This window comes from Cheilinus undulatus, linkage group 14 (genome assembly GCF_018320785.1).
Source record: "Cheilinus undulatus linkage group 14, ASM1832078v1, whole genome shotgun sequence".
In the NCBI taxonomy this organism is placed as follows: domain Eukaryota; kingdom Metazoa; phylum Chordata; class Actinopteri; order Labriformes; family Labridae; genus Cheilinus; species Cheilinus undulatus.
This window is the reverse complement of record NC_054878.1, coordinates 26,644,368-26,753,640: the sequence shown is the minus strand read 5'-3', so window position 1 is coordinate 26,753,640 and position 109,273 is coordinate 26,644,368. Positions and strand designations below refer to the sequence as shown.

At 40.1% G+C, this 109,273-nt stretch overlaps 2 protein-coding genes across 5 annotated transcripts; one reads left to right on the top strand and one right to left on the bottom strand.

Annotated features, from left to right (window-relative positions):
- The first annotated feature begins 4,013 nt into the window (after positions 1-4,013).
- Positions 4,014-67,776, top strand: LOC121521024 (tyrosine-protein phosphatase non-receptor type 14-like). Of its 4 annotated transcripts, none has more exons than XM_041804727.1 (21): positions 4,014-4,416; positions 13,341-13,479; positions 24,695-25,107; positions 29,672-29,847; positions 44,359-44,456; positions 45,720-45,787; positions 46,850-46,920; positions 47,002-47,089; positions 47,631-47,719; positions 47,888-47,975; positions 48,181-48,263; positions 48,423-48,483; positions 49,136-49,214; positions 50,774-51,240; positions 51,336-52,634; positions 55,847-55,987; positions 59,245-59,463; positions 62,515-62,643; positions 62,846-63,080; positions 64,502-64,665; positions 65,937-67,776. In XM_041804727.1, exons 3-21 carry the CDS (start codon positions 24,934-24,936, stop codon positions 66,063-66,065), a joined length of 3,858 nt encoding a protein of 1,285 aa, XP_041660661.1. In that variant the 5' UTR covers positions 4,014-4,416; positions 13,341-13,479; positions 24,695-24,933; the 3' UTR covers positions 66,066-67,776. The 4 variants fall into 4 exon arrangements, with proteins under 4 accessions (XP_041660661.1, XP_041660660.1, XP_041660662.1 ...); XM_041804728.1 differs by lacking the exon at positions 4,014-4,416 and adding an exon at positions 12,949-13,039; XM_041804726.1 differs by lacking the exon at positions 13,341-13,479.
- Positions 67,777-68,124: 348 nt separating this feature from the next.
- Positions 68,125-81,703, bottom strand: smyd2b (SET and MYND domain containing 2b). The gene is made up of 12 exons (XM_041804731.1): positions 81,451-81,703; positions 79,283-79,346; positions 77,697-77,807; positions 77,535-77,595; positions 74,772-74,896; positions 74,450-74,517; positions 72,547-72,649; positions 71,061-71,171; positions 70,854-70,974; positions 69,217-69,391; positions 68,884-68,992; positions 68,125-68,470 (listed from the first exon to the last, which is right to left on the bottom strand). The coding sequence occupies exons 1-12, from the start codon at positions 81,618-81,620 to the stop codon at positions 68,390-68,392; spliced, it is 1,299 nt and encodes a 432-aa protein (XP_041660665.1). The 5' UTR covers positions 81,621-81,703; the 3' UTR covers positions 68,125-68,389.
- Between the last annotated feature and the right edge of the window lie 27,570 nt (positions 81,704-109,273).

Genomic DNA, 109,273 nt, shown 5'->3' with positions numbered 1-109,273 from the left:
GTCATTTTCAAAATCCTCCTCCCTCTGAGGATTCTTGGGATTCCCAGCTCCACTGATAAAGCCTGAGAATTCTGTGCCATTGAAATGAATATAAAATGCCCTGGAAGGCTGAAAAGGGGAATCAAGTTGAAATGGTTACTGATTTTTTTTTTCTTCAAGGTTTTAAATGAAGGTGAAAATGGGTCAGGATTTTTTTACAGTCTACCCATTGGTTTTAATAGGGCAAATTTTGCAGAAACGTGTTAAAAAGTTTGTAGAGTGCTTTTGTAGTCATCTGATTACTCAGAGCCCAAGGACACATCAGCATGTGACTGTAGAAGCTGGGGATCAAACCCATGGCCTTCTGACTAGACCAACTGAGCCACAGTCTCCCCATTAAACATTGTGAGAAGAAATACTGGTGTTGTCCTGGGAATTTTGATGTATGAATGGTTCGAATCACTTCAATAAGTGCGACAACCAGATAATCCCCTCTTGCTCTTCTTTCAGCTTCATCTATTCTTGGCACTTCTTTGCATTAAGGTCAAAACTTTTTCGTAACTGATGACTATCGCAGGTGTCCTTCCATGCCCCAAGCAGTCCAGACACATGGGGGAGCATCTAAATCCGTTATGTCTGTAAACCGGTAACACTGAAGAGCTTTAAGTCTTCAAACAGCCATGCCTGTGTTTTAACTCCAATGTGCTCTCCCATGGGATTTCCTTAAAAATGCTCTGTCCTCGAGCCTTTCTAAAATTCATCAAACAGAAAATAAGAAGTGTATTGTTTCATTTGGATCTTGGGCTCATACATCAGCTTAAAATGAAAAGTCAACCACAACCTCAGTAGAGCATGTTTTTACATCAGATCAAAAACTATAGGACTCTCTTGTGTACTATGCCTCTTTGTAATTTTATTTGTAGGACTCTGGATCTGGATCATATGTTTTCCAGTCATTATTGCTATTACACAATATCTCTCAAAGTTTATTTTTATTGATTTAAGGTTCAGACAGAGGCATATGCCAGCAAAGTTTTGTCATTCAATACATAAATGACTTACAGATCGAATACTTTAATGAAATATGCATTTACTGGGTGCATGCAATGCAGCATTAAAGTGACTGGTAGTAAATAAAATCGCTTCTTTCCCTGGAATGTTGTTTTCTCCATTCATCTCATGAAAACTTACAAATCAGCCTTCACACCTATGTATCTCCACCATTCAAAAGTTTTACAATCATATATTATTATTTGTTTGGCCTTTAGCTAGTGTGCTAAAGGTCCAGGCCCTGAAAATGATCCATATCTATCCATAAAATCTATATGCTTCCATTCAGGTTAGAAAGGATGTTCAAAGTTAGTGTATCTATTCAGGTGACATTCAGCTCTATATTTCAGTAATATCATTTATGGTCCTGCACAGACACTGGGTAAATACTCTAAATGGTACAATTTTTCAAAATGTATATTTTACACCTCTCTTGAGCTGCAGGCCTGTTTTCTCGGTTTGTTTTATTGTCATTTTCTTAAGTAAAATAATCAATTTAATCCCCATTTCATGCTTTTAAAAATTCATGTTGATCTATTTCCTAGAATTCCAACTGTGTGATTTGTCTGTATCTGAATTTTCTCAAGCTGTTTTGCTGCAGCTGTAAGTTGCACGTTAGCCACAAGAGGCTGCACTTTGGTAACAAATAAGTTGGCCTGTTTCAGTTCTGTTGGGCAACGGTTTCCATGATCGCGATGGCTTATGATTTCACCTGGATAATTCATAACAAAGTGATACATCACCCATTACTTTTTACTGCAGTGGGACATTTTCAACTGAAAAAGGTGGTCATTACTTCTTTGTTTTTTTTTACTGTCCTGTGGCACCTTTAATGCTCTTGTGTTGTTCTTGGGATTAATCATATCTGTGAAATGTCTTAAGTCTGGTCTGTATAATGAGATCTCTGTTGACCTTCATCACAAGAGCTGTACAGTGACAGAATACTGTGCTGCAACGATATATTTCATTATGTGAATGCAAAAAAATGCCTTAATTGAAGTACTTGGAAATACAAGGTGAAAATGTAAACAGATCGTATATTACCTTGTGCGACCTAAATCATCAAATAATGTTCTGAAAATTAAGATTCTATGAATATGGAGTGATTATAAAATTTCAATTAAAAAACAGTTGAAACACACCAGTTTAAAGATAAAATATGGTTATCACAGCTTAATTTACGATGGACCAAGATTTGCTGATCTCCATGGGCCCCCAGTTTGGCTGGGTCCTAGAAAACTATCCCCTTGCCTAGAGTATAATAAAAGTTACCTTACACCTTTAAAAGTTGATACATAATGTCCTAATCTAGTATATACCCCTGTGAACGTAACCTTAACAATATGAAAGTTAATTTATTTAAAGCAATTGCTAATTTTGAAGTGCTTTACTGCATGTATGTGGTTGAATCCATCAGGAAGAAAAACATCTCAGATTGTGTCTTTATAGAAAACTAGAACAATAAAAAAAACCCTTTTTTTAATCAAATGGATGTGAAGACTCGCTAAAAATATTTGATGCAACTTTAAACAAACACATCTAAAAATAATTGTCTGAATGTTCACCATGGGACCAGATCATATCACCATAAAGGGCATAAAGCCAATATAATTTGTGAAGTTGTGCCTGAATTTGCCAACACATAGCCTAAAGCCTACATGTTGTAAAGATGTAGGTTGTGCAAATACATTGCCCCACTGAGGCTGTAACTCATCCCAGGCCAAAAGGCAAAAAGGGGGGGACATAAATATGTGAGGGGACCTCCTTTGTTCGACGTTTAGTCACCTCCGTGGCCCCTGGAAAACCATTAAACGAGCAGGACTTCTCCCAGGAGCCCGGAATTCCTCAGATTCCTCCGGTCTGATGTCAGAGCAGAGGGGACGGCATCTGGACTCAGTGTTGCATTCAGGGACCCCGCCGAGGCTGCGACATCTTAGTTCTGATACTTTAACGACCACTTTGAAACTTCCCTCTGATGTTTAAGCACATGTGAGCTTATTCAATAAACTACACCTTCTTTAGCATATATGGAAAAAAAAATAATTGAACATGAAAACGACTGAGGCCTATAAAAAGACATGCAAAGTCAAGCTAAGTCAAACCAGAAAGCTTGAAGCTTCTTCTTCTTCTTCTTCTTCTTCTTCTTATTTATTTATTATTTTATTTATTTGCAGATTCTTGTATTTTTAATATCTTTCTTAAAGTTTTATTTCAAAATATTTTGTGGAAGTGACATAATAAAGTAAATAGCAAGGAAAACAAAAATTCCAGATAAACAAAAGTTTAAAAATTAAATTTTCGGACTTTGTAAATTACTAAGGCTGTCAAGATTTTTGCATTAATAACGATTTGATCACGATTTACTATAATCCACTATAATCTTTTATTGTCCGTTTCAGCACACTTCGATTAAGCCGCTGAAGCATCTCCCTACTACCATAGTGATGTAAAAGAAAGCCACCACTGCTCGTTAATGTCTCATATCACTTTGATAAACTTCACAGATGGCTTAGTAGACAAGTTAAAAATCACCCTGCCTTGTTTTATCATTTTGTTAGTATCCCTTTATTTCTTTTTCAATCCATAACAGGTTCTTTCTTCCATGGTTAAGTTTATGTCATAATATTCAATATAAAGCAGGTCTATATACAAACAGGAAGTCAATCACCCTCAGTTTAATACAGTAGGAAACCCAAAATGACACAAAAAACCGTTCAGAATGCAAAAATTATAGAATTTTTGGATCAGAGAGTAGTGTAATTAATCACAATTACATATATAAATCCTGTGATTAATCGGGATTAATATCGGTAACCTTGACAGCTCTAAATATTACTTTTCATCTGTAGAGCTTTTGAATTTCTCTCGCGACCCTGCATTGTCCTGATTGGTCGTAAACTAAACCTCCTAATTGGACGTTTCGGCGTAACCCTCGTGATTCCAATCTTCTCCGCTGCCTGTGAATGCATCATCTGCTCCCCTTCTCCCACTGTCCTGAACACCTCCATTGGACCAGAGGGACCACTACTATAAACATACCCAGAGTCCCAGCGAGAGAAGACCTCGTCATATTTATTCCACGGCCAAGTTTGGGAACCTTTGTGACTATTTTCACAGTTTTTGTGCTGTGCGGAAAACTCCTTATACTTTTGAAAATATCGACAGTTGAAGCAGCAGCAGCCACGACTGAGCTCGCGACTTTTCTGTTCAGAAAGTTGCGCTCATGTGAATTCACAGTCGAGATTTTGTTTTCCAAAAGGGAGCTAAACGTATAGAAGAGGAGAAAACCTAAATGAGGATTACGTTTCTGCTGTGAGGTTCAACACCGTCGAGTAAAGAGGACTTTCTCTCGCGGGGAGCAGAAAGGCATGTAGCGCAGCATCGACGGTGAGTTCTGCAGAAAAAAGGGGAAAAACTCCAACAAGAACTTTATTTTGCACTTTTACTTGTTTCCAAACCGCCATGACTTAACTGAACGAGGAGAAAACGGCTATAAAAGTCTTAGCATCTGTGCTAAAATGTAGGCCAAATGGCTCGGCCACGTAGGGCAGACAGGGGATCCCAAATATTTTCATTGTAGCCCCCCTTACCCGCTTCCTCCACCTAATACACACATTAAAACGCAAACAGAGGCCCACCTCCTCATCTACACTTCCTAGGACTACTGAAGGCAGTAAATTGATACGATAGTTAAATGGCCAGCTTAACCTCCAATCAAAGCAACACTAACCAAAGTCAGTGATGTAATTCTGGAATAACATTTCTACATTTGCTTGAGACACTTTGTAGACCCCCCCCCCCCTCCGCAAGACTCCTTTTAGGACGCAGGTTAGGCATCTTTAAGGAGGCAAATGGCACATGAATCGTCCATATCCTGCTCTCTTTTTGCACACTAAGATGGCATTTCTGCACTGAAAACAACCTGACTGTGATTTTTGTGGCCATGCTTCTGATGACACTGCGCATGCTATGCTCACACTTTGTTTTCCAGTTGTTTTTCTCACACTCCTCCTGCAGCCTCCTTCTCTGTGCATGCATGTTTGTGTCAGAGTGTGTAAAAGATGTGTCTGGACTCGCACCTTGGACTGCCAGCATTACTGTAAAAAAAAGGGGGGAGAGTTCTGTAAAGGCAAATATAGCATAGCTGCAGGAGGCGTAGGCCATACACTCATATATACACACACATCTGGCTGTCTTTATAAGCCCAGAGGCATGCTGTTTAAATTATATGGTGCCTAAGCAAGTGGCCTTCAAGTACACAGCACTTTTTAAACACTGGTAGAAGATTTAAAGGAGTTAAAGCTTGAGTCGTACTGCCCATATTTCATCCTTTATCACTTCTTAATTAGAAAAGTAAACTACCATTACTATACTGACCACACTAGTGGACTTTTGTATCCACTTCAAGTTTTTCTGCAGTACTTCAAACAAAGCATACTTTTTAGATGCTCCTGAAATGTTAAGAGCAAAAGGCATGCTCACTTTAATGTCAACATGGTACCATTGTAATAGCTGTTTACAGCATGATTCAAGCCTTTGCACGTAAAGGGGAAAGTGGCTATTGTTTGTGTAGCCAGTGGTCATTTGAGTCTGAAGGCCATTTAAACTGCCACGCGGGACAAACACACCTGTAATTTTGGTCAGTGCTCACGCTGTGTTAAACAGAGAGGGAGAGGAGGGGAAGAGAAGTTGTTGTAGCAGTTTAAGTGAGGGCTAAGAAATGCTCGGAAGTCTTTCAGACTCATCCTGTGGTTCTTGTGTTACTCTGCAGAAAAGCAGCGGTGCAGTGGCAGCATGAAAAGGACAAAAACAAGAGCCAAGGTCTCAGTCTTTGCTTTGAAATGGGAATGATTCTGGTTGTTTTGATGCAAAATAAGAGAACGTAATCAGTGATGAAGATTGGAGATTAAGTCTGCTCTTAAATCCTTTTTTTAAATTGAGTTTTTAGTGGTAGAGGATATTAACTCTTGAAATTGTTAGTTGATTTGTAATTGATTTGATATTTCTCTGATCTTTAGTCCTTTATAAAAAAGGAACATCTATTTCTTCATTTAAGCTTGAGTCTGACTGGCATATTTTACACTGATATCATCAGGCTGATACTGATCATCATATATATCAGCATTCAACATATTTCTGATGTTCCCATATGAAACTTAACTGTTAAACATCTATGCTAAAATAGACACATAAGAACATATGGTTTTAAGGGACTCCTTTGTCTTTATATCCCTATAGCTATTAAATCAACCCCAAAATGATCAATCTTGAAACAGGTTTATCAGTTTCATTGACCCATTTTTGCAGAAATCCACCTGTCAGCCATCATTACAATTATTAATACAACAACAATATGTTAATTAGACCCAAATATATATTTGATGTTGTTCATTTGAAAGTCTGGCCCCCACAGTGTCTGTCAAAACAAAATCTGGCCCATGTACAAATGTAGTTGATGACCGCTGGTTTACAGCGCTCTCAGCACTCTTCAGCTCATTCAGCAGAGCATCATAGCTCACAGGATGCTGGGTATTTTTGAAGTTAGTTTATAATGGATTAAAGCTGTAAATATCTTCAGTTCTTTTTAATAGCATGCGTTTAAAAAACAGCACAGTTTCTCCTATTTTAAGATCATTAGAATTAAAAAGTACTGAAACTTTGAAAAATAACATCTGGCTCATAAGATGAGTGCATTTGAGAAAAATGAACCCATCAGAAGTTGTAGCCGCACTCCTGAACGCTGTCTAAGGCAGGCCACACACGAGAACATTTTCGTATCCTAACAGATTTTTAAAACGTGGAAGACAACTGACATGACAGTTGTATCAGATTTTTGACATTATAATTTCCCAAAAGCACACACTGCATGATTCAGCAAGTACATGAGACCACACACCTGCTGTTTGTTTCAGTGGTGATTCCAGAGAAATGAGACCTGGCAGAAGCCTGCACGATCAGACTTTCAAAGAAAATGTTTACAAGCTCTGTCTCCTTCTATGTTTGGTGAATTTGTCACAAAATGTCAGGTATCTCTGCTCTTTTTTCATTTTCCTTTATTTCTATCCTTAACATCTAAAAGCCTCCCGTGGACAGGTGTTGAATTTAGCACTTTGCTATAAACACAGCAGTGCATCTGAGACTTGTGCAAGATTAAATGTCACAGCATCAACGTTACTGTGTGTCCATGTTAAATAAATGTTAGAATTAAAGTCCTCAGCTGGCTGTGCTGATTGAAAAATATGGGTGAAGTCCTGGCTAAGAATACAGCATAGCTGTGTCAGGAAAGGCTCATTTATGTTTGCATGTTTTTAAAAATATGCAACATCTGATTGGTGACACTACCTGGTCCTTCGCTTAGACTGTTGTGAGTATTTCTTGAAAGCGGCCTGGCGTGGAATCATGAATATCAAACATGATAAATATTTACGGCTTAGGATCAAGGTGGCTCTGACTCCAACAGTCAAATCATCAGGGGTGTCGGCAAATTGTCTTGTGTGAAGCCAGCCTAAATTGGGCAAATAACTGGTGATGTTTTGATACCAAAACATTCCCAATGCTTGCTTGGGATTTTGGTAATCAACCACACGATATTAAACAGTACTGGGTTTTATGGCTTCTGTTAAAACAGTCAATACAGTTTTAAGTTTTACTATTATTATATAAGAGATTTTTAATCCGGTATTGTGACAGCCCTATAATGGATAGTAATTCAAATAATTCTCGGATAAATGGAAGTTGGCTGCTGCCTGTTCTCCGCAAAAACTGTAGTGTTAATTTTCAGTGTTAAACATTTCAGAGCTTATTTTAACTCTTGAAGTATAATCTTAACTCCATTCTGAGTTAAATAGTCTTCAGAGTTGTTTGACAGTGTTGATCCATGAGTGTTAGTCCATCTCTTTAAAGAGTAAATTGATATAAGCTCTGCCTACTGCCATTTCAGATGTGTGGGGATAGAGTTTTCCCAACATACCCTTGGGCAGAGTGTTAAGATGTGTTTAGATGTTGCCCGTTGTACAGTGATCACTGCTTGGATTCCTTTGCCCATGTTTTTGGTGAACTATATTTGGTTTTGTTGTTTAACACTACTTCACTATGAGTGAAGCTGTCCACTACGTTGGTCACTTCCTGTCTGTGGTAATGGCTGGCCTATAATAAAAGGATGGACACACAAACTATCTCTCCTCTTTCACACATACACAGACACACACCCAACTGCTCCTCTCTCCCTGTGATTGCAGTTCCCGCTTTTCCTTCTTCTCTTCTCTTTTAGCAGACATTTAGAACGCAAAGTGGGGAAACATCATGAATTAGATGAACGCCTGACAGTCCATTGCTGTTGTTTTTATCTAGTCTCGTGTCGTAACAGAAACAGAACTAAAGTTCCGCCTGAGTTTTTACGACAAAGAGCTATTTTTAGTTCGCTAGCATCTCATCTCCATCATGACACCTGGCTGATGATGAATGTACAGTGCTTAACAAATTTATTAGACCACCTGTCATATTTGACTCAGAGACCATCCAGCATCATGAGGTGCTTTAATGCGGACTCTTTCATTTTCAGTGAGCTCTCAGCGTTTTACCATTTTGAACAGGAATGAGGGATTTCAAACTGAATCCACCCAAATTTGAGCCGGCTCTCTGGCCTTCTCTGAGAAGTCAGAAATTAATCAAGCATAACATTCAACCACTAAAACTCATTTTTCTCTTCAGGAATGCAAGTAAATAACTATAATTTGACATATTGATCAAGAAATATAAATGTGTTTAACTATTTCTTCATTTTTTTGTAAATCAGTAAATTTGAAAATTCATGGATAATAATAATAATTATATTTTAGCGTTAAAAATATCACTTCAGTTAAAGAGCTTCTACATATTGGTGTACTAACCACTGCAGAAACATAAAAAATGATTTTGGTAATTACCAATGCTGTTAATTTAGGGCAGCTGTGGCATAAACCTTACTTTGAGTGGTCTAGTAAATTTGTTAAACACTGTATCTACTCAAGTTTACCGCTAGTCATCGGATTATAATCCGGGGGAGTACTAAACTCAGCAAAAGTAAATTATCAGCCGTCTGTGTGTGACGACAGACAGGATGTTGAGACTCCGCTGTTCATTATTCAAAATTAAGTTACTTAAAGAGCAGTGTCACATTTCATGATTACAATTTCAAACTCTTAAGGTATATAAATATGCGCAAATATAGACTATGTGTTTATATGGATCCATTCATACAATATAATTTACATTGTTAAGATCTGAAAAAAGATCATAATTCTGAAGGCATGGCGGCGTTTATTTTGGCATAGCGGTGCGCCATGATCAATTACATGTAGTGGAACCCCTGTCTAACATAAGTGTAATCTCTATAGGCCCTTGGTAAAATGGTTCCTTAAGATTATGTTGTTGTTATTAGTTGACACACAGTTTAATCCTAACATGAGCCATTTTGAAGTGAAAATAAACATATGACAGTAGTGAAACAAAGTTAGAATTATTTTTGATATCATGTAATACCAAGTTTAGTACTGTAAGTGAGTGAGGAGTGTATTTGGCCTTGTACTGACGCTTTTGTCACAGCATTGTGAGTTGCGTAAGAGTTGTGCACTGTGGCATCCGTCAGACAACAACAGAGCGGAGCGTGCTGCGACCTGCCCAACTCTCCCACACTCCACCTTAGGCTCCTTCCAGGTGTGAAGGGTGAGTTGTCAATCACTGCTTGCCCTGCCCCCATCATTACAGTTCAGACCCCCTCAGCCCAGACATTTGGAAACATGTGCCTTTTTCTTGTTTTGTGTGTACTGTGAGAGTGTGTATTCAAGCTGAGCAATTTTCCATTTGATCTGAAGTGTAAATTGTGTGAATTTTCCCCTCCTTACACTTATTATGTTTGTTGGGTACAGGCGGATGTAAGCAGTAGTGAACTCCAAGTGTTGCTGCTTTCACGAGCCTGTAAACTCCACTGAGCTCTCCGTCCTCAAGGGTTCAGCTGTGAGAAAACACTCAGTGGCTTTTTGGTGATTGAGCGTGTGTGTGTGAGGTCGTATTTGTGTGTGTGAGTGTGATGTGGTTCCCAGGACGAGGAGGATGGTGGGGGGGGGGGGTCATGGAAAATGTGAACAGCGCCGTGGTTTGGCTGGTAAAGACGCGGTGGTGGCCGACGGCTGATGGACCCAAGTTTGTTGATGTGGAGAGAGCCGCCGCTATCAGTCTCACTGTCCGTGTTTACTCACCACCTTCTGTCCCTCCATCATCCCCACTCAGCCTTCCCCTCAGCCCCCACTCTCCTCCTCCTGCTGACCAACTGTACCAACATGATAAGAGCCTGAGAACCGGCAGGGTCACATCTCCTCTCTGTCACTTATCTTATTTTCTCAGTCACGCCACGCGCTGTGAATCATAGACAATGCTCACCCACTTACTCTGCTATTCCTCACAGTTTTATCTCCAAACTCTCCTTGCCCTGGTGTCATCAATGCCCAGATTTCTCTGTCATGAGATGAGTTAAACTAGGTGAAAAGCTGCACAGACCCTGGCCAGTGTAGAGATTTATCTCTATTTTATGTTCATGTTTTGATATTGTTAGATTACTGGTCCTCAAAGTTGCCAAAAAAACATAATTTTAGACACAAATGTGATAGTAGTGGGGATGCCAGTAGCCTAGTGGTCATGTTTGAGTGCCCCATGTAGAGGTTGTTGCCCTCGATGCAGGCTCCCTGGGTTCAGATTTACCCTGTGGTTTTTTTACCACGTTATTCCCCACACTTTCTCTCTCTGCATAGTTTTTGGGTCCACTGCTCTATCAAAATAAAAGCATAAAAGCCCCAAAATAAATCTTGAAAAAAAAAATCATGGCTCAGATTTCAGAAATTTTCAACCACTTATATTTATTCAATGACAATGTTTCAGTTTGAACCACAGATGAAGCAAAATAAACTTTATAGGGGTGTATTTGGCCACACCTGTTAATTATTGAATTCAGGTGTTTCAGTCAGACCTGTTGCCACAGGTGTATAAATCAAGCATCTAGCTATGCAGTCCACATTTGCAAACATTTGTGATACAAAATGGGTCATTCTGAAGAGCTCAGTGACTTCAAGCATGGTACTGTGATGGAGGCCACTTTTGTACTAAGACGAGTCATGAAATTTCATCCCTGTTGGATATTCCACAGTCAGCTGAAGTGTTATTATTAAAAAGCGGAAGCATTTAGGTACAACAGCAACACAGCCATGAAGGGGAAGACCACATAAAATCACAGAGTGGGGTAAACGACTGCTAAGAAATGTTGCGCGTGAAAGTCGCCAATGCTCTGCTGATTTCATAGCTGAAGAGTTCTGAACTTCCACTGGTATTAATGGAAACACAAAAACTATGTGGTGAGAGCTTCGTGGTATGAGTTTCCATGGCTGTGCAGCTTCATGAAGCCTCACATCACAAAGTTCAATGCCAAGCACACCGAAACATGTTCTGTGGAGTGATAAATCATGCTTCTCTGTTTGGCTGTCAGATGGTTGAGTCTGGTTTTGGCAGGCTGGTTAAGGCTCTTTTCATTACAACCTGACTGCCTTTGTTGAGTTTGGTGTGGAAGAACATGACCCCATCGAGCACTTTTGGGATGAACTGGAACAGAGATTGTGAGCCAGGCCTTCTCGTCCAACATCAGTGCCTCACCTCAAAAATGCTCTACAGAATGAATTGGCACAAATTCCCACAAAACACTCCAAAATCTTGTAGAAAGCCTTCTAAGGAGAGTGGAGGCTGTTACAGTTGTTAAAGGGGGGCCAACTCCATATCAGAGTACAATGTATTTAAATACAATGTCATTATAGTCCCTGTTGGTATAATGGCCAGGCAGCTAAATACTTTTGTCCATATAGTGTATTTGATTGAACCAAGAGACAAGACAGCACAAACAAGTTTAAAAGAGCATTTTTACAGAAGCCCTGAGAGGACATGGATGCAGACATTTCATTTTACTTCACTTCCTGTGATTATTCTTAAATCGGGGCTGTTCTCATTGGATCACAAGAAATTCATGAGATATCATAGGAAAACCAGCTTTGTTATCTCATGATAGTGGAATACAACAATTCAAGACTTCAACAAAAAGTATGACTGTATGCCCACATAGGGCTACGTTGCACTTTTTGGCCCCCTTTTTTGAGCAAAGTATAAGATTAGTCTAAGCTACCAAAATTTCCGCGTAGATTTTGATTTTATGTTTATTTTGAACAAATATTTGCATTAAGGTATTATAATCGATAGTTTAAATGAAAAGCAGCACTAAATGTCTCCACTAAACTTTTAGAAGTCAAAATGCATTGTTAATATTTCATGCTTTAACTCACTATTGAGTCTCCTACGGCTGTCCTCTCACAAAACCCAGTCCAAACTATTACCACAAAGCTGGAGATGTTGAAAAATTATCTGCTGACACAAAATATCTCCAAGCATGAAGAAACAGACCTTAAAAGTTATTTGCAGATGTTGACAGATGGCTCTTGTTGTACAGGGTGGTACATGGAATTTCTGAAGCATCTGTGCATGGACAAAGCTTTGAATCAGGATTTCAGGCTGCATATCTGCAAGGGGAAGACGTATTTATAGGATCTCCTCAATGCATGCAAGGTCAGCGAGAAGAAGATGTTATGGAAGGTTTTCAGCTTTTATCACAGTTTCCTTTACTAGCAGAACATTATGTTTGTGTCTTTAAGTGAAGGATAGAGAATAAGAGAGTATGTGTGACTGTCAAGCTCCATTGCTGTCTGGATGTCACCTCTTTGTGAACACTTTGCTCTGTGTTTGTCACTTAGCTCTCGTGTTGTAGAGAGAATGCATGCATTTGTGTGTGTGTGAGTGTATAAAGTGTGTTGTGTGTGTCTGTTTCAGAAAGAGGGGGTGTAGAGGAGCTGGAAAGTGAAGAAGCAGATGCGCTTGTTAGAAACACTCTGTCTGGCCGCCTGGCTCCACCATCTGTTTGCAGCTGCTGATGTTTGTGTGAATGGTAGGCGTTCTGTGTGGTACATACAGTACATACAGTATCCTGTGGAATGTATTATTAAGGTCAGTCCTTCAAGGTGAGGAAACATGTAGGTGAAGTCTGCAATCCTTTTGACTAGACAGGAACACTCATTGCAAGAGTGTAGGATAACAGAGTCTCATTGTTATGTCCTGCTGTCCCTCAGGCATGCTGGGAGTAAACTGAATGAAGTATGCATGCACGCGTCCTACGAATACATTGCAAAAGATGACAAAAGATGAGTGTGTTGAGCAGCAATGTCTAATCAGGTTGTGTCTTTGTGCAGCAGGAGGATAAAGTCTGATCCAGGGTCACCTACCAGCAGCTGCTGCTCCTCAGACTGTGGCTGTGTGTCTGGGAATATGTGCAGTCAGAGTCATATTGCCCCAAAAACATCTCACTACAGAGCCTGTCTCAGCTCCATGGTAAGCCAGTGGGGCAAAAGAGGATAAATGTCCTAAGAAGATTTTGGAATATGAGACTAAATCTGTCTGTGTTGTAACAGATGTTGTTCTAATTTGTGATACTTATTTTTCACTTTACAAAGTGAAAAAACAGATGTTTTAATTTCAAGATAGGACAATAAATGAAGCAAGTCAGACACTTCAAGCTAAGTTAGCAATCTTATTTCAGGCTGCCAGCTTCCTGCTTTTACACTACTGGACAATAATTGGAAATCAAGGGCCGTGCAAATAGCCCTATGAAAAATCTCCTGCATGTGCCCACAAGTGGTTCAGGTTCTTTTATGTACTTCTCTACTTGTCAGCAAACAAGAAGTGACATATAACTGTTTTTGTGTCACTTTAAACATTGAATCATAAGAGAGGAGGATGCTTTCACAGTAGCCAGTCATATTCACTGAGACATTATGACTGTGTCTGGCTACTGACAAAAAGCAGACTTTTTTACATGAGCTGACACATAAATTACATGTGCTTCATTGTTTGATTTCCTCTCACAGTTCTTCTAAGTCTCGTTTCTGCACATGCATTTTCTCATGATTCTAACCATGGATGAGTATCAAAATCAATAGTACTGGTACCAGCACATCCAATACCTATGTACTGAATTACAAGACAGATTTTGGTGCTTCATTTCGGTACCTCACTACCCAAATGCAAGCTCCATCACTCCAAAGGAAAGGAATGAAATACTTTATAAGAGGTTACACCTGTTTCCTTTACTTATGCTCAACTGGCATCTTATTTCGGAACAACTGACATTACCAAGACAGCTTTTATTTAGTGATGCTACATAGCAACGTTTCAGGAACAGGACCAAATCTCAACCACGCCTCTTCCTGTGTTTCCATAAATTCAAACCTGACCATCTCCTCTTCTTATGTTGTCGTATTCCACAACCCTCCCTTTTCTCTATTTCTCTCTTTTCCTCTTTCCATAGGGCCATACAGGGAGTTTGTTGTGCCTGAAAGCTGGGGTGAACCACCTAAGTGTCTCCAAGCTGATGCCAATAAAAGTCTCTTAAAATGATTGTTCAGTATCTAATAAATAATTGTCAAATAGCATTCTGGTTTATAGTTTTGCAAGGGAAGCTGCTGACTTTCAAACTAATTTTCTCTTAAAAGTATTGATTCAGGCACCTTTTAGTCATGGGCACCTATTATTAAGTATCAGTTTAACACAGGTACTGGAAAAAAAACACTAATCATACCCAACCCCAATTCTGACTTCATAAAAGAATTTTGATCTACTCAGCTACAAATGGATTTTTCATGAAAAATCCAATGATCTTCCTTTACTGCGCTGGCAATACACAAATCTAGGCAAATGTCATTTTTTTCTTTTAAATATCAAAGTATTGCATAAATACATGCATACACATAGATGGCTGTATTTGTTGTTGATGACACAGTCCACAGTACTGCAATATAGTAAATACAGTTTTAACCAACATAACTTCAGTACTCCTCTTTTTGTCTTTTCTTCCCTCCACCCTTTTTAACAATGAAACATCTAAAAATATATAATTTAAAATATATCTGAATGATTTTAAGTTAGAAAAAAATGTGTGGATACAAACTACATCCACATACTCATTAAGCGGATGTATATATATGATATATATAGATAATAAAATGTTGAAAATATAATGTGAATAATATAGATAAAAATAAGACAATGATATTAATGGATAAAACAGATTAAAATATGTTAGTATTATGTTAGTAAATAAATAGAAAAAATAGTAAAATAGATATAAATTAAGGGGAAAAAAGTAACTTCAAATTTGTAGTCATGAGTATCCTAATAGGCAGAAAGTCTGACTTGTTAATTGAGTGTACTTCTCATTTCAGGTCATTGAAAGTGGATATCTTACTCGTGTCTTTGACACATTTTTTAATGTAGCACAAGCAATACAGATTTTTATCTGTCCCTGTCAGATGAATTTGGCTTACATTAAGTTTAATGAGATCTTTTTGACTGGAAATCAGACAGATATACCAGCATAAAGTTTGGATTTTGTAGCATGCTGCTACAATGAACTTTTTCGCAGTTACTAATGTTATAGTAAGTTGAAGCCATGATAATGTACATTTTGTACGTTTGGTAAGGTAGAAACAGTGATATCATATTCTTTTTACTATTTTATAGTGATGATTAATCTGTAATCCATAATAAACCATTACTTTTGCATTTGATTATTTTTTTCTTAGTGTGCCAAAAACATCTTTCATTAATGCACTTTAAAGCTACTATAAGAACTTTGTAGCTGGTTATGAATCAGACTGAAATATATATCAGTGCCTCTTTATGAACCAGAGAAGCAATTGAGATTGTCAGTTTGAAGATTGATTATTTCTACGTTGTAGTTTTTAGAGCCTAAAACACTCCTGCTGCAGGGTAGCCGTCAAAGGAAGTGATTGACGGCACACTGCCATAAAGGCTTATTGACATTGTCCTACAAATTTCCATGGCAAGTGATATGTTTGATTGATTTAAAAAAAAAAACAAAAACAAACAAACAAACAAACAAAAACCCTCACATACCCATGTGTGAGACAAAGTTTGCAAGAGATGAGATGTACGGCTTTGTCAAGAGGGGGTGCCAAAGTCATCACAGACTAAAACCTCCTTTCAGGAGCTTTAATGTCACTATTTTTACAAACATCTTGTTACCCAAATGATTGATACACTGAACTCTTCACCTAAACTGGCATGAAAAATGTTAACTTGTTGGCAGCCCTGGACTGATTGGTCACTCACAGTAAAAATGCCATGTTAAACAAAAGCAGCACTGTCCAGTATGAGGTTGATTGCTATTTTGGAATTTTAACTGAGCCCTGTAAAAACAACTTGTTTTGAACTGTGATCCAGGCCTGGTTTAGTCCCGTAGACTTGGGTGTAAAAAGAGTACACTGCAGGAAGAGCAGTTACGAGCTGTGAAACACTTAACCCGTTTGTTTTGCTACAGCGCTCATGTGTAACAGGAGGGGAGGAGGGGGAGTGATGTTGGTATTTCAGACAGAGACGAGCAACAGAGATCAGATTGATTGAGTTACACACGCTACACTTGCGTCCTCAGTTCTTGTCGGCCTGCGTCTAATGGTCTTAGCAGTAGGCGACAAAGTGCTGTTTTGTTCCTGCTATTGTGTGGATGTGAATGGAGCAAAGTGACGGACGGGCTGTCCTGAGAGAGAGAGAGAGAGAGAGAGAGAGAGCAGGAGCGAGCAAGAGAGAGCAGCACAAAGAGCAGCAGCTCTGATACTGCGGGGATGTTTGTGAAGTCTCATTTATTCAGCTTGACTATGTAACAGTAATCAAATGAAGCTTTTAGCTGTATATTGTGATTGACTGTTTTCCCAGCCTACATTTGAGCGCTTAAATGCATCAGTCTGGTTGTGGTTTGGATGTGTAATGGTGCCAGGCTGAGTGTGGTGTTTGTCACAGCTTGTTTTGGTTTGGTTTGAATTCTCAGAGAGTTAAATCTACACCTGAGTGGGTGGAGAGAAAACACCACTTCCCGTGGGGTAAATCTGTGTCAACATTGTTTTTTTTTACAGGTTTTTGTATCCCTCTTTTGTCAGCTGTGAAAACATGGCATTAAATACTTGTTAGCTAAACTTTACCCCCCATTAGTGGAGTGTTACACCTGTCAAGCTTTCCATTCCCACACAGTAATAACACTGAGGGGTCATTAATGTCAAACATGAAGACACACAGGCTCCACATTGCCTTCTGTAATAGTTTTGCCATTTTGAAGTGAGAATGCAAGTATATTGTATCAACTGTGGTTGACTAATGAAGCTCACAAAGCTCACTGATTTGATTAAAAATTTCCTCCAAGGAAAACCTTTAATTATTTATAGATGATTTAAAAGAAATTATTTTAAAAGGTCTTTAATATTTAGCTAATGAAAAGGTTTATAAGTACAGTGATTCCCAACCTTTCTTCTTAGCCCCCCCCCCCCCCCCAACTACAAGCTCCCCCCCAAGGACCCACTTGGAAATCCCAACATAATTGGCATGAATATTCCTTTTCTTGCCAAAAGATTCATGTTTAAACTAATTAAGGCCATTAAAAAATGAAGAATGAAAACTACTCGATAATTTCTGAGAAAAAACCAGACTGTAGAAAGAATTGTACAAACCCTGTGTGACGTCAGCCGTCTGCTTACAATAGGTGGACTCAAACAGCTCTTGAAGCCAATCCACACCAGCTTCCATATTGAAATCGTGGTCTCAACCAAACTTTGGATCAACCTAACAGCCTGCCCACTAAGCTCCACTTCCTGTTAGCTAGCTAGCTAGCATTCTGGTTGACAGAAGAGTAGCTTCTGCCTGTTGAGCTATCTGTCAATCACATGAGACGCCCCAATCAGTCTGAGGTAAGGCTTTGCCTAAATATAATCGAAACCATTGTGGTACAAAAAAATTCACCCCCCATACAGTGAGAGCACATGAAGACATTAGCTAATGTGACACGTGCAGCAGAGCTTGGTTTATAATGTTTATAGTGCTTTCTTAAGTAGCTAGCTGTTTAGCTCTTTTGCAACAATCCATATCACTTACACATTTAAATATATTTTGATACAGTAATGTATATAAAAAGTTCCATCTTCATCTGTAGACTTGCAGTCAACTGTTTCATTGTGAAGACTTTGCATCCACTGGACCACTGCTGGTGGTTTTGTGTTTTTCATGGGTCACGACATCAATCCCATGGTTCCAAGACTAATATGTCAGTGCTTGTTGTGGGAGTATTTTAGCTTCACTTTTGTACCAAAGGAGACAAAAATGCATTGTCCATTTGAATGTATATTCAATGCAAAGAAAAAAAGACATGAACACAAGCTAATTAGGCCAACATTATTAGGAAGGGGAAGTCTAAAATAATTACTTTGCTTCTCTCACAATTGACCTCTCTTTATTGAACATATACAATTAGATCACAAAATAATTAATCAGCCACCTGTTTTGAAAGTTGTCACTGACATTGTTTGATTTATATCCTCAAAGTGCACATAGCAGTTCGACCGCAACAAGGAGGACAGTGCATGCACTTTGTGAAAATATGCAGTTCTGTAAGGTCGGTATTCGGTTAGTTTAATTTTCAATGTAATGCACAAGAATTTTATCTTGATCAAATTAGAACTACACAGTTGCAAAAAGTGCTAGCCATATTGTATTTTGTGGTTATTCAGTTGAAACACACTGAAAAATGTTGCTTATTTTAGGGCTTTTTACATTTTTGCCCTTACCACACTAGTGCGGGGGGATAAAGAGAGAACACAACAAAAGATGGCAATGGTTTCATGTATATTTAGCCCAAGCTTGCTTCCCTGAAAAAAGAAAAACAACCTCTTCCCTCAGTTTTCCCTTTCCTTTTCTCCTGGCCACAAAATTACAATGTGCAAATTCATAAACGTATATGCTGTTTTTTCACGCTGGAAATAAACACAACGGTCAGGAGAGAGCTGTAGCGGCGTTGAAGCAGCTTTTTTTATTTATTTGTGTCAAGGGTTTGGGTTCAGTCTCAAGCTATTGTCTGTCTGTGTGCCGGGCTTTACTCAACCACACACTCCCCACCATGCCACTGATTGCTAGTTTAGAGTTGCTCTAACTGCTGTCTGGTCCTTTGGCTAACCTCTGAGGAACCTGGTGGGCGTGTTTGCGATTCTGTGTGTTTGTGGTGTGCCCAGTTCATGCATGTCTATGTTTGGACACTACACAGTGAAAGTATGTAGTCTTTATTTGTGTCGTTGTGTGTCTCTCTGTGCACTTGTTGATGGTGCTCCTGCAGGGGCCTGTGTGGGAAATTTTGCCTAGGGAATATTTGGGACTCTTTTACCGTCAACTTGCGATGTCACTTCCTCTAAATCTGAGGTGGAGAGGAGGGGGTGTGATGCTTAGGTTTATGACTGGGGTCATAGTTGCCACATGACCTGATTTACTCACTCATTAACCCTTTCCACACTGAGGGAATTTCACTCTTATTTCATTCTTAGGATAAGAAGCTCAATCCTACGTATGTCTGTTCGGTGTCATTAAAAACATGAATATAGGGAATGGGACAAATGATTAATATCTCACTGGGTTGACTTGCTCAGCCTGCTGCCACCACGACCCAGCCTTGGATAGGCAGAAAAGACGGACTGAGTAAAAAAATAGACCTAGTTTCATAGTTAATTTTAGTCAAGCAGTTGTTGTGAATGCATGGCCTAAATTACACCAAATTAAAAAATAACCGATGACTTGCCAGCTACTATAAGCTACCACAGCATATGCTAGCAGTCTAGAATTTCTCAGCTAATACTGACGTTAGCTTTGGGAAACGAGACGTCCCCAATTTAGATGTAAAAAAATCAAGGGTCCCAACTTGTATTTTTTGGAGTTTCTGACTTTGGATGTCATATTTAATGCACCAAACTGTTGATTTTAGCTGTCTTAGCTGATGCTAAGTGGTGGGAAAGACACTGTTAAACCTAAAACAAGGGCCCACATATCCCTCTTCAACAATAGTGCACTGCAGCACACTATTAAACTAAATTAATCTAAGCTAAAGTACCCAAAACTACACTAAACTACAGGTACATCTCAAAAAATTGGAATATCAGGAAAGAGTTCAATATTTTTATCACTCATTTCAGAAAGTGAAACCCATAAATATATAGGTGACACAGACTCATTACACATAGAGTGAAATATTTCAAGCCTTTATTTCTTGAAATTCCGATGATTATGGCTTACAGATAATGAAAACCCCAAATTCTGTGTCTCAGAAAATTAGAATATTGTGAAAAAGTTCAATTTTAAAATGTCATGGTGTCACACCCTAACCAGCTAATGAACTCCAAACACCTGCAAAGGCTTCCTGAGCCTTTAAATGGTCTCTCAGTCTGGGTCAGTAGGCTACACAATCATGGGGAAGTGGCTTACCCTCCACAAGGAGGATGAGTCACAAAAGGTCATTGCTAAAGAAGCTGGTTGTTCACAGAGTGCTGTATCCAAGCATATTCATTGAAAGTTGAGTGGAAAGATAAAGTGTGGTAGGAAAAGGAGCACCAGCATAAGCGATAACTGCAGCCTTGAGAGGATTGTCGAGCAAAATCCATTCAAGAATTTGGGGGAGCTTCACAAGGAGTGGACTGAGGCTGGAGTCAGCAAGTCATCAAGAGCCACTACGCACAGACCAATCCAAGACATGGGCTACAAATGTCCCATTCCTCGTGTCAAGCCACTCCTGAACCAGAGACAACATCAGAAGCATCTTACCTGGGCTGTGGAGAAAATATCTGGACTGTAGCTCAGTGGTCCAAAGTCCTTTTTTTCAGATGAAAGTAAATTTTGCATGTCATTTGGAAATTAAGGTCCCACAGTCTGGAGGAAGAGTGGAGAGGCACAAAATCCACGTTGCTTGAAGTCCAGTGTGAAGTTTCCACAGTCAGTGATGGTTTGGGCTGCCATGGCATCTGCTGGTGTTGGTCCACTGTGTTTTCTGAAGTCCACAGTCAACGCAGCCATCTACCAGGACATTTTAGAGCACTTCATGCTTCTTTCTGCTGACAAGCTTTATGGAGATGCTGATTTCATTTTCCAGCAGGACTTGGCACCTGCCGAAACTGCCAAAGGCACCAAAATCTGGTTCAGTGACCATGGTGTTACTGTGCTTGATTGGCCAGTAAACTGGCCTGACTAGAACCCCATAGAGAATCTATGGGTTATTGTCAAGAGGAAGATGAGCGACACCAGACCCAACAATGCAGATGGCCTGAAGGCCGCTATCAAAGCAAGCTGGGCTTCCATTACACCTGAGCTGTGCCACAGGCTGATCGCCTCAATGCCACGCCGCATTGATGCAGTAATTCATGCAAAAGGAGGCCCAACCAAGTATTGAGTGCATAGAAATGGACATACTTTTCAGAAGCCTGACATTTTTATTTAAAATATCTTTTTTTATTGATCTTATGTAATATTGTAATTTTCTGAATTTTGGGTTTTCACTATTTGTAAGACATAATCATCAACATTTCAAGAAATAAAGGCTTGAAATATTTCACTCTATGTGTAATCAGTCTATATAATAAATGAGTTTGTTGGTGGCCTGTACGCCCTAAACCAAAGAAAAGAACAACGCCAGAATAAGCTGATGCCGTATTTAATTGAGCTGTCTTGGATGGATTCATGACTTAGGAATGTGTTTTGGCTTCAAAAGGGGTTACAAAAAACAAGTGTGAAGCAAGTGTGATTCAATCTGTAGCAAACAACACGGCTGTACTTAAGTCAGCAGTTTGTAGCTTCTTCTTCTTACTCTGTCCTTTCTGGTCTTTCTCTCCCACTGGCTCAGCCCTGTCTCACACAACGCTCACACTCACACATGCTTTCTTTCCTTGGTGCATGCTTGTGTCAGGTGTGCTCTGTTTTTCCAGTCAGGGTAGAGAGGAATCTGGGCTAGGGTCCAAGCTGACTATCAACAGCACATTGCCCAGAGCCTTGGACAAGAAGCAACACATCCCCTCCATCTTTACTCCTCCTCTTTCTTCATCTCTACTCCTCCCCCAACTTTTTCTCCTCTCAATTTCACTGTAGCATTGTTTTGCTGTATTTTTGTCCTTGTATATTTGTGTGCATTTTTCTATTACATATACCCTCACTTTAAGGGCAGAAGCCTTAAATTACCCATCTTTTATACATTTTCCTAAGTTTTTCTCATTGTGCTGTCAGTGTTATGTGTGGAGAAATGTTTGTGCCTTCTCTGCTACGGAGGTGTGGAGAGCTTTTTTGGTTTTGTGGTCTCGTTCCAGTCTAACAAGGCTACATAGTGGCCACCACCCTTTAAATGACACAGTTTTTAGCTATTTAAATCAGTGCAGGTTGAGTTATACTGTAAACAAGATCCTTTGAGGACTCCATTCTCCAAGTTTGTTATGATGAATTATTAGCTGGTTTGTACAGACTAAAATTAAAATAAATGCCTACAAATATAAAAGCCTATCAGCAAATGTATACCTTTAAAACAGTCTGAGTATGTCCCCTTGAAATGGTGTCACATTTGTAAGGAACATGCATTTGTGGGATAAGCAGGAGAGCTGAGTATGTGGGTTGTGCCCATGAAAAATTTGCCAAATCTTTTCTGCCAGTTCCAAACAGGTTATTTTGCTGCTGCTATTGACTTCTTTTGAGCTTCTGATGCCCCCAGGTGCAGTCAGGCACCTGAGTGGCAGCACCTGTGAACATGGGCTGTGCTACAGTGGCATGTAGGGGTCTGCTTCAAGAATCAGCATGCCATGTTTAACTAATCTGCAATAGGGTAACTACAAAATGGTGCTCTGCAAAATTGCAAAGTTGGGGCATTATTTAGAGTGAGCCCTAGTACAATCCTCAAACTGAGGGTCTAGTTCCACCTGAGGAGATGTCAGAGACAGGCCGAGTAGTGGGGGTCCCAAGAAGACGACAACCCCAGAAAATTGTTTCCTCACACTGTCAGCTCTTAGGAACAGTAGGCTGCCTTCTACAGATTTACAGTCAAGCTTTGCATGATATGGCCTCTGCCCAGACAACCCAGAACAGACTGCATGCAGCCAATCTCTGGTCCCATAGGGCTGCCAGGAGGCCTGCCATGACTGCCTTTCACCATCAGGCCCATTTGCGCTGGTTTTGGCAACACATGCACTGGAACCTGAACATGTTGAGGAAGGTTATGTTCAGCTATGAGTGTAGATTCTGCTTACAGCAGTTGGACCACGGGGTCAAAGTGTGCCGAGAATGCTATGCTGATTGCTGCATTAATAGAGTAACATCTTTTGGTGGAAGCAGTGTGATAATGTGGGGAAGCATCTCCCTCAATGTCAAAATGAGGCTTGTCATCACTGGAGGCAATCTCAAGTCTGGGACATAACTATAGACTTTAAAATGAATTGGACAAAACCTGTGTGATGTCAGCCGTTTGATTACAATAGGCAGACTCAAACAGCTTTTGAAGCTTATCCGCGGCGGCTTCCATATTAAAATCGCTGTCTCAACTGAACTTTCGATCAACCTAACAGCCTGCCTACTAACTTGACTTCCTGTCAGCTAACTAGCTACCTTCTGGCTGACAGAAAGGTAGCTTCTGCCTGTCGAGCTGTCTGTCAATCAAATGAGATGCGCCAATCAGTGCACAGTGAGGTTTTTCCTGAATGTAATCAAAACAACTTTGGTACGAAAAAATCCACCCCCAGTACAGTGAGAGGACATGAAGACATTAGCTAATGAGACATGTTTGAAATAATCTACTGAACACTTACTTCCTTACTTTTTGTGCTATGTTTATATGTTTGTGTTGACATGTCTAGTACTCAACATCACAGCTCAGTCCTCATCTCAAACATGAAAGCTTATTATTCATGACTAATCAAGAGTTGGTGGTCCAAGACCTTCCTCAATCTTAAACCAGACTGTGTGTTTATTTGTGTGTATTGTCGTCTTCATAATGTTACACTTACCCTGCTGTAATTAAAGTTTTTACAAGTTTCTTGATTCCCACAACATTTCTGTTTTGTGGCAGGGTCTGACAAAAAAGCGTATCCTTGTAAGCACATGTGCCGCCACCACCACGTGTGATTTTACACACTGCCACACTGTACACTACAATGTCTGGCGCTGTGCTGCAGACCGGTAGAGAGAGAGGGGGAGAGGGGAGATAAAAAGAGAAGGAAAGGCCTCCCACACAGGCAGATATGAGACTTAGAAGCTCCATTAGCTCCTCAAAGCCAGCTGCCGGGTTCAGATGGATGTCTGCGTTCGGCTGTTTGATGTCCATTCATCCGTAGCCTCACATCTCTGCCTCTGTCTCCCAGCTTTGCCTGCTGCTGGGCCTCATGGGGCTGCAGTGAGCACAGCTGCCATAACTATAGGATAAAGCTGTCTGCGATTGTATGATTCCTGCCTCCGCTTACACCGCAGCACTGCTGTTTCTGCTGTTATTGCTGGTAATTCTGCTAGTTTGTGTGTGAGCTTAAAAAGAGACTGAATGGATGATAGTACTGTGAATATTAAGTGGGAGGGTTTGACAGGAAAATTGTTTACTGATAAGAGCAACGTGAACTTTTTGCATTCCTGAGTGCTCAAATATGAATAGAGAAGTTTGTTCACAAACCAATGTGTAGATATCTGATCCTTGTTTTTTCATCTCTCCTTACAGCACCCGCTCTTCCTCCCTCTTCTCATCAGCCTCGTCCTTCTCCTCTCCGTACATCTTTGGGAATGGGCCAGCGCCTTGCCAGGGTGCATCTTTCCACCCGATGGTGTAGCCGGCGTCGTGCGAGAGTGAGGAGGGCAGCGGCCAGGTCATAGAGCCCACCCATCCCTCTCTCTCCCTCTCTCCGCTTGCTTGGACTTTGACTTTTGTCCCTTTGACTTCGCCGTGACGTCCAGCCAGCCATGCCCTTCCGGTTGAAGCTGCGGCGCACACGGCGCTACAATGTCCTGAGCAAGAACTACTTTGTGACGCGGATACGCCTGCTGGACAGCAACGTGATTGAATGCACTTTGTCAGTGGAGAGTACGGGACAGGAATGTCTGGAGGCGGTGGCCCAAAGGCTGGAGCTACGGGAGGTGAGGATAAATCTTTACTTGTGTTACTCTGCTCATTGTAGACTCATATCAGCTGATTTGGAGAAAATTTGTAAACCATGATTTTGTTAAGTTTTTTTAGCCTTATTTAAGTGGTCAACTAAATTGTCATTTCTAATGCTGAAGTTACCTGACAGATGCATCCAGTAGGATTTTAAAGCGTCTGTAAGGAGCTCAAACTGCTAATAAAACAGACTGAAATTAATATTAAAGCCTCTAAAGGGCCCACAAAAACAATCGAGATAATTAATGTAAAAATTAACTTTTTCCACTTGATAGTTTTTAATGTCTAAAACTGGAGCCACAGGGTAGGTGTTGGATGAAGCAATTACCCACACGCTGCAGCCTTTTTCTTACATTTCCCATGGCAATAATTAATGGAAAGTGGTACGTTTAATATGAAAACATGACTAAAACTTGAGGGAACCGAAACAGGAAAGTGATAACAGTTTTGTCAACAGGGGGCGCAAACAACAACAAAAACAAAAAATTTCTCATAGGAGCTTTAATAAAGTCACGTTTTTGACCAGCTTGAATCTAAATCTGTTGGAAACATAGAAATCTATTTTTGTAGACCTATAGTCGACTAAAGAAAAACTTGGTCAACCAAAATGACACCCACATACTGACCAATCGATCGGTCTTCAGGTAACAAAAAATCTTGGTCAGATGAGAGCTTATTGACCAACCGACTGACCAACCAACTCAGAGGTGTCAGCCTTAGATTTTTGAGGGCACTGAAATGATGTAAATGTATAGATTTTGAAAACTGATTAAAAATCGGATATTTTTCAGTGATTTTAAGTTGCAACAAATAATAGTCCCCTTTTTTCCCTTTTCAGTCCACAACAAGTTCATTTTTTCATGGTCAAATTCATATCATAATCTTCAATCTACCTTTAAAGGCAGGTCTGTGTCTAAACAGGAAGTCAGTTGCCTTTAGTTTAAGACAGTAGAAAAATCCAAAATGGCATAAAAACAGCTTTGAATGCAAAATAGTGGAATTTTCAAGGATGTGATTAATCACAATTAACAGCAGAAATCCTAAGATTAATTGTATTTAAATTTAAATCATATGACAGCCCTAATAAATAATTATAATAATAGTTGTATGCATTGTTTATATATAAAACAAATGGATATGGGAACTTCTATCAAATACTTAGACATGTTTTTTATTCAAAAATCACATAAAAATAAATAGTTCAGGAAGAAAACTGTCATTATTTATACACAATGTAGTCTAACAGAGCCCTAGTATAAAAAGGGATAGATCTGTACTCTGTTGTAATTCCCAATATCTTTTTTAATACCACCCACCCCATGCTAATCGGCCCATATTAGAAATACACGCTTTTACATTAATGAATGCTGTGCCAGATTGTGCGTGTGTTTCTAAGTCCATGCTTGCATGTGTTAATCGCCACGCGTCTGTCCCCACACCCAGTGCATGTCCGCCTGCCCTCTGCTGTCTCTCTCCTGCGGGGTCCTTGTCCGTCTCTAACGAAGCGTGGCTACCTCTGTCCTCTTTTCTCTGCAAAAGAAAGAGATACAGCTCATCCCCCTCTCGTACTCCACCCCTCCTGCTATCCATGCTTTCCCTTTCTCCCTGTTTGTCTCTTTTATTCTGCTGCTTTTTCCACCTTTCCTTCAACTTCCACCGAGACTTGTCCTCTATTGTGATGTGGTGTTAGGGTAGGGGATTTCTGTGTGACATTGATGGGGCCGTTTGTTCACACACCAGAGGAAGAATGTGTCTGTTTGGTTGTTTAGAGTTTGATGAATACGAGTGTCAGACTGTAGTCAGTGACAGAGAGAGAGGGGTGGTGCACTTGTGCGTACTCACACAGTGTTGTGGTATTTGCCAGGTGTCAGTGATGTTATAAATAAGGTGTTGTGACACCTCTGCTCCGGTCGCTGTCTGTTCTTTCATGCTATATAAGGACTCTGTGAGTGAATGTGTGCTTCCACCTGAATTTCATCTCCATTGCTGTACCGCCCTTCTGCTTGTGTGCATTTGCATGCGAGGAAGAAGTATTAGTGTATTTGAATGAGTGTGTGCATGCCCTTGCAGCTGCAGCTTGCATCTTTACGACTTTTGAAAGTACAGTTGGATGAAACAGGTGTGCTCAAATCTTTGTGATACTATGAACACTCACACTTGCACGTAAAGCCAAAAGAACGTCACAGTGTTCATTTAATTATAGGGTAAGCCATCAGTAGTGTAGCCGCTTCACCTGCTCAATATAATGTTCAAACTTTGCTCGGTATTTGTTTAGGAGACAAAAGCCATTGGTGAGTTCTGATGCCCAGGCCTACAGATGATGCATATGTGCTGGATCAGGAGCATTGGTGCTAGCGTCTTGGCTAATAATTACTTCATTTTAGAGCTGAAGTGTGTCAAACTGTTATTGGGTTCTGAAGTTGAGATTGTTTATTTGTGCCACTTTTTAACCATTTTTCCCTACCAATTTTTGCCACTATTATTTGCAAATTTTGATCAGTTTTAAGCCATTTTTGCCTCTTTCCACTCATTTTAGCTCATTATAAATCCAGTTTCAACACCTACTCTGCCCATTTCTAGCCTCTTTAACCCTTTTTTGCCCATTTTAAAGTCCATTTTAACACCTTTTATAACATTTTCTTTGCCATTTTGCACCCATTCTTGTTAGTCTTCATGTATTGTTGCCTCGGTTGACCCATTTCTGCCCCTATTAATCCACTTTTTAGATAACCTTTAAGCCCATTTTTGCCCCATTTTAATTGCATTTAAATGTTTATAACAACCATTTTTGACACATGAAAAACTTTCTGCCTCATTTTAACCCCTTTTCATTGATTTTTGCCATCCAATTTTTTGCCACTTAAATCCATTTCCCTACCTTCTCTGCCCATTTTTGCTACTTTGCACCAATTTTTGCCTCTTTTTACCCATTTTTCCCCCAATTTTCATCCCAATTTACCTCAATTTCTGCCCATTTCAGCCACTTTGACCATTTTGAACCTCTCTGCCTATACTTGCCTCTTTTGACTCGTTTTACCATTATTAACCCTTTTCATGCCAATTTTTGCCCACTTTAACTACATTTCACTGTTTGTTAACCTCGTTTTGCAACTTTAAGCTAATTTTTGCCTCTTTCAACCATTTTTTCCACTTTTATCCATTTTACACAATTTTCCACCCATTTCTGCCACTTTTGACCCATTTTGCCACTCTCCTCCTATTGTTGCCTCTGTTGACTCATTTTTACAACTCTTAAGTCCTTTTAATCAAATTTTAAGCCCTTTTTTCAGTTTTAATCACATTTCACGGTTTGTTGTGTCCCTTTTTTCCACTTTTAAACCCTTTTTTACTCTTGAAACTCTTTCTCACTATTTCTTTTGATGTGCTTTGCCACTCTTAACCTATTTTAGCCACTTTACACACGCTTTCACCACTTTAAACCCATATCTGCTACTTTTCAAAGTCTAAATCACCACCTTCTCTGCCCATTTTTCTTTCTTTAATCTGTTTTTTTTTTAACTGTGTAATGCAAAGGGATTTACATTTTTTGGAAGGTTAAGTTATATACTACGGCATAGGTAAATGCTGCTTTGAAATGGATGAAGATTTTCCTGACCTCTGTTGACCCCAAATATCCCCAGATATCTCTTCCCTTTATCCTTCCTTATGGGCGGCCATGTTGTTGCCTACAGACACTTCTGCAAATGGCAGTGTCACCTTTAACCAGTGACTGCCTTAACCAAACTGTACATTTGCTTATCCTTGAGATTTTGTTTGCTCATTCATAGTTTGCAGACAGTGATAAGAAAGAATGGCAAATGTTAAAATTATGTCCACAAAAAGGCGAGCTTTGTTCAAAGTCTTAATAAGTAACTTGTGGAGAGACTGTCAAGTAAAATACCTAAGCCAATCATTATTCTAAGCTGTTTTAAACAGACTATTTTAAATCCATAATGTATGAGATTGATTATTCCCAGTAATTTCAAATGTTAAGTTGGTTGATCTAATCGCCTGCCTAATGTTTTTGTTGTCTTCACGGCTAAATTGTGTTCCTATCTAGGATTTGAATCCCTTGACAAAATAAGTGGCATGAGATGACGTTTCATTGAAATTGATCAAGATAGGCTCATTTCCACTGTCTTATCTCCAGTGGCTCTGGTCATTTTAACAGAGTTAGGCTTGTGACGTCAAAACCTTGATCAGATTTGAAGAAGAAATGTGTGCATGCAGTATACCAGCTGCTTACTTAATCGCCTCTCTTCTCTGCTTACTTCTCCTAGATGTAGTTCTCCACTCATTTTCCATTTCAACTCACCTCTCTTCATCCATTTAAACCCCATTTTCTCATCCTAATACTTCTTCTTCTCCAGTTTTTTAACCTCTCTTCATTGAACACACATGGCTTGTTTTTTTGTTTGCCATCACCCCAGCCCACTTCTACCCTCCTCTGTCCTTTCCTTCTTTTCCTATTGTCTCTTCCTATTTTCTCCGTGACTTATGCAGCCAACTCACTCATCTTTTGTCTCTCTCTTCCATCTTCAGACCCATTACTTTGGGCTGTGGTTCCAAGGAAAGACTCAGACCCCGGCCCAGCGCTGGGTGGAGCTGGAGAAACCCCTGAAGAAGCAGCTGGACAAGTTTGGCAATGAACCACTGCTCTTCTTTGGAGTCATGTTCTACGTGCCCAGCGTTTCCCGGCTGGAGCATGAAGCCACCAGGTAAACAGCGCTACTTATTGTTACTGCCATACGCTCACAATGAAAATGCATCATGCTTTTACTATACAGGTACATTCAGTTACATCAGCCAAAAAAATAGCAGAAGTCCCCTGAAATAAATTATTGTTGTTATCCCTAAAGCATTACTCTCGGATTTAAGTCTTTAAACAGATAATTTCCTCAAGGACCAGATCCCTGCGTTAGATCACTGAATCTAAAAATACAAACAAATTCATTCAGGTGTTGCAAATAGCTCCAGCAGGAGATCCCAACTAGGGACGGACTAAGTACTCAGAAATGTCCTTAACTTTTTTCTTTTTAATTTCTGGGCATGGCAGCATACTTCATTTTACAGGAAGTCCCTTATGTAACTAAAAAACCCTTCACGATAAAATGATCCTAAAGGCCTTCAGAAAACATAAGGGGCTGCTAGACATGGCCGTCCTAACAATACACAAAGGTGTAAGAGGCATTTTTCACAGACTAGTAAGCATGAAAATTAATGCTAATACTTTTGACTACTACAGTATAATCTTCAGTATGTAGAAAAATGTTGTCTTTTCTGTAATTTTATCGTGAACGTTGTTATTTCGATGCATTACTAACTTCCTGTATACAAGGTATTGTTCCACTATTTGTCTACGATTCTTTGCTGTAGTCTCTATGCTGAAAATAATAATAACCCCTGAATGACATTTCTGAGTGCTGACTCATCTGCTTTGGTCTTGCACCTTTAGAGGTCAAGTTGTTTCAGTGTGCTCCTGTTTTGAGTTCACAATAAGTGTGAGTAGAGTTCAATTTTTCCCTTTTAATTTTTCAAAATAAAATCAAGGACTTACAAATGGAAAAAAATGAATAGTTGGGCTACAAACACAATTTATTGTTTGTCTGAAAATAGTTTAATAATAGTTTAATTCAACAATAAAGTACCAGTCAACATGATTCATTATGAGATTTTCCTACTGGTATTTTCTCTGAGAATTTCTTAAAGTTCTCCACACTTATGTCTCAACTGTCCCAACTTTTTTTTAAACCTGTTTAATTCAGAATGGTCATAAAATAGTCTCAGTTTACTATTTACATGCTTTCTTTGTGCTATTATTTTAAGTTAACATAGATTTTTTAGTTTTACGCAATGTCCCAACTTTCAAGGAAACAGGATCATTCTCCCTGCCAGACAGGGCTTCAGCAACAGTCATGCTGACGCTGATTAATAACATGTACATCAGTGTCACAATGTGCATGTAGGAATGTAGAGCTTGATTTTTGCTTCCACTTTTCTGCACTGATTCCTGGAAGTCATTTATGTGTGCATCTTTCTGTACAGAACATTTCTGCTGAAATTTACAACCAATATTTTGGCTATAAAAATCTGCCTATATCAGCAGTAAATATTGACCATAGGAAGTTTTTGGCATTTTAGGTTGGTAGAGCAGAACTACTTCAGCTGAAGTCTTTCTTTATCAATCATCATCTCTTACACTTTAAAGTGTGTCTTAAAGACTTGTTCATGCTCAAACTTACAATTTTGTATTTTAAGGACTAAGGTTTTAGGTCCAAACTACATTTAAATAGCTGTTTTGGTATTGGTATTTGCTGAACTTATTTTGTGAGTATCGGCATATTGGATATGGGTAAAAACTCATCCTCACATGAGGCTCCTGACATTTTTCTGAAGCTCTCAGGATGAATTTACCTGGAATTTTTTCATGCCTGCACAGTAAGATTTATTGAGCTAATGCATACATTTGGTGAGAAATATTTAGGAAAATTTATCATGAGTGAGCAAGCAAGTAGGGGTTATGTTTGACATGTTTGCATTACCATTATTAATGCCATGCATGAAATAAAGTAGCGTCATACTCTTCTGCTTTCCAGTATGCTCTATTCCACTACTTTCGATTATTTCCATTATTGTGACAGTCTGTGTTGCCTTGTCCACCATATGACCCCCCCCCCCAATCCAGTGTGACAGTAGTAGGGACATGTATGTCCAGTGTACAATCGGAGCATAGCCTGCAAGATTAAGAGCAGGGTAACTCATCTCCTTGTTGTGCCAGCCAGCTACATTCTTTGAAAATGACTGACAATTAAGCGGAGATTCTTGTGGATTAACTTTCACGAGGCTTATGTCCAGTCAGTGTGAAGATGGTGATCAGGCTAGGGTGTATTCATCCTCAATGGCAGCCATTTTTCTCCTTAATCCAGTTTATGTGTGTATATGAGAGGATGAGTGTGGATGAGCATGTTAGTTATGTGTGAAAAGGGCATCCAGGGGTCAGGGTGTAGTGGACAGTCTGCAGTCTCAGATTCCTTCTCACACAAGTCACACACTCTGCAGGTCTGCCTCACACTGAGCTACTGAATTTGCGGCTTCTGCTTGGCTGGATGTGGGAAAGGTCGACTGCAGGTCAAAGCTTGACGTTTTTTGACGCTGGAGTTGGTTTGAAGTTCAGTTTGAGTGAGAGTGATCCGCTTATGTTGTTGAATATCTTCTGTTTTTAAGTATTTGCCTAAAGTATGAAAATAATGAGATATTAGTGTACTGGTGACTGACTTTTTCACTCACCGTGTTGATAGTTGGGTGAGTTGTGTTTATCTGTGGGTTCAGTATAAAGGAGCAAGGATCTGGTCTGCTAGAGGGATGGTATTCCAGGAAACCCCTGCAGGCTTTTATGTTGTGTGGGTACTGTGTTAGTGTGTCTACGGGGGTTATGGGGTTGAAGGGGTTAGGATGGGGCCTTAGGGGCAATTTAGGGAACAATGGTCGCCTCTTTTTCTCAAGCCCCCTCTATTTTTCTAACAATCCCTGTACATAGTGTCACCCCAGCTCCTCTTTATCAAGAGCTGATCTCCACATCAATCTGGTCCCTCATTTTTTACTCTCCTACTCCTCCTGGTCCCCTCCATCCTCTTTTTTTTTCTCTCTCTCTCTCTCTCCCTCTTTCTTCTTCTCTGTTAGTCAGGAATGTTGGCACAGCCGTCCAGCGTAGGAGGCGGACCACACATTCCTCCCAGCAGAAGTGCTGGGGGTAAAGGGGAAGGTGGGGGGTTTGGAGGGGGGAATGTCTGGTTTACAAAACACGCACACGCACACACTCACACTCTCTCACCTCACACACCTCGCACACTCCCTCAAGGAATCCTCTCAAAAGCCAGCTGCAGCCCTGTCAGAGGAGTTAGTCACAATACACCACATTGTAAGAACATACACGCGCCCCGAGGCGAGCTTTTCTGAAAGCCCCTTCCCCTCTTTTTCCTACACATCAAGTCAAAAGCAATCTTCACAACTTTTATGATAAAGTTCAAAACACATCTTTTTTATCACCCAGGCCTATCAAAGGCTCAAAATATCTCTACAGGCAAGGTTTGTTCTTTAACAACCTGTGTTTTCCTTTGAGAAGTCCTTCAATTGGAACCTCTTTTGAAATTGAAAATAATTTATTGACTGGAGGTTTTTTGGGGTCAGAATCATTGAAGCTGATCTTTGCTTTTTTTACACACCTGGTCAGAAAAAGGGGGAGGGGCACATAAAGAAAAATGGCAGAGGTTGGAGACAAGAGGGGACAAAGGAAGTAAAAGTTTGGCAAAGAGGCTTGACTTAGTTTCTACATTGTTAAATATGTGGTTTAAGCTCAATGCCTGCATGTTTTAACTGAAGCTTATACTAAAATATGTGACAAAACTTTTCTTGTTTTAAAGGTAGTAGTTTATGGATTTATATGTTTAGGATGTAAGGGCCTATATTTGTCATGTCACTAAACCATAACCTTGCAAAGCTAAGGGTAGATAACTGCAAAGGGTTTCTTGGCAGAAAATACAATGCGCTTCCAATGTTTTGCGCTTCTACTGACCATCTACATCAAGAGTTTGATTCACTAACTGCTGACCTAATCACCTAGCAATGCAGTTCCCTTTTGCAATTATTTGTGATACCAAATGGGTCATGAAGAGCGTGTTATTGCAATGGCTGCCAGTTTCACAATTAGACAGCTCATGAAATTTCATCCCTGCTGGATAATCCACAGTCAACTGTAAGTGATAAAATTAGAAGTTGAAGCATTTAGGAACAACAGCGACTGAGCCACAAAATGGTTTGACCATGGAAAATCATAGAATGCTGTCAAGGACAGTTAAGGCGCTTGGTGTGTAAAAGTAGCCAACACTGTACTGATTCCATAGCTGAAGCGTTCTGAACTCCGTTAATGTAAACACAAAAACTGTGCGGTGGGAGCTTCATGGAATGGGTTTTCATGGCTGTGCAGCTGCATGCCAGTCTCCCATCACTGAGTCTAATGTCAAGCGTCTGGTGTAGTGGTGTAGAGCACACTGACACTGGACTGTGGAGCAGTGGAAACATGTTCTGTGGAGTGACGAATCACACTTCTCTGTTTGGCAGTTATATGGTCGAGTCTGGGTTTGGCGGATGCCTGTCTGACTGCAGTTTGTTTGAAGTTTGGTGGAGGAGGGAAAATGGTATGGGGTTGATTTTCAGGTTTGGGCCAGGCCCCGTATCCCTTAATGCTTCAGCATAGCAGGACATTTTGGACAATGCTATGCTTCCAACTTTGTGGCAACAGTTTGGGGAAGGCCCTTTCTATTCCAACATGACTGTGCCCCAGTACACAAAACAAGGACTATAAAGGCATGGTTTGCTGAGCTTGGTGTGGAAGAACTTGACTGGCCTGCACAGCACCCTGACTTTTTTTTTTTTTTTTTTTTTCCCAATCACCCTCCAAGATTTTTTTCTTAAATTTTGCCCTTTCCAAACACAGACTATGGACAGTTTCCTAAAAGGTCGGAAATACAGCTTAAACAATGTGATTGTGTAACAGCATATCTGGTGTGTCAGGTCAACTAAACCCTTTTAAAATGAACTTCAGAACAGTCTGGTATTTGACTTGATTCAAATTGATAAATTTCTCAGCAAGTAAACATTTCAGGTAAAACAACTATTAAAAATGCTTTGTGGACCAGCTGATATTATTTCCAGTAAAATCAACTGTAACTGATTTCCAGAAACAAAAAACACACTATTGCTTCAGTCTCCTCTGAGTAAAAGTCATGTAATGTCTTTGAAGTTCATTGTTTGACTGATGTGTAACCTGAAACTAGATCTCTTTTTCTTCCTGCCCATCCATTCATCTGTTTCTCCTTCTTCCCTGCCTTCACGCAGCTGTGAAAATTACCGTGAGCAGGGGGCTAAACTCTGTTTGTGTATCTGCATGAGTGTGTATGTGTGCACATACTGGCTTCATACTGAAACCAATAATCCAATTAAAAAGCAATCAAGGCAGTAATTCAAGAAAGGTGGAGCACATTTAAACGCTGTGGAGTTCTCCTAAAACACACAACTATTCAGTATTCCTAGCAACATGTAGCTTTGCATGTTTCTGTCAGTGTTTGGTAAACCTCGGACAAACTTTGTGTTTTAGTGGAGTCTTCCCTGAGTTTTATTCTTGAACCCACATCTTTGTGCATCATGTTGATCATGATTTCTGCAACAACTACACATGGAAGACATATTCAACCTGATTTCAGTTTACACTCCTTAACTGTTTTGAATACTGCTGGAGGCCTTACAAACAACATTCTTATATATTTGTACAACTGTAAATAGTACTGTCATAGCTTTGTGTGTTAAACTTTACACCTCTTATTCTGCTGAGTCTATAGTGAATATACTACAATATACTTAATTAAAATACTAATTAAAATACTGATTAAAAATCATAAAAGGGATAGAAAACTTGTGACCAAAAAACAATGGTTAAAATAATCCAGGACCAGACACTGAAGATGGTATAGTCTACACCCTGAAGAAGATGCTAGCCGAGTGCATTGGTGTAATTTTAATCTTTCTAGCTCTATTAATATAAGATCTTTTAGATTATTCAATCCATCTTGAGTGGCTGGACTTGGATTATTTTTGCCCATGTATTTGGTCATATGTTACAATGTTACAATGTCATTTAGCAGACACTTTTATCCAAAGCAACGTACATTTGAGAGCAAGAACAACACAAGCAAAGATCTAGACAAGAAGAAACAACATCAGTAAGTGCCACAAAGTGCCTCAAGTCCAATTGGACGCAGGTGCTGCCATGCAGTGTTAAAGGAAAAGCACACAATGTATACAAGTTTGTTTATTTATTTATTTATTTATTATAAACATCAACAATGAAACAACCAATAATCAATGTGTGACCTCTCATCATCACCATCCATTAAATTGTCTTCACAACAACTAATAACCAAAGTACCAAATGCTAGGTCACTCACAAAGAGGTGGGTATAAAAATCTCAGAAGTAGTGCAGGGCAGTGCAAGCCAAATGTACTGCAGTTGATAGACTCATTCTACCACTGGGGACAACAGTGGAAAATAGTCTAGCTAAGTGCATAGTGTTCTCTAAAGAGCTGGGTCTTTAGCTTTCTCTTGAAAGTAGAGAGGGACTCTGTGGATCGAATGGAGCTGGGTAATTCATTCCACCATTTAGGGACAACAGAAGAGAAGAGTCAGGCTAGTGGCAAATCGGCAGGACCGAGCAATCGAGGCCACATGAACCTTGAAGTTTAGCTGGTCATCAATAATGATACCCAGATTTCGGGGAGACTTAGTGGGCATGAGATTATTTGATCCAAGCTGGATACTGATCTGTGGTTCCACAGTGGGATTGGCAGGAACGATAATAAGCTCAGTCTTGGACAGGTTGAGCTGAAGGTGACATCCCCTCATCCATTTAGAAATATTAGCAAGGCAGGATGAGGTCTGAGCTGAGACAGTTGTGTCATCTGGTGGAAAGAATAGGAAAAGCTGTGTATCATCTGCATAGCAGTGATAAGAAAAGCCATGGGAGTGAATGATTGCACCAAGTGAGGTAGAGGATAAGGGGGAAAAGTAGGGGATCAAGCACTGACCCTTGAAGCACCCCTCTTGATAAGCCATGCAGTTTGGACACTTCTCCCCTCCAATGTTTTCTGTCCATTTTATGAAGTTTCCCCTTCCTTGAGTAGAGGTGGCTTGAGGTACACCAGAAGCGCTCTAGTTTAATTTCTTTCTACTGATAAAAAATGTTTGCTTTGAAGATACATAATACTGACAGTGACTTTCTTGGTTAATGACTCAAAAGCCTGATTTATTCTGTTGATCTGTGTTGAATGTACGGCCTTTGTAGCCCTACGTAGAGGTCTATGAACATTGTTGGCATCCTCTTCCTCATAAATGTGACAGTGTCAAAAAGATGCAGACAGCAAGGTCTGTGATTGGTCCACTGGGTAGCATCAGGCCACTGTCAGTCTCTACAGGCTTATTATGTGTTCTCAAACACATTCATCAGATCTGCTTGCAGACATCTAAACATATTAGAAGTGCATTACCTTATCCATGTCTCTTCTGTAGCAGAACTTTTCTTCACCGTAATGATTGGAATATAACGGCTCCTCAATATCTTATAACCCTAGTTCCGACATGATGAACTGGGCATACACTGTGCAAATTTTATCCAATTTAGCCATAAATTTTGAGTGTATAACTCACTTGGAAGTTGCACCAACTTTGGATTGTGTGCCATTTTTTGTACTGTGTACAGAAGGATACTCAACAGCCCAACCAGCTGCTCCTGACTGGTCTGATGGATTTCTGAGATGTTTGATATTATAGTCATACGACTCCAGACAGCTCCCACAGTGAGAGCAGAATGAACAGAACCCTCAACTATGGGGTATTTTTTCTTTGGTAAACTGTCAGAACCTGGTTCTGTGTTTTTTAAAATACCCAAAAATCCATAAGGTTTTAGCTTATGGACACTGCTATCGAGTCTCACAGGCTCTGTGAAGTAACGTCATTTTAATATTTAACTGTTGTAAAAACATTCATCAGGGGAACATAAACTTAAAGCACATCAATATTGTGCATCACCAGAATGCACCTTCAACTCTCGGCTTGAGGAAAAAAGATGCTGCTTGCGAGACGCATGTAATCGTATCCAACTGCGCTGGGAGTAACTGCTCTCATACCTCTCTTTAGCTGCTTCAGAACAATTTTCTTCTTCAGCTGCTCAGATAAATGCTGAAAAGTGCTCCAAAAATTTGTAGCAATTCCTGTTTGTTAAAAGTAGTAATGCAATGTAGAAATCCGTGGTAGAATCGGCAGAATTGAAGTTAATTAGCAAACTTAACAAGCTGAAAGACTAAAATATGATGCGTTCAGGTAACCTCAGTAAATTATGTTATGATGTGTTCAAGTGTCACATAAAAATGGGAAGATGTTGTTTTTGGTAAGAAACCTTAATGAATACAGCTGTGATTATAAAGAATGTGTTTATATTTGAGGGATATAAAATAGACGTTACAGACTGAATCATAGCTTTTTAACACAAGCTCTACTCAGCTAAGACCACCTCGTGTGTAAATATTTGTAAGTATCAATAGTAGTATTGATAAGGTAAATGTGCAGTCTGTTAGTTAATATGTGTGTATACCATCATAAATCATTTGCAGAGTTTCAGCTATTGTTTTAATCCCTTACCAACTCTTCTATATCACTCACTATTTTACAAACTTAAAATCCCGTAACACCTTTTCTTGCTTTCCACATTCAGTTCTTTGCATTGTATTCTTTCCTCCTCCTAGAAAAGTTGTGTGTGGTTGTGGTCGTCTGTTCTTCTGGCCTCTCTGAGATGGGGGGGGGGGCAAAGTGGCCCAGAAAGAGAAAGTAAAGAATCTAAACAGAGAGCTGTTGACCGGAGCGAGGCCAGCTGGTCCCAGCGGCCCCCCAAGGCTAAGAGCACCAACAGCCTTGAAATCCTAGCTTTGTTCAGCTAGTTATCGCCAAAACACACACACACACACACACCCACACACACACATGTGCACACACAGTTGTATTCTGTTGTACCCCTTGCTGATTCACCACATTTCAAAGTGAAGTCCTCGGCCTCCCACACAAGCTGCCTGGACCCATCCAGGGCTGTGGGGGTGGTTGGGGTCATACTACTGCATATGAGGAGGGGGTGTGAGCATATGTACACACTTGCACAGAGTCATGCATGCATGCATGCTGCACATATGCTAGCAGACTTGCTGTCCGGGCCACTTGGACATCTGGCAGCACATCCTGAGCGGGGCTTGAACATGCGTGGGCATATGAAAGGCTCTTTGTGTCTGTGTGGCTGCCTGGATGCATTCAGAGCACTCACTCATGGAAGTCACAAGTCACTCTGCTAAGCAAGGAAACCTCTACCTCATGTCTGTTTGTGCATATTAACCTATTATTACTGGACAGTGATGTCATTATGGCATATATGCCAGGTGTGTGCCAGCATTAAGATGTCTATGTGGACTGGTATTAGTAAAGGCTTTGTGCAGTACTCTATAATCACTGTTAATGTGATAATATACAGATTAGGGATTGGATTTTTTAAATATTGAGACAAAAACTTTAGCAAGTTGTTTCTCTCCAAATGGGACATATGTACATTTCTCTGTGATCTAATCCTTATATATGCAGCAATGTTGACTAAATATGTGATATTTTACAACTCCTCCAGACTCCTGTCAATATTGTTTTAAGCCATATGCATTGCATTAAATTTGCATCCGCCTTAAATGTTGGGCACTTGTTTATTGAAATTCAAGTTAATGTCTATAAATGGTAAATTTGAACATACAAGTGTCATGAGAATAAAAATAAAGACACAAACTAGCCTTGACGTGAAGTGTGAATAAGGAAATGAGACTACCAGAAGAAAGAAGGGGCTGGTTTCAGCATTTCCTACAGAATGGCGCAATGCTAAGGTGGTAGGGATGGCTATTGGCCTGCCTCAGTCTTCTCATTTTTTTTTTTTTTTTTTTTTTTTTTTTTTTTTGCTGCTGCACTTTTGATAGTATTCATTGAAACATAAAGCTTGTCTTTGATTGTGTTGTACTTTTTAGCATCAGCACAAAGCGGTGCTACTATGCTAATCTTGCCAACAAACATTTTGACCAGAACAATTTGTTGATGTTTTTTTGTAACTATAGTGAGACAACACTGTAAATGGAGACCAAATGGCAACTAAAATAATAACATTACCTTGATTTATAATGCCCTGATTGCTTACGGCAGCAAATAGCAGTACCATTGGCATTCCAGGGGCGGAGCTAATGGTGGCCAGGGCGGACAAGGGCACCTGAAATCTGATTGGCCTCCCAAAAAACCCTGAAATGAATGGCTGTTTGCTTTTTTAGCCATAAATTAGCAAAAAATTTTTTTGGGGGGGGGGGGGGGGGTTTTTTAATTTATTCAGATTGGACAGATTAGGAGAGACAGGAAATAAAGGGACATAGAGTAAGGGAAGGCACACACCAAGCAACGCTGCAACCAGGGAGTGATCCTTTGATCATTGTGTTTAGGACTATAGCCTCTTTATATGAGCACATGCTCTACCAACAGAGCTAAACTGGTGCCCCATTAACCAGGAATTTAAGCACACTCAGTCACTTATATCCAAGCCTACATCGGTACTAACTTTAATGTCAAGGTGAGGTATATGAAAGGGCCCCACCATCCTGGTATTTTTCTGTATGAGGCCCTCAGCTGAAAAAGTTTGGACACCCCTGCACTAGTGGATGTGTCTTTAGCGTGCAGAGATGGCAGTCATCATTATTCTCCATATTTGAAAGGGTTTGCTCTTATTGCCAGGTGGAAATGTTCAAAATCTCACATTTTCCGAGACTTGCATGAGTATCTTTTTGTCATACATGTCTTATTTGCCCCACATATGCAGAAAAATAAACCAAAGAAAAATTGCCTTACCTAAATTAAATGTTAATCAGTTTATAACAGAAAACCAAAATATAAGACTGATAACATTTACCTGCATGCCCAAGTTTAGATTAGTGGAGTGCTCTGCAGGTTTTTCAGCTACATTTTTCTCTATCAAACTATGCTATCAAGTTTAACTCATTAAGCCATCTTCAGTTCATTTGGACCTGCATTTTTCAAATACCCATCCTATCTAATTGTTTTTTTTTTCAACGATTTAGATCATGTTCCTTTAAATTATTTGTGCCACTGCCTCTATAAAGGAAACTGTGTTTATTTAGTTTTCCATTCCCATTTGGTTGATCTGCTAACTACCTGTAGGCAAATGCAATTTGTGCACAGCATTTGCATTCAAAGGTCCACAGCCGCTGGTCCATAGGTTGTTATGTGATTATTGAGGAGCAGCCCGAGACTTTCTATAAGTGCCATTTACCGTCCTGCTTTCACTTGTTCACAGTTATTTTAACAGTTCATCATCCACCTCTCGTGTCCTGGCCTCTCATGAGTCTGAACATCATCATATTGTCACCATTGAACCTCAGGATGAGCAACGTCGACTGTAACCTCAACATTTCCCCACAGCACTTACAGAGAGAACGCTGGGAAAACATGTTGAGTTTATAAAAACAAAGTCCACAATCATTTGAAGGGTTTTGTGTTCAGCAAAGCTCCTCCTCTTCTAGACCGCATCAGGCTCCTCCTCCTAGCTGCAGCCATGGTGGTTAGGGTTGGCTAATTAGAGGGTTGCCAGGGGAACGGAATGGCAGCTTAGCCAACGGTTGTAATGACAGGGTTAGGGAGGAGGGCGGGGTCAGATTATAGACCCGGGAGTACACCAAGTGGAGTTGAAAAAAGAAAAGGAGTGAATGTGAGGAAGAGTATGAAATTTGAGGGAGATAAAGCAGCGCTGTTTTTAGCCCAGAGAGGAAAAAAAAGGCAGACAATTGAGGAATCAGGCCACAGTTACGTGTCTGAGAAAAATCTGTGAATGACTAAGCATGTATAGCTCAGTGGTTTCCGTTAGAGCTTGGAGAGGATGCCAGAGTACACAGAGGTCTTTTTGGGTGTGTGTAAGTCAGAGAAGGTGTCTCTCACAAACCCAACATTTGAAAGACTGAGCCTGCAGTCACCATAGCAACAAACAGGAAACGGTGAGCAAGGTTTTTGTGCAGCCGGGCCCGGTCACCCTGACAGTTCCTCTCTTTCCTCCTGTGTGGCCAATCTGTTCCTCAAAAGACAAACATCCAGTTGGACCACAGCAGCTAAAAGTGGACAAAAGTAGCCCAGAAACTCCAGAGAGCTCAGAGTAATTCACTCTTAGTTTTAGGACTTTTACCACGTATTTCAAAGCTATAAGAGGGCTAAACGATCTAAACTGTGTCATTATATAAGCTTACATTTGACAAAGCCAGCACAGCCCCTAAACACTTAGAAATCATGCAGATCTGCTTTTATTCAGCTCATGGGACTACAAGTTTTATCTCAGATCTCGTCACTGTTAGCTCCATGTCAAATAGCAAACACTGTTAGCTGTAAATGCACAGAACAATAAACTGTATTATTCACTCTGCTGGTATACTTTTAAGTTTCCTCTGAAGTCAGGAATGAGTCAGTGATATTTCAAACAGAGGTGATTCACTCACTCCTCACTGGGATTCTGCATCAGGCTTCTCTGGTATGTTTTTAACCAGCTAATGATGATGCCAATAGCCTACTGTCCTGACGCACACTTTCTGTTGCACAATCCAGAAACGGGAGAATAAGTCTCTCTGTGGTTTCTCGGTTGATGTTTGCAATTCTTCAGCTGGTAATGGGCAACACCATGAGCTCAGCTCTTCTAACTCTCTTTGGATAAATGTGTTGAACTGGAACCCATCGTGTTTTCCAACTTGCCTTTACGTAATTGGTGCTCTGAGACAGTTTGACTAGCTGGAAAATACCTTTAAAGATATTCCAAATCATGTCAATTTTCTGAAAACTTTGACAAGAAAAAGAAAATTATGCCAGTAAAAGCCTGAACAAAGAATTAACAATAGCAGCCTGTAGCCACAGAGCAGGAACTGGCTAAATGTTAGCTTTAGCATTGTAATGTGTCTTTCATGGCAGTGCTTGCATAAGTCTGTATCGACACAGGATAAGGTGGTATCAAAGGCATTATCTAAATATTGTGTAGCTTATGTTGCAAACATGCTTGGCAGTAGAGAAGTTAATGCTATCATGGTAATAGATCATTTCTTTCAGGAGAAATGTAAAATTTTATACAAGAACAAAGTTTGAAAATGCCACTATTAATTGGTAGTAAAATATTTAACATACTGCCAATTATACCACCTTTAAAGTAGAATTATCTAAATAAAATTCAGCTGGAAAGCCCAAACAATACAAGCATTATCACAAGGGCTAGGTTTTTTCCACAGCCTCACTACATGACTTGCTACGCTATGCTACTATACGGTCCGATGTGATGTGATATGATATGTATCAGGTTACAGAGGCAACGATACGATATGTATTGTGATACACGTTGATTTGGGATTAAACATGACATAATAAACATGTCCTACACTGAATTTCCCACAGCTGCTCTGCTTTATTGTAGAGGATTAGAGAAGAGGTATAGTTCAAATGTTCTTACACTTTACACTTGAATTCAGATCCTCAGAGATCACAGTAAATTGAAATATTCTATTTATAATCATTTAGCTATCAATAAATGCAATTAGAGTAACATTTTACTTTTAAACTTAAAATACCACTCTGTTGTCCCTCTTGCTGTTTTTTTTCATCATTTTTATATAAAATTCTGGTTTCAGTTTACTATAAGATCAGGTGCATTTGTAAGAATGAGTTTTACTTTACACCTGCATGAAATGGCACCACTGTTTCTGTACGGTACCGACAAATGAGGATTAAACAGCATTATTAAAACTGTCTGAAGCAGCTGATTGAAGCCTTTGTTATCAGCTACATTGATATGCTCAGGTCTTCACAAATAAAGCATCAAAAACTGCCTATGATCTCCTGGTACCATTTACAAGTTGAGGGAAATTTTGTGTTGGTTGGAACAACACAGCCCGGTGAGCCTCCCTGTAGTTGCTTACTGCTAATTTCCTTGGTGTCGTGTGTCATTGAAGATTGGTGTTGCTGTAGTGCTTTTACCTTGTTTTTGCACAGCTTGCATGACTCATCCAACACCTGACTTTTGGGTCTTTGGAGAGACCTGAATAATCTAGTATCTTTGCTTTTAGATTCATTTTTAGGCTTTATATGCCTTCACTTATAGAAGAGGACAGTGGATAGAGTAAAAAACATGAATGAGAGAGAGGGAGAAGGAAGCCGCAGCTTGCAAATATGGGATGTGACCTATCCACTCGGTCATCTGCGCCCCTTTCCCCTTTTTATGAATGACTTCAAGCCTCAGTACAATCCAAATGGGCAAGTTTTATTAAAAAAAAAAAAAAAAAAGACCACTATTGTGTGTACCAATGAAGACATGAGCTTTTCAGACCAAACCTGTCTTTTTTACAAGGCTGTTATTTGTATTTCTGCTGTCAGAATAGGCATAGGTATCACCAGGCGCTGCTTCAGAATATAAGCGTGTGTTCAGCCTGCTTGCAGCTGGAGTGGCTAAATACATTTTAATTCTTAGCATTATCTTATTCAAAACTTATGTTTCCAACTTTTCTCTTTGCTTTTTTTTCCCCAGGTATCAGTATTATCTGCAGGTGAAGAAGGACGTGTTGGATGGACGTCTCCACTGCACGGTAGAGCAGGGCATCAGACTAGCTGGCCTAGCGGTACAAGGTAAGAAACATACCCACACACACGTGCCTGACAAACATCTACTAGAAGAAGAGAGGCAGAACAAGAGAGAGCACAAACTCACACTTTCTAGGGTCATCTTGACTTCACTACCTAATATGGCTGCATACCACTGGCAGAGCCCAGTCCACTTGAGTTCCTATGGTATCAGTCTTAACACACATACACACACAACCTTACTCCTCCGTCTTGTTCCTGGGTGCTGTCTCTGTCTCAGGGGGGAATGTAAACAGACAGTTAGCTTATCGCTACTTCCAAGATTAGCATCAGGAAGACCTTTATCTGTCAGAAGACAAGGATTCCTCATGAACTTCCCTTTGTGGGACAAACAGAACAGTACTCAGCGCACATTCATGACTCTTACTGGCAACCAGATCATGTTGTAGAGACAAAGTGGAAGTGGGAAGTTACAGGTATAGGTAAGGAGCTAAGTAGGACCAAGAAAATCAGGAAACAACTAGCTAACCTTCAGCTAGGGAAACTTTACTTGCCACCAAAATATGTCATCTGTGCATCTGTCCTATAAAGTATTGTTCTATACAACAAAGTAACCTAGCAAAATAAGATTTAAGCTGAATTTTATACTGTTCAAAATACATTTTTATTAACATTTTGCTATTAAATGGTTGATAACTGTCTCAATAAAAATGATCATCTTGGTATTTGCTGGTAACTTAAAGAGGAAACTTCAACCTTTATGCAAAAAAAGAGAATTTATTCCTGTTAATTTAGTTGATAAAATTATTAATCTGACTTGTTATTGTATTTTTTTTGCTTTTTTTGCACAATAATTACCCTACAAATATAATGTGTGTACTTCTCTCAATAACTTAGAGCTTTCAAGACAAAAAAGGAGGGAGATATATATTTATTTTCAACAACATGTTTGCTGTCTATTCATCCTATCTGAAGAGTGTTGTAACCTACAGTCTTAGGTTTCTGAAGTCTTAAAATTTGGGCACTGATGGTCTAGTGGTTAGGTTAGGTTGTAGCTTATGGTCCTCTAAGTGGGTGGCCCTTTCCCACATTTTATTCCCCACTCTCTCTCCCCAGTGTCTTACTTTACCCGCTGTCCTGTCAAATAAGTGAAAATGCATGAAACGAAGTATTCAGAGAGAAAGTTTCTGCTTCACATTTTAGATAAAATGTGATTAGGAAATATTGTTTTTGTTGAAGTTGGAGTGGGTGTTCTTTTTCATATAACATTATATTTATTATATATTATAATATTTTTGTATTTTGTAGCTGACTTTGGCGACTTCACCCAGTTCATGTCTCAGGACTTCCTCAGGGAGTATGTGCTCTTCCCAGTGGTAAGTCCTCAAACCTTCACTGTTTAAATTTATGTTTGTGTAGCTCTGTGTGCTGCCTGCGGGCAAACATTCCTTTGTCACCTGTGTCACCTCCTCCCTCTGAATACCTGATTGACAGGCAGAAGAAGGAGAAATACTTTGCTATAACTGGTATCAGTAAAGACAAAAATAAACTGGATACTGAATGCATTATGCAAACAAAACACTGTTTTTTTTCAGCTGTTAACATTGCTTCCTACGTAATGTTTATTACCAAACTAGTGACCAGAATTTGGCTACAAATAGTTGAGAGGGTGTTGGAGAAAAAGATTTGGTTTGATCAGTTTTCTGATACCATGAGCTCATTTTCATTATTTATCCTCCATCAAATAAATGAATGAATCAACCCATCAATCAGTCAGTCAGTCAGTCAGTCAATTTTTTGTTTGTAGAGCACCAATTCATGACCCACAGTTCGAAATGCTTACAAGGAGGGTAGGGCTAAATCGTACTTTAAAGACTATATATAAACCCTATTATAATAAAGACCAGCGTTAATCATTAATAATATAATAAAGACTATATATAAACCCTATTATAATAAAGACCAACGTTAATCATTAATAATATAATAAAAACTATATATAAACCCTATTATAATAAAGACCAGCGTTAATCATTAATAATATAATAAAGACTATATATAAACCCTATTATAATAAAGACCAGCATTAATCACCATGAGCCCAGTTCTGGCAGTATTTAGCCTAGATACAGTGGCGACAGAAAGCTTCTCTATTAAAAGGCAGGAATGCCAAGCAGACCAGGCTCACACTGACAGCTCTTAGCTGAAGCTACACTGAGGTTGGTAAAGTCTAGTGAGAGGGGAGGGGTTGGAGAAAGGAAGAGGAGGAGAGGGACAAGAGAAACAACAAAACAACAAATGAAAATCAAATTAATACCTGTTAAGTTGCTCTAACTTGAGGGATGATGGCAGCAACATGTGAACAATTAGCAGTAAAAGCTATGATTAATGGAAAACAAAGGTGATATTTAATCATTTTGTTTCACTTTTCATATCAGAACTGGCCAAATGGAGATGAGGTGCTGGAGGAGTGGACCCAGAAAGTTGCTGAGGAGCACAAGAGTCATTGGTACATCTATTTAAAACTTAAACTGCTCTACATGTGGAAGTGAAAGGGAGAGAAAATAAGGTGTGTATTTGTTCTCTCCAGTCGAATGCAGACTGCTGAAGCAGAGCTTCTGTACATCAAGGAGGTGGAGAAACTGGACGGGTTTGGCCAGGAGAGCTTTCCTGCTAAGGTAGGACAGCCCCCTACTCAACAGACCCATCTAAAAGAAGCAAATTTCCTTCACTGTGAAAGGATTTTTATAATAAAATTTGTGCTGTAAGTCAATGAGAAAATTAAATTAATTATAGTCTTTGTAATTAATTCATCACAATCAATTGTACAGGGGGATAAACATTTAATTACTGGTAGATTTGATTGTTATAGAAACAAAACATCAGAAAGGAAATGTTTCTGAATGGCATCAAAGCTTTTTATTAGCGTTTGAAACACAAGAAGCCGAGACCAAGGGTGGATTGTTTACATACTGGTCAATCTAGGATAGTGTTAAAGTGGAGAATATGGATTTTATCTATAGAATTATAAAAACCAAGAGCAGAGAATTTTTTTATGTGTGTTCCAGTCAAAGTTAAAAAGCTACTTTAGCTGTGTGTTATGGGATCATAGTGTGATTAATCAGCATACATTTTTAGTCACATTCCTAACCTTTGTGATTAATTAATCATGAATTAATCAAAAATGTTGATAGCACTAAATAAAATGTTTTTTTACAGGACAACTACACGAATGACATTTTCATTGGTGTCTCCTTCATTGGTGTGTTTGTCAAACACAGAAATGGCAGATCTATTATGCTTCATAAGTAAGTCTACCCCCATATTCTGTATTTTATTTGCATGTATTAATCCATCTGTTCATGGGAAGTAAAGGTTAAACAAATGATTGAATCTGCAAGAAAATATTATGAAATATGTGTGGGAAAAATGTCAGTCATTGCCTGCATTTTTGTGTATTTCCATGTTTATAAAAGGTGGAAGGACATTGGCACCATAGCACACAACAAGTCAGCCATCACAGTGGAGATAACAAGCAGAGACGACACCATCATTTTTCACACAGTAAGTGTTGTGTCTGCTGGAGTACTCGGCACTTTAAGTACACACACACGCTTCATACAAGGTTTTCTAGTGCGAAGTAAAACTAAAAACATATTCCCAGATATCCTTGCAAATGGACAAATCTAGAAGCTAATTGGTCTTGGTTTTCTATAAATACAACACTTGTTGGACATTCCGATGGTTTATCTGTGTTTTTGTGTTGCAGGAGGATATGGAAATGGCCAAGTACATCGCTCGGCTTTTCACGGCCAGACACAAATTCTACAAACAGAACAAGATCTGTGCAGAGTGAGTGTCGAGGCCATCAGAGAGGCCATCTGAAGACTGATTTTATATCAACTTTTATCTCATTTAATCTTTAAAATGAAGCTAAATAACCTTTTGAAGGTTGTTGGAAGATTAACACCTACTTTAGTTTTTAATCCCTGTGTGTTTGTGTCTTTCTAGGCCCACTCATTCACCTGCACCAATCAGGAGGAGACCCACTTGGACCCACCGCCTGTCTCTGGTAACAGAAGTATTTTCTTTATAGTATATGACTCAATGTGGCTACTTTTCCTCTTTGGTTTAACACAGTCCTACTGCCTTTAGCCTCTATAAATGACACCATGAACCAGGACACAGAAGGAAAATTTGGAAGGGAAGACAGAAATGGTCACGGTTAGAGATTTGACCTTGCCCTCCCACTCAGGGCAGCTCTTAATTGTGCCATGGAGCCTTTGGTTTTGACGCGCGTTGCTGGTGTGGTGGGTGTTGTTGGAAAGTTTGCAAGGGTGTTGCTTGGAACTGATTTCCGGTGCGACAATGAAGGCAGTGATTTGCGAGTCTCCCTCCCTGCTGGCCAGACAATGGCTTGGCTAAATGTGGCACAATAGCTGTACAGTTGGTCCACCAGAGTGCTCAAAATTCACTCAGAAGTCTGTGTGTGGAGAACCGCAGGCATTGGCGCTTGGCAGGTCTGGGACACTAGAGTAGATTTGAGTAGGTCAGGTTCACCCGTTATGTTACACAGAAAGAAGGAGGAATTTTAAAGCATAAAACCAAGAAAAGATTGCTGTTATACACAATTTACAATAAGTATATACTATTCATATTGACAACTTAATGAAGAGTAAGCAATGATGCATCTGTTTGACTGTTTCCCTCTCAATATGTTGCAGCCACGCCCCCAGTCCTGTAACTTCCAGTCCATGCATTCCCAGTATGGAGAGCATTATCAGGACACACAGAGCTCGCAAGGTAAAAAACAACACTCTCACTCATTCTTACACACATTTGAACTGAGTTTCCCCCTCAGCTCACTGCTTTGACCACAGTGTGACAGAAGATTTTACCCTCCTTAATAATAACCAGAACACTTGAATGGAGCTAATTGTGTCTTTCCCATCAGGCGTGTGACTCACACCCCATTTGTATTTTAACGATCTCCCAGCCAATTAGAGCCAAACGTTAGGGGTACATAGTGGTGAGCTAGTTTGTGCTTCACTCTTTCATTGACTCGTTCACACACTTGGTGCGCCTTATAATCCAAAAGGCTTCACTCACGGTAAAACAGAGCAAGTGGAAAAACATTCAGGGTGTGCTGCAATGCGTGGGTGTGAGATCATTCTGTCGTGTGACCTCAGGCCTCACACTCTGATTGTGTGGATGGAGATTATGTGTGTGTGTCTGCTTGTGGGTTTGAGATAGTTTCACACGAGAGAATCCTCTGTTTGTTGAACAAAGGGGAATAGCAGGCATACCACAGTCGCCTTCATCATGGTGGGAAGAAATGATTCCAGATCAGTCTTTCTCCAAGTACGACTTCAGGGAAGTAGTTTCTTTCCAGGTGGAGTTTACCGAATCAGAGAAATAAAATTTATACCAAAACACTTGAAACACCTGGACCATCTTTACTAAAGCTGCTTAATAGCCTGAAATGGATTGATGTCCTTCACTGTGTAGGAAACAAATTTGCTCTGAAGGACAAAATTTTGCATTTTGAGGAAATGTTCCCTGCTTGCTACTTCTTCTGCAAATAGTGCTTTTATATACATATACAGTAATTGGTACAAAAAGTGGATCCTAAAACTAACATTAAAGCCTTAAAATTCATGCTAACCCTGACACAACTTTTATTATTTGCTGGTACTTTATTGTCATTTGTTGTTGCCACCCAAAGCTTGTTGTTTTCAGTTTTGTCACCTAACCCTAACACTGCTGGTACAGTGTTGTTTTGGCCTCACCACACAACAATTCATCCAGGAACTTGAATTTTTGGATGCCTGGAAAGTAGTGATTTTGGATCAACACTGTGACTTTGCCAGTCTCAGCAAGGCCAACTTTCCGTCCAACTTTATTCCCAGTACCACATTTTAGGCCAATATGAATGCATCATCACCAAAACCTTTTGTGTTTGCTTAGACAAGTAAGCAGCATGAATATTGGAAAAAACAAAGGGAAGCTAGACTATGTAACTTTGACACTTAACTGATGCAAAAAAAAAAGAAAAAAACAAAACTCTTTTGTCCAGCAGAATCGCTGTGATTGGCTAGTTAATTGTAAGCTACCTTTGACTGGTTGTTTGACTAAAAAATTACCAAAATGCAGAAAAGAGTGCTCACAGACACACATCTATCAAAAGAAGCATCCAGTTTGACATGATTAGTTACATGCAGTTATTAAAATTGTTATTTTAACTAAAAGTTTAATTGAGCTTAACTTACTGTACTTACACTTTATATAGTGTTATCAAAGTATGTAGTGTCTTTATCATCTCCTCTTCTAATTTTTTCACTATTTTTCTCCTCCATCTTTAGACAGTATCTTCCATGATGACCCCTACTACAAGTCTGAGACCAGTCTGGACCGCTGCCAGGACTTCCCCTTCAGAAACGGCACTGTGCCAAACGGCAGCATGTACAGCAGCCCCAGCCTGAGTTCCCTCAATCACTCCCAGACTTTTGTCCCGCCCTCCCCCATGTCCTCCAACCTCAGCATCCCTGGCAGTGAGCTCATGCGCCCCGACTACATCCCAAGCCACCGCCACAGCGCCATCATCGCTCCGTCCTACCGGCCCACGCCTGAGTACGATGCTGTCATGCGGCAGAAACGGCGAATGCTCCCTGCTCACCATGACCTCCACAGCCAATCCCTGCGCAGCCTAAACATCAGTAATGCATGTGCGTACCGCCAGCCTGAGGCTCTGGTGTACAGCCAGCCAGAGATGAGGGAAAGGGGTCCTTATCACGGCCTGGGGCCCAGCCCGGGGCCGTACACTCCACAGGTAAAGGTGGATGCTCTGTCTTTGATTCTTTCTTTTAAATTCCTTTTTCTTTCTTCACCTTACATTGTCTTTTTTTATTAATAATCACCTTGCAGATCAGCTACAGCAAGCCAGTATCTCATGGCCCTCATCAGGGTGGACCTGCCAGCAGTCAGGGCCCCTGTCACTCACCGTGTGTTAACGGAGGTGGAGGTAGCGGCGTAGTTGGAGGTGTGGGAAGCTCCATCTCTCATACTGTCAGCACACCAGAGCTGGCTAACACCAAACAGCAGGGAGCCAGTGCAGGAAGCTATGCAGTTACAGCAAACATGTTGAGAAACCACATGTCCCGTCCACCCCCACCATACCCTTCTAGCTCTTTCCGCCCGGCGACCAGCACCCCTGACCTGGCGAGCCACCGTCATCGCTGTATTGGAGGCAGCAGTCCAGAGCTGGTGACCCGCATGGTGCAGCTGTCTGTGAAGACCTTCCAGCCGGACAGCTCAGCCGTGGTCCACCAGTCTCTGCAGGAGGTGAGTGAACCACTAACAGCTGCTGCTAAGCACCGCTCCACCCTAGGGAAGAGGCACAGCATGGAGGTGATCAGCAGCATGAGAGGAGGAGGGGTGGAAGGGATAGTGATGAAGGGGATGAATGCACCACTTCATCGGAGGAACACGCTCAGAGAACATGTGATGCCTCCTCAGCCTCAGCCCATTCCTCAGTCACCACCTCAGCCTCCACCTCCGCCTCAGCAGCCACAGGAGCTGCCCATCCAAATGACTCCACAAAAAGCACCTGAGACTTCTGTCGCTCCACCTGCGCCAGTGTCATACCAGCATCAAAAGACTCTCTCCAATGCGACCATGCTCATCCATAGCAGTGAAAGTGAAGAGGAGGAGGAGGAGGAGGAAGAGGAGAGGCCTGAGCTGGACGTTCAGATCCCGAGTCTAAATGAAGACATAAGCATCAGTGCCCAACTCCAAGCTGCTCTCGCCAAGCTGCCCAACAAACCCCCTCCTGAGTACCCGGGTCCTCCTCGACCCCCCAGCAACACTCAAATCCGCACTCACCCTCACAATCACAACCACACCCACCACAACCATAATCAAGGACCACAGAGCAGCAACCAAGGACCTATGGACCCCAACCAGGCCCAGGGCCGAGCGCCTAAAACTGGGCAGAGCTTGGGTGGAAGTGGGCCTGAAAGTAGTAGTGGTGGAGCAGGGGCTGGTGGGACACTGACCCGTGGGGACCAGGGTGGGGTGAACGGAGCTGTTTTAGGTCCTTCCCTTTCAGAACCAGACTTGACCAGTGTGAAGGAGAGAGTGAGGAAGGAGCCGGTCAAAGAGAGGCCGGTGTCAGAGATGTTCTCCTTAGAAGACAGCATAGTGGAGAGAGAGATCGCTCAGAGGGTAAGACAGCCATTTGGGAGGTTTTTTTTTTTTGAACTTTTTCTTTTTTACTGGTTTTGTTATTGACATACTGTTACTAGAAGGTTCATTTTGGGCAAGACAAAGTTCTTGTTATTAAATAACTATATGTTAAAACAAGATAGGAGGTTGATTCAACAAGATTACACCTGAGAGGAAATGGTTTTAAATGGGTCTGTTCATATAAATGAGTTTCAGTTTCAATCATGATTTTAGCTTTCCACAATCATGAAAAAAGATAATCGGATTAAATGATTACTGTGCTGCATGCAATGCTGCTTGCAGAGTGGAAGAAAGTTTACAGAAAAATGGCCACTGGTTAACCAAAACTTAACTTAAAAAAATACAATGATTTTAGTCATGTGGTTTTAAGGAGTTTGTCCTGGAACATTACAAATTGAATTACAGGATTGGCTGCACAGCTGTAGCTGCCCCTAGAGGAAATAAGACACATTTATTTGATCCCCTGAAATTCACACACAGACAGATGTAAAACCAATGACTTATTGTGCTGTGTCGTTGTGATCTCAATATCAGTCCAAATAACTGAGATGATGATTTTTATCATAATCGAGCAGGGTTGCCTTAACTCTTCAGCCCATGACCCCCTTGATGTGGTTAAAGCGTATGATGCTGCATGAAGCATCATGTACAACTTGACATTTTAGGAAGTTTTTGTACACATTGGTAACATTTAGGCACAAATCTTACTTAATAACTACCATTTAGTTTTATTTAGAATTATCATTATTTTTAGAACACTTAAAAGCATTCTAAAATGGCTTTTAATTGATGGTTGTAGAGAAAAGATTGGCTTTGAATGTCTAAACAAAAGTCTGTGGTACTTAAGCATTTGTGAGTCTACCACTAGGAAAAAAAAAATTGATTATCCAGAGCCTTTAGCCCTTATTATACAGCAAGTGTAAAAGACTTTTTCGGCAAAACATGCTGTTTTTTAGTGCTGAGAAAAAATCTGATTTTGAGCAGAAATTTCTTAATCAAAATCTGTAAAACATTTAAGCCTTTCAGCTATGATGCATTTTTTCCTCTCTGTAAGAGTTTATGTAATCCTAAGGCTTTAAAAAGGGATACTTTTAGTATCACAATAATACTTTTCAAAACTTGATACCAATTGTCTGGCCCAACATTGATGTATTTTAGTAATCATTTAAAAAAGTTCTTTTTATTTTGCCAAAATTCCTGGCTGACAACCAACCCGTTACCTTTAGATTTTGATTTTCAGCTAGTTGGCTAGCTTATACACATAGAAGATATAAGGTCAAGGAAGCAAGGACAGCTAATCTTCAAAAAGTGGTAAAGGAAAGAAATATGACATTACCTCATGGTTGTTTTTTAGTAGTTATGTGTTAGAATAAATGAGCACGTTAACAGCTTTGTACATTGAATTTTTCTGAATCTATAGTTGTCTTTATGTGTTGAAGGAAATTTTAAGGGCCTAACTTTGGCTCACAATGTGTGATGGGAATATTTTCACCATTTCTATCTTACTAAAGTTAAAGATATTATTAACTGTGTTTTTATTATTTTATTTAAATGACTTAAAGGTAGGTAAATGCTGCATTATCTAAGTGTCATGCTGTTGTTTATGCTATGATGTGTTCATGCCACTCAAATGATGATCTATCATTAGGGGTGAGAATTGCTAGTGGTCCCACGATACAATATTATCATGATACTTGGGTCACGATTTGATATTATTGCGATTCTAAACATTTTGAAATACAGTGAGTATTATGATACCATATATTGCAATTTATACCATTTTTTTAACTGTTTAGCTGATTTAGCATTAGTCCTGCCCTCATGTTTGTCGTGTTTCTGCAGTATTTTGTTTTCATGTAGCACTTTTTGCAAACCTCATGTGTCATGTCCATCTCATTTGTGCCCTTTCCCTGTCCTTTCCCTGGTGCTGCCATGTTTGTTGTATTAAATTTCTCCTGTTCTGTGACCGTCACCTCTGTCGACCTCATTGGACAAAAGATTGTCCAAACACTTGATTTTATTTTTCCATTATTATAGACTCCAGTTCATATTAGCAATTCATTTTTAAAAATCGATACTTGGTGGATGAGACGATACGATATATCACCAGACAAAATATTGCGATACTATGCTGTATCAATTTTTTCCCGCCCCTATCTAGCATGACACATTAAAGTCATCCATCAAAGATTTAAGGACAGCACATCATCCTATATCAGACAACACAAACATGACCATACTGTAGTAGTTTTAAATATGCCAGTCTGTTGTTTGCTAGCTAGTTTCATGGCTTCTGATTAGCTGTAATCCGGGGTTCAGCACCTGAGAGGGTAGCACTAGGCTCTGAATCCCCCCAGGCAGCTAAAACCCTTATAAATCCCTCAGATTGCCCCTTGTGTTGGGCGCTCTTGTGTATGTGGATTCTCTGTTAAGGCACAAACATTTGACATAGCACCAGAGTCCAAGTTTAAGTTAAATCATGTCATTGCCTGGCTTATTTGTTGCAAGTCAACTAGTTTGGCTAATATTGAACATAATTTTCTGTGCTGTCCATCCCTCTAAAGCTGTTACCCTTGTTTATACCAGCTGGTTTATCTCATACCTAGAGGCCACCCCAAGCTGTTGTTTTGACTGTCCGATGGGGGATAAAGGAGGTGTGGAGGTGAAGGGTGGAGCTGTCCTGGAGGTTTAATAGCATCAGAGATTAGGAGAGGTAATCCCTCGAGGAAGGAGGGACTGCGCAATGTGGGTCAGAGTTTGGAGAAAGAGGGAAAAAAAGACAGAGGGAGTGTGTGTTCTGTGAGGAGAAGGAGGCCAAAGAGGTAGGTGGGAATAAACAAAGGACTGAAAGAATGAAAAATATTTGAGGAAGGACAAAATAAGGATGAAAGCTGCTAAATAATGTGAGGCTGAAGTGAGACGGATAAGGAGCTGTGAGTCTGCTTTTAATAGGCTTTGTAAACGGCGCTTGTTAGCTCACACCTTTGGACAGAATGCTGCAGGATTGGTACAGCCAGGTTTGCTCTACAAACAGGACTCGGACACTTGCACACATGCAGAAATGCACACCAGTTTCTCCCACCCACATCAACACACACGTGCACACTGACTGCTCTGAGGCAGGTCAGTTAGTCTTATAGATGCTGTCGAAACCTGAAGCAATGACTCCAGGATTTTCCTCTCTCCTAAAGACACTGGAGCGGCAGAAGATGTCGGTGGACTCCATGAAAAGACCGCTGATGATGGCCGCCCTCAACGGCCTGTACGTGGCCCGAATGCCAGTTCCTGAGAGTCCTGCGGAGGATGGTGCCAAGGCTGCCACCGATGAACGGGTAGGATGTTCTCTTTTACTTTTAAGCTTGTGCCGAATGCTTGATTTTTTTCTTATATTGCTGTTTCTATTTTTTAGAAGCATTTGAAAGTTTCATTTGGGTGAGCATTGCTGTTTTTGTTGTGATTTTTATTAAGAGCTTAAAAAACAGCAGAGCTGAACTCCTTTTCATAAGCAAAACAGTATTTTTATCCTAATCTTTTATATTAAGATTAGAAAAGGAGAAATCTTGAGAAAACAAATTATATTTATTCACTCATTAACACAGATGTGTATTAAAAATGTTAGATCTTTTAGGGGGCATTATTTGGTGTCCTGTATTGCTTTATTCATATGAATTGTTGTAAGTTAATGGCACACAGCATATAAAAGTAGTGACTGAGGCATTTTATTGATTCACAAATGATCTAAAACAATGTAAACAGTGTCACACAAAATTTCACACTATAAGTAAATAATGAAGACCCTGCATGTACATTTTAGGCATTACGGCTTTCCCACAACATAGTAATTAAGACTGCTGTAGTTAAAAAAAAAATTCTGGATAGTCAATTGAAGTTTAAGTTGCTAGAAATATTGGGATTATTTGCTGTGACATTCTCGGGGATTTCATGGAAATTTTAGGGAATTTCTGTGAAATTCTCAGGAATTACAACGCTTTGAAATCTGGCATTTTCATGGAAATTTGGGACATTCATCCATCCATCCTCTTCTGCTTATGGGGGACTGGGCTTGTGGTGGTAGCAGGCTGAGTAAGGCCTTGTCCACACGGAGACAAAAACGATATAGTTCTTTTCGTTTTGAAAATGTTTTCTGCAATCATGGGATTGTTTCAGGAAATGTCTGCATAAGCACGGACCCACTGAAAACGACTGAAAACACTGTCATATATATGCCAAGCCTGTAAGTGGTGCTGTAGTGCTGCCACAGAAATGTACCGAATAGAGAGAAGATGATTATGGAGCATGCCTATAGAGCTTTTGTGCCATACACAGACACAAGTATGAGAAGGTGGTGTATGCTGTTCTCCATGACCATTTGTTGTTTGCGGTTGTGATAAAGGAGCATCAGATTTTGCTGTCAAAGCCATAATAAGCTCAGTAGCTTCTGCAGCACGAACACAAACCTGTAATCTGCCATTGTTGTTTTGGCTGGATCCGCACATTTGGCTTAAATCGTCTCAAGAAAGATGCAGTTGGCTGTCCACACGCAGACGAAATGGTAGGCATATACAAATTTATTCACTCCGAGACCCGGTTTCAAAAAGTAGCTGTTTTTGTGTGGATCAAACATTGATACGACACAAAACTTTTTCGTATACTTCTGAATTCGTCTCCGTGTGGACGGGGCCTAAGTCAACCCAGACATCCTTCTCCCCAGTTACACTTTCCAACTCCCTCTGGAGGATCCTGAGGCATTCCCAGACCAAAGGATGTATGTGCATTCTGGGTCTTCCCCGAGGTCTCCTCCCAGCTGGACAAGCCTGGAAGACCTCCAAATGGAGGCAACCAGGCAGCATCCTGATCAGATGCTGGAACCACCTCAGCTGGCTCTACTCTTGGCTCCCTCCGGATATCGGAACCCCTTACCCTTTCTCTAAGGCTGTGCTGGCCATCCCCTGAAGAAAATTAATTTTGTATCTGTGATCTCATTCTTTTAGTCCTTACCCAGAGTTCAGCCCATAGGTGAGGGTCAGAACATAGATCGACCAGTAAATCAAAAGCTTTGCCTTTCGGCTCAGCTCCCTCTTCACCACAATGATTCAGCACAATGACACTGCACCAATCCACGTCACAATCTCATGCTCCCTTTTAGGACATGTATTTGTAATTTCTGGGAATTTTAGGGGGAATCAGGGGAGGGGGTGTCCGTTTAAATTTTCATGAAAATTTAAGGAAATTTAAAGGAATTTTTAGGAATGTATTTGTAAATTTTGGAGAATTCAACAAAAAATCTGAAGGGGGGACTTGCTTTGAAATTTTAGGGACATTGCTTGAAAGTTTTCAGGAATTTAACTGAAATTTTTTGGGAAACATATTGCAAAGTTTAGGCTTTATGATAGTTTTTCTGGAGCAACCAGGGAATATTTGAAGAAAGTTATGAGTTGTTTTTATGGGATATTTTAAGAAAGAATTTCTACAGAAATTTCTGTACATTTATTTGAAATTTCTAAGAGTTCATGATTGGCTTGAACAAACCCTTGGGATCCATCATGAAAATAACATGAAAAATGGCCAGTCATCTGTCTCTCAATGACTGAAACCATTTCTGGCTGACTGAAGACCCTCAACAACTGACCAACTGGCCAGTATAGCCAAAGCATATGCTAAAAAACCAATCCAGTGCTGTACTTTTTGCAAAATCAAGACCTTCAGGAGATTTGTGGGCATCAATTTGGTAAAAACTAATTTATGTTGAAGCAAGACAGAGCTTTTAAACTTGTCAGGTCCTACTTATCCCAAATAAGTGGTAGAAACTAAAAATGTACTCCAAACAAAAGCTCAGGACTCAGAAGATTAAGTAACCACCTTCATTCCTAAATAATGGCTTTTCTTTTGAAAAAAGACTTTTGGAACTTCTAAATTCAACATTTTCTTCAAGGTAGTTTTGTCAAATTCCAACCAAAGGAACTATCTGTTTCTCAGCTACTGATAAAGACAGCCTAGCTTCAGATTTTTCTGAGTAAAACCCACAACCACTCCCTAATAAACATACTTTTTAATGCATTCCACTTCCACAGTACTGTCTGTCTGCTCCCTTTTCAATGTGGAAGTGTGAAACCCTGCCTTTGTCCCAGCCGTTGCTAAGCTAACGGGGGCAAGCACTAAATGGGCTGTGGAACGCGTGGCATGGTGGTGCTTATCGCCTCTAGGCCCATTGGTATGTTAAGAATGTGACCTGTTAGAGAGCGAGCGAGCCCCACAGAGAGAGTGATAGACTGAGAGAGAAACGGAGAAAGAGGGAGAGATGCTGCCCTCTCAAACATGACTGGCCTAATAAACATGGATGAATAGCACTGCTGCACATTCTGCTCTTTTACAGTCCTCCTGATTCATTGAAATACTTCAGTGGGTATTCAGAGTGACAGTTAAGAGTTTATGATGATATTTTTGGATTCTCCTGGTCTGAATAATTGAGGTTTTGGTGGAATGCATATAAAATATCCTCTTTGCTACTGAAAGGGAAAGATTTGCTGCTTGGGATTCAATGACTAACACAACCTCCTTTCCCTTTCCCTTTTCTTTTCTGTCAATGCAGTGTAAGACCTTGGAGTTGAAGTTGGAGGAGGAGCGGGTTTTCACCGAGTACGAGCAGGTTCCCAAGAAGAGGGCAGACTGTGTGCTCACCACAGCAACCCTGCCTGAAAACACGGAGCGGAACCGTTTCCGTGATGTTGTTCCGTATGAAGAGAATCGAGTTGAGCTTGTACCAAACAAGGAGAACAACACAGGCTACATCAATGCCTCACATATCAAGGTGTGCACCTGGGGTTGACGCTTCTATGTTGGGAGATCTAAAAATGTTAGGGTTACCTGGTTGTTCACTTGGTACAGGGTGCTACAGATGCACCTGAGTTCTTCTTAGCATCGACCCCCACTGTAACTTTAATCCTAAATTGCAATTGGAATTTTAGGGCTTTATGTAAATATAATTGCTGAAAACTTTTAAAACATCCCAGATGAAGGACTTGAGGTCTAATCTGATTGGCCAGATTTGGCTTCTAGTCGCCTAATGATCTTGGAGTAATATTTTTTAGATGACGGGACTCGATCCATTGTTTTTCTCATGTATCAAATCTGCATTATGGTTAACTTATAACAATATTACACATGCCAATTAACAATACAGAAGGCTTATAGCTTAATGATCTTCTATATGAGCAAATAGGCTACTGTCCCATTTTCAGTGGTAGGCCTTGTTACAGTACAACGCTGATGAATCCGGCTGCCTGGCGAGCTGGCGGCACTCTTCGTGCTCTTCCCACCTTTGTTGTCTTCTATGTTTATGAACTGAGAAGTCTTTCATTGAAAACTGAACCCCATAAGGTGTAGGGACTATAAAGTGAACTGACGTTTCATTTTTATGGATAAAACTCACATATTAAAGGAGAAAATACGTTATAAAGTGATAACTCCTTCTGGCCCCATGCTGCATCGGGTTCCCACAATGCTTTGCGTGGGGCTCCCGTCCGCTGAAGGCACAAGTAGGAATATGTCGGTACTTTTAAAACAAGCTTTTCTCTCTCAATATATTATATTTATCCACTAAAATAAAATGTTAGTTTAGCATTTATTACATTCACCTTATGGATTTGAATTTTTCAATGGAAAGACACCTAGCACAAAAAGAGATCATAGGAAAACAGAAGAAGGCAGAGCAGGAGCCGTGCTAGCTCATCGAATAGACCGGGCTATACCGTTACTTGCTGTTGAGTGGCACAACAAAGGTGGTTACTTTACTGGTTCGCATTTAACTTATTTTAAGTGTGCCCACACTTTTCAAGTGTAAGATATTGGAAAAAAAAAAGATTTAAAGGCTGCTGCTCCAATGGCTCCGCAACATAAGGTGGTCCATTAAAAATTTGTTCATGCACACACTAAAAGGACTGATGAGTTGTGTTGAAATCATGAATAAGTTGATATGTATACCAAGTCAAGATATGGTTTAAATTTTAATTGGAGGAAACGTGCAAATCTAGTCAAAAATGTACATTTAACGACCCATATAGCTGCAACGGTATAAACCTTACTTAGTGGACAGTTGTTCAGCTTTCGGATTGGCAGTCAAATGAAACTCTTTCAAGCGGATCATCAATATAAAATCAGAGTCAAGCTTGACACCCGTAGACCCATGTGTCTCTTTGCAGTCAAGCTCGATGACATCTCTTTCATCCACCTCTGGTAATATGCTAGGTGATCCCCCGAAGTTTTCAGGCCCTTGAGACATCCACAGTCCAACCAGGGACTTGTGGCAAAGGACGGTTCCCTAGGCCATGCTTACCAGCCACATCCATCCCTTACTCAACTCTAAAGGTGTGAACTTCTTATTTTTTCAACAGATTATTTTAATATGCTCCCGGTAATGTGCTAGGGCATCCATGACCTTGGTTGTGTCAATCCTCCTTCCCATCTGATGATGAACTCAGGCTTGCTAACTTGCCGGATCTGCACTTTACTTCAGCCTCAATTTTTGGCCCAAACATGCCTAGAAGTTCTGTACAGTACTGTACATAAAGGCCAGTATCATATGTTTCACTGTTGTCACTTGCACAGGTGCACTGTGGATTGGCTGCGCTGATCAGAATTACATCAGATTTAGCATCATTGTCACAGTACTAGGGTGCAAAAAATGTGTATGGCCTTCTATTTGTGTACTAAAGAAACAATAAAAAGTAGTAAACAATATAAAAAAGTTAATGTAAAAAAAGCCAACAATTTTTTAACAAAATGCCTGAGTTACCATTTCTAGATAACACTTTGTGAGAAAAGATCTAAAAAATCCCTGTTATGTGGATGCAAATCCAGGGATAATTGAACTATGCAAATATTTTGTTAACTATGTCAAATTAATAGCCTGGATTTGAACTCACACTCAACAATCTGTCAGGATTGAGTGTAAACTTATACAGAGGAGCAGAAAAACATTGCTGCATACATTATTTAATGTTTATGTACAACTCTTAATGAAAGTTGTCGCAGCACCCACATCACACTACCTGAATAAAAACAAAAAGCTTAAAGTTGAAATGCTCAGCCCTCTGCTAGTCTTTGTTGTGGTCTTTCCTACAGCTCGCATCGATGGATGAAAGGCAGCTGCTGAAGCCTGTTTGGGCCTTTAAGCCCGCAGAGGAATTCCCAAAGAATGTGGTCCAAACTCCAAACCCTCTTAAGTCAACCTGAGCTGCGCTCACTAGCCTCTCTATTCATGCTTACGAACAGCGTGTATGCATGACTTTGCATTTCGCGTGTTTGCCTAATTGCAGTGCTGTGTGTGAGAACAAGCACCAAAGCAGCACTGAATCGCTGCCTCTCACCGTGTAACCCTCTTACTTTCCCTTCACTTCATTTAAGGTAGCTGCTGCAGAACAAAAGGCCTTGTTTGTTCCCCCCATCCATCACTTAATACAGTGTTTACAGTCACGAGGTGGACTCAGGAATTAGCCGGGACGTTATGTAATGGCACTCTGAAGTCTAGAGGCTGCTGTGGATGGGACATTTTTAAGTGCTGTGTGGTGCTTTTTGATTATTAATGAGGGAAAGCTGGCAGGAGTTTGATACTTTTACAAATGAGAAAACTCTGGAAAGTAATGCTTATACTGCCCTCTGTTGGTGAAGGAGACAATTACTCATGTAAACATATCCTGGTGTAAAACATCAGCCCTTTTGATGCGGATTTTCCCTTTTTTGGATAAATGTGAGCAGATGTGTGTGTTTTCACATGTTTTTGCCTTTTTTTTCTTCTTTTTTTTTTTGCACTTTAATTACTGAATTGCCCACATGCACTGATTGATTCTTTGTGTTTTCCCAGGTGATGATCAGAGGGGAGGAGTGGCACTATATTGCCACCCAGGGCCCGCTGGCCAACACCTGCGCTGACTTCTGGCAGATGGTCTGGGAGCAGGGGGTCAACGTCATCGCCATGGTTACAGCTGAAGAGGTAACCCCCCACACACACACATGGTACAAGCAGATGTAGATATGTTTAAGCTGCAGACAGCTGCCGTCTGCCTTCCTGCATATGTGTGAGAAAAGGGCAACATTGAATCTGCTTAATTGTTCATGACAGTATAGCTATTTACTTCACACACTCGTCTTTTTCCCATCATTCCTCCCTAATCATGACCCTCTTTTTTATACAGGAGGGTGGCAGGTCCAAGAGTCACCGTTATTGGCCTAAACTGGGCTCCAAACATAACTCAGCCACTCATGGAAAATTCAAAGTGACCACCAAATTCCGCACCGACTCAGGCTGCTACGCCACCACGGGGCTTAAAGTCAAACACCTGTTGTCAGGCCAGGAGAGGACGGTGTGGCACCTGCAGTACACTGACTGGCCTGAGCAGGGCTGTCCCGAGTATGTCCAGGGATTTCTGTGTAAGTGGGATTATGTTACCATTGTCATAATTAGTTTATGTACATTTCACTCAAAACAAGACATTGTGATATAAAAAAACTTATAGTTAAATTCCATGGCAGTAAAGGTATATGGAAACGTAATTACTTCTTTTTAATTTTTATTTTTCTAAATCTGATACCATTTCAGTTTATGATACGTCAGACATAACTACAACCAATGTTCTTTTTTTTTGTTATGTCCAGTTTTTTAAAATATTTTTTTATCCTGCACAGTCTCTTACAGCTTAATTGAAGCTCCAATACTGTAAGAAAGCTCACTGTGGTAAAATGTCTTACCTTATTTGCCGATTGCACTAATTAGTCTATTTGATCTATTCAAATACTGCAAGACAGCTCACTGTGGTAAAATGCCTCACTTTGTTTGAACATTTGCTCTTATTGATCTATTTTCTATACTAAGATACTGTACATTCTTGCATACTTTATACGTCTGATCATGTCTAATCAGCACTTGCACCCTTTCACATCTTGCAACCATACTATCAATGCACATTGGCTTGTATTTACTGGAAAAATACCAAACAACACCTTGAACATATTCAAATCTTCATTTTTATGCTTTTTTCAGTTTTATTTGTTTATCTGTTTATATGTTTAATATTTAATTCATGTCATAGAGGGCAAAGCTAACTGGAGTTAAATTCCTTGTTGCATAAGCATACATGGCCAATAAAACTGACTTTGATAACATTCACATCTGTTGCACACTGTAAGAAGATAATGCTGCTATTGTATCGGTGGCTAAAAATGAAGGTACAGCCATCAGGCTCAAGGGTTAAGGGTTATGATGCATTTCATTGGATGCTGGAGCTGGGAATGACATCTGAGTTGAGCCAGTTCCAGTTATTAGAAGTCATTAGCTTAAGGTACCGATGAGTAAGAGTCAGATATATCTGAATGCATTGTAGGAATTTCTGACCTATAACACACCAATAGCCTTGCCTTGCCATATGACACAAGGGCTGATGGTTTAATCTTGGGACAACATCAAACTGGCGGTTTTTCCAGCCTTAAGGCGAAGTTAAGCTAGCTAATGCTTAACCTCCTTTTTTAAGATTGTTTTTTGGGCTTTTGCCTTGTAATAGATTGTACAGCTAAAGTGAGACAGGAAATGCTGAGAGAAAGATTTTGGGACAGCATGCACCAAACATACACCAGGATCATGAACCTGTGACCAAGGACTGTAGCCTCTGTATATGGGCACCCACACTTGCCTTCTGTTTAATCAGAGATATATTCCTATCAAACTGTGTAATAGGCTTAAAAGGATGTTATTTTTACTGACCAACAAAGCAGTTATTGGATTCAACTGTTCTCTCTCTCCTGCCTGGCCTACACAACATTGACATCTTTTCTTTGTACCATCTTGTTCCACACAGCCTACCTGGAGGAGATCCAGTCTGTGAGGAGACACACCAACTCCATGCTGGACACCTCAAAGAGTCTCAACCCCCCTGTGGTGGTGCACTGTAGTGCTGGGGTGGGCCGCACAGGAGTAGTCATCCTCACTGAGCTCATGATCAGCTGCCTGGAGCATAATGAGGTGGGTGGACTGGACTCCACAGTCAGGTTGACAAATTCATTCATTGTGATCACTTTCTCTTTTCGGAATTGATGCATTTTATTTGTATCACAAAAACCCAGCCACATACAGGTTTAAAAACATGAATTACGGCCTTTTAAAAAAAATATCTGCTAGAAGTAGTACTGAAGAAGTAGTACTAGTACTGCTAGAAGTGGGAGATTGAGAAATTGTAGGATATTATGATAACATTAGTTTTCCGTTAACATGGTGGGATCACCATACATGAGCACATATATTATTTTACATGGTAAAACACATTTAGACTTAAAATGAGGGTTAAATACATTAGCAAATGTTTTTAAATAGGTGGATGATGAAGTTTCAAGATATTTAAGCGATTGTCCCTTTGTCAAGCCCTGCCCTTCTTGGTAGCTGTCATTAGATTAGATATAATCTCTTTGTCATCGGGCTCCACAATTTGTTTTTTTTATTTATTGATAATTGTTGTTTGTTTTATGAACTTGGCCTTAGTGAAGGAATAAACTCAAAGATACTGTGAGATGTACAAATGAGGATAACTCTAAATCTCTAAAAGCATGTTAAAATCATTCATTTTTCCAGTGACTGATGCTAGTGATGCTCGCTATTGTTAGACATACTCCAGCACATCAGTAAAGAGCTTGTTTTACAAAGAGGGACATAAAAGATGTGTCATGATTTGTCAGTTTGGTTGTCCACAGAGTTGACTCCATAGGTTTTCATAGTTCACCTTTGATTTATAAAATGGGATGAAAAATCTCCTGGATTACTATATGAATATCTAGGGTCGCTCTTGCAGACACGTAAAGCACAGCTTTTAATCACATTAAAGGGACACATTTAAAGTCAGGATTTCCCTGCTTCACACTGAAAATACTTTACACTGCTAAAGTTTGTCTAACTGGAAGTAGAGTCAGAAAGTGGGCTCCCTGATAGGGGAGTCAGCAGATCAATCAGAGGGCCAAACAAAGGCTCAATTGCTGCAATTAAAGACTAAGAGGATGCCGACTGGGACTTAAAATCATTCAATAGAAATAAGCAAAATGTTTTCAAAGGTAACCAAATTTGCAAAACTATACATACTTCTTCCCAACTGTGTCCCAAAGAAATCAATGGCACAAGTGAAAAGCACAAATGTAGACATTTTAATTAAAAGCATCCTTTGTATCGCAAAGATGATCTCTCTTTCTTAAATTTTTGTCTTTTCCTTTAAATAACCCTATGTATTTATTTGCCTTCCTCCCCTCCAGCCAGTGGAAGTTCCCACCATGTTGTCAGGACTGAGGCAGCAGAGGATGCTGATGGTGCAGACCATCAATCAGTACAAGTTCGTCTACCAGGTCCTCATCCAGTTCCTCAAGAACTCCCGCCTCATTTAAGCCTTGGACTCAGACTGATGACCTTACATGATGGAGCAGATAATGACTACGGTACTTCAGAGTGCCACGAGTACAGCACAAGCTCATTGGACAAAGATTCAGAGTTTGATGCTGACATTTGTGGCATTTTATGGAAACTCTTCTAATTTTCTTTCAAACTCTCTTTGAGGGTGGGAAGCAGTTGTTCAGGCCTGTATACAAGTTAACGCTCATTTGTCCTAATCAGTGTATTCATTCATTGTTTCCCCCTGTTTTGGATTTATCTTCATTTTATTTCTTTCCTTGTGAAATTTCTGAAGGTATGTCTTAAGAAATCAGATGTCACTATCAGATCGAAAAATTGCCTGCCAGCTATGTCTCATTCATTTTAAGCCATGTCAAAAAAATATGACAATATGCTGCATGAACAGCAGGGGGCAGCAGTATTATGACTGTTCTCCAGACTCTGAGAGAGTTTGCCAAACAAAAGTATTTTTTAAATCACTGTTTGAAAATCTTCATTTATTCTTAACAGCGTATTCATTAATACAGCAAATACTTTCTTCAACATTGTAACAAATGTTTTTATTTATTTCTACTGAGGTTTTTGTCACCGTTATCATTGAACTATGGAGCAATTATGAGTTTATTGATCCTTCACCTGCCTTTTTTGTCTTAATGTTTACTGTGCTTTCAAAAGCCTTCCTTGTTATTCCTGGATTTTCTGTTTGTAACATTTCTATCGAGGTCCCTCTGTCACACAGAGACAAAGTTGAACACTTTCTTGTTTCTCATACCACAGATCTTCCTATTCCAATGTGTTGTGTCACATTTCTTTTCTAAAAGCATTTCAAAGCTGTTAAAAAATTGTACATATTTTATAATTACCTTGTGTTGTAACTGTTTTGCATAACTGTTTTGCAGAATTGTGTCCCTAAGCATCAAATACTGAGTTATTGTGCCTTATTGAAACATGGAGAAAACTAAATCCTTTTTAACCTCCAAAGATGAAATCTTTAAAATCAGTATTTTATAGCCCGTTTTTGTTATTGAAGTAACATTTCATATCTTTAATATCTGGTAGAGGAACGCGAATGTCTTTGTTTTTACTTACAAAGAAAGTATTAATGGCAATATTATGCTTCTAAAGGCAGCCATTTTTAATAACTGACCCAATCCCAGTTGGATACAATTCTGCCACTCATTTAAAGCCTGTCTATGAAATCCTACTCTGAAGATCTCATTTAGCCTTTAATTCTAAATACACTTCTTAAATTTTGTTTCTGGATTATAATGAAAATTCAGCCATGTCCAAAATAACTTTGTATATACCGGGCATGTGAGAAAAGATTTTTACAAAATATTTTATATAGTTTTTGACTTGGTACTCTTAAAATACTGCAACATCATAAACTATGCATGCATTTTTATATTTCAATGTATATACTCTCAAGTAAGTATAAGCTTATGCTCTCTTGACTTCTAAGTGTTTTGTTGCACTTCTGTTCCCTTTGTGACAGTATTTCCTCACATGGCATTCCACTGTTTGTTGGTATTTAATTTTTCCCCATTTTTTTTGCTTGGCAAAACTTTCAAATACGTTTCAAAGTATGTGTAAATATGTTTTGTATATGCATTTTCAGTGCATCAAGTCTTCTGTTTTTTTCTCCCCAGACATGTATGAAGCTGTTGTACTTGCTTATTATGCAATAAAGCCTTATTTTCTTTAAAACTGTGGCCTTAACTAATTCATCTGGGTATCAAAAATATATATATTTTAGTTTGTAGGTGTAGGATTTCTTTATCACTGATTTAAAAAAGTAGAGAACTCACAAAAGGTGTCAATGCAAACCTTTTGTTTTATCCCAGCTGTCTTTGGTGACTCGGGCACTTTGTGCAGCTCCAACAGACCCCTTGTGGTGAGGTTGCTGTTCTGATTGGCCCACATGGGTTTTATTGCCCCCCCCCCCACACACACACACAAATGTAAACAACTTGACTCTGATGGCTCCAGCTGACGTGTCACTCACAAGCCAAAACACACAAAAGCAGACACCATTTGGAAAAAAACTCATGGTCATAAATGGGCAGCTTTTCCAGCTGCACACAACTAAACATTTAATGCTTATAACAAAAGTATCCTGCATTCAAACATCGTCTCGCATAAATAAAACTGACATAAAAGGTAAAAAACACTTTTACGTTAAGAAGCACACAAATGTTCACCATATTTTCTTTGGTTCCAAAAAGAAGTAGAAAGTGCCTGCAGTTCTTTAAAGCTCCCACTTAAGGAGTGTATGCAGTCTCTATGGGTAAGCTGTGGTGCGTCCATTCTTCCTTTCTCTTTATTTTTGAGCGATCTCCTTATGCAGCTCTTTCAGATAGAAGTGATCCTTACCATGAGCCACCTCCATTATGGCCATAGCCTGTGTACATAAAAAAAGAAAAGCTATTTTTAACTTTCTTAAAGCATGCTCTTTACAGAGTGCTACTGCACATTTTATTTTCAGGTCATGGTCGATACTGTGCAGAAGTTTTAGGCATGTTTGGGCCAAAATTTGAGGCTGAAGTAAGGCGTGTAATGGCAAGTACGCCCACCTGAGGGCCCCATCGGGTGGGAAAGAGGATTGACACAACCCAAGTCATGCTCTGGATGTCTTTGTACATTACCAAGGGTATATGAAAATAATCTGATGAACTCCACCTTAATATTTACAAATGATGTTCAATTCTAATTTTCAGAACAGTTGATGCTGTTGTTGAGTTGGTTTAAACTGCTCAGTTATTCCTGTACTTTAGTACGACATTGTGGGGTTAAAGCTCAGTAAGTTATTTTTACCTTCTTTAGAATGCTGACGCCCATCGAATACCTCTCCATTGCCATGTACAGTCTTCCAAGCTTCAGGTAGATGGAGGACACATTCAGAGAGTGAGGTGGATACAGCTGGCTGGAACGAGATCACATGTAATAATTACAACCGAACAATCCAATCATTGATTTCAAAAAGAAATTAGTTTGAATTAATTTTATAAAATGACACAAAAAGTAGAGTCTTTAAAAAAGAAAAAAATCTAAGCTTTTCTCCCTGCAATTACAGTAAAAGCAGACACATTTCTGCCATTCATTAGACAGTTGAAGGCTGCAAAAAAAGAAGACTTTTTAAAGACACACCTGTACGGTTTGATAATCTTCTCCCCATATCTGATAGCGCCGTCTGGATCTTGCATGTAGAGACAAACTCCCATGGCCTGGTACATCATATGAAGCATGTAGACATTGGAGTCATCAAAGACAGCTCCCATCACCTCCAGGCTCTGCTCACACATCTCTAGCAGCTCACAAGGGGGTGCTATAGAGTCAAGGCTGTGCCAACATGAGCTCATTTCAACTAGGTTCAAAGACTCTCTGATCATATCATCAGATGTTTCAAGGTCAAGTAGGCCACTTCTATCAGGAATAACTTGTGCAATAAGATGTTTTATTTATATAGAGAAACTAAGCAGCAACTGCTGTGCCTGTGTGTAAAAGTGCAAAAAAACCTGCAGTTCCTTGAACGTCCATTTTAGACCAGCAGCAAAAGCACTAGGAGTCACATAAGCACCCTGTGTTAAAATGCTGAGTTCTACAGCAGAATTAAACATGTTCACAGCCTGATTCAAAAAATAATTTTGCCCAGAATGGTTCATGTCTTTACAGAGAGGGAGAGAGAGAGGGAGAGAGAGAGAATGTGAAAAGAGCAGCTTGCAGCGCTGTCAGTCTATAGTTTGACTTTTGCTTTAAAACTATGTTAAGTCATTCAGACCAGACAGTGTAGAGAGATCGAGGAGGGCTCAAAACACTGCGTCATCAGCTCTAGACACGCCCTCAAACGGGTAGCTCGGTTGTGGTGGAAAAGCAAATCCCCTGCTGCGCTGGGCTGCTGTGCCGAGTCAAGCTGTACTGGGCCATGTAATGAAAAAAGCCCCAACTGTGACATTTGCCTCCCTGCATGGATATAGCAGTTCCAAAATTTCAGTTCAATTAGTGGCCATGGTGACTGGTGACTTCTGGCCAGATGTATTCATAGATGTTGTTAGAGCAGCTGATGAAAACAGAAAAAACTTACAAACCTCTGTTTGTTTTTTATCATAATGTCAAAATATACTCATCTAATATGTATTTAATAAATAACTAAACTAAGACAAACACTGACCGTAATTCACCACTGAAACGCCATTTTTTTTCTGTTATTTACCATTTTTTTCTTTATTCTTCAATAAAATGTTGAAAAACAAACTTTTTAGTATTGCTGCACAAATATTTGGGTATCTGGAGTACCTGCTGACTCTCAAAATGTGAAATAAGCTAACCCAGTCCTTTGTACATGGTCCGCCAATGTTTGAACACATGAAATCTGATGGTCTGTTCTGAATCTGTGCCCACTGTGACATCCCAGTAACCGTCCTCATAATAATACCCACTCATCTGGTATCTCATAGATCTCTACAGGGGTGGGGCGGAGCTCCTTTGCATTTAAATAGACACAAACTGTATCAGACCACTCTGAGAATGGCTGTCTAGAGCTGATTTGTACAGTTTCAAAATAATACATTCTCACCAAAGCATGACACAGCAGACTATGTTTAAAGGTGGACAAAGGTTATGATATGTCATCTTTAAAACTTGGGCCTTTTTCATATTTTGTTTTGTGGCACCACATATGCAGTTTTATATGCTTAACAGTTAAACTACTGAATATTTGCTCTTTGAAATCCAACAAAGTAAAAAATTTTCAACATGTAATGTCCTTTAGTTCTTAAAAAGGATATTTTTGATATTCTTCAGGGCTCTGAAATCTCTGATAGTTTTTCTTGCGTAGCGCACCATGTTGTTGATGACATCTTCTTCGATGGGGTCACTCCGTTTACGTACTTTCAACTTGACTTTGTCCTGGGGGTGAAGACGGAACTCAGATCATGATGAAAATGTAGCTTTTTCCCACATCTATGTTACCTCATCATTTCCCATGCTCCTACCTTGGACTTACTCTTACACTCCTGGCAGTCACAGGTGAAGTAGTAAGACTCTCTCAGTCTGTTGTTGCGGTCATCTGTCGGGTAAAGGAGGTCGATGTAGCTGATGAGCACCTGTGGGTGGAAGTAACACCCAAACAGACAACACATGAGGTTCCTTAGTAGTGTGTGCTCTCTGTCTTTGAGGCATCCCTCTGTTTGAAGCCCCTAATGTGCAGGTTAGGGGGTCAGGCTAAAAATAGCCTCTTGGGTCAGCTGCTGCTGCCCTCCTGCAGACCACACTCACTCTTTGTCTGGACACACTGACTAGCAAAAGTAAACTGTCATTGACCTGGTACTGTACACCAGCAGTGATGTCATACTCTGCTCATGCCAAAGCTTCCACACTCACTGAGCCTTTCAGTCTTAATGCCAAATCTCATGGACTTCTTTTTAGGCTAATCTCTTTTTCATACTCTCAAGTTGTTTTTCACAAATCTCATTCCTCAGAGCTGAAGAAGCCTTCTGGAGAAGAGGTGAAACAACTTCAAGAACTTCAATCAAGTCCAGTTGCCCCTCTTTGGACCAAGCTTTGGATAACGAGGATGAATGAGAACCTAAACAGACTCAAATGTCCTGTGTTGACAAAGATACCACAATTTGCCAAGCTTGTTTGAGAATTCACACTGATCACCCAGAACATTATGACCTCATATGCAAGCCTCATTAGAGAGGCTTTATTTTTGGTCAAAAAAGCCAAATATATTGACCATGATTAATTTAAAAAACAATAATTTTGTAAAACATCAAAGGGGATGAATACTTTTTAAGGCACTGTGTATTGCACCTAAAAAATTTGCAAATAGATGCACAACTTCTGCAACTTGATTTTAGGTGGTGAGGATCATTCTGAAATTATGACGAGGGAAGTAGTGCCACCAGCTACAGCTACATTTGTGTTGCTTAATAAACAACCAAAATTTGTAAAGGACCACCCCTACTCTGCTTCTGACAGCCCTAATATATTTACTTTATCAGCATACAGATGCAATGATGAGTTCCAGGCAGTTAGAGGCAGAGTAAGGCAGGGCATGCCTTCCTCCTTCCTTCCATCCTAATTACAGCATACTCCTGAATGATGTGAATCAGAGGAGACTTAGAGGGTGTATACTCTATTGGGACTAAAAAAAGAGGCATACTTTGTTTACCAGCATACATGGCACTACAACACTGTGTGTCATTTTTAGAAACAAAAGAATAATGCAGTATTGTGCTTTCTCTAATTGTAGGATGTAGAAACATTTAAACCCCCACCCTCTTACAGTTACTGTAATTCAAAGTTGCTCTATTTCTATACCTAACTGAATAAAGTAGAAGACTAGTAAACTAGTAAAGACACATTTTTATATCTTCTTCCCTCATTACAGCCACAGCTTTTATTCTACACTATATGCTTGAGGAAAAAAACAAGACCCAACCCCTTCTAACAGCAGCTGTCCCTTTTCCTCACTTCATCTCCAGGCTTCATGTCCTTTACAGCCCGAATCTCAGCCGCCGTGCCGTTATACGTAACTATGACGCTGGGGAGACAGCTGTGGTTTATGAGAGCCACACTGTGAAGAGAGAGAGAGACAACATTATACATTCAGCTTTCTGTTTCCTATAATGCATTAAAGAAACAGTGGGAATAGTGCAGATTTATTATTATCACACAGAGGTGACATAAGAATGACATAACCATGTTATTTTTAAGTGGTATTAGCACTGGGCTACAACTAGACTTACAGATGAGTCCTCTATGCCTCTGAAATATGTCAGTGACCTTTTAGCCGGGTGGCTTGTTGTAAATAGTTGAAAAAGAGCTGAGGGGGCTAACACAGCCAACTCTAAAGCCTAACAGTCACAACAGGGGGGCAGTTTTAACTCAAGTGACCAACAGGTGAAAGAAGTTGTCCTGTTCGAAATGGCAAATTTTGTCTTTTTTTTTTAGATAGCTGTAAGAAGTTACTCTGAATACTGATCTTTAAACATAGACTAGCACTATAGTTGTGGCAGACATCATTTATGGTTTGAAGGCATTCCTGTACAGTTAATTTTGCTCGCATGGATGTCTATGTCTTCTCCTTCCCTGGAGAAAAACATACCAAAGAGGTAAATGTTGTTACATAAAAAAAAAAAAAAATGAACTAACAAAGCCAAGCTTTTCTTTTACGGAGGAAAACACAACTTTAGTATTAGGCTTTACCATAAAGTTTGTGTAGAGTGATTAAAAATATCATTTTAAAACTTCTTATATGACAGAAGACTGTGAAATCAACCATCAGACCCAAATAAAGTAATGAAAATAAATTACTGAGCATAATTAGTTTTAAAATCATAAAAAATTAAGCAGTATTATAGCTGCTGTAGGATGCTTTGGGCATGTTTGAATGTAACAAAGGGACTCACACTCTGGACACACAGGCCTATCGAAATTGTAGGAAAAACTACTATGACTTGTCATAAGAGGATTCAACTGGCTGTTGTTTTGGAGCAGTCCAGGTCTACATGTCTGAGCCACCACAATCAGATCTAGATTCAGAGCCAGAGGATGCTGACCTCCTGCAACCAGGCAGGATACACTTATGGAATGAAGACATACAGTAAATAGCTAGCAAAGCAGCAGGCTGTAATGATAAAACTTGTAGTTACTTGGGATTGGGATGGAGAAAGACAGGTGTTTAACTGCACAATAGATTTATAATGTAGTTATAGGGGTTGGATTATGCTATGAAACCCCAATGTATCATCAAGTCCATCCATTTGGCCCTACCCTCATAAAAATGTGATGAAAAACAATCCAAACACACCAGATAGACTGTTTCATAGATATCAACTGCACAAGATATATTTCCTATTCATTTGGGTAATCTCCCACACAAAGGCAGGACTTTTTTAAAGTTCTCAGAAGGTGATTAGATGAACTTTCTGTCCGTCACATTCATTACAAACCAATAAGAGAGACAAGACATAATAAAGTAGTAAGCAATCACAGTTCCAGCTCAACAGACAGGAATTGTTGTAGTTTATGAACGGTAGAGCTTGTTGGTGGATAAAAACTCATGCCGAGAACAGTCAGGAAAAGTGCAAAGTATCTTTTCTGCCAAGAGAAGTGTTCAGTGTGGCTCTTTGCCCTCGTTTTGATACAGAAACGTGGTCCAGTACTGATAAAACCACAGCTATACTATAGCTACATCCCAGCTAATTGCTACATTGGTAGCAGCTATTGTATATACTGACTTAAACCCTTCCCACACCACCTAAATCTGATCGGTCCAGTCTCTAATTTTGCTTAACAGACTTAAACAAGTGTCGCCAGGGGGTAGAGAATGAAAATGTACATGTGTGTATTCATGTGAGTTTGTCCTTCTTACTCTGGGTAGACTGCAGTACCTAGGTGTGACAGTTCATCATCCTCTATAGTGAAACCATTACAGGCAACCTATTGAAGAAAGGAACAATAAAAAAGAATTCAAATAGGTATTAGACATATTTTGCCTTTTAAATATACTGTATATATCAGAAAAGCAATTTGATCTGTCTTTGCTCTTTCACTGGTTGATGAGGAACTCCCAGAGAAGTAAATTTAAAGGATTGCAAATGACTCCAGACTAGAGCACTTAAAAAAACAGGTCAAGAATGTGTACACTTTATCATCATCAGTGTTTTTTATAAGTGTGTGTACATGTTTGGTACCTGTGAGAAGAGTGTGAGCAGGTCCTTATGGTCTGGCAGCTCCAGATGTTTGGAGAAATAACGATGCAGCCCAGCGACATCCACCTCAGTATTGTCTCTTTTCTCATTATCTACATCTTCCAAATCTGTAACAGTGAAAGTAAGACAATTATTTTTTTTTTTTATTAAGGAAGCCCTGTGTAGAAACTATAGAATTCACTGACTAGTTTCCAGTTGTTTTCTTTAGATTTTAACTTCCTGTATTCATCTTATTCCTCAGAATTTCCTTACAACAAAACAGCTGTAGAAACAGGCTTAACCAAGGTCATTTGCATGGGCAATAGCAGCATGGCATGTCGTTGTCTGGCATATCACAACAAACTATCATTTGTTTAATTTTCAGCATCACCAGAAGTATACTGTCCTGATTGGGATATATTCCCTGTGCTCTAAAGAAATCTTACTGAGGCACAGATATTTTATCTGTAGATTTATTGTGATGCTACTATGGTGACTGGATTGTTGATTGAGGAAAGTTTTCATCAGGTCTGGCTTGTTAATCTCTAACAACTGTAAATAGATGGGGATGACATTCGTCACTATCACTATGCCAAGAAAAGAACACACTCAGCATCCATATACTATGATAGACTGGACTCTGTTGGTGTGGGGGTGTTTGTGTGTTATGCCTACCCTGTAACACTACAGCCAATTAATTCTCAGAAGTCAGACGCTCGTACTGACTGCATTTCATACTAAAGCTAAACTTCATACAGTGGATCATACATAAATATGGCCACCATGACAATACTCTGCAGCATCTTCACACTATTAGCTATTAGGGCTATGTGATTAGCTGACTAAATGACTACACATTGCCACCTGTAAGTCAGCAGCAGAATAACTAGTAAATTTAACTAATCCTAATATTTCTGCTAACGAAGGCCCACAATTCTGGTCAGATGTTGTGTTGAAGCTGTAACCTAGCAGCTGACCACTAGCTAGGGCTGTAGCTCAGGTTGGCAGACATGTTTTCTTTACCCAACTGCCCAAATGTTAAACCCTATGGTGAACAGATGGCATCTCATTGGAGCAGTGCAGATAAACTGGAATATCACCAAAGGCCTAGGGCAGTGTGTATCCACATACAGACATGAGGATGTTAGCCCACAAGGACGACCTAAGGCTGTTGGTCAAGACCAGTGGTTCCCAAAGTGGAGGCTGGGATCCCCACGAGACACTGAGAGAGGTTCACGAAATGCCCTCCACAAAACAAAGAACATTTTTAAATGATGTCAAATTGCATATTTTACCCATTAATGTGAAATTATATGAAAAAAGTGGTTTAATTTAAAACAAAACCACTGTCATTAGGCAAGATTTTTGCAGAAATAAAAGTAATTTTTAAAAAAATCTTTAAAATCAATATCTGCACATGACTGTTCAACTATGCTTTAACCACCTTCAGGGACTGTGGGGGTCACCTGGTGTCTGGCACTGCTATTTTGGAGGTCACAAGCTGAAAAGTTTGGGACCCCTGGTCTAGACAAGTAGATTTGATGGGGATAAAGTTGCTAGGAACATCCCTATCAGCAGCATGCTCAGTTAAGCAATACTTGCATTTTAGGAAAACAATTAACAGGAAGCTGAGAGGAAAAACTCATAAAGACTAGTAAACTACTAAGCTGAAATGTTTTTTTTTTCTTTTAACTGGGTTTTTGAGAGAGTCAACATCCATACAAACACACTTTATCTGTGTAATCATCTTTTTTTTTGCAAGAACACTGCTCCACTTCTACAGTATTATTAGAATCGTAATGGATAGTCAAAAAGAAAAGTAATGTGAGCAATTATCTTTTCAAACTAGATACCTACTTACTGTACCCGTATATTATTGCATGGTGAATTGCAATAATAATGGATGACTGCATGGTGGAGTAGTGGTTAGCTCTGTTTCCTCACAGCAGCAATGTTCCTGGCTAAATTCCAGAAAGAAAAGGCCCTTCTGTTTTGAAGCTGCATGTCTGACTCATGCATTTGTGGGCTCTCTCTGGTAACTCTGGCCTCTCCCACACACCAAAGACATGCTTGTTTGATTAATCTGTCATCCTGAGTTGCTCATGGATGTAGGTGCATGTATGATTGTTTATTGTCTTTGTACTGTCTGTGATTGACAAACAACCAGTCTGGGGTAAACCCCACCTCTCGTCCAATGGCAGCTGGCAGCATCCCCTACGACTTCAAAATGGGATAAGTATAAATGATAGATGGATGGATGGGAAAAGGTGGATTATATCTAAGTCATACTGTTAAATATAGCAGTTTAGTTAATAGTACAAAAATTATAGCAATATCATTTCTTTATGATTTCAAGCTCAGCTTTTATACCAACTATAAATTATTTGAATACCATGAACTGCACTGAAAGCCATCTGACAAACAGGCCGTCATGCAGTCAGTCATGTGTGTGTAAGGCTAAAGTGCTGCTGCTTCTTGTTCAAGCTGTGAAACTTGTTATGTTGTCTAATGACCATACGACCTACATCTATAGGATATAAATAGATGAGGCCCAGGTTGTTTCTCAACTTCTTATCTGAATGGGTTGTGCTTTTTTAAGAGGTATATCTCAGGACACTTATGACTGAAGTATGGACACAGAGCCACAGAAAACTATACACTAAACCTCAACATCAATTTTCCATGTAGGTGGATATGAATTGCCTTTAATTTGCAGAGATCAATCTTAAGTTACTTTATGTTTAAGTTAACAGAACAATGACTCACGTGATTGCATTTCTCCTATGAGCAATAGCTTTTCAGAGGAACACCTTTCTTTCTGTGTTTTCTGTAAAAGAAAATAAACAGCTACAGTTAACAGAAATAACCTCAGCGACCTGAACAGCATGTCCCAGACAGCACTTAAGAGGTACACTGGATCTGTCCAACCTTTTTGGCAAGGATACGAGCCACCAGGCGAGACATCTCTGTCGGACACCAGTTCTCTCCAAATGCAGTTATAGCAGAGCACTCCAGCTTGTGCATGGCCCAGTCGGACTTCTACATAAAAACAAACACGCTGACATGAAGTTTAGGACATCTTAAAAAAGAGAAAACCTGCAGTCCAAAAGCCCTTCATTATATACACGTTGGTTCCCACCATAGAGAAGTCTAACAGGTGGTATAAGCAGCATGAAGGAATGTGACTCCACAGAGTGTTAAGGTAATGTTACCCCTCACTCATTTACCCTTTCACATGCAATGTGACCCAAATATTAACAGCTTGGTCATGCTCTCTATTTAACCTCATCATTATAAAATCAGGGCAAGTCAAAGCAACACACAGAATCTTTAATATCTCATCATTTATATACTTTACAACACTACATAATGTACAGAAAGGTTAACAGTAAACAGTATGCCTACATTCTGAATATGCACCACTAGCCAGTGGGCAATTTAGAGATATCAGTTCATCTGAGTGTTACACCTTCTGAGGAGAGAAATGAAAAAGTCTTGTAGAAAAGCCTGCATACAAAGGACTGGCTGGGATGACATGATGTTATATGTACGTCATACTCACATATGCACAATCAGCTATACAATGTTAGACTCATCTTAGTGTTTATAGTGTTCAGTGCTGGTGCAATACCCCTAGGGAACAAGCCTGCCGCCTGAAAATGCTTCACCCCTAAGAAGCCAGCTGGGCCCTCCACACGTGCTATTTAACAGTATCAACACATGTATCATAAGTGCTAGCCAACTGAACCAATTCTTGCCTCATGTCTGGCTCCGATAAACTTTGGAGCTGACTGAAAAGAAGTTGTTGCAGCTCTTAGCACAGCTTTCAACACTGAAATCACTGCCATATCCTAAACTCAAAACTATTTGAGGCTAAAATAAGGATTATCATTGCTGAAATTTTAGGATGGACCATGTCTTTGCTAACCTCCAGGGGCTCTCCCATGACACTAGGTACCAGAAAGCTTTCTACTATTACCAGCTGATAACTGCTTTAGCCTGGCTATGCTTTGCTGCTCCCTCTGCAAGCAACTTTTCTTCAACCCTCCTCCACCCCAGCTCCTTATTTACTCTGCTTCTGACTGATCAATGCTACTATGTTGTCAGTGATGCCTGCTCTGCTCTGGGCCTTTTGTTACTTCTCTTCTAGCCACAGTCTTTCCATGTAGGCACAGGAAAGGCAGGGACATTTGCTGTTCCTGCTTGATGCTTTCCATGAAGGCTTGTGGAAGGGCAGAGGAATCCCAGAACAGCCATTCCACCAAAAATAAATAACAGCAATAAGTGCAAATTAATAACTGCTAATAAAGAAAAATATCTATAACCGCAAATCATGCACGTTTGTTGACAAAAGAGTCCTGACTAAAAGTTAACTGTCTTTGGGATTAACTTTGTGCAACGCTGTATGCTAACACTGGAGTGACATTAATTTAGACATTGTTCTGGACGTAACCACAAAGATGGTATTTGTTTCATCACAAAGTCATCCATAGCCTCCTTCTACTGTTACCTACCTGACATTTCACATTGCAGTAGAAGGCTTTCTTGCACTTCCCACATCTTGCCAAGCCCTCTTTCCTTCAAACAAAAACACAGGCACAAGCACAGCTTATTAACTCGTGATACAAAACAGCATGCCATTCATAGTAACTGAAGTCCTCACACACTACTCATTGCTGTATAAGCATGTATGGACATTGAAACATCCTGCTCCATTAACTCTGAGACAAGAAGCAGCAGTTGGTGGTGGCCTGTCGTAACTGATAGCAATGAAGGGCTTTAAAACATTCTGGGATATTTATAGAGCTGGCCTTGTGACTGACCAGCTGTCTTTCTACCACACTGAAATGGTAAAGTAGTCCAAAAGTCCACCCAAAAATGTTGGGACACTTACTGGTGGTAGTCAAGCCAGTCCAACACTGCTTGGTGGCTGAATGTGAATTCACTGCCTGATATGGAGTGCAAGTGTCTCTACTCAGTTTTACAAGCAGTGGTCAAAGAAAAGAGGCTGTAGGTCTTCTGATTACCGTTTAGCCAAATATCTTACCACTTAAATGGCACCTCTGATGCTAACTTCTTAAATTACACATAATAAGGGGCAAAAGCTAGTAATAGTGGCAGTCCTGGTTAACATTGCAAGCTATTTGCAAAGTATTTAGAGATCTTTGAATAAGCCACATTAGAGCACCATGAGGCATGAAGGAGGATTGACACAACCCAGGTTATGCTCTGGATGTCCTTGCACACTACAAGGGGCATGGGAAAATAATCAGTTTGAAAAAGTAACAGAGTCCACACCTTTAAGGCTCATTTATGCTCTACATTTGAAACACATACGGATACGGATGGACCTTTCTGTCTGTACTCTGTGTTTATTGCATCTATTTTTCGTCCGTTCTCTGAAAGCTTACGGATATGGACCAAACATAGAAACACCACGGCTAATCGTGGTTACAGTGTTGAGCAATGTAATCAACAGTCCAACCAAGGAAAGCAAAACACAACGAATACAAACATATCAATGATGTTAGCTCACCTGGGCACAAAGACAGACAGCTACAAGAGCATAGCTGAGCAGAGGATGGACCGTTCTTTCTTTAGCCTGTGGGATGGCAGCTTTAGAGTAGCACCGTGAGAGACAGGGGCCTCTAGTGGATTCGTTTTTCAATCGACTCTCCAACATAACAGACTTATGTAAATATGAGGGCAATGATGGTTTAAAAACAAGGATCTACTTTTGTTCATGCTTTGAGCATAAATGAGCCTTTAGGGCACAGTGAGAGGTTGAAGTAGCAAGTAAGCATGGCCTAGGGTAACCCTCCGGTGGGTAGTCCCTGGTCATGCTGTGGATATTCCAAGGGCCTGAAAAATTGCGGGCTTGACCTTGGCTGCCAAGCAACACGCATGTGTGTCAACATGTGTTGAGCTTGACTGGCTGTCCTCCCCTTCCTCTTGCCATGGGTTATGGCACGTTGGGTCCCACAGTGAATCCTTAGCACCCTACTTGCCTAAACCTTTTGCACATGACTCTGTTTATTCAGATAGATAGATAGATAGAGAGATAGAAATTGTGAATTTATTTTAAATAAAATAGACTTCAGCGCAAAATTCTGCACATTGTACCAATATTAAGAAGCACATTAACTAGATTTAATTTAGAAAGAAAAATTAGGAAAAGAGATATTTTGCTTTTTTATTGTCAAAGAGTAGAAGGGACACATTATAATTAGTAAATTGACCTCATATCTCTCAAGACACAGTTTAAATTTAGTATCAGTGAGACAAACAGATTGCCTGATATTATTTGGAAATTTTGAAACAATTATACCAAATTAAGACAGAGTTCACATTGCATACGGTTGTAAGCAAGATGAGACTGAGGTAATAAAATGCACTTCACATACTCAGCATTCACAAGGAGGCTAGTCTGGCCTGGCCTTAGGGGGGGGGGTATTTAGCCATGTGGAATATGATATTCATGAACAATTCAGAAAGATGAGCTACATCACCAAAATAGATTTTTAGGAGTGACATATTCATGACAAAGATCTCATGTCGTGCTGGGTGGTTTGGTGGTCAGAAGGTAGTTACTTTCATGAACTTATCATCTCAAATATCCCATGCAGCTTAGAGAGAGAAAGGAAGCCGTTATCACAGAGTTAAACAAGGAGCTGAAACTGACCTGGTGAAGCAGTTTTCACAGTAGCAGCCTCTCTCCTTTACTGACAGCACACAGGAGTACGGTTGGCTGCAGAACAGCAGCTCTCCTACTTTAAAGGCTCTGGTAACGCGGAGACCTCGTCCTTTCCCCGGACTCTCAAACCTTTCGACCCCCGGGATGCCGCCCGTCATTGTGCCTCCTTCGGCGTTGTCTTGCTCCAAAGTGATCCTTCAGCCTCGAGGACTCAGGAGAGAAGAAGTGGGATGTACCCCCACATGCAGCTCCAAGTGACAGGGCGTTACCCTCTCAGTAATACTTCACAGTGGCATCCAAAGGATGAGGATGAGCCTAGTTGCTGCTTCATGTAGCCTTGCTGTGAACACAGAGATAAACGTGTTTTCTTCTGCGATAAACAAACTTCCACTTTTGTCGTCAACTGACAACAGAAACAAAGAATCAGCCTCAGTTTGCTAAACCCCAAAAAGTAGCACAACATAAGATTTGTATACTGTCAAAAGTTAATTCCCAAGGTCTACTTTCAGTAACGAAATGTTAAAGCACAAATCTCATAGATATGACGTTTCATTTCATAACCATTTTTTCCTAGTTGTGACTTTTATTGTGTTATTTTTTAATTTTTACCTTTTATCTTATACTTTTGCCTAACACTTGAGACTATTATTAACATTATTTTACTTAAATCATTGTGTTTGGTTAATGGTTAAAGTCTTTTTCTTTCTAGTGAGATTATTTCATCACATAATCTGAATTTAGAATTACATGTAATTTTTTTTTATTTCATAATTCTCTCATATATCAGTTAAAAGGTCAAGATGCAATCCGACTTTTTCAAATCTATTGGTGGAAATGTACTGTCAAATAGCACATTGTCATGCTAAAATGTAAAATACCTGTCACCTAATTTGCTTGTAACGGAGCAGCGCCCCCTACTGGTGCCTTATTTCTGCTTAAGTAGGGATAATCGACAGCCAAGCGAAACAGTTCAGTAGAAGTGGTTCACAGTTTGAGGCTACATGTAGGAAAATACTATTAAACAATGCTATATTGTCGCTACGCCTCTTTAAGACAGTAAATAGGTCCACAAGAAACACCGAAGTCAAGTAAAGTTCCGAACAAAGAACAATTTTAAGCGAAGTAAGCGCTGAAGTTTGCTAGCTTGTTGTCCATCGTCATTCATGCTAGCATAATAAGCTACCTTTCTCAACAGTGCGCATCTGCTGGCTATGTAGCCGTTAGGAGTCAAGCTTTTCTATGTTGGCTAATATCCGGCGTTGACAAATCATGTCTTTCTTTTTAATCTTACAGGGTTAACAGCAAAGGGTGAAGTGGGATTTATAGGCTACCATTGATTATATCCAGCATCGTGAAATGATGAGCTCCACGGGTTGATACTGTAAGTCAACTCACCTTTTTTCTACATGTTTTTGTATCATTCCGGTGATAGAATAGCCGCGTTTATCCCAAAGGTCGAAATCTGGTGGCTTGTGTGTTTTCAGCCAGGCCTATTGTGTGTGGGTTGGATCAAATGTGCACTATGTTGACATGATATCTAGAGATTAAGTTGATGTATTTTGTTTGAATTTGTGTTTTGCTTTTGGGTTAAGGGACCGTGTTAGTACTGTATATACTCTCTTTGCCAGTAAATGTATGCCGTACCTGACCTCCTGGAGTGTTTGTATATGGAGATGGTAATCATTATTTAATGATATTTTCTTATTGTCCTGTATTTTGGCTGGATTACATTGTTTGGTTGTTCTTTAAGTTAGTGTGTGTGAATAATTCCATGTGGGATGGATCATGTATGGGCGTTTTCAAATTAGGCATGACTGTTTCATAGTATGCCCAAGCACTCTGCCAGAGGACACTTGTGCATGTACAGTATAATACAGTATGGAGCTATTATTGATGCAAAACTATTTGCAAATGCCTGCACAGATTTGTACACAAGATGTGAATGTGTAGATAGATTTGCAAATGAGTGCACAAATCTACTAATGTGTGCACAGATCTGCAAATATGTGCATAGGTTTGCAAATATGTCAAAAGATTTGCAGATTTGTACAAAGATTCACCAATTCGTGCACAAATCTTCAAATGTGTAGACCACTGATCATCAACTGGAGGTCAGGGGGCCACATCAGGCCCCCACAGCTTCCCATTCGGCCCCCATAAGCTTGATTTAACACAGAAAAAGTGCTGAGGAATCAAATATATTGCTGTATTTAAGCTATCTTTTCTTTCTTTCCTTTTATGATCTCTACAAATATTTAAGTTACTCCAAAAATAAGTGAGATTGAAACATTTTCCTAAAAGTTTGACTTATTTTGATCAGTTTTACAAAAATCCAATTACTAGTAACCATTATGGCAAATAAGATGCATAACAAACCTACTCATAAGTCCATTCTTGATTAAAGCACCAGATTTTTGTGTACATTTAACAGTTGTGTGTGTGTGTGTGTGTGTGAGGGGGGGGGGGGCTGCCTGAGAATTAAAACAAAAAATATTTTTCCTTCATGTGTTTTTCACTAATTAAGATGCAGCATATTCACATCAAACATCAAAATACATGACAGCCCCAGAAATATATGGCTTAAATGTCTCAATTGCCCCCTTGTGGCCTGCTGCAGTATAGGGATTTAACTGTATGAATAGAGATTGAGTTCACTGCTAAAGGGTAAAAATAAAGTACATTTGAAAAAAAAGTAAGATTATTTATACAAAAATGTTTCTTTTATTTTGTTCATTTGGTGCGCTGGCCCTCACAGTGTCTGCATAGACTTAAGCTGGCTCTTATACGAATGTAATTGATGACCGCTGGTGTAGACCAATTTGTAATTGTGGACTTAGTTTTTTTAGGGTTCAGAAAACGTACTCTTTTTTTGCTTTAAGTCATCTTAATGCTCAAAAACTGAATAGTCTGGTTGAGTAATACAAAATCTGCACTTATTGGTGCAATAAGTTAAATCCTCTTGTTCCAAATTTTGTAGATTTTTTTTGTATTTGGATCCTCAAAGAATAAGTAAATCCCTCCATTTTTATATATTTTCAAAATAATTAAAAAAATAATTCCATACCAGTGTTCTGATGTAGAGGGCGGCACGGCGGCGCAGGGGTTAGCACTGTTGCCTCACAGCAAGAAGGTTGCTGGTTTGCTTCCTGGTCAGGGCCAGGGCCTTTCTGTGCGGAGTTTGCATGTTCTCCCCATGCACGCGTGGGCTCTCTCCGGGTACTCTGGCTTCCTCCCACCACCAAAAACATGCTCATTAGGTTAATTGGTGACTCTAAATTGCCCGTAGGTGTGAATGTGAGCGTGCCTGGTTGTCTGTCTCTATATGTCAGCCCTGCAATTGACTGGCGACCAGTCCAGGGTGTACTCCGCCTCTCGCCCGATGACTGCTGGGATAGGCTCCAGCCCCCCTGCGACCCGAAACGGAATAAGTGGTATAGAAAATGGATGGATGGATGTTCTGATGTAGAGTGTGCTTCTTTCATCTCTCTGGTAGGACTATCCATGTTCTCAGAAAGGTTGCCAGTTTAGGGATGCATTTCATTACTGAAATTACTGAAAACTCTGAAGGTTGTCTTTGTTAAGAGCAATTATAAATAACCATACTGAAGTTAAAAAGGTGCAGTGGAACCTTTTTAAGTTTTAATAGTGTTAAGATGCAAGGTAATTCAGTTCTGAGGCTTTAAGGGTCTCTTTTTAAGCATCTGTTATAATAATAATAATAATAGTAATACATTTTATTTAAGGGCGCCTTTCATGACACTCAAGGTCACCTTACAAAAAGTACAAAAAAGTGCATTAAAACAGGCATAAAAACAGTAATAAAAACAAACAGTAATACAATAGACAATGCAAAAGATCAGAGGGAGTAGGAGAGTTTGAAAAGATGGGTTTTGAGTCTGGTTTTAAAGAGGGGTAGGGAGTCAGTGTTGCGGAGGTCAGGGGGGAGTGAGTTCCATAACTGGGGAGCCGAGCGGCTGAATGCTCGGCCCCCCTTGGTGACGAGGCGAGCAGAGGGGACAGAGAGATGGACAGAGGAAGAGGATCGGAGGGTACGGGTAGGTATGGAAATGTTAATGAGGTCAGAGAGGTATGGAGGGGCGAGGTTGTGGACGGCTTTGTATGTGTGGAGCAGGATTTTGTATTGAATGCGGTATGTGATGGAGCTGCTGTAGGATGGGTGTGATGTGATGAGTGGATGGTGTCCTAGAAATGATACGAGCTGCTGAGTTCTGAACCAGTTGAAGTTTATGGAGGATTTTCTGGGGTAGACCAAACAGAAGGGAGTTGCAATAATCGAGTCGGGAGGTGACTAAACTATGAACCAGGATGGCTGTGGTGTGAGGGGTGAGGGACGGGCGGAGACGGTTGATATGTCGGAGGTGGAAGTAGGCTGACCGGGTTATATTGTTGATGTGTGATGTGAAGGAGAGTGTGCTGTCCAGGATGACACCCAGACTCTTTACCTGAGGGGAGGGGGAGCTGGAGGAGTGGTCAAATGGAATCTGTTCTCCATCTGTTGGAGGGTATTGGTTACAAACAATGTTAGGACAGCAGTAAACTAGGTTGATTGAAAACATAAGTTAACATGCATGACTAGTAACCTTGCAAAGCAGATGGATACACCCATTTCCTTGTTTTTCACTGGTGAATCCATCTTGCAGAGCTCCCATCTGAACCGTTTGGGCCTGGTTACAAAGTGACAGGACCAATCAGCGACGAGGGGCAGTACTTTCAGGCGCAGCAGAGTCGTGACTTAAACAAGCAGCAGCAAGAGCTGGTGCAGTTATGGAAGAAGATATTAGTGTGGATGCTGCTAAAGCGTCGGTTTTATCTGAACTTGACAACATTTCTTTGTTTAAAGAAGAACAAAGGACAGCAGTGAGTTGTTTTCTTTTCAAAAGTGCCAAAAGTCGAGTACTTACATGTCTGTAGTTGCCATGTTTTTCAAAGCCTCTGCCTTTTCTCAAACATTTCCTTTTGAATCTTTTCCAGATGGATGTGTGAAACACATCCATCTGGCATGTCAGGTTACATGACTAGTCTATCCCCATAATGTTGATCATTTCTTCTGCAGTTCAGTAAGGCCATCTGGTGGTTAAGACCAACAGTGTCTCAGCTTGAATCACTGTGTCAAGTATTTTCATTCTTTGTGTTGTACCACTGTTATATCTTTATGTCAGCTCCCTTAGAAATGAGTAACAATGCATGCAGTATTTAACTATGACAACTTAAGCACTGATGACATTTAAAACTGTATGTTCTACATTCAGTATTGAGATCAAATCAGGTCAGACTAATAGAGCCTTTAAGTTCCCAGCTGATGTCCTCTTTTGTCATATTGTGCCATCATGTGGTTATCTATTGTAGGTGCAGTCTCCAGTGACTGGGAATCCCACACATGATGTAGTGTTGTTCACCAGTCACCTTAGAAACAGACGGATTATCTGAGAACACTGAGTGAGTTTTATGTGACGAACAGGACTCTTGTTTTTGTGGAGAGGGAGCGTTCAGGTTCAGGTCAGGAACTTGATCTAGAGTAAATTGAACAGTAACACAACACATGCACGCACCCGCTTCTACTATCTCTCTCTCTCTCTCTCTCTCTCTCATACACACACACACACACACACACACACACACACATATGAATACATACAAGCACAAACCACAGTGAAGATTTGTCCCTCATCTGTATCTGAAGGTTTTATCCAACCTTGCCCCAGTTTCCCCCGATTTATTATAATTCCATTTTTCCAGTCTTTCAATCTAAAGATTTGTTCCTCCTCATTTTTTAATAATGTGCAAGCAAGAGAGGCATGTCCCCGGGAGATTATGTGGTCGTCTTTGGCGTCTCGTCTTGATTACATCAGAGGAACCTGATTTGATTAGGAAGAAACCCCCTGTTTCGGTATGTGCTCTCTTTAGACCTCCCCACTGTGCTGATTTCTTGCTTTGTCAGAGCGGATGATCTTGATGAATATGATCTGAAAGAGAGGGAGGGAGAGGGGGATTAGGTGAAAGGATTATAATTTCCAATGACGAGAAATAATAAGAAACAATAAATCCTAAGTAGATTTAGTTCTCAAGGAAACCCTGTTAGGGAAAATCAACAGAATAAGAGACAGGACAGAGGTATTAAATAGACACAGTAGGCCTGACCTGTTTGGTCTAAGGGTTAAGGGCTAAGGGTCTTCTTGTATATGTACAATCCCAAATTTAATAGTTCCCTCTAAAGCATTTGTTGTGCTTCAATATGAGTAATGCCGGACTTATGCCCTTCCAGATTTTCTGGAAATTCCTGATGTTTAATAAGGCTGGATGATGCTGGAAAAAATGAATTACAATGCTTTTTCCCCTGACGTTGTAATCACAAAAGATAATTGTACCAAACAAATGTAGTGTCTATTTTGATGTTGGAGACCATAGGTAGTGTAGCGAAAGAGATAGGTCTGGGGCTCTTCCCTCTAGGAAATTTGGGAACTCAAACAGTTAATACCCTGCAATCTGCAATATTGTGGCAACAATTTTGATTTAATTAAGATCAGCCTTGTGAAAGCCTAACTGAGTGTCCATCTTGGGCGTCTCTCCAGTGTACCTGTACTAGAAGCAGCATTGCCTGCTGCCTAATTGTAGCCTATATGCAGGGCACACAAACTCTGCATGCACAGCGTTTGTTTTTTTAATACTACAGGTGGTGATACCAGATAGACTTTTATTATTGATCAGTCACAGAAACAAGAAACCTTGTGGTTTTGATTTGCATCAAACCAATCAAAACAACACGTCACAGGTCATTTGATCAACATGGAATGTCCTGTGATGTGACTGTTTCATATATGCACACGGGTAAAAGTGAACTAGAGAAGAGCAAATAAAAAAAGAAAAACAAATGCTTTGATCAAATGTTAAAAGAGGGAAGAGAGAGAACCAATTCACTTAAATTGACAATAAACCAATGCAGACGTTACTCTGACACAGGGTCACGTAAGCAAGGGATCCCAAACCCTAGATACTGGATAGGGTTGTTGTGATTCCAGAGTTTAGTTTTTGTCTCTCTGTGTTGTCTGAGTGTATGTATTCCCTTCATTATGCACATGCTTGAGGTACACTTTGATATATATACCATCAACCTGCTGAAGACATATATACAGTACCTCACAAAAGTGAGTACACCCCTCATATTTCAACAACCATTTTATTTTTCATCTCAAGGGACAATACTATAGAAATGAAACTTGCATATAACTAAGAGTAGTCAGTGTACAGCTTATATAGCAGTATAGATTTCCTATCCACTGAAAATAACTCAACACACAGCCATTATTGTCTAAATAGCTGGCAACACAAGTGAGTACAGCCTGATACCTGTACATCTTATTCAAACATGCAAAGCCTGTCCTATGTTCATGTTTTTGCCTGCTTGACTGGACCATACAAATTTGTGTATCATGGATTAGAGCTGTTAAATTTGGTGCTTTGGGAAAAATTCTCTCATACTGGCCACTGGATGTTCAACATGGCACCTCATGGAAAAGAACTCTGAGGATGAGAAATAGAATTGTTGCTCTCCACAAAGATGGCCTAGGCTATAAGAAGATTTGTAACACCCTGAAACTCAGGTACAGCACAGTGGCTAAGGTCATACAGTGGGTTCCACTTGGACAGGCCTCGCCAGGGTCGACCAAAGAAGTTGAGTCCTTATGCTCTGCATCATATCCAGGGGTTTGCTTCAAAAAACAGACATGAGTGCTGCCAGCATTGCTGAAGAGGCAGAAGAAACGGGAGGTCAGCGTGTCAGTGCTTAGATCATACGCTGTGCTGCATCATTTGGTCTGCATGGCCGCTGTCCCAGAAGGAAGCCTCTTCTGAAGCTGCCCCACAAGAAAGCCGGCAAACAGTTTGCTGAAGACAAGCAGTCCAAGAGCATGAATTACTTGAACTATGTCCTATGTTCAGCATGTGTGGCGGCACCCCGGTGAGGAGCACCAATATACTTGTGTCTTGCCTACAGTCAAGCATGGTGGTGGTAGTGTCATGGTCTGGGGCTGCATAAATGCTGTCGGCACTGGGGAGCTGCAGTTCCTTGAGGGAAACATGAATTCCAATATGTACTGTGACATCCTGAAGCAGAGCATGGTCCCCTCCCTACAGAAACTGGCCTGCATGGAGTTTTCCAACATAATGACCCCAAACACACCTCCAGAATGACAACTGCCTTGCTGAGGAAGCTGAAAGTGAAGGTGATGGAGTTGCCAAGTACTGTATGTTTCCAGACCAGAACCCGATTGAGCACCTGTGGGGCATCCTCAAGCAGAAGATGGAGGACCACGAGGTGTTTAACATTTATCATCTCTGTGATGTCATCACTAAGGAGTGGAAGAGGATTCCAGTAACAGCCTATGCAGCTCTAGTGAATTCCATGCCCAAGATGATTGAGGCGGTACTAGATAAAACGGTGCTCACACAAAATATTGACACTTTCAGCACAATTTGGACACGTTCACTGTGAGGTGTACTCACTTGTGTTGCCAGCTATTTAACAATAATAGCTGTGTGTTGAGTTATTTTCAGAGGGCAGTAAATCTATACTGCTATATAAGCTGTACACTGACTATCGAAGTTATATCCAAGTTTCATTTCTATAATATTGTCCCTTAAGAAGATATAATAAGACGGCTGCTGAAATGTGAGCGGTGTACTCACTTTTGTGAGGTAGTAACAGCTTCAAATTGGCTGTGAAGTGTCAGCAGTTATAGTAATTAGAACTTGGATGTTCTTGGCTGGCATTTTAGATATTAAGTTTAACAAATATTTTTGTGGAAACTCTTGTAATTGTAATGTTACATTTTAAATGTTACAGAATGGTGTCCTCTCAGTAAAACAATGACAAGGACATTATTTTCTGCCATTGTGAATTCACAGCATTCCTTTCTCAAACTCAGTTACCTTCACTCATTTTAATGAGCTGTAAAACACTAACAACATGATCATACACCAGTTCATCCCAATAAACACAAATATCATGGAAAGTTCATTTTTTCCCTTATGATTGGATTCAAAAAGTGAAACATCCATAAATGCTAGATTCATAAAGCACAACGTGAAAAAGTTCAAGACTTTCTTGTGTTAATCTTGATGTTTATGGCTTACAGCTCACAGAAACCCCCACTGTCTCAAATATTAGAATATTGTGGGAAAGACTAATTTGCAAATGTTTCCTGGGCCTTAATTCTCTCACTCTGGTTCAGTACACACAACTGTAATCATGAGGAAGACTGCTGTCTTGACAAATGTCCAGAAGACAATCACTGTCAACCCTCAGAGCCACAGAAGGTCACTGCTGAAAGGGCAGGCCGTTCTCAGAGTACTTTATCAAAGCGTTTTCACCAAGTACTGAGAGAATGAATGAGCATAATTTACCACGAGGTCTAGATTTCGGTACTATAAATCCTTTTTCATTAATGTTTTGTAATATTCTGATATTTTGAGAGGAAAATATATTTTTGTAACATCTCTTAGCTGTAATCATCAATTAAAACAAAGGATAAAGCCTTTTGTGTTTTACCACTCTATCCAGTCACCTGATCTCCTCACCAACCTCTATTGCAGTATACTTCCTAATAACTCTGAATATCATCACTGTTTCACAGTTGTCAGCCAGACTATCTTTTAAACCAAATTGTCTTTTGCCCCCTTTCTGCCAAGTCTACATCTCTGATTCATCATTGGTGCTTAACGCTGCCTCTGTCTCTTCAAAACTAAAATTGCAGACTGCTCTGCACTTCAACTTTTTTATGTGTGTACACAAAGATGCTCATCACTTTTAGTCTTATAATTTATCGGCATGCTGTTTTCAAGCTCCTGCCAACACCTCTACAAGCATCTAACTACATAAACACCCTGTCTGTTTTTACACCCCTTGAACACACTGTATGTATAACTTATGGTGCTGGTGTTGATGGATATACGCACTACATTGTCACATTGTGGACCTCGTAAAACGGCAGCTGTTAATGCCTCACTGCCACGAGGTCGCGGACGCGGGTTGTGTGTGAAATCCAGAGTGGTTAAAGACCCCTGCTACTTTGGGTGGTGCAGTGGTGGTGGATGGTGGCCTCCTCACCTCGTACTCATGACCTTGTCATCACATACCTCTGCCAGGCTGTGGTGCTAACTAGGGGTCATCAGCAGGGCATAGTTTGAGAAACAGACAGTGTTGTGTGGGTGTATCCAGTAGAGAGAGTGGGGACAGAGTAATTGATAATTCTGGGCTGTGTTTCATGGAGGGGGTGCCTGCCAAGACCCTATGCATTTGTCCATTTATTCTCCTGAGCCAGGCCCAGGCAATATACATAAATCCACATTCTTTCTGATGAACTCACTGATGGAGACAATGTCTACCATCCCGCCTTGTCCCTTGTCAGCCAGTTAGGGAGCCAAGCCTTAAGCCTGAATCCCCCCTTATGTCTCCACTCCTGGCTGGAGGGGGAGAATCTGACGCCTGCCCGCCCGCTCTGCCGTCTTAGCCCTGTGGGCTTTGCAGGCGCAGAGATTCATCTCCCACTGTTTATCCATGTGTCTTTGCTTTGGCTCAGACTGTAGGCTGTAGGCCACTGTGGGCTGAGTGGGGTCCGCTGCCCTGTGTCACCCACCTAAGCTGTGCTTTCACTGGAGGGCTTAGCGCCTCACCCCTCGGCCGCTTTATGAGCAGACAGCTGGGCTAATCTGTCTCCCTCTTCCCTCCTCTGTCTCCTGTCTTCTCTCTCCTTGGGTCTTGGCTTTTGGCTCCTTTGGTTGTCTATTTGTAGTCTCGTTTGCTCTCGTGCCTTCCAAACACAGACACTGCAGTTACTGTTTTCACAGTACACAGACACACTTTTATACATACAACTTCCCATTTGTGTCTGTTTGCTACACTTTATTGTTCTGACTCAGTTGAAAATTTGAAATGAACTCCAGGGGAAAAGTTGAGACTCAGTCTTGGGCTGACTAGGGTACATTTGAAACCATCACTCTCTGGCAAACTGTGTCTGTGGTCACCTCTAAGCTTCAGTCAATCAACAAGCATTTTAAGTTATGCAAGTCTGCTTTGACTCTCTCAAAGAAGAAGTACAAACCATCTTTATTCTGACTGGGGAGAGACATGCAGGAAAGAAGCCGCAGGCCGGACTTGAACCTGGGTCGGCTGCATACATGGGCTGTGACCTAACCCAAGGCCATCTGTGACCCAGGTTGTTACCTGTAATTTGTGAACCTTGAAGACCTTTAGAAAACATGAATCTTTTGGGGTAGATTATAAAAGTGCCTTGTTTATTTAGTGGCAAAGATGCCAAATATAAAGTGTATTCTTCTTATTTATCATTCTTATGCATAAAAGTGAACCAAACATCTCCTGTGTTTAGATATGTAGTGTGAGAAATAATACAACTTTATTGATAGAACCATAAACAGCCCAAACATGGTAACCATACTTTGATTTGTAACTTGTTACATAAGTTTGACTCACATTTTCTCCTCCTTTTTCCACTGCATTCTTTCCAGTTTCCTTCAACCGTCATCCTCCCTTCCCTGTGTCCTCCATCTTTCTCTCCTCCTCCTGCCTTCCCTCCTCCTTCCCTCCTCCTTCACTGTCCTCTTCAGCCGTCCGGCTAAACTTAGAAGTGACAACAGTTGCAGGGTGACACCAAAGGCTAAATAAGACCAGAACAATAGCTTCCCCTCCCCTTCTCTCCTGCTCTCACCCCCTCATCTCCCCCCTTTAATAGACTTCCATTGTTCTCCCTGTTCACTGTTGCTCTTTCAGGGAGTTTGTTAGCTATGCTAATGAAGGTTGGGCTTGCAGGGATTTAGTGAGTGGGGATTTGATGCTCTTTAACTGGGCACTTTTAGAAAGGAGTGGCGATCATAAGTGTGGCCAGGCGGCTATTTACCACCAGTCAAATGTCAGAGGCATTTGGACAAGGGAAAGAGATCTGGTTCATTTGTCGTGACTTACTCAATTTGATATCCATGCTCTGCAACTTTTATATCGAGAACAGTCAGCAGGATGTATGAAAGAAGGTATTATGTAAGATAATTTACCACTTCCTCTCTATTGTATGTGTCAGCATGTCAGAGTCCTTGCAGGAAAAGGAGTCGAGTAAGACAAGATGCATAGACTACAGTAAGTATTGTGCAGTCAGTCATCCAATCAGTCAGTCAGTCTGTAAATAGCCCAGCTGGTGGCTCCTTTGAGCTTTCCTCTAAGAGGAATTCTCTTTCTCCTTGGTGTATAAATAGCGCCTGTGCATTGTTTCCTACACCCACACTGCTGCAATCAAAGGAAGTTGGCCTGCTAACTGTACAGATATTTTCCTTTGTCCCTAAGTTTAGCCGGCATGGACGAGTCAGATGTGTGTGACTGTGCTTGGCTCTATGAGCAAGTGTAAGCATGCTCATGGGTATTATGTCAGGTTGTATGTTTATTTATGTATGTAATCGTATATGTATGGCGATACATCCTTTAATTGTTTGCATGTGTCTGTGCGAGTGTGTCAGTAATCCACTCATTGACAGTGTGATCTTTTATTAGAGAAGTCATGTGCCTTCACAGGTTATCACTGCAGTGGAAGGTGTTCACATCTATTGTTCAACCTGCTACTGTTGTGGCACAAAAAGAAGAGAGTTGTCATACCAGATTGGACTTTTTATACCTTAAATGATAGTGGAGGACAGTGAATAGGATTGGAAACAGGGATGAGAGAGCGGGGGGGAAAGGAACCCAACAGGACTTAGGCCCACGTACATGGGGCGTGACCTAACCACTAGGCCATCTGTGCCCCATGATACCAGATTTTTAAACAGTGCTTGATTCTATTAAAAATGTTCAGTCTTTCCACTGGAAATTTGCCAGTGGTAGCTGGTTGGTCAATTCTGATTGTGATATTCATGGGCAGGATCTGAAGGCACAGCTAGGGGGAAGGGGGGTTTTCCGTTTGGGGACCTCAAAATTCTCAAAATACCTACAGCAGACATTGAGACAGTCTGCATCTGAGTGCGAAGCAGTCCGTCTGAGAGTCAGCACCTACAAGTCCGAGGCCACGATTTTCTGCTATAAAACAGTGGTTTGCTCCCTCCGGGTGAGGAGTGAGTCTCTGCCTCAGGTGAAGGAGTTCAAGTATCTCGAAGTCTTGTAAAAGGGAGTGAGAGGTTGACAGGTGCAGTGTCAGCGATACTCGATCACTTGTAGTAGAACATAACGTGAGTTTGGTTTTGTATGCTTTTAAACCAGTTTTGATTTCTGCAGAAGAAATTAAATAACATTAAAGCAGACTGTAAAACCTCAAAGGCCCGTGTAATTAATGCTGAACAGCAATAAACAATGCTATCACATGCATAAAATGATTTAAAGAATTGACAAGTTATCACACAAATTATTTGTATAAATAAAGCAAAAATAGGTCCTAAAACTGAACCTTGAGGTACACCTTTAGAGACCTAAATAAAGGAAGAGCTGGATCTAGCCATCTCTACACATTGCATTGTGTCAGACAGGTTGTTGAAAACCATGATGCTGGCTGCTTTGATATGTCAGTGTGATCAACACAAATCTATTATATTTTTAAAGCCCTATTTTGCACAGTTTTTGCATGATTATCATTGTAGACATAATACACATTTTTGGTCCCTGCAGCTCAAGTTCACCTTCTGTTTCTCTCTTTTTGTCTTCATCTCACAGTTCATCAGATGGAAAAATGTGTTGGTCTTTTGGAAGGGATTTAGGGAAAAATGCATTTATTTTACTGTTTAGTTTATTATGTTACAAGAAGTTTTCAAGCAGTCACACAAATGTTCAGACGACTTACAGATAATCTGTAATGTCTGCTCTGTTTAGCCTACCTCTCATCAGCTACTGATCCCTCTGTTTTTTTTTTTTCCTTCTCTCTCCGTTCATCATCTGCAGCTGTCCGTCTGTCTGAATGGAGCGCGTGAAAGTATGACATGTAATCCCACAATAATGCAAGCAGGGTGCCAATTAAATGATAGTGCTACGATCATGAAGACAAACATTCTCTGAGTTGACCTTTCTGGGGAAGTTACTTCAGGTTTAAACTTAATACTGAACTGGAAACATTGAAAGAGATGGAGTTGTGTTAGTTTTTCAGTATCTCTCCTCCAGCTGTCACTGACGGCAGCAGGCATGTATGTGTGCTCACGTGTGGACTTGCAGAAGGGCATTGCACTGACCTGAATCACGTCTCCTGACCTGGTAACTCTTATTAAAACTAGTATATCTGGAAGAGGGCATTGTCTTTGTACAGGACAAATGTGTTTAACCTTTTTATCAATGTGTGCATGTGTCAGGTGTTTGTAAATCTGGGAAATGCATTTTGTTATGGCAGCCTCCTTGCTTTTTGAGCAGAAACACTGATACTAATACCATTTCACTACCAAGCAACAAATACACACGTCCTTGCAATCACATGTTGGGCAGTTTCATGTCTTTAATGACTCAAATTTCTGGCAAACTCCTGCATGCTGCCTTAATTGCGTTTGCAGTTCAATGGAAAGAAAATGTTGCCAAAGAATTTGTGCAATTTAAATTGTACTCTCTCTTTCACATATGACAGTTTTTTGGTTAAGATCTGACCAAAGATCAGGCTTTGAAACTTACAAAGAAAGCAAAAAAGGAGCGCACGCCAACAATAAACTTCATAAGATGCACAACAAAACAAGATTTACAAGACTTTGGAGTCAACACTCAAAAAAATGTCCTTTTAAAAAGTTCCGATTCTAGGCAAGGCAGTGGCCACAAAAGACACGTTTCAGCTTGTGGTCTTTGTCAGCGTTGCGGGATCGAAGTCGTGTCATGATGTGTCCGTTGTTGCCCCTGCCTTTCCTAGATATTAAACCACTTAAAGGAAATGTTTTGAGTGCTGCCTTCTCAATTTTATCAGGCTTTAAAACTTATAAACTATTGAACTCTAAACTTATGTAGATTGTATTGTTTAAAACATCTGATACACTTAAAAAAGGCGTGTTTTTTTTATCCTCAAGTATGTGATTTACACATCTCCTTGCAGGGCTGCATACCTAATCGCACATTTGTTATGAGCATTCATTGTGGACACAGTGTGAAACACTGAATATATCAGTATTAGTAGAAAAATTTGTATTTTATGTAAGCAAATCATTTCTCTCAAAGCATGTCTACATTTTACCTGTTGTAAAAGGCCTGGGGATAATGGCACCAAACCTGTCTTTATTTTTAGTTCAGACATGATTGTAAGTACATCAAAGTTATTTTTTAAGGTGTTAGTAAATAAATAAATAAAACTGAGCTGTCAAAGCCATCAAGGGCGCCCCCCGACTAGTTGACTAATCGTTTCAGTGGTCGTTGACTAGTAGACTGTAGGATTGGTCGTTACTTGCATACCTGACATACCCATATTTAAATCCCTACTCAGACTCACCTTTTTAAAATTGCTTTTAATGTGTGGATCTGTTGTTCTGATGTTGTAATTTTGTGACTTATGTAGTTTTGGGTTGTTTAACTACTAAACCGTGTCTTTGAGTACCTGAAAAGCACGTTATAATTAAAATGTATTAATATTATTATTTTTATTATTACTAGAGAAGCCCTCAGAGAGCGCAGACCTCCACCATTAGCCCTATCTCCCAATAGTGACAACTATTTGAGTTATGTTGCTAACAAACGAACAAACCCAGCCGATCACATAACCTCCTTGGTGGAGATAATAATGGCCATGCTTCCACAACATTTTATTATCGTTGCAGTCGTATGATGCTGACCCTCAAATTCCACATACTCCTCAGTATTTGCAGTTCCACAGCAAGCACTCTGATCTGCCTCCAGCACGTGTCAGAAGTGCTAGGAGATAATGTGCCAAGTCTATTTTCTGTGGAGGCCATTGCCAAAACAAATCAGTTTATGTAGATCAGATCAATCAAAACATTTGGAAAAACATGCAAAGCATCCAGTCAACTTCAAAATACAACTCACTGCATGGACTCCAGACTGTAAATCTCATCACTTTAGTGGTATTACGCCGATTCCTGTGGCAAAAACCATGAGTCATCATGGCTTTTTCAAAATTAAACCACACATTCTTTACAAAAACAAATCTTTTAAATTCACAATTCACAAACTGATGGCCGAGTCAATAGAATAACATTGAAAATAAGAGCAAATCAACTTCAGAAAGACAAACTTATCAGTTTTTAAAATACTTTTCCTACGCAAAGTCATAACTTGTCTCTTGCTGCTCAGGGCTGCACTCTTGCATCGCTCCAGAAATGTCTTCAATGGCCAGAGCAAACCGCTGCTCAAGGTAACTAAGAACTCTACCTGTCTGTTGAGAAGAAAACACAGGGAAAAAATAGAATTTGTAAAAAAAACTTATTTGGATTAAACTGCTGCTCGCCTAGAAGAATGCCGCAAACATGGTGTAAAAAGTGGAACAGCAGGCAGACATATTGAGTTATAGGTGATATGCATTTTATGTATTTATCAAAATCCATTGTGTTTCTTTTATTGAACCATATTATCCCACATAACAAGGTTTTTCTTTGTGTCTTGCAGGCATAAGTTGTATTTAAAATTCTGTGTAAGTGTCAAAAGTAACCTTGGAAAGTCATTACCAATTTAAAGGTCATCCATTAATTAAAGTAGAACATTATAATCAGATTTGTCTGATTGCTTTATAAAGGTTTTTGATGGAAATGAGATATTGGAGCCCACCTTTTAATAAGTTGATTAGCTTTATTTGAGTAAAACTATTACATGTTAATGCCCTGGCCCAGTATTTTCATAGTAATTGATGGTGCCGGCCAAAATATGACTGCCTGATATTTTTAATGTCATAAGGACTGATTCAGTAGTGTGTTAAAGCCTTGACCTGCCATTCTCTGGTGCTGCAGCTCTGCCACAAATTCCCTGTAGCTGGGGATATATAGACCTTAGCCAATTGGCAGCATTGTATCAAAATCACTGGTGCACATTGTTAAAGAGAGGTGTGTTGTTTTTATAGTTAAAATGTGGACCCAGGCACACTTTTACATACTCGTATAGGCATTACAACACACAGGTTAGTCATCTGACACACACAGTTGCACCCGGAGAGAAGCAGGTTGGTCGTCCGTTGACCAAGTGGTGGCGTCGAGGCATCATCGGTCACTTAGAGTCTGTCAGTGACTCACCAAGGGCACAATGGAATTAGTGAGATTCTCCGCAATGTGACAGCTTGCTCTGGCTAAATGGTGTAATAATCTACCCCTCCTCTCGCAAACCTCCAGCAGCACATACACACATACCCACACACACACATGCTCATCACTCCCCTCCCTTTCAACACCCCCCCGTACCAACTGGCACAGATAACATTGTCTTAAGCTATAAAAAAGATTTTTTTCCCCTCCCTCCATTGCGGTAATTATTGAATTAATGCAGATGGAGAGAGACATCTGCATGTTAAAGTGTTGGCCTCTCTCTTATGCACAGCAGATGTTCCCCTGTCATTTACTCAAATTATGCTGCTTAGATACACTGAGGGACAGAGAGAGAGAGTGAGAGAGAGACTGAAAGTTACTCGCCAAGGCGACATTGTCTTACAGCGATCAGAGTATCAGCTACCAAATACTGTATCTGTCCTTCATGTAAACACCTCTTCTCTTCCTCCACGTATTTCTTAATGCCAGTCATATGGTTTAGTTAGCTTTTTTCATATTTAACTGTTTAATTACAGGAGCTTTAAAAAGATATAGGCATTCCAGTGGCTTTTATATATGGACAAAATGCGTTTATACATTATTAAAAAGAAAATAAGAGAACAGTACCAGCAGTTGAGACTTTACAGAAGTATGAAAATTAAAGCTCCTACCCCGCGTAAAACTTACAGTAAGTGGCATTTTCTGACAAAAAGTCTCACTCTGCCTAGAGTTAATCCATTTTTATGGCACACTCCTTGCAGCAACATTTTCAGGTGTTAAAAAATTACAGTAAGGAAATGCTCAGTCTTGTTGTTGATGTCCTTTTTTGGTTTTGTAGGTCAGAAATAGGCATCACTTTCAATTTGAGTCTGTTTCACAAGCAGTCAGAAACTTCTCACAAAAGCTTTAAATGCCACAAATAAAACAAGCCTTTAATTTTCTGCTATTATCGACAGCTTTCTAGGGCGCATAAAAGGTGACTCAATTATTCATTTAGTCAAGGTTTTTTAATATCCCCAAAAAGGGACCTGCATGAATTACATTTGGCTTTAATCAAACAAAAGATCTTTCTAAACAAACAACATCCCAGTGTTCAAATAATAATAGACAGTCAAGGAATATGTAGCTTAACCCCGCAGGTAACCTCTCGACCCTCATACCCCAGTCACGGTACAATAAAGATGAAACCGAAGGGACAACATCCTCTTGAAGATTATCTGTCGATTATTTCAAGTCCGCTGTGTATGAGTGTGTCTCTGTAAGTGTGTGTTTGTGCAGCCCAGATGACAGATAACCAGGAGACCTTCTCCTTGGGATTATTTTCCAGGTTGTTTCAGCATCATCTCTCCGGATTATGTTGATAAAAACATTCTTATATTATATTTTCTGTGCTTATTGTATTAATACTCTCAGGCAGTTCTGAGAAAAAGCTTGCTTTAAGGTAATCTTCTTCCACTTGAGCTTTTAAAATGTTTTTTTTGGTGGGTGGGGTGGAGGGGTGGATGTCTTTATAAAACCTATTCTTTCCCACCCTTGAGGATAGATTTTGCTCCTGTCTTTGACTTTATTGCTGTGTCATATGGTAAATAACTGTGCACCTTTAATAAAAATGTGTTTTGCTTTGTTCAAGGCTGGACTTGTTCAGTTACTATACCACTGCATTAAAAAACTTTTGATAGCATTCACATGAGAGCTCTTCCGGTATTATTTCCTCTATAGTGAGGGGTACTTGAGATCAAAATTTGCCCCTGGGGTGTCTAATTGTGGCTAGTCTTCATACAAAAGTCATTTTTCTTCTTTCTTTCATCAGCAAATCACAAACAACCTGTTGTCAGCTTATAAAGACATGAACCAGGTAAAGGACAGGAAGCTCTCTAATGTATTTTTGTTATTGTAGAATGTCCTAATGTTCCTGATAGAAAGGATACAGAGAAAACACAAAGTACAGTAACAGTACATATAACTTGTTTTAAATGACCAATAGTTAAAACCCAGCATTGGACTTCAGGATTTCGGTCTACTTGGATGGATTTCACGTGACACTAATATTTATAAATAATCAATTTTCAGACATTGAGATCAAAGAGTTTAACATAATGTGCTCATCAAATATAATGAAAAATGATCATTTTCACCATTTGGCTCTTATTTTATATAGGTTTGTCCTTCTCTTCCACAGACATGTGGTACATTTTGCACCCTACACATTTGTGTGTGCATCCTGAAAATACATTGTAAAATGCTCTATCATCAGGATTCCTATGTGTTGTTGAGTTGATCAATTATCCAGTCTTGAAAAACATGTGGAAAAAGATACATATGGAAAATTATGTGCTGTCTTGGAAAATTATTCAAAAGTAAAGGGTGTAAAGCAGGGGTTCTCAACTGGTGGGTTGGGACCCAAAGTGGGTCGCAGAGCTGTTTCCAGTGGGTCACGAATGTGTGCCTGGAAAAAACATTAACAAAGAGTTAATGAAGCGCTATTATTTTTCCGTAGTTTTTTTTTTTTTTTTTTTAAACAGAAAAAAAAGTTGTTGACAATTTTTCTACCCCAACTATTAAGGAATTTTCATTGTGAATTTACACAAAACCTTTGAGGAATTTTGGCTGTAAATGTTTTTAGGAAACATAAAGTCATTTCCCCAAGAAGATTTAAGAATTCTCCCTCAATTTTGGGGAGTTTTCTGTGGGCATTTTCAGAGAAACCTGCAGGTTTCACTGAGACTTTCCTGTAGATAAATCTGAGGACTTTACGAGGAACCAGGAACATCTTTAACTTTTCAGCAGTTTTCCTTACATCTTTTCACAGAACCTTCCAGCAGTCTTTTCAATGAAATTTCCAAGAATATTTCAAGAATTTTCCCTTGAAGCTTTAGGGAATTTTTAGGAACCTTCCTGGAAACTTTAGGGAATCTTCTATGACACTTCTCCGAGAACCTTTGGGGTATTTTTTCAGTCTCTTTGTTTTGTCATGTTCTGCACTGTCAGGGGTCAGAACTATGTATCATTAAATAAATATAATTGAAAATAAAAATAAATCAGATATTTTGGTCACGATTGCTCTTTAAGGACTTGGTGGTGGGTCCTGAGGCTAGACAGGTTGAGAACCACTGGTTTTAAGTATATTTTCTTCTGAAATTAGACCCAATTAAATACAACTTAGAATTTAAAACAAGGCAAGACATGGCGCCAGTAGCCCAGTGGTTATGTCCTCGTGTGTTATGTACAGAGGAGTCCGTGAAAAGGGAAGCTTGGGTTAAGAATGCAGCCTGTGGCTCCTTTCCTGGATGTCATTCTTTCCTCTCTCTCTTTCCCCAGTTTCTTGCTTTATCCTCCAAGAGGCAATTTTTACGGAGGAAACATTAGGTCATGAAGGCGCAAACCATTATTATAACGTACTTTATTGATAGAATTGTAACTTTTTTATATTAATGAAATTGCTATACATCTGCAGGTGTAGTTGCATTTCTTTGGAATAAACTTGTCATCAGTTATAAGCATTCCCATAGCCATAGATTGCATATCTTATTATTTTGAATAGACCGAACAGAGCTGTTTAGCTCACTTAACCAGCTGACAGACATATATATTTTGATGTGTTCATGGTCAGCTCAGAAAACTTTTGGATCATAATTAGTTTGATTATTTTTGTTGTTCATTCTGATTCATTCTCCCTTTTGTAGCATTTTGAAATTCCCCAATTTTGCATTTAAAACAGTGTTTATTTTGTTTGGATTTTTGTATTGGCTTAAAGTAAGAGTAATTGACTTTTTGTTTGGATAATGATCTTTTTTTATTTTGAAAGAGAATATGAAATGTTTTCTAGATCCAAGACTGAGACATGGCCTTAACCACACAAAAAGGAACCTGTTATGAAAAGGGCAGAAGGGAACAGTAAAAGGTCAAATGTAGGATAATACAAGGGCAGATAACTTTGACTTGTTCACTGATCTGTCTGTGATTTTTTTTTTTTAAGTGAAATGAAACATTAAGGAGCAGTGGTCGACGTATTTTGCATCACTGTGGCTGCAGTAGTTTAGCTACAGTGCACTGAAAGGAGCAATAAAGCAAGCAATTAATCCTGACTCAAAAAAGCACAAATTTTGACCCTTAAATTTTGTTTTTGTTTTTATGTTGATTTCATTCATACAGAAATGTTCCAAACATAAAATCCCCAGTATTGAATCAAAGCTGAAAAATGAATAATCTTATATAACAATGCAATAATGCTGACAGTCCTAGTTAAAATGTAACAAATAATAAAAGAAAACTTAGTTTGTGAAGAGGGGCTTCAATAAATACACATGTAAGGGCAAAAACCAAGTTTTCAGCGCACAAAAAAGATGAAATAATTTAAGTCACGCTTTACTCGGATCGAACTATTTGTTTTGTCCTCCCACCAAATAATAGCAATGTATAATTAACAACTCAGAACAATGAGAGGTATGATAATTAACCATCTCAATATCTCATCTGTGCTGATTTTTGAGTTAACAGTAAAGCTCGTTGATGTGTTTGAATCTCCACTAAAAACCACCAAACTAATAAACAAAACCAAAGGAAAAACTGCTGTCAATTTCAGCTTGTTTAAATATTGCCATAGGTCTAATTAAACAGGTTATTTTCAGTCATTCAGGATTCAGTGATTTTCTGTGTTTGACATCTCTTATATCATGTTGCACTGAAAAAGATTTTTTGCCTAACATCAGCATTATTAGGAAAAAAAAGAAGAAGATTTTGAAATACAGGGTTTGTTTTGGTGAGAAATCATACTGGGATCAACTCTTTCAAACAACCATGCTAAAATAAAATTTAAATTCATCACAACAAACCACACTGAAAAGGATTTCTTAATGTTTTTATGCTTCTTGCAATCATAGATTATTGTACACAGAGCATCATATTGGATGGTATATGCAGATACGATGGTTTAAGAGCAGATTTTTTTTTTTTTTTTACCTCTGTTATTAAGAGATCATCAGCACCTATTTTGATAATGGATTAATTGTCTAAGCTCCTTATCAAGCACACATGCAGAATGTTTGCTGGCTCCAGTCTGTCAACATGAGACTTTTCTACAGATATCTTTCATTTAATTTCAAATCAACCTGTAAAAGGCTTTCAAAAGTCTTATTTTGAAATCTTTTATGGCTCCTTGATATTGCAAAGGGCCTTTTTTCAATTTTTGATTTTTCAAACAACAAAAAACAAGGTTCCAAAGAAAATCAGCACACTCAGCAATATTGAAAATAATCACTAGATGCAGAGGGAATGGTTCATAAGGTCTACCAGCGTTAGTCATATTACTGTTTTGAGGTGGTCGAAAATAAAAGACTGTGCTCGCTCTCATGTCCTGATGCAACTTGTACCTCATTTCCTAAGAAGCATTCTGTGATTCAGCCCTTTCAAGCACATTTACCCACACACAAACACACAAAAACACTCAAGCGCTTCCTCTACCTCTCTCTACAAAACCAAACAATCCAGTAAAATCCGTACAACTTCCTTCTGTTCTCAAACCAAAAGCCTTAAAGCCAACAGATGCTTTCTCGTTATCATTGCCAGTTATCACTCTTAGCTCCCTCTGATAAGACTTTACTTTCTGACCCAGATGTTAAGGAGTTCAATTTACCAGATGCACCAGAAGAGCGGACGGGGAGGTGGAGGGATGAGTGAGCATCGAAATACCCGCAGGCTTGAGAGATGAGACGTAATATGCCTTTTATTTTTTTGGCCTGGTGTTGTTTCTGAAGCGGCGTTAGTGCAGTAAGGAGCTCAGCGTCTAAAGAGGCTTTGGTACAGAGGGAAAGATGGGCCATATTACAGCGAGGCCAGAAGCCTGCTTGATTAATGGGCCAGGATAATCACCTCATCAAATCACTCTCACTTATTAAATCTTGTTTAATATCGTAATGAGGGCCCTCCTGAGCTGCTTTGGTAAATTCCCCCATCTCCCCGGCTCTCAATCGCTCTCACGTTCCCTCTTCTCCCTTTCCGTTTTAACAGGAAGACTCTTGATGCCAAGTTCCTTGCTGTCCCCATCTTCTTCTCCATACCTTTTGCTTCCTCTTTTCCATCCTTTTTCCTTGCATTTCTCCTTCTTGTTGTCTTCAAATTCTGTGGATTTGTGCCTTAGTTTTTTGACTGGCAAGTGGCTCAACAGTATACATTATTTCAGAGGATGGCATTACTACACGCAACCTCAGTCTATTCATTTAATCTCCCTTATTTATGATGGATGATGTGCCGGATTTTATCACCATAAATCACTGTGTGAGTGGGTCAGGACCTGCTTGAATAGTGATACCACTTCCCAAGGCTTTGGTACACTGGCGTTTATGGAAACACTTCAGGTGAGGTAATATCTCGCCTGTCTCCTTCAGTATGATTTGTGATCTCTATATGTAGTATCATGACATACACGGTGCTACTTCCCTGTGTTCATGTGTGTGTGTAAGGTTTCTCGATCTCCTTTACTTGACCTCCAAGCTACTGCCTCAGAAGAAAACAACATGCCATTGTCTTATTTATGGTCTTCAAGTGGCAGTCGGTACAGTCTTGTTAGCACAGACATGCTTGCTTGCTCCTTCCAAGGAGAGGAAAAGGTATTATTTGTTTCCTCTTTGGTTGCAAGTGTTTTCTTGTGGACATTTCCCTCCAGCACCCTCATCCAAAAGTTGGACCCAGTCCTTGTTAGTTTCTGAAAGGCCTGCAGGCGGTCAGCAAGAGTGGAGAGATATATTCCTCACTTTCTTATCATTTTTAATGAAAAACAAGTGTCTTTGGAAGGCCACCACCCTTAGTACAGAGTTGGACTATTATGCTCTGGTTTCTGAAGAAAATCAAGCTGGCATCAAGGAAAGGAAAAGATTTTTTCTTTCTTAATGTTTTTAATGGAAACGTATCATTCTAAAGTTGGACCCTTTTCTGAAGAAAATCAAGCAGGCAACAAGGAGGGGAAAAGATGTTTCTCTTGCATCAGTTCAGCCAGTTTTACTATGAGTTCATGTCTTTCTATGGATGCCCCTTTCCCCATCCCTTATCCAAAAGTAGGATCCAAGCCTTTAGTCCAATATCCTAGTTTTTTAAGTATAGTTTCTGAATATCACAAGACTGTCAACAGGAACTGTAAATGATATTTCTCTTGTGCCACTCTTTCTGTAAACTAAAGATTCTAAAGAAACGCCCACAGCGAGGTGATTTCAAATTTGGACCATATCGTTTGTTGCTTTTTAAGACGTAGAGGCTTGGATCCAAGGAAATTGGATCCAATCTACTATTGTTCCTGACGAAATTAAGCTGGCAACAAGGAAGGGAAAAGATGTTTCTTTTTTTGGTCTTGCCAGTTTCATTGTAAGTTTACATCTTTCTATAGACACCCCTTTTCACAACCCTGATCCAAAAGTTGGAGCCAGATCCTTGTTTTTTAAGTTAGTTTCTGAAAGACAAAACAGGGACAGGAAAAGATTTTCTTCTGTGACTGTCTTACTGTGATCTAAAGACTCTCTCCAAGGGACACAGCCTCAACCAGGGCATTGGACACGATCTGATGTTACTTTTTAAGACATAGATGCTTGCATCAAGGATTTAGGTATGGCTACATCTCTTGCCAATTTTATTACGACTAAATGCCTTTCTGTGGCGCTCCCTTCCAGCACCCTTATCCCAAACTTGGACCCAATCCTTTGTCATTTCTGAAGGCAGCCAGGCAGGCAACAACTGGCTCAAGGTGACCAGTTCAGGCTTGAGAGGGAGGTTAGGGCTGCATCTTCCCCCTGAGTGCTTCCCATTTTTTGCCTTTATTGTTGGGAAGCAGCTGTCGGGTACCTGGACCCCATCAGTGGCGCCTATGCTGGATATCTTGGCAGCCTGGCTCCATAGGCTTTGGATACCAGAGTGAATCAATTCTTGAAGATGACTGTCTGCGTGCTGTGTCACATGGACAGGCCCAGAGTGAAGGGCTTAGGGGGGCTCTGGAGCTGGAATGCTCTTTGATGGAGAGGCTGGAGCATGAGGAGGGAGGGGAGGAAAGGAAAATAAGGGGAGGGGGACCTATTGTTGTGCCAAGGAATGCCCTTGACGGAGATGAAGGGGTATTGTTTTTATGCCCCTGAACTCTTTTGGACTTAGGGATGATGGAGCCGCAAGGGTGATGAACGTCTCTGCGTCTTTACCGTTTACGTTATTGTCCCGAGAAGTGCAGCTGTATATTTTCAGTTCCTCCTTAACTACGTGTTGAAAGTTGCTCTAAGACGTGGCTTGTGCGAAAGGCTTAGTGTCAAACAGCCCCCCTGAATGTGTGAAGTTTGCTCAATAATTGGAAGGCTGACAAGGCCCCTTCATCGTAATACCTTCAAAACCAAACTCATTCTCAGCAGAGATTGACAACAGCTGAGAAGGAAGCTGGTGACCTACCTGGCTCACAGGCCTAACATACTTAGAAACCTGAGAAATGAGGATCACGTAGGATGACAAAAACGGTTTAGCATGTAAGCTTACCTCCTGTCCTCCCACACTCTCTCTTTTTCTTTGCCTTTCTTCTTACATCCCTTTGGAGAACAATACCCTTCATGCTCCCCCCTCCCTACAAATCTACCTTGGAAAAAGCTGGTTTATTAATAGTTCAGAGCAGGGTGCTTGGGGCAAACTCCACCAGAAGGTTAAGGATGAAGGGAGTTAACAAACTGGGCTCAGCAGCCAGCAGCCGCAGCAGTAGCAGCTTCTTTTTTAGAGAACGAGTCTCATGCTAGTCCCGTGTCCGTATCTATTTCATGACAAATGAAATACCAAAGGCCCTGGCCAGAAACAATGGCTTGTTTGGCTGGCTGGAGGCGGTATGGGAGGTGGTGGTGGTGGTGGAAAGGGGGTGGGCAAGAGGGCTAAGACTGGCTTCCAGCCCCTGCAGCTGTCCCGGTTGTCACTCCTTGTCTTAAGGCTCACTCTTGGCTCAACTGCACATGTGTGTGTGTGTATGCGATCCCAAGCCTCAAGAGATAGGAGATTCTCGGTACTCAGCAGCATCTGAAAAACGGCCCCAGACACAAAAGGCAAGTTGAACGGTGTTAAGACCCCTTCGGTATGGAGCAGACCCCAGGCATGAGGTCATCATCCTTGGTTTAGCAGCCTTTGTCCTGCGGCCTGATTGATGGGAGGGGTGGTTATCAAAGACAATTGTGGGATCAGTTACAGCCATGGATGTCACTCAAGATACAGCAGCTCCGCAATAAAAATATTTGTGATGATTTAGCAAGTTTACCCCAGAAATATGGATGCTCCATTTACAAAACATAGTGCATATGGATTTAAAACAAATCTCCTGCTAATGTTAATTACATACCAATACACAGCTTCATCTAATCTGTGTGGGCCTCACCTTAATGTGAGCCATAAAGTCTGTGAATCTTTTAATCTGTGTTGATAACAGGTGATAAACTTTAATACGCCGCTAATATTCCATGAGTAAGCCCATGCGTGTGTGTTGCAAAGGAGTAAGGCAAATCTCTTCTGCCTCTCTCTCCCTCTCTCTCTTCCCCCCTTATGTCTCAGAGATTAGCCTTTGCTCAAACACCTCCTGTTCATCTAAGTAATTAAAACATCAGAATTACTGGATTATAAACTGCTTTCGATTTAATCCAGCACTCGATGCTCCCACCCTCTTGCCAAATGGGTCAATAGGAAATATAATGGGCCTCTGTGATTTCTGATTCAGGGATCTGGAAGTGGCAAAGGATGCCAATAATGGCTATTAAAAGAGATGTGTGTTTGTGTGTGTGAGAGAGAAAGCGAGAGACAGGGAGCCCCAGACCGGCTTTGCCCTGAGTGCCATCTGTCTTGGACCCACTAGACCCAGTTTAGACTGGAAGAAGCCAAACCAGTTCAGCCTCTATCGCTGCCCCCGATGCACTGTTATGCTATTTCACAAACACACACAAACACATGAACACACAGACATACATTCACCTCCTGTGACCACATCCTCTGTTACTGGAGATGCACTATTCTGGATTTTTGTCACTATCAGATAAGCCAATTTTTCTAAACTAATTGCAGTTAATACCAATACTGATAACTATGTTTATGTACACACTTTTATTGTTAAAAAAAAAAAAAAAAAAAAAACAGCACCAAGTACTTTTTTACATTAAAAATGTTCGTACAGATTCTTTAAGCTGCATCTCTGTCTGTGTAAAAACTGTTAGGTGTCATGTGTTCTTTCTATAACAAGAAAGGTTTAGTCAAGCAGAGCTGGGAGGGGAACGAGAAGTAGACAGCCTGGTAGTTTTTCTTCAAGTTTGGGGCTTTATTCAAACTGTGGAAGGCTCACAGTGGACCCCCTTTAGTGTGTAGCAACCACCTATACCTGATGGAACAGTGGTACTTCTTCCGACTTTCCAGGCTGATATTGGACATATGCTGCTGATATATATGGCTGGTATATCGGCTTTTAGTACTGGCAGAAATTGCTATACCTGCTGACACAGATATTTAACTTTTAAGCTATAATGACTGGACATCTCAACCCTGATAAAATGGACATTGACACGTAGTTATTGGCCCTGTTCACTTTAATATGGAGGCCAGCTAGTCCATGGAGCTCCTTGCT

Bases quoted from the DNA above. Each gene is read 5' to 3' on its own strand.
- LOC121521024 (XM_041804726.1), top strand. From the start codon at position 24,934: ATGCCCTTCCGGTTGAAGCTGCGGCGCACACGGCGCTACAATGTCCTG. The intron at 45,788-46,849 runs GTAAGTCCTCAA...TTTTCATATCAG, and splicing joins AGTATGTGCTCTTCCCAGTG to AACTGGCCAAATGGAGATGA. The intron at 47,090-47,630 runs GTAGGACAGCCC...GTTTTTTTACAG, and splicing joins AGGAGAGCTTTCCTGCTAAG to GACAACTACACGAATGACAT.
- smyd2b (XM_041804731.1), bottom strand. From the start codon at position 81,620: ATGACGGGCGGCATCCCGGGGGTCGAAAGGTTTGAGAGTCCGGGGAAA. The intron at 77,596-77,696 runs GTTGGACAGATC...TTTCTTTTACAG, and splicing joins CTCGTATCCTTGCCAAAAAG to AAAACACAGAAAGAAAGGTG. The intron at 68,471-68,883 runs GTAAAAATAACT...TTATGTACACAG, and splicing joins GCGTCAGCATTCTAAAGAAG to GCTATGGCCATAATGGAGGT.